This window comes from Molothrus aeneus, chromosome 6, assembly GCF_037042795.1.
Source record: "Molothrus aeneus isolate 106 chromosome 6, BPBGC_Maene_1.0, whole genome shotgun sequence".
Classification (NCBI taxonomy): Eukaryota; Metazoa; Chordata; class Aves; order Passeriformes; family Icteridae; genus Molothrus; species Molothrus aeneus.
The window spans coordinates 60771649-60912963 of NC_089651.1; the positions used below are offsets into that span (position 1 = coordinate 60771649).

Below are 141315 nucleotides of genomic sequence, written 5' to 3' on the forward strand. Positions count from 1 at the left end.
ACCCCGACCGGAAGGCAGGGAATTCGGAATTCTCCTCGATCGCTGCCGAGCTGGAGATGATGGATGATGGCATTAGGGGAAGGATAAACAGCGCTGACCCTACGTGCGTGGGGGCCGCTCGCTGACCCAGCTGAGCGCAGATTTTGGCCGGGGGCTGCCGTGTGCTCCCCCCGCGGCTCCCGGGGGATGAGGATCACGTTCCCTCCCGCCTCGGGGGAGCAGGATCCGAGCGGGGAGCGGCCGCAGCCTCCCGCCCAAGCCGCGACCCCGGCCCTGACCCCGGCTGGACGCGGGGGCGTTGGGGCGACCCGGGGGGAATGGAGGGCTCCAAGATGGGGGGGCTCCAAGAAGGGGGGTCTCCAAGATGGGGGGGGGGGGTCCAAGATGGGGGGGGGGTCCAAGATGGGGGGGGCTCCAAGATGGGGGGGGCTCCAAGATGGAGGGGCTCCAAGAAGGGGGGTCTCCAAGAAGGGGGGTCTCCAAGATGGGGGGGGCTCCAAGATGGGGGGGGCTCCAAGATGGAGGGGCTCCAAGATGGGGGTCTCCAAGAGGGGGGGTCTCCAAGAGGGGGGGGCTCCAAGATGGGGGGTCTCCAAGATGGGGTCTCCAAGAGGGGGGGCTCCAAGATGGGGGTCTCCAAGAGGGGATCCCCCCTCATTCCTGGGATGTCGCCCCGGGACATCGCCCCTGCCGGGATGCCGGTACCGGGGAGGGGGGTGGGGGCTTCCACCCTGGACGGATTTTGGGTAAGATCTGATTGGCCCAGGCCGGGGCCGGCCGCCGCTGGGCCCCGCCCCTCGGGCTGCTCCCTGTCCCGCCCCGCGGGGCCGGGGTCGCCCCGTCCGCTCCGTCCGGCTCCGCTCGGCTCCTCCCGCTCGGCTTCTCCCGCTCGGGGCTCCCGTGGCCGCCGTGGGGATGCGGGCGGTGGCGGCGCTGCTGGCGGCGGTGCTGGCGCTGGGGGCGGCCCTGCCCCGCCCGGGGCTGCTCCCGCACGGCCCGGCCCGCGGCGATGCCCGGCTCCGGCCCGGGGACGACGAGAGCTCTCCGGGGCTGCTGCTCCGCCGCGCCCTGCGCCTCTACGGCCGCACCGCCCGCCGCCTCTACGTGAGTGCCGCTGGCCCCGCTGCCTTCCCTTCCCTGCCCTGCTTCCCCCCGGCCGCTCTTACTCCCTACCCTGCTTCCTCCTCTCCATCATCTCCCTCTGTCCCTCCATCTTCACTCTGTTCCATCTCTCCACCCTGTGTCCCTCTCTCCATCCAGCCCCGTCTGTCTCCGTCTTCCCACTCTGCTCCCCTCAATCTCTCCTTCCCTCTAGCTTTTCACCATTCCATCTTTCCATCTTTCCTCCTTCCTCCCCTGCCTTTACACCCCCTCCTCCCTCTCCTGCCCGCCCCTGTCCCTCCATGTGCACCTTCGCTGTCCCGCCGCACGTGTTTTCCCCGTCCGTCCGTCCGTCCATCCATCCATCCATCCATCCATCCATCCATCCATCCATCCATCCATCCATCCATCCATCCATTTCCCCCTTCCCGTGGTCTCCTGAGGAACAAGGGGGCTTTCTCCTCGGCTTTCTCCTCGGCTTTCTCGTCCGCAGCTGTTCCCCGGCTGCAGCTGGGATGGCCCCCGAGCCGCAGCTCCCTGGGGGATGCAGAAGCCCGAGGTCTTTGTTTTCTGCCCGGCCCGGATGGGGCCACGCGGCCTCGGGGCTCTCACTGAACCGAGCAGGGGGGGGACAGGGCAAGGGGACAGCAGTGGTGACACCTCTGCAGTGGTGGCACCTCTACAGTGGTGGCACCTCTGCAGCTCCTGAGCGTCCTGCACTGCTCTCCCCACAGGTGGCGACCAACGGGGTCATCTCCAGCCAGGATTTCCCCAGGGAGACCCAGTACGTGGATGACGATTTCCCCACGGACTTCCCCGTCATCGCCCCCTTCCTGGCCGACCTGGACACCTCTGGGGACAGAGGGAACATCTACTACCGGCAGGATGACTCCAGGGACGTGCTGGACCAGGCTCTGGGATACATCCAGGCCGGGTTTCCCCGCTCTGCTGCCACCTTCGTGCCCACCAATGCCTTCATTGCCACCTGGGAGGAGGTGGGCGCCTACCAGGAGCTCTCTCAGGACACCGAGCCCTCCACAAAGGTGAGGCCCAGGGGCTGAGCTTGGTTCCCATCCTACACATCATGGGAGGATGAGTTTCTCTTGTGTGGCACCCAAAATCCCTTGGGTGAGCACCAGGAGGAACGTGGAGCTTTCCCCCTCTGCTCAGAGCTCTGGCAGGGGTGGGGCTGTTGGCCAGAAGAGGTTTAGAGGTTGCCTTCATGGCTGGAGGTGCTTGAGCAAGGACATGGAGTGACAGAACAAGGGAGAATGGCTGCACATGGCTTGGATCAGATGTTAGGAAGAAAGTCCTGGCTGTGAGGGAAGGGACATCCTGGCACAGGGTACCCAGAGCAGCTGTGGCTGCCCCTGGGTCCCTGGAAGTGCCCAAGGCCAGGCTGGACAGGGCTTGGAGCACCTGGGACAGTGGAAGGTGTCCCTGCCATGGCAGGGGTGGGAATGAGATGAGTTTTAAGATCTCGGCCCAAACCATTCCACGATTCTGATTCTTTTCAGACAAAGCTTTCCAGTGCTGGTGGCTCTGGCTTTGCAGGGCAGAGGGTGGCTGGGGGCACCCTGGTTTAGGTCACCCATTGTGCTCCTGACCTTTACTGGTGGCTCGGGGTTGGCCCTTCCTCCTGCCCTGCGCTGACTGCGCTGCTGGTGAGCAACCAGCTCTGGAATTTCCACCGTGGGCTGATTTTGTGCCTGGAAAACAAGCTCAGAGGTGGTCTGCCAGCTCGGGGGGTGACCTGTGCTCTCCACCCACGGGGCTGATAAGGCTCCTGCGTGGGTGGACCTCCAGCACTGCCTGTCCCTGTCACATCAGGCTGATGACGTGCTGAGGAGGTGACAGCGACGCTCTGCCAGCTGCAGGGACTCTAACCAGCTGAAAAGGATGAGAAAAACTCTGGTGATGGACACCCAGAGCTGGGTGAGGGGTGATGGGCTCTCCCCCAAAGCCCAGAAGCAGCCACCAGGTCCCCAAGGGCCACCAGGAGCCATCCAGGGCCCTTCAGCAGTGCCTCGCTGAGAGGGAAGCCAAGCAAGGCAAGAAGCTGAGGTTTGGAAGGAGACAAGGCACATTTTTTCCTTTCATTTAAAAGTTGGGAAAACAGCTGAAGAGATGCCATCAGGGGCCTCACAGCGACCTCGTGGCCATCGAAAATGCAGCCTCCTTTTCTCTTCCCCATTGTGGTTTTTTTCCCCCTCTGAGAAGTTTTGGATCATGCTTTAAAATGAAACTGGTCTTGTTTGGAAACGAGGAGCTCCAGGGAAAGCTCCTGAAATGCAGCTTGTGCCTGTGCTTTGCTGAGCTCCCCCTTCGCCAAAACTGCTAAAAATCTCCCCAAACACCACTGTTTTTTTCCTTCTTTTTTTTTTTTCCTTTTCTTTTTTTCCCCTGACCAAATGTGGTGTTTATGGAAACGCTGCCCTCCTGCTGCTCAGAACCAGGACTGACTCCAAAACCTTTCCCCCTGCCCTGCAAAGTCACAGCTAGTCCCTTTTGAGCCCCAAAAAGTAGAAAACTGGGTTAAGATGGGGAGCAGAGGATCCCCAGACCCCTCTTTTCGGGGGTCCTGCCTGGGTGGGAGGTCTGGCAGTGCCGTGTCCCCTCCAACTCCTCGGGACATCCTCCTGGTCCCTGCAGTGACATTTTCCCGGGCTGCACAACGGGACAAGGCTGAGCCTGCTTCTCTAGGAGCAAAACTTGCCCTTTTGGGCTGGAATTTGCCCTTTGCAGCTCTTTGCTGGGGGCTTTCCCCCCCCCTCCTTCCCTTCACCCCACAGTGCCAGCGCATCGATGTCACCCGGCGTGTCCCCCCTGGCCACCCACCACCCCAGTCCTGCAGCTGCTGCTGCGATTTGGCTGCGTGGGGGAGGAATCCAGCCCCGGGGGGAGGGAGGGAGGGAAGGGGGAGTTATTCCACCCCCCTCCAGCTTTTTGGCCGCCTTTTCGGGGTCTCTGAATGCCCGAGTGTGTGACAGGCACAACAAGGCTCTTTATATCCCGCGGGGCCGCCGGGAAATCCAGCGATGCTCCGGGGGCCCTGCGCCCCAAAATCAGCGCGGGGGGAGCCCCCCAGCCTCCCTCCCTCTGCTCCAGGGGGTGAAACTGGGAATTCAATCACTTTTCCTTCGCTCGGGCGCCGTTCCCGGCGGGAAGGGCTGCTGCTCCCTGCTCGGAGCAGGAGCTCCGTGGGGTTGGGTTCTCGGTGGTTTTGGGAGACTGGGATGCTGGGTGGCTCAGCACGGTGGAGCAGGAGGAGCAGGAGCTGTCTGGGGTTGGTTTCTCTGTGGTTTTGGGAGATTGGGATGTTGGGTGGTTCAGCAGGGCTGTGCAGGAGGAACAGGAGCTGTTTGGGGTTGGTTTCTCGGTGCTTTTGGAACGGGTGGGATGCTGGGTGGCTCGGCAGGGCTTGGCTGGGCATGAGCAGCCCCAGCTCCTGCTCTTCCCCAGGAGTCTCTGCTTGATCATGGAATGGTTTGGGTTGGAAGGGCCTTAAAGAGCATCCAGTGCCACCCTGTGCTATGGAGCAGGAGCTCTGTGGGGTTGGTTTCTCGGTGTTTTTGGGACATTGGGATGCCGGGTGTCTCAGCAGGGCTGTGCAGGAGCAGCAGGAGCTTGGTGGGGTTGTTGTCTCAGTGGTTTTGGGGCCGGTGGGATGTCATGGGGTTGGTTTCTCAGTGGTTTTGGGGCCGGTGGGATGTCATGGGGTTGGTTTCTCGGTGGTTTTGGGGCTGGTGGGATATCATGGGGTTGGTTTCTCGGTGGTTTTGGGACACTGGGGTGCCGGGTGTCTTGGCGGGGCTGTGCTGGCTCTGGAGCTGCCCCGTCCAGGGGTGGTGGCCGCAGTGCCCCTGCCTGGCACAGCCCCAAGGCTCGCAGGGCTGGCAGGGCAGGCGGCCAGCCTGCCTATAGCGGGATGTATGGGAAGCTGGGATGTTTTTTCCGCAGGAAACCGAGCTAAAATTGTTCTCAGGGACGAGCGGGGGGTGTGGGTTTCCCTCTGGAGCAGGGGGTGTCGGTGGGAGGACAGGAGTGAGGGGCTCCCAGTGCAGGGGCTACATGGCCAGGGATGCTCCTGGGACAGCCTTGCACTGAGGGAGTGGCCTGGCTGTGCCATGGGCTCCTAGGAGGATGCTGAGCATCTTCCCAGGATGTGGCACTTGGGGTTTGGCTGGGCATGAGCAGCCCCAGCTCCTGCTCTTCCCCAGGAGGTCTCTGCTTGACCATGGAATGGTTTGGGTTGAAAGGGCCTTAAAGAACATCCAGTGCCACCCTGTGCTATGGGCAGGGACACCTTCCACCATCCCAGGTGGCTCCAAGCCCTGTCCAGCCTGGCCTTGGGCACTTCCAGGGATCCAGGGGCAGCCACAGCTGCTCTGGCAATTCCAGCCCAGCCAGGAATTCCCAATTCCCAATCTCCCATCCATCCCTGCCCTCTGGCACTGGGAGCCATTCCCTGGCTCCTGTCCCTCCATGCCTTGTCCCCAGTCCCTCTCCAGCTCTCCTGGAGCCCCTTCAGGCCCTGCCAGGGGCTCTGAGCTCTCCTGGAGCCTTCTCCTCTCCAGGGGAACATTCCCAGCTCTCCCAGCCTGGCGCCATGGAGGTGCTCTCTGTCTGAGAGCCCTTTTGGGGTGGTGGCATGCCCTGTGGTGTGTGTGGGGCCGCCTCTCACATCCCTGCTCCCCTTCCTTCACTCCTCTGCTGTGTTCCTGCCCCTCATTGCCATCCCTCTGCTCTCCCTTTGGCAGCTCAACACCTTCCAGGCAGTCATAGCCTACAACGATGAGGACACCTACACCATCTTCCTGTACCCCGAGGGTGGCCTCCAGTTCCTGGGGACACGACCCAAGGAGTCCTACAACGTCCAGCTGGAGCTGCCAGCCAGGGTGGGCTTCAGCTGGGGGGACAGCGATGACCCCAAGAGGGACGGGCTCTTCCACAGCCTGGCCAGCAGCGAGCAGGCTCTGAGGAGCCTGGAGAGGTGGGTGGAACCTGGGGGGCTGTGGCTGTGGGCTGGGGGAGCAGGGTCACCTTCCCCCAGGCCTGGAGCCTCTCAGAGCCTGGAAAAATTTGGGGAGTGACCTTGGGGTGCTGGGCTGCATCAGAGGCTCAGCCCCACATGCACAGGATCCGTACTGGGGTCCTGGAGGGGTGGTGCCACCTTTGGGGTGGCTTTTGCAGCATGGCTGTGGTGATGTTCGTGTGTGCTGTGTCCACAGGGAGAGCAACACGGGAATCCCTGGCGTGTGGGTTTTCCACGTGGGCAGCACGGAGCACGTGGAGCCAGGGGGTGGCCAGGGAGCTGCTCCTGCTGTGCCTCAGAGCCCCCCTGAGCACCCCAACCCTGGCACTGCCAGCCACCCCCACCCTGTCTCCAGCCACACAGCCATGGCCCAGCGTCCCAGCCACGGTGGCCCGGTGCTCCTGGGCTTTGTCCCCGGCAGGAGGGACACCCAGGAGCCCAGAGGGGACGGTGGCACCGGGCAGAGCTTCTCTGCCAACCCCTCCTCCTACAGCTCGGGCCAGCACGGCGTGGGCGTGGAGGAGGACGTGCATTTCAACCCCGATGGTAAGCGGGGACAGCCCAGCAGGGACAATGACCCAGTGGGGACAGTTACCCCTAAAAAAGGCCCCTGGCTGGAATTTCACCCCGTCCCAAGGGCTGGTGCAAGAGGAGGAGCTGCTCCTGCAAAGCTGCTGCCCTTGCAGCGCCTCCTCTCAGCCCCATCCTGCTGCCAAGGGGCTGCTGGAGCCACACAGCCCTGCCTGCCAGCATGCCAAGGGGAAGGAGGGAGGTCTGGAGCTTGGGATGGGGTGGGAAGCTCAGGGGACAGGTCCCAGAATTGGCCTTGCCACCCTCCCCGCCACCGGGCCAGCTGTGGAGCCGCCGTGGCACGTGCCCAGGGGAGCAGAGCCCTGTCCCCAGCCAACTGTCTCCCAAAAATACCGTCAGGAATTTGATCTCGTGCCCTCTGTCAGATCTGCCTGAAATCAGGCAGCAGGTTCCAAACCCTCCACCCCTCCTCTGCATCCCGGGTGACTCCCTTGGGAACCGCCCCTGCCAGCTGGCTCCTTCCCAGGCGCTGCTTTTGGTGCTGAGAAGGCAAAACACCCATGCCGTGTGAAGGGTGGCTTTGTCACCGTGTCCCCAAGCTTTTCCCCTTGTCCCCAGTGTTCACCTACAGCGCAGCCAGCAGGGAGACGTGTGCCCAGCACCACGGGCAGTGCTCCCCTCACGCCTTCTGCACCGACTACGCCGCCGGCTTTTGCTGCCACTGCCGGGCCTCCTTCTACGGGAACGGGCGGCAGTGCCTGCCCGAAGGTACGTGGGGCGGGCGGCGGGCGCGGGCAGCCCCTGTGCCCGGCTGCCCGCTGCCAGGGGTGCCCATCTCCCCACCCAGGCGCCGTGCATCGCCTCAACGGGAAGGTGAGCGGGAGCCTGAGGGTGGGACGGGCGTCCGTCCGCTTCCAGGACGTGGATCTGCACGCCTACATCGTGGGCAGCGACGGCAGAGCCTACACGGCCATCAGCGGCGTGCCCCAGCCTGCTGCCCGTGCCCTGCTGCCCCTGCTGCCCCTCGGGGGGCTCTTTGCATGGCTCTTCGCCCTGGAGGAGCCTGGCTCTGAGAATGGCTTCAGCATCACTGGTGAGAGGGGATTTGGGAGGTGCTGTCGCTCCGAGGGGTGTGGCTGCTGCAGGGTGGGTGGGGGATCCGGGGTTTGGGCGGCTCTGTGGTTTCTCCAGTCCCGCTCACCTCTTGCTGTCAGCCCTCCATGCTGGAGTAGCAGGGAAGGACGCTTTGGGGTTGTCCCTACAAATGGTGCCCATTCCCTTTTCCTGCCCAGGCGCTGAATTTACCCAGAGCCTGGAGGTGACATTTTACCCCGGTGGGGAGACGGTCCAGGTCACTCAGACAGCCGAGGGCTTGGGGCAGGACAATTATTTAAGCCTCAGGACACACATCCAGGGTGAGGTGCCATTCCTGCCAGAAAACGTCACTGTCCACATCACTCCCTACAAGGAGCTCTACTCCTACTCCAGCTCAGGTAAGACCTGTGCTCTCCTACCTTCAGTCCCCTTACCCACACACCCAAAAACATCCGAGCCACGTCCACGCTGACGCCATTTTCCCCACATCCCACGGGGTTCTCCGTGCCATCGGGCAGCCGTGACATCCTCAGGCCATCGGGAGTACGTGGTGGCCGCGGGCACTGCCAACCAGACCTTGTCCTACCGCCTGCGCCAGAACATCACCTTGGCAGGGTGCCCACACGTGCGGCCGCCGGCGCGGCAGCGGCTCTCGGTGGCGCGCGCCTTCGCCCTCTTCGACAGCCACGAGCACGTCCTGCGCTACGCCCTGGCCGCCCGCATCGGCCCCGCACCAGGTGAGCGCCAGCACCCACACCCGGGTGCCAATCCGCGTGCCAACCCAGGGTGCCAGCCCCCAGCGGGGTGCCGCTGTCTCCCAGTTCTGTGGTGTGCTGGCTTTGCCCAAAACCAGCCAAAAAGGAGGCGTTTTCTAAGCGGTTTGAGTGCAGTGCTGCTGGCACTGGGTGGCACGGCCACGGTTCCCTGCATGGGACAGTGGTGCTGCAGCACATCGGGTGTAAGTGGGGATGGTCGCTCCCTGTGTCTCCCAGATCTTTTATTCCCCCCAACATCCCTGTGTGCCCGTAAGAGTGTCGGGGGATTGCACGGTCGGGACAGATGGAGACGAGAGATTTCTGAAGCCAGGTCATGGAACTTGGGGTTTATTGCAAAGGGCCTGGGTGCAGGGCCCTGCTGGGAGCTGCCAGCCACAGCTCAGAGCAGGACTCAGAGAAGAGAGGGGTAGAGAGGATGAGGGGGTAAGAGAGTAAAAGAGGCAAGAGAGCCAAAGCATAAGAGAGTAAAAAAGGTAAGAGAGTAAAAGGCAAGAGCTAAGAGAGCGAAGTTCCCGTTACAATACAATAAATCATCTTCTGTGTTGAATATTCCGATTCTCACTAACCAATCTAGTACAATATACAAATCCTATAGCATTTCCATACAGCCTATAAGAATCACTACATCACCATACTGTGCTACATTTTAAACCCTAAAAACTCCTCTTTGGACCCCTTCTGCCAAGCTAGCAGGGTCTGCTCTGTCCCTTGGGCCTGTCTGCAAGCAGAGGGTGTTGTTTCATCAAAAGGGGATTACCTTCAGCCAGCCACACCATTGTTTTCCAATTGTTCAGTAACTAAGGGATCTCAAAGCTTGCATTCATTTCAATCTCGCTTATAGATTCTATATTCTCAAAATCTTTTGCCAGACAATCATATATTTATAAGGCTTTCCTGTTTCACCTTCCCCAACATGTGCCCACAGATGACGCTGAGAATCCCCGGGTGAGCCCGTGCCACGATGGCAGCCACACGTGCGAGGCCCCGGTGCGTTGCCAGCCCGGCGTGGGCACCGAGTACACGTGCGAGTGCATGGCCGGGTACCGCGGAGACGGACGGGGCTGCCGAGGTCAGCAGGGCTGGGGGGGAGCTGGGGGGCAGCTCTGGTGCCCACAGAGCCACAGGTCCCTGGGGAAGCGCTCCAGGAGCAGACAAAAAAGAGGAAGGAAAAAAAGGAGATACAGGAAAAAAGCAAAAGCAGTCGAAAAATAATTCCCATGTTTCATAAATCCATTTGTTGTTTTCCTATCACTCCAAGCTTTGCATTGCAAATTTATCTTCCAATTTTACAGTCCCTTTCCACAAGGAGCTGCCCAGTGCCAGTGAGTTGCACTGCACAGTGATGCTGGCAATGAATTCGAGGATCCTGCCTTCCAATAAGGAACAGGTTTCCCTCTCCTAAAATCCCAGGTTAAGTGACTAATCTGATCACTTAATTTCAGGAGAAGGAAACCAAGTTTTAAACCACAAATACTTGAGAACACTGGTGTGCCTTGAACAAACGCTTCTTTGTCACAACTATACACCAAAAGCGATCTTGTTCTTTTTTCCCTCCTATTTTGAGCTGATTAGAAAGTTAATTCCATAGTTGATTAAGTTTGGTGACAGACGTGGGATGGGCAGCATGGGGCAGGATATTCCCTGTCACACCACCAGCAGCCAGACCATGAGAACGGGGGTGTCCCACCACCATTGGGGTGCCCAGTGTCTCCTCCTTTCCCCAGATGTGGACGAGTGCAGCGAGGGCCTGAGCCAGTGCGGGCCCTTCTCCGTGTGCCTGAACGTGCCGGGCAGTTACCGCTGTGAGTGCCGCGGGGGGTACCAGCCAGCAGGGGACGGGCAGGCATGTGTGCGTAAGTGCTGACCCCACCCGAGGTGTCCCCCACTCCTGTGCCCTACGGACGTGCCCTGAGCACCCCTCCCCTGTCCCCACAGCGCTGGCACCACCGAGCGACCCCTGCGAGGCCGGGCGGCACCGCTGTGCTCCGGGGGACCGGGCGCGGTGCCTGTCCCGCGGCGACGGCCATGCCATCTGCGAGTGCCTCCCCGGCTACACCGGCGATGGCATCCACTGCTCGGGTAAGGCAGGCATGGGAGGGACCCCACACTCGGCTGTCAGGGTGTCCCTGTCCCTGCTGATCCCATTTTCCCCTGCACAGACGTGGATGAGTGTGCTGAAAGCCCGTGTCACCCGGCCGCCGTCTGCTACAACAGCCCCGGCTCCTTCTCCTGCCGCTGCCGGCCCGGCTACGCGGGCGACGGCTTCCAGTGCACGATTGGTGAGGTGCCCGCTCAGCCCCATGCCCTCCCTGCCTGGCACAGCTTCCCCACTCAGCCCCGTGCCCTCCCTGCCTGGCACAGCTTCCCCACTCAGCCCCGTGCCCTCCCTGCCTGGCACAGCTTCCCCACTCAGCCCCGTGCCCTCCCTGCCTGGCACAGCTTCCCCAGCCCCATTCCCCACTCAGCCCCGTGCCCTCCCTGCCTGGCACAGCTTCCCCAGCCCCATTCCCCACTCAGCCCCATGCCCTCCCTGCCAGGCACAGCTTCCCCAGCCCCATTCCCCACTCAGCCCCGTGCCCTCCCTGCCTGCCACAGCTTCCCCACTCAGCCCAGTGCCCTCTCTGCCTGGCACAGCTTCCCCAGCCCCATTCCCCATTCCCCACTCAGTCCCATGCCCTCTCTGCCTGGCACAGCTTCCCCCGCCCCATTCCCCACTCAGCCCAGTGCCCTCTCTGCCTGGCACAGCTTCCCCAGCCCCATTCCCCACTCAGCCCCGTGCCCTCTCTGCCTGGCACAGCTTCCCCAGCCTCACTGTCCCCTTTTCTGGCTTTCCAGCAGTGGAGGGGAACCCGCAGCGCCTCACGCCCTGCCAGCACGAGCGGATGTACCCGCGGGAGGTGCCACCCCTGGGCGATGGCCACGTGCCCCAGTGTGATGAGCAGGGCCGGTACCGGCCCCTGCAGTGCCACGGCAGCTCTGGGCACTGCTGGTGTGTGGATGCTGCAGGGCAGGAGATCGCCGGCACCCGGACAGCGCCGGGCACCACCCCACCACGCTGCGGGAGCCCAGGTCAGTGACACCCTCTGGGGTTGGGTCCTTGGGTATCTGGGTGGTGTCCCAATGGCTTCCCACTTTGGCCCAGCTGCCAGCAGTGTGGGGACAATGAGGCCACAGTGAGGTGTGGGGAGCCATAAACTAAACAACTATAAATTTTAACTTGAGAAGTTTGAGGAACTTGAGGGAGAATTTCCCAATGCTGAGAGTGGCAGAGCCCTGGAAGAGCTGCCCAGGGAAAGTGTGGAGTCTCCCTCTCTGGAGATATTCCAAACCCACCTGGACACATTCCTGTGTCACCTCCTCCAGGTGACCCTGCCTTGGCAGGGAGGTTGGACTGGAGGATCTCCAGAGGTCCCTTCTAACCCTAAGGACTCTGTGACTCTGTGACCCTCTGTCCAACCACCCTTCTGGGGCTCCGCTGTGGGCAGGGTGCTGTCAAGTGGGTGCATTGAGGGGCTCCTGGGTGTTTAGGGTGCCCTGGCCTACTGGGTTACAGTGGCTGTGGCCATTGGGCCACCTCCTGTGTCAACTCATGTGGGGTGTCAAGGGGGCTGGAGTGGAGCAGCCCCAGCCCAAGGGGTACAGGTGATAAGTGATGCCAAGGTGCCAAGTGGCTCCAGAGGAGCTGGTGGCACCCCCTGAGCCCAGGCTGGGGGCGTTTGCTGCCAGCAGAGTCCATCCAGCAGCTGACGCCCTGCGAGCACGCGCGGATGTACCCGCGGGAGGTGCCACCAGGGCCGTCCCCCGTGGGCGATGGCCACGTGCCCCAATGTGACGAGCAGGGCCAGTACCGGCCCCTGCAGTGCCACAGCAGCTCCGGGCACTGCTGGTGCGTGGATGCCGCCGGGCAGGAGATCGCCGGCACCCGGACAGCGCCGGGCACCACCCCACCACGCTGCGGGAGCCCAGGTCAGTGATGCCCAGGGGGTGAGAGGGGGACACGGGGCTCTGCAAAGCCCTGAGTCCCCCCAGTAGCATGGTGACTGTCGCCGTCCCTTTGCAGAGCCCACGGAGAGGCCCCCCAGCATGTGCGAGCGCTGGCGGCAGAGCCTGCTGGAGCACTACGGGGGCAGCCCCCGCGGGGACCAGTACGTGCCACAGTGTGACCCCAGCGGGGACTTCACCCCGCTGCAGTGCCACGGCGACAGCGGCTACTGCTGGTGCGTGGAGCAGAGCGGCAGGGAGATCCCGGGGACGCGCTCCGAGCCCGGCACCACCCCGCCCTGTAAGCGCCCCAAAGCCACCCTGGGCACCCGCAGCTCGCGGCGTGGAGCCAAGGGGGTGACACTGCCTGAGCCATCTGTGTGCCCTCTGACCTGCCAGGTCTGCCCAGCGTGGCCCCACCCAGCGTCCGGCCCGAGCCCCGGCCCGACGTGTCCCCACCAGCCTCGGGGACATTCCTGCTCTACGCCCAGGGCCAGCAGATCGGATACCTGCCCCTGAACGGCACCCGGCTGCACAAGGAGGCGGCCAAGACCCTGCTCTCCCTGCATGTACGGTACCCTTGGGGTGGGCAGGAGGTGCAGCAGCACCCAGCGGGGTTGGGACAGGCTGAGGCTGCCACTCGGTGGTTTCACCTCTCTCTGAAGTGCTTGTCAGGGTTTGAGGGGTCACCTCTTGGGGACATTGGCTGTGCCGGATGCCTTGGTGGCACTTTGGACAAGTGACAGGATGAGGGGGCTTGGCTTCCCAATAATGGGGGATATTGGGATGAAAATACTGACTGAGGGGTGGGGAGGCCCTGGCAGAGGGTGCCCAGAGAAACTGTGGCTGTCCCAACTCCTGGAAGTGTCCAAGACCTGGTTGGAGCAGCCTGGAATAGTGGAAGGTGTCCCTGCCCATGGCAGGGGTGGAACTGAATGCTCTTTAAGGTCCCTTCTAACCCAAGCCATTCTGGGATTCTATGGATTCTATTTTCACCTCCCTCCAGCCATCCCCAGCAGAGAGAGAGGTCTCAGACAGGTCCCAGACCTGAGGCTGCTCACAAAGGTGCTCCCAGAGCTCCCCAGGGTTGGTCTCAGCCCAGACTTCCAGCTGCAGGGCTGGCCTTTTGTCCTTCCTTGGACTCCCCTTGGAGCGTGGCCATGTGCCTCTCCAGCCAGGCCAGACCAAGGCAGAGGAACGCTGAAATCTGGGCCAGGACCCTCCCTGCACCCTGGGGAAGTGAAGGACCTTGCCAAGTATTCCCTCTTGCCAAGTATTCCCTCTCCCCATCCTGAAGGTCATTCCCCAGGCTGGCTTTGCTCTTGGAGCACCCTCTCCTTCAGGCAAAGAGTTCAAATCCATCTGGCTGTGGGTGTGAGCTTGCACCAGCTAGCCTAAAATCCTCTGCTGAGGGATTCAGCTGGGAGGGTGCAGTGGGAACAAAGCAGAGTTTTGCTGGGGAAATGGGATTTGAGTGTCATTCCCACTTTCAGCATGTCCCAGGCAGCTCTCAGTGCCATCTGATGGGCTGAGGTTTCTTCCTGAGCCTCCTGGCAGGATCTCACCCCGTTTTTCCATGCTCTCCTGACCCTGGCAGGGCTCCATCGTGGTGGGCATTGACTATGACTGCCGGGAGAGGATGATCTACTGGACTGACGTGGCCGGCCGGAGCATCAGCCGGGCGGGGCTGGAGCCAGGCTCTGAGCCAGAGACCATCATCAGCTCAGGTGGGCTCCTGTCCCCAGGGTTTATTAAAAAATGTGGATATTGATCTAGGACTGATATCCAACTGTGAGGGACAAAACCTCTCTAACAGTTTAACGTTAGAAAGTGTGTGTTTATTGTGGGATAGCTCCCAAATACACACCACAATTTACAGGTGATTCCAGAGCCCTTTTATCTGTACAAGTATTGAGTACCCAAAATACAAATGCATATTCATAACTTTGGTACATCCCATTCCCAATATGGATATTCATCTAGTACCGAAATCCAAAAACTCTTTAAGAGTTTAGAGTTAGAAAGTGAATGTTTATTGTGGGATAGCTCCCAAATACACACCACAATTTACAGGTGATTCCAGAGCCCTTTTATCTGTACAAGGATTGAATACCCAAAATACAAATGCATATTCCTAACTTTGGTACATCCTATTCCCATTATGGGTATTGATCTAGTACCGATATCCAACTGTGAAGGACAAAAACTCTCTCACAGTTTAAAGTTAGAAAGTGTGTGTTTTTTGTGGGATAGCTCCCAAATACACACCACAATTTACAGCTGATCACAGAGCCCTTTTATCTATAAGTATATAAGAGTATATAAGAGTATCTATAAGTATATAAGAGTATTGAATACCCAAAATACAAATCCATATTCATAACTTTGGTACATCCCACTCCCTGCCCCGTATGGTAATTAGTTCAAAAGCCATTAAGCATGGTAATTAGTTCAAAAGCCATTAAGCATGCTCAGTTTGTTCCTTGAAGTGGGTCCATGGTCCCTTTCATGGGGAGGGGTCCCAAAAAGAGGAAGTAAATGAAGTCTTCCTCGTTCTGACCTTGCTGCCTTTTCAGTGCAGATCTGACAAATGAACCCTTGGTAGAACTCCCATTCCCATCTTCAATTGGGTTCAGAACAGAGGAGGCCACAATTGTCTTATGTTCCTAAAAGCCATTTATCAGTTTCTATATTCTTCATTATAAACCCAGCTCACCAAACATTGTGTTGACAAGCAATCAATTATTAGTTAACTGCTAACTCTTAACTTCATCAAGGCCTTGTATTTACTTTATTTTAATTAACTCTAATAAAGCTTATCTCTAACTAAAATCTTAGCTCCTCTAAAATCTCTAAATTCCTTTAAGTTTATGTCTCACCCAGTGTCACCTGCTCAGAGCCACATCTGCTCTTCCCATCCCAGCTCCTGGCTCCTCCCATTGATCCCTTTTTGGGCTACCTAAAAACAGAGGCCAGACAAAATTAAGGCCATAAAAAGCAGTTATATTTATATTTGTTGAAGGGCCTTCAGATACATTTTGGGCAGACAAAGCCCACCCAGGGCTGCACCCAAAAATTGACAGTTTTGACACTTTTATAAGTTTCGTCCATTTGCATATTGGGGGTTAATCTTTAAATTACAGCTTCAGGTAACAAAGTCATTTATAGGAATGTGCCCTCTGTTGACAGAGTGACAAAACCTTAAAAAGGAAATAAGCCCAGAAGTTTCTCTCCTCAATGAGGTGAAAAGAAACCTCATAGGACCTTGGCGACTTCACCTCAAATTTAAGGATGGCTAATGGGACAGAAGCCAAAAAGTCCAGCCTGGGCAATTTACTAGAAAAGAAGAGAACAAAGAAACCAATCACTTCTGTGAGGTGTCTTACCAGGGGCAAGGATCTTTTGCACCTGGCTTGGTTTTTCTCTGCAAAGAGCTTTGTTATTTTGCCTTTTATTGAAACTTTTCTGTTTCCAACACTGCAACAGAAGCCATCCTGCTGATTTTATGCCTTCTAAGGTAGCTGAGCTATCTTGGGTGTGAAATAGATCTCCAAGAGCTTATGAGACCTGGCTTGAGGAGACCCATATTTCATGATTTACCCCAAGTGTTGAATTTGTGGGAATCCCTGACATGGGAAGAGATGAGAATCTTGACTCCATGTTTCAGAAGGCTGATTTATTATTTTATGATATATATTATATTAAAATAAAATGATATATTAAAACTTAAAACTATACTAAAGGAATAGAAGAAAAAATTTAATCAGAAGGCTATCAAGGAATAGAAAGGAATGATCATAAAATGATCATAAGACTGACCAGAGAGTCTGAGACAGCTGGACTTTGGCCATTAATTAAAAACAACCACATGAGACCAATCACAGGTGCACCTGTTGCATTCCACAGCAGCAGATAATTATTGTTCACATTTCGTTTCTGAGGCCTCTCAGCTTCTCAGGAGAAAAGATCCTAACGAAAGGATTTTTCATAAAATATGTCCATGACACCCAAGTTTGCTCCCTTCCCAGCTCCCTTTTGTTTAAATTTCTCGAGGCCTGAGTCAGTGAGGTGTCCTTGAGGAATTGTTGTATCTGACCAAGATGGGAAAGCAGCAGCTCATACTGTACGTGCAGTTTAGAGTTTATATGTCGTTTATACACCAAAGAATTACAGGATTACAAGTATGTTGCAGACATCTTTTATGAAAAATCCTTTCCTTAGGATTTTTCCTCCTGAGAAGCTGAGAGGCCTCAGGGACAAAATGTAAACATTGATTATCTGCTGCTGTGGAATGCAACAGGTGGGTCTGTGATTGGCCCATGTTAGTTGTTTCTAATTAATGGCCAATCACAGCCCAGCTGGCTCAGACAGAGAGCCCGAGACAGAGCCTTTGTTATCATTCTTTCCTATTCTATTCTTAGCCAGCCTTCTGAGGAAATCCTTTCTTCTATTCTTTTAGTATAGTTTTAATGTAATATATATCATAAAATAATAAATCAAGCCTTCTGAAACATGGAGTCAAATCCTCATCTCTTCCCTCAGCCTGAGACCCCTGTGAACACCAGCACACAAGTATATGAAAAATTTAAAACCTAAAACCTTAAGGCATCACCATCCTCCACCTTTGGGCTGGCAATGCCTGAGGGCTCCCGGAGCAGCGTTTCCCCACCCTGAGCGTTTCCCCACCATCTCCCAGCAGGGCTGATCAGCCCCGAGGGCCTGGCCGTGGACCACCTGCGCCGGGCCGTGTTCTGGACGGACAGCGGGCTGGACAGGATCGAGCGGGCACGGCTGGACGGCTCCGAGCGCCGCGTGCTCTTTGACAGCGACCTCGTCAACCCCCGCGCCATCGCCGTGGACCCCGTCCGAGGGTGAGCACCACAAATCCCCCACAGGCAGCTTGGGATTTGTCTTGGGTTTCAAAAGCCAGGTGTTTGCTAAGGAAGGCAGGAGAGTCCCCTGAAATGGAAAATGTAAAACCCCCCCTGTGATGGTGTTCACAGGGATCTTAGGATGAGGGAAGAGACGAGGATCTGACTCCATGTTTCAGAAGGCTTGATTTATTATTTTATGATATATATTGTATCAAAACTATACTAAAAGAATAGAAGAAAGGATTTCATCAGAAAGCTAGCAAGGAATAGAAAAAGAAAGAATGATAACAAAAGCTTGTGTCTCGGACAGAGAGTCCGAGCCAGCTGGGCTGTGATTGGCCATTAATTAGAAACAATCACATGGACCAATCCCAGATGCCCCTGTTGCATTCCACAGCAGCAGATAACCATTGGTTACATTTTGTTCCTGAGGCCTCTCAGCTTCTGAGGAGGAAAAATTCTAAGGAAAGGATTTTTCAGAAAATATAATGGCTACACCCCCTCCCTCTGAATTATAATATAAATTTTAAATTAAGGGGCTCTCAGGCAAAAAATATGGGAGCAGGGAATAACAATTCTTTAATAGGGAAGAAAATAAAAAGATAAGCAATGCAGTGAACGAAACCAACAGTGCCAGAGTCAGAACCCAGCCTGACACCCTGTGGGTCAGGGTGCTGGCAGCAGCCCCATTGGAATTGTGGCTCAGCCCTCCTGCAGTGCCAGGGGTGGCTCTGCTGGAGCAGGGATCCTGGAGAAGGGCGGAGTCTTCCTCTGCAGATCCAGGGGAAGAGGGAAATCCTCTGGAAATTCCAGTGCAGAAGCCGTGCTGGTGTTCCAGAATCTCCAGATTATATCCAGGTAGGAATGCTTGGCTCCTCCCTCTGGGCTCACATCTCCCAATGGGATGCTGTAGTTCTTATCAGCCATGCAGGGACATTCCATGGCTGTTATCAGCAGGTGTCTCCCTGTGATGGTGTTCACAGGGGTCTCAGGATGAGGGAAGAGATGAGAATCTTGACTCCATGTTTCAGAAGGCTGATTTATTATTTTATGATATATAATATATTAAAAGAAAATGATATATTAAAACTGTACTAAAAGAATAGAAGAAAGGATTTCATCAGAAGGCTAGCAAGGAATAGAAAGGAATGATAATAAAATCTTGTGACTGACTAGAGAGTTTGAGACAGCTGGACTTTGATTGGCCATTAATTAAAAACAACTACATGAGACCAATCAAAAATGCACTTGTTACATTTTACAGCAGCAGATAATTACTGTTCACATTTAGTTTCTAAAGTCTCTCAGCTTCTCAAGAGAATAATCTTAGCAAAAAGATTTTTAATAAAATATGTCCGTGACATCTCCCCAGTTGTGGAAGAGATAAGGAAAACTGCCCACTGAACAGAAGACAACTGCCATACAGATGGCAAATATACAATTTGCTTGACAATCCAGGACAAAGGTGCAGAACTTGGCCATGCCAAGGCTCCTGTGGACACCCTGGGGGGACATTCCCTGGTTTTGGGGGACACAAGAAGTGATGTGACCTCCAGCTGGGATTTGGGGTATCCCCAGCTGGCTGTGGCTGCTCCGGTAGCACAGCCTTGTTCAGTCTGCTGGGCTCCCAGGCAGTTCCCAACCTCAGCAAGCTCAGCTCTTAGGTGATATCAGCTCTTTGTGATTATCAGTTGATTTTGATTTCAGCTCTTTGGCTTGCTAAGAGCCTTTGGCAGATGCAGGGAGAGAGAGGAGAAGGCTGTGTGAGGTTCCACAGCGATGTCTTTATTTGCAGCCTCTGTGAAAGTCTCAGGGACAGCTCCTCTGCCAAGCTGGGCAAAAGTAGCTCTTTATGTAGGGTACAAGAGTTTTAGGAATTGTCCAATAGTAAGGGTCGAGGAGAAAGTGACCTATAATCTTACAGAGAGATGAGCAAGGGTCTGAAAGCAGAAAAAGGGGCTTCTTAGGCCCAGCCATCATGACTCGGCATCTCCTGTCTTGGGCTGCTGAACGCCATGGAGGCCTTGCAGGCCCTGTGCCTGCTACACTGAAGCTTCCCTCAAAAAGCTGTTAGACCCCATTGGTTCCTTCCCCCGTTCCTACATCTGTTCCTCTGTCCCTGAGCTGCTCCTCCTGTGGGGATACCAGTTGTGGGTTTTTCTGGGTCTGGATTGAAGGCACTTGAGACAGTAATTTGTGTTCAGACTCAGGTGTTTATTATTTCTTATCAGTTAAACAGTCTCACTGCTGTGAGTTTGGCAGATTTTCATTAGAAGGCACAAAATGGCCAACAATCTCTTGGTACAAGGTCTTTTAAGACTAAACTATCCAATTAAGAGCTGACACCTGGATTATTTTCCCTTTTAACCCAATAACTGATCCCAAAGGGCTGCAATGGGGACTTTTCTGCCCAATTACAAAATGCCACCCAAACCCATGAAGATGGAGGAAGAAGCAGCATGAAGAAGACACCCAGGATGACACCCTGTGCCCTCCATCTTGCTTCCATCCACAACACACTAAAAATCCCAAAACCTCAATTTCTCACCCAGTGACACACCCACACTGCTCTCCATAATCTATTTCACACTTTTGTGGGTTCCAGTCTATCTTGAAGTCTGGGAAACTTTCTCCATGAATGAGGGTCAAAGTCAGAGCTGCCCTGGGGGTCAGGGCACCCCAGAACAGACAGAGAAATATTCCCAGTGCCCTGGGTTTGCATATCCTCCCTACTCCCTGACTGGCCCTCATCTTTGTACTGCCCTGAGAGCAGGGTCACCCCCCAGGCCCCTGGGCAGAGAGAAGCTCAGACTCTCCATGTGTGGTTGCTGGGGCAGGATCATCTCACCACGGGGCTGAATTAAACATCTGTGGATGTTATGCAAAATTCCTTTTTGCTTCCTTACCCCGGACTACACTAGCAGCACTTCAGCCTGCTACAGGCCCCGTCCTGACCTTGTCCTGCAGGAGGGATTGGCTCTGCTCCCCAGCCCCTCTTTTTATTGAATTATTCGAGATCTGGCTAAAACTGCTGTTTCAGTATCAGGATGTAGATTATTTTGAAGAGCTGTGCCTCCAGGGTGCTGTTGGGATACAAAATGTGCTGCTTCTCAGACTCGCCCTCGTTGAGGAGCCGCGGTTCGGGTCGTAAACATGTCTGATATCGTTCTGCTTTGTTTGGAGAGGTTTTTTTCCTAATCAAATAAAGATGGTTCAGGCACTGATAAGGGAAAAACCAGGCCTTGCTCCTGGCAAGAACCAGGATAATCTCCCACCACTCCTTACTGTTGTGCCCTGTTTGTGCATTATTTCCCAAGCAACCTTTACTGGACGGACTGGAATCGCGAAGCTCCCAAAATCGAAACTTCCACTGTCAATGGAGCCAACAGGAGGGTTCTGGTGCACACAGACATTGGTTTGCCCAATGGCCTGACTTTTGACCCCTTCTCCAAGCTGCTGTGCTGGGCAGATGCAGGTAATGTCCCCAAGGATAGATCAGAGAAGGTCACAGTGAGCCTCAGGGGAAAATCCTGAGTGTCTTCAGCCCAGTGCTACCTGTGAGCTCCAGTGTTGTGCCTGTCGAGGTTTAAACTGGATTTTAAGAAATATTTCTTCATGGAAAATGTTGTTGCTCAGAGCAGTGGTGAGTCCTTGGCCCTGGAAGGATTTAAAAGCCATGTGGATGTGGCACGTGGGGACAGGGAGCAGTGGTGGCCTTGGCAGTGCTGGGAATAGCTGGACTTGGTCTTAGGGAGTTTTTCCAACCCTGAATTTTATGATTCTACATCTTCAGGCTGAAAAGCTGTTTCCAAATGTAATCAGTCAGGAAAGGCTCTTCCCCCAGGGGGTGCTGGGCACTGCCCAGGCTCCCCAGGGAATGGGCACAGCCCCGAGGCTGCCAGAGCTCCAGGAGCTGCCAGGGATGCCCAGGGTGGGAGTGCTGGGGTGTCCTGTGATTCTCGTGAAATACAAAGAACATATTTGGTGTGGCATTTCCAGTGGGATGGGGAATATTTTGTGTTGGAACAGGTACCAAGCACCTGGAATGCACATTCCCAGACGGCACCGGCCGGCGCCTCATCCAGAGCAACCTCAACTACCCCTTCAGCATCGTCAGCTACGCCAACCACTTCTACCACACGGACTGGAGACGGTGAGCAGGGAAAATCCCACCCCCTGCACGCCTGGGGATGCTCAGCTCCCCTCCCTGAGAGGAATTCCAGCCTGCTCCCAAATCCTGGAGCCTCCCCAGAGCTCTCCTGAGTCTCTGAGCGTGGCTTCAGCAGCACCTGCTTGTAAATCTCAGCACGGAGGAGTTGTTTAGACACAAGCCCAGCTCCCTGGGAGGGACAGAAACAGTGGTTTGGGGTTTTTTTTTTTAAACTGAAACTTGGCTGAAGTCTCTGGATGTAGATTAGGTCCAAGGAAAGATCCTGTCCTCAGCCGTTCCCTTCAGCAGCTGGAACTTGCCTCTCTTCCCACTCCAGCTGGAAGCTGTCACAGCTCCCATCCAATCTGAGGTTACAACAAACACTTAAGGGCTTGCCACGCTTGGAGGAGACTCTCAGGGAGATAATCTCTCCTTGGAAGGCTCTTTTCTGTGGCTGCATCACCACAGAGAAATGCACTGACTGAGCTGGAGGAGGATTTTACGGGGCAAATTTCTTTCCACTTGTCCTGCAGGTGTTCAGAGCAAGCTTTTCAGCTGTCTGTTCTTAAACACACATCAATAGGGGAAAAAAACCCCAAGTTTCATAGGTGAATAAAACACTTCTTCCCCTTTTTTTCACCAGGGATGGGGTGATAGCTGTAAATAAAGAAACAGGCTCCTTCACTGATGAGTATCTCCCAGAGCAGCGATCCCACCTCTATGGAATCACAGCAGTTTATCCCTACTGCCCTGGAGGTAAAAACCCACCCCAACCCCATCCCCTTGTGAATTCTGATGGCTGCTGGGGGCCTGAAAAATTTCCACTTCACACTAAAAAAATCTCCATTTCTCCCCACAGCCAGGAAATAGTGACTCCATTTTCAAGGAAACAAGGATCTTTGCACCCAGAGGGATTCCAGACCCAGAGAACTGTTGCTGCATACAAGGGGGGAGAAGTCCCTCACCAAGGCCAATGAAGTGCCCTGCTTTCCTGCAAAAGATTTTCAAGTATTTTTTATAGTTATACCTCAAGACTTTACTACTGTATTTTTTTACCAAATGGAAAATGTGGAGATATCACCAAAAAAAAAATCCTGGGAAGCTCAAGCCATGACTCGAACTCTTGCTCATGCAAGATTTAAAATGTAGCTTTTTTTTTACTACAATGTTTTATTTTATTTTATTGGAAGAAGAATGGATTCATTTTTCATAGTTTTGACAATCTGACCAAGAGGTCCTTTTATCCAAAAATAAGAAATTAAGTGCCTATGGGAAGCTGTGGATGCAGTAAATTACTGGGTCTAATTAACAAACAGCCCTGAAGACAGAGAATTGTGTGTGCTCCAAAATCCTGCAGAACAGGGATGGGATGTGGCAAAGGCATTGAAGATTTTCCAGAGGATGATTCTGTGTTTTCACCACTGCCTCCATGCATGTCTTTTAGTATTTATATTAGAAGAATATGCTAGAATTGATCTGTTCATGCTTGTTGGGTCTTCCAAGTGCCTTCCTAGACCTACCCAGTGTAGACCAATACATGTTCAGAAATACCAGTTACGTTGTAATGCTTCACTTTTTCTAAGTTACTTCAATAATTGAATAAAAAAGGTTGGTTTTAAGTTGCCCTTTGGATTCAGTTTTTCCCTATTTCAGTTGTAGGGGAATATTTCAGTGTGGGGAAGCAGCAAGCAAGCCAGGAGCAAGCTGTTCCTAGGGCAAGACCTCAGGAAAAGAAGATTTTATGTAACATTCCCCTCCACACAAAGCCAAACGCAATGAAAAAGAGACACACACACACACACACACATACACACAAAAAGTCCTATTTGCCAACTCAGAGCTCACCAGAACAATCTGTTTCCCTCAATTTCATTTATTTCAAGAAAAACCTGGTAATTCATCAGAAGTCAGAATTCAATTTCCCGTTTTCTTTCCCAAACAGGCAAATTAATCCCGTTTCCAGCTGCATGCCAGAATGGAGCTGTTCCTAATTGCACTAACACACAGGGGGCTGGAAGCTTTTGTCCCTTCATCTGCCCACTTTGCCCAGTCTGTGGTCAGTCTTGGGGTCAGCAATGATGGCCTGCACAGCCACGATGGCTTCGTTGATTTTGGTCTGCAGCTCGCGGAGCTCCTCGATGTGCAGCAGGCGCAGGATCTGGGCAGCCTCGTTGATAACAGCATCTGGGGAGGGGCACAGAGAAAAACTGCAATTATTCAGCATTTTACCCAGCAGTTTCAGCTCACAGGAGGGATTTAGGGGAGTTTCAGTGCCCTGCATGGTGTTCCTGCTGGTGGTTTCCAAGGTGGAAGCAGAGAACAATTTTCTGTGCTGCTGGAGGAAAATGGGGTGGCCTCCAAACCTTCCCCATCATCCTGCAGCCCAGGGGGCAGGGAATGAGGGAATCATAAAAAATAAAATGTTTTAATACAAAAAAACACCCAAAAATCAAACCAAACAAAAAACAACAACCAAAAAAAAACCCCAACATAAAACCAAAATAAAAACAAGAAAAACTCCAAACAAACAAAAAAATCCCCAAAAACAAAACCAAAAAACCCACAAAAAAACCCAAAACAAAAAAAAAAAACCCAAACAAACAAAACAAAACATAAAACTCCCACCAAAACAAAACAAAAAAAACCCAAGAAACAAAAAACAAAAAGAACCTCCTATAAACACAAAATTTAATTCACAACCCCTAAAAAAACTTTAATTAATATAAAAATAAAATATACAAAGAAATAAAAAATAATAAATTTATACTTCTCGAAATAGAAATTAAAATATACATTAAATAAATAATAAAAATTTAATAACACAGAGATATAATTATTTAAAATAAGAATTTCAATATTATAATAAAAATGCATTGCATAAAATTATATAAAATAAGAATTTAAATATAATAAAATTTCTAATATAAAAATGTAATTATATAAATAAGATTTTAAATATTACAATAAAATCTAACAAATTAAAAATTCAAATATTATTAAAATATATACATATAATATCAACTTATTAACTAAAAATATCCACATTACAATCAAAATTAATAAAAATAATAAATTAAAACCACAAAAGGCTGGGAGATCCTTAATGATCATCTCATTCCAAGCTCCCACTCCAAGGTTGGTGTGAAACATTCCAAGCAGTGATTCAAGTAATGTGGAGCTCCAGGTCACCTGTCTGACTGTTCCTATCAATAACCCATCAGGTTTATCAATAACCCATCAGGTTTATCAATAACCCATTAGGTGATGCCAACCTGAGGTGCCTGGATGGGATTTTAGGCAAGAGGAGGCAGCTGCAGTGCATGGAGCAGCACAGCTGTCCTCTGCTGGTAGCAGCAGGATTTACCAACAGCAGGATGCATTAAAAGCTGTTATTTCAACAGATTCCAAACAGACTGGATTGAGGCTTTGCTGTTCCAAACCCAAAATGCTCAGGGATGCTCATAAATAACCAGCTGGGAGGGAGGAATTCTTTCCACTGCAGGGATTTTTACTGCCCACATCAGCTCTGGATTTGACAGTAATAACTCTGTCAAAGGCAAACATTCCCATTTAAAAGTCACATTAGGGGCAGTGCTCACCTCCCGTGTCAAATCCAAGAATGTGCTTTTCCAGAGCAACAGGCAGACCCTGGAAAAGGAAAAAAAAAGAAAAAAACTGTTAAAAATGTCATTTAAATGTTTGGCAAATCAAATCAAGTACTGCAGCAGGTACTGGGGAGAAAATACGGGTTTTGCTCAGACAAAAATGTGTGAAAAGTTTGAAAAGTTGATTAAACAACTCCCTTTGTGTCCTGAAGCACCAAACCCAGATTATTATTACAGAAAAATCTTCCTGCTTAAGAATCCTTCAGTGGATACACAGTGCCTGCATTCAATCCTTAAAAGGCCAACAGCAGGACTGGGAGCCATCACCCAACCCTGCAGCTTCCCAGGAAAACAAAACTGGGCTTTCTTAGAAACTTCTGCCTTTCAACAGCTGCCAGCCTTTGAGCAGGGGCTGGCTGCAAAGAGCTGCAGAAATTCTCTGTAATCAACTTTTGCTGAGCTCACAACATCCCCAGAAGCATCTGCTGAAGGGTTAAGTTTAGGAAAAAAGGGAAATATTCCATTTTTCTAAACATTTTAGCTATTAAAACGCTCCAAAGCAAAATTTGTGAGTGGTCATTTCTGAGCATTGCTCTGTTTCCTTTGTCCAGCTGCAGAGAAGTGGTCACACTAAATCTTTACTCAGGGAGCTTCAACATGCACTTAAAATTAGATTTAAACATTCCAAATCCCAGAATTTGCTTTTATTACCCTCAGCAAGTTTTTTTTTTTTCAACATTTGCCAAAAGCCTTGCATTTTGCACAACAAAAACATCAGAGTTCAATACCATTAATTTCTGCAGGGATGGGGCTGTAAAGCTTTTAGACAGTGGAAATTTCCTTTAAAGGCTTTTATACACATGGAAAAAAAAAAGAATCTGAGCTGATCAAAACACACATTAAACACAAACTGGTGGCTGCAACTCATCTGCAAAAAGTGGGGTTTTTCCATGGCCTTTATAGTAAAATCCATGTTCAGCTGCAATCCTAAAAATCCATCTCCACTGCTAAAATTGGTGATCAAAATGCCACTAAAGCCACATCAGAAAGATTCCAGAAACATCAGACTTCCTACAAGGATTTTTTTTTTAAGAACTGAGGTTTGTACTTAAGGTTCCTGCCAGCCTGGGGTGTTTCTGAGGAAAAAATGTCATTTTTTGTCTTTTTTTCCCTCTCAGTTCTTTGTGGATGAATTCCCCAAGGTTCCCCCAGTGTCACCTGGTAGCAGGAAATTCCTTACCCTCCCTTCTTCCCACACTTTTGAGTCTGATCCTTTTTAGGGAGCTGCCTTTGGAATCCCTCAGCCCATCCTAAAGAAGCTCATGATCCTTCAAACAGGATAATAATACTAAAAAAAGAGGATAATAAACTAAAAAAAGAGCACCTTCACATCAGGAACTACACACACAACTTCACTTCCAGCCTCATTCCCTACAAATCTGATTTATGAATGCTGCACAAAAATGTGGCCATTTAGAAATCAGTCAAAACCTGCAGAATATATCTAATAATCTAATTTTCCTTTTTTTTTTTTTTTTAAATCCCAACCCAGCCATCCTCTCTGCTTTGGAAATATTTCCTTTTTTTCCCCTGGCACATGAAGATGTTGATGGTCCCTCCTGGCACAGATTTTCCTGCTTCTCACCACTCCCTTTTCTCCACACCCTTTGGAATGTGGCACTCCTAAGGAAAAAAACACTCCCAGGTTATCTCCCAGACAGAGACCTGCTGAAGCTTTGAAGATCTATCAAAAATGAACAATTCCCTGGCAGGAAAAAGAAAAAAAAAAAGAAAATCCCATTTTGATCCCAGCTGTGCAGCTATGAAAACAACAACTAAAAGCTGCTTTTTATTAACATTACAGAACCTTAAAATGAAGACAACAGGCTCAGCTGTTTTCCTATTTTCCTGCTCTTTGAACAGTTTTATGGATTTGCAGGTCCAAAGCTTTGATTAACAAATAAAGAAATAAATAAATCATGGATTGTTGTGAGCAGCTGCCAAAATAAAAAAGAAGGAATTTGGGTTCTTTGAGCAGATCCAGCTGTTTTTGCAGGCACACTGACACTCATACACCTGCAGGGCAGGTGAGGCTGCCTGAGCCTTTCCCAGCTCTGCCAAATGCTGGAGAGATCTGGAATGATGAGGAAATCCCAAGCTAAAAACCCACAGTCATCCCCTGGAACATCTCCCCATAGCCAGCTCATGGTTAGCAAAGAATTCTGCAAAAATCTGACTTTAGGGCAGAAATTTCCTTCACTGCTCTTTTTTTTCCTTGGGGAAGAGAGGAGGGAGGAGCTGGATTTCCAACATCCCATTTCTTGAACACATATGAATTGTCCATATGAAAAAAAAAAATCACTCTGAACAAGGAATATTTCAGCTTCTTTATGGAGCCAACACTGCTAATCCCAAGGAAAAGCCAGGCCATGCATTTCTCCTCACTCCATAGGGCTGCTGCACTGAACAGTCAGGATAATCCTGTGGAAAACAACTCAGGGAAGAGTTTTTCCAGGATTTCTCACACAGGTGTGTTTGTATTGACAGGGAACAAACCCAGCCTTGTGTCCTGCTCTCCACAATCCCCCAGATCTGCTGGAACCAGCATGGCTGGGATAATGAAGCTGCCCCCATCCTCCTAAATGAAGTGGTGGAACAGAAATGGTTTTGACTGAGGGGACAGAGCTTTATCTTCATTAATTAGCATGGGGTAATGAAGCCATGGGTACAAACCTCCTTGGACTGGCTGGCTTTGGCTATGGCATCCTGTGTCAGGCGCTCCTGGACCAGAATCCGAATTGCCTGGGGAAAACATGGAAAGGGAACAGGAATTAATTCATGTCCTGAGGCATTTCTCAGTAATTCCAAGAGAAAAGGAGCCAAAATTATAACCTCAAACCCACTTTTGTGACAGTTTTTGTTTTTTTTTAATATTTTTCCAGCCCTTAAACCTTTCCATTTTGGCATGTAGGATCTCACCCAGGTGAGAGAACCAGAAGTGACAAGGACATTTTGATTTTATACCATTAATTCCTGCCCTTCCTGGGACAGAAGCTGCCAAATAGAAGGAATAACCTGGAAATCTTGGGGTTTTTAGCCTGGAGAAAGGGAGGCTCAGGAGGGTGACAGGAGGGAGGAGCCAGGAGGAGGTTGGGATCTCCTGGCAGGGAACAAGAGACAGGACAAGAGGAAATGGCCTCAAGCTGTGCCAGAGGAGGTTTAGGTTGGGTATCAGGGAAAATTTCTTCCTGGGAAAGGTGGACAGGCACTGGAAAGGGTTTCACAGTGGTGGAATCCCCATCCCTGCAGGGATTTCAAAGCTGTGTGCATGTGGCACTTGGGGACACGTGGCAGTGCTGGCAATGGTGGGGCTTAATGGCTTCAAGGTCTTTTCCAACCTAAAGAATTCCATGATTCCAAAATGAGCTGATCACAGCCCCAAAGCAGCAGCAACAATCTTCTTTTCCTGAATTCTCACACCTTGAACTCTGCAGCCATGCAGCTCCTCTGGAAAGGAAATGCTGCCTGGGGATGGAAATGCTGAATTGGGATGGAAATGCTGCATTGGGATGGAAATGCTGCCTGGGGATGGAAATGCTGCCTTGGGATGGAAATGCTGCATTGGGAAGGAAATGCTGAATTGGGATGGAAATGCTGAATTGGGAAGGAAATGCTGCATTGGGATGGAAATGCTGCCTGGGGATGGAAATGCTGAATTGGGATGGAAATGCTGCCTGGGGATGGAAATGCTGAATTGGGATGGAAATGCTGCCTTGGGATGGAAATGCTGCCTGGGGATGGAAATGCTGCCTGGGGATGGAAATGCTGCCTGGGGATGGAAATGCTGAATTGGGATGGAAATGCTGCATTGGGATGGAAATGCTGCATTGGGATGGAAATTATGCCTTGGGATGGAAATGCTGCCTGGGGATGGAAATGCTGCCTTGAGATGGAAATGCTGCCTTGAGATGGAAATGCTGCATTGGGAAGGAAATGCTGAATTTGGATGGAAATGCTGCATTGGGAAGGAAATGCTGAATTGGGATGGAAATGCTGCCTTGGGATGGAAATGCTGCCTGAGGATGGAAATGCTGAATTGGGAAGGAAATGCTGAATTGGGATGGAAATGCTGCATTGGGAAGGAAATGCTGCATTGGGAAGGAAATGCTGAATTGGGAAGGAAATGCTGAATTGGGAAGGAAATGCTGAATTGGGAAGGAAATGCTGAATTGGGATGGAAATGCTGAATTAGGAAGGAAATGCTGCATTGGGAAGGAAATCCTGCCTGGGGATGGAAATGCTGCCTGAGGATGGAAATGCTGCATTGGGATGGAAATGCTGCATTGGGATGGAAATGCTGCATTGGGATGGAAATGCTGCCTTGGGATGGAAATGCTGCCTGGGGATGGAAATGCTGCCTGGGGATGGAAATGCTGCATTGGGAAGGAAATGCTGCATTGGGATGGAAATGCTGCCTGGGGATGGAAATGCTGAATTGGGATGGAAATGCTGCATTGGGATGGAAATGCTGAAATGGGATGGAAATTATGCCTTGGGATGGAAATGCTGCCTGGGGATGGAAATGCTGCCTTGAGATGGAAATGCTGCCTTGAGATGGAAATGCTGCATTGGGAAGGAAATGCTGAATTTGGATGGAAATGCTGCATTGGGAAGGAAATGCTGAATTGGGATGGAAATGCTGCCTTGGGATGGAAATGCTGCCTGGGGATGGAAAGGCTGCCTTGGGATGGAAATGCTGCCTGGGGATGGAAATGCTGCATTGGAAAGGAAATCCTGCCTTGGGAAGGAAATCCTGTCTTAGGAAGGAAATGTTGCTTTGGGATGGAAATCCTGCCTTGGGAAGGAAATCCTGCTGCCAGCATCTTTTAGAGGTGCTGAACCTCCTCCCACATGCAGAGAAACCTGGAGCAAGGCTTCCCAGGCAGGCTTGGAAAAGACTGAGAGCAGAAAGGAATTAATTTTTGAGAGCAGGAAGGAATTAATTTTAGCCTTGGGAACAAGAGCAGCCTTGACTTTGACAATCCTGGTGCTCATCTGTTTTCCCCAGCTCCAGCACATGGGGTGAAATCTTATCAGAGCTATCAGTTACTGATACCTACAGCTCCAAATGCCTCCAAAAATAACTGCAGGAATACCATGCAGGCAGATTTCCACAGGAAAGAAGAACTGGCTCTGCCAAACACATTGCTCAGACTCTCCCTGATGAGCAGCCAAAAGTGACAGAAGCAGCTCTGTGTTTCTCCCCCAGGATTTCTCCCAGTTTTGGTCATGATTAAAGTTGAACTGATACCAGAAAGTTGTCACTTAAATACTTCTAGAAATCTGTCACTGAAGGAAGTGGCCTGGACAAAGGAATGGTTGGATGGGGAGTTTCATTCCAGCACTGAAACCAGACCTTGTGGAAGAGAATTCCAAGTGCTTTTGGCATTAGGAAATATCTAACTGTGTCCCACACATGCTTTCTGATCAACTTGCCAGGTTTAAATGAAGAAAATGGGATTTAAATCTCTGGCCAGATGTCTGTGCTGCGCCTGCACCCTCTGGCTCTCCCAAAAATCCACTCCTGAGTGTCCAAGCCTGGACAGGGATCAGAAATTCCCTGCAAACCTGCTTATTGTGGGGAAAATTAGAGAGTTTGACTGACACCTTCTAATATCATCATCTCAACCCCAAAAGCAGCTTTGCACTGTTCCTGGAATGTGGATTTTTCACTGCAGGAATCCACTCTTGCTGGCATTAAAAGCAAGAAAACTCAGGCTGGTTTTGCCCAAATCTGTCTGAAAAAAAGAGATGTGGAAATAAAAATATTTATGCAGAATGATAAATTCTCTAAAGTTTCCTTCAAAGAAGATCTGAAGGAATTTTGGTAAGAGCTGAACTCATTCAAGCTGCAAATCCTCCCTATCACCACACCCAGAGTCTCCTCCCCCTACCTGATATCCCTTTGCACTGATTTCTGGGGGGTTTTGAGTGGTTTTTGGTGGAGGGTATGAGACCTCCATGCTCCTTAAAGACTGAAGAAAAATATTTTGGGAAGGGAAAGTAGGAAACTATACTGGAGAGAAGGGGAAAAATGGATGGAATAACTGCAGGCTGAGAATTCCTTAAAAAACCAGTTTACCATAATACTGTTCCAAGAGTTACAGACTTACACTAAATAAACCTCAATACCCACAGCTTTTGCTTTCTCCAAAATAAGTTTGGCAAATATCACAACTATTGCCATGAACAGAACTTTATGGGTTTTTTTAAAGTTAAATGCTTTTATTTTTATTCCAAACCAAACAAAGTTTATTCCCATAGTATGACATGATCAAGTAGGAACTTGGGATTTTACACTCTCATCTATAATGTATTTTTTATTTTAAAAAACACAGTATGGGCTTGACCCCAAATCTATAGAGTTCCACCAGAAAGTCAGAAAATTTCTTCAAGATATAAAAAAGATGGTTTAGGAAATGAATTAGCCTATTTAGGGGCACTTAAACCCCATAATTAGTTGTCAAAACTAAATTAAACTGATTTCAGTAATGACAAGGAGTAAACAGATCATAGAATCAAAAGAAAAAGGAAATTTTTAACACTGGTTCCTCCCTTGGATGTTGTTTTAAAACATCTTTGGCATCATTAACTTTTAAATTTTCAGCTTTCTCTGATTTCTAGCACTGGAACAGAACTTTCTCCTTTGAGGATGCTCCTTAAGGAACTCAGCTAAAATGGTTTACCAGGATAATTCTCCCTGCATGGATTTCCATGAAATGTGCTCTTATCTCCTTGAAAAGACACAGAGATTTTTTTTTTTCTTTTCCCATCTTTGCCTAAAAATTCATGTTTATCAGTAACTGCACCTCAAGCTATGAACACACACCAGGCACTGGGGAAAAGAAGGAAAAAAAGGAGGTGGGAAAAGTGTGAAACTCACCTTGAGCATCACCAAGTAATCATCATGTCTCTGGATCTGAAGCAGATTAGCCAAAGCCATCACTCCAGCCTTGAAATCAGGATTATTCACTGGAAAAAAGAAGGATTATTGGAAAAAAGGGTTATCATTAAAAAAAAAAAAAATCTGATAATTTATTTTGGTTTCACTGATTCCAGCAGGAAGAATTGTCTCCCTGACTCCATGGCATTGGATTGCTCTTCAGGATGGACAAGGGCAATTCCTCAGCACCCTTGAAGGGTTCCAAAAACAAGGATGTGGCACCTGGGGACATCATTCAGTGCTGAATGTGGCAGTGCTGGGTTCATTGTTGGGCTCTGTGGTCTTAGAGGGCTTTTCCAACCTTAATTCCATCATTCCAAGCAGTGAGGAAACAATTTGGCTGCAGAGGAATCAGCACTGGGCTACACAAGCAGGTAAAGTGTTTGAAAATAAAGCAAATTACAGGCAGATATTCTCTTCTGAACATTATTTGTACATTTTTGTTGTTTTGTATCTTTTTATCCCTGCTGCTGGTGAGGGCAGGCTCAATCCCTGCCTTTTTGGAGATGGAGGAATGGAAGAATATTTGGAAGATTTAGGGTTGATTTTAGCAGCTCTTTCCCACCACTTCCATTTATTGTGACTGTGCTTAGCAGGGAAAAAAAAATTAAAATTATGATGACAGAACAGCTGGGGAAGAACTGAGGCAACATGAAATCCCTGACAGCATGGAAGTAACCAGCCTGCCACCATGTTGCCTTGGATATTTTTATTTTTTAAGGCATCTTGCTACTTCTCCCTCACTTACAAGAAGTAACTATGATTTACAGAGCAAAGCTGTTCATGTAAATGTTCAGATCTGCATTCCTAAAGCTTTAAATGGGGCTTTAAACAATCTACATCATAGGATGAACCAAGTGAGGGACAACCAGGCCATGGAGCACATCCCCACCCAGGAGCCTGTGGCACACTCACCATCCAGGTTAATCAGTGGCTCTGCATTTTTTGCTGTGTTGTCTGCATTTTTAGCACCATCAGGGGTGGAATCCTTGTACTTATCAGCTGCAAAATGAGGAGGCAAACACAAAAATCATCAGCACTAATGGCAAAAAGAACTAACTCAAAGTTTAGCAAGGAGCTGCGGTGTTACAGCTGGATTTTTGGGGTGTTGTGGCTACCCAAGAGCCTTGTGGGATTATAAACTGAGATCTCTGAGTTTATAAACTGGGATTTTGGAGCTCCCCATTAATGATACCAAAAGCTGCTCCAAGAGCTCCCAGCTGCAGAGAGATTCCAGGAGCAGCCTCAGAGCCTGCTCCAGGCTTTTATTTAGGGCAGGATCCTCTTCATTACAGCCTCACCCCAAAAGGCTGAACAAGTGTTGGAACCCTGGGAATTGCTGAGAATTTCAGACTTTCTGTGCTGCCAGGCTCTGACCCCAAGAGAACACTGCACTGACCTGAGGCCCTGGAGAAGCTTCCAAAATGGAATGACAGAACTGGGATTGTGGGTGTGGGGTTTGAATAGAAAATGTGTGATATCACAGGTGGGAAACTTAGAGTTTAAGGGTTTTGAATATAGTAATAGATATACAAAACAAGATGGAGGTTTTAGGGTGAGGCTGCTCCTTCTTCTCCATGGGTTTGGGTGGTTTTGTGTAATTGGATAAAAAGTCCCCATTGTGGGCATGGGTGGTTGGTTATTGGGTTAAAAGTGAAAATAATTGAGGTGTCATTTCTTAATTGGACACTTAATTCTTAAGTTTATCCTTAAAAGGCCTTGTAGAGAGAGAGATGGGCTCCATTTTTAGTTTGTTAGAGAGAAGTGCTGCAGAACTCAGGGTTTGTGAGACTGTAACAGAGATAAGAACTGGTAAACATCTGAGTCCCAACAAGAAATTCCATGGTGCCTTGTGAAGGCTGGCCCAGAACAGAGGCTGGATGGAGCTAAAGAATAAAATAGGGATTTATTCAAAGGATCTCCTCAATGGATCCACCTTGGGCAGCACAACCCAAAATGGCCACAAAAATGGACAACTGGTCACAGGGTCTCTCCCTGGGATCAGTTCTGCTCCATTTGCACCTTGCAGTTCATTGTCCCATTCCAGCTTTAGCCCCTGCAGTCCCACCCTGCTTGTTTTTCTCTCTCCAGCCCACGGGGTTTGTGCTCTTGGGCTGAGATTTGGATCATTTGTCCTTGGTGCCCAGCTGGAGCAGGAATTGTTTTGTCTCCCTGCTCTGTGCACAGAGCTCAGCATCCCCTGACATGGAGCCCAGACCCACCCACTAAAGCAGCACAGAATGTGAAAAATACAAAAACTAAAACCTGAGGCATCACTGCCTTGCAATTTAATCCCAACCCTGGCAAAAAAAAAGAAGCAAATACTCAGCAAAAAAGCTGCATCTCCCAGATCTGCCACTTCTAAAATCCATCAGTTCCTCTGCCTTGAGCAGGGATCAAGAACTGGGGGATGATGTTGGTCCTGATGAGTAAATAAAACATTTCCAGCTCAGGGTTTGTTTCACAGCCCACACTGGGGGTTTCCAAGCCTTTGGAGATGGAAATTTCCTGAACTCCTCCTTTTTCACACAATCCCAAGGAACAGGCAGCTCCTTTTGCCCATCATGAGGGACTGAGAATCACAGCACAGGTATTTGTATCCCATCCCTGCTCTGGGCAGAGCTCAGCCCTGCAGGAATTAAAGGAAATGGAAAAGCAGCACTTTGGCTGTTATTGTTTTTCCACCAGTAATTATTTGTATTCCCACTCTCTCCATAAGGAAATGGAACTGCTGTGACTTGGGGAGATTTAACTCCACTTTTCCATAACTTTGTCCTAGTTCCCAAGGGTTCCACATCCACTCCTTGTTAAAAAAAAATAAATTAAAAAAGGAGTCTAAGAATAACTTCTCTGAATAAGTGTAGTGCTAAATATAATGCATTTAATACACTTCAGAGGAAGTTCTCATCAAGGCAATCCCACAGGGAGAAAGGGGGTAAATATCTACAATGGGATTGGCTCTATCCAGAGAGAAGAGAAGAGAGAAGAGAGAAGAGAGAAGAGAGAAGAGAGAAGAGAGAAGAGATGAGAAGAGAACAAATGCAATTATGCTGCTCCAGTCCCATGGGAGCTGAAAAGAAATAGTTCCTCTGAGCAGGGGGTGGAAACAAGCACATGAAATTGTGGTTTATTTTTTAAAGGAGTGAAATATATTTTTGACACCGTCTGATTTTGATGAAAACTTAAAACCAGTGTGAATTTCTGCAGGGGGAGGTGCCCCCGCCTACGGAACTTGGTGTGTGCAAGGGCACTGTGACATCACAGCACATTTGGTGACCCTGTGGGGGTGCCAACTCCCGTCCCCAAGCTGCAGAGCTGCGGGTGCCACACAGGGATGGCCTGAGCAGGATCCCAGAGGGATGCCCAGCCTGGAGGAGCTCCTGCTGGTGGCCTTTGGGTTCAGCTGTTTCTACCCCAGCAGCACCCCCCGCTCCTGCCCACCCTCCTGGGCCACCCTGGTGTGGGATGTGCCCCAGCTGGAGAAGGGCAGTGCCCCCAAGGGCATCACCATGGCAGAGGTGCTTTACTGGAGCATCCCAGCCCTGTGCCTGCTGCTCCTGCTGCTTTTCCTCAGCAGGACCTACTGGAGGAAGGTGAGGGAGCCCATGGGGACAAGGAAGGGCCTTCCCAGAGCGTGCCCAGCCCCAGCAGGCAGAACTGGGTCCTGGCCACTGTGAAGAAAACCAGGACAGGCTTAACATTCCTGGGGATTGGAATGAGATGGGGTTTAAGGGACCTTCCTACCCACATCGTTCCATGATTCCCACACAAGCTGCTCCCTGGGGCAGCCCTGAGGTGCCTCTGTCCCTGTCCCCCTGTGCCTTCCAGAGATGTGGCAGGAAGCATGGATGCTCCTGCAAGACCTCCCAGCTGCTCTCCAAGCTGAAGGAAGATCCTGACTTGCTGAAGCTCTACCTGAAGCACCTGCAGAAGTGCAGGACATCCTTTGTGGAAGTGTTCCAGGTCAGGCTGGCCTGGCAGGATATGGCCCTGCCCAGGGGGGGTTGGACTGGAAGGTCTTTACAGCTTCCTTTCAATCCAAATCTCTCTGTGATTCTCCAGAAAAACCAGCAAGAATTTACAGGAGGGCTTTGAGGAGGAGAAGACATATTTGGCTGTTTGCCAATTGATTCCCAGCTGTAGCAAGGATCCCAGGAAAGCTGGACAGTGGATGGAGCTGTCCCAAAGCACAGGGACAGCACAGCTTTGGCAATAAAGGTTGCAGGTGAAATTGTCTCCAAGGGAAATGGAACATGGAATGGATGCAAGGAACAGAGGGAGTGACCCCACACTGGGAATGCTGCAAAGTTCCTCCAAACCAAAGTTCCTCCAACCAAAGGGAAGGAATTCCTGGCTGAGACAGAATTCCCAGAGAAGCTGTGGCTGCCCCCAGATCCCTGGAAGTGCCCAAGGCCAGGCTGGATGGGGTTTGGAGCACCCTGGGGTAGTGGAAGGTGTCCCTGCCCGTGGATTCTTGAGGTTCTTTCCAACCCACACCACGTGAATTTCACCCATGATTGTGTGAAATTAATCAGAATCCCCCATTCCCCTCCAATTTTGAGGTATGAAATGGATTTCCTCCTACCATTATCTCCATACTCCAGCCTCACAGCCAAGCCAAGCAGCCAATCCACAGTTTCCTGTCGTTCCTGTATTTTGAAGGGACAGTTCACATCTTTCATGTACTGGGGAGCAAAAAAAAAAAAAAGAGGAAAAAAAAAGATTTTGGTGGATGAATCAGTTGGGAGCACAGAACTGTTGTCACTTTCCCACAGGCTTCACAGAAAATATTAATTAACAAGAGGTGTCACTGTGAAATTCCTGCTGTGGCATCTGATCCCTGTTGGAGTGTCCCAAAGCACCCCTAGCTCAAGTCTGACACCTGATAATGGAATTTTACTTTTAATGAATGTTTTTTATTGCCAGACTGTACCAAAATGCCCTTGCTTCACTCTCTGCTCATGTCACAGGGCAAATGGAACAAGGGAAGGGGGAACAAATTGGAACAAAGCCTTCCCACCTGGAATGAAGCCACCTAAGGCTTCCCCACACCAGAGCATTCCCTGCAGCAGCAGAAGTAAATTTCCCTTTTTTAGGGATTTTGTCCAACAAGAGAGGACAAAACCAGGCTGAGCTTCTGTCCCAGACCATGAGATCCAGCCCTGGCTGCTGCCAAGGCTCCCAAATATCAGGACATGGTGACATCTGTCATGTCCCTTTGCTGCAGGGACAGGAGTGCCACACAGCTGGGAAAAGGAATTTCTGCATTCCAGGGGCTGGAAAGCAGGAATTCCCTGAGAATGATGGAGAAGACACTGTCACCAAGCCAGGAAATTCCAGATATTCCCATTTACCTCCAGGATATTGGAATAATTCACTGAGCAAAGCAAGAGTTTCCAGGAGGGGGAAAAAAAATGGGATGGATGGACACTGGGAATTACAGAGCAGGGAAATGGGAGCAAGAGGAAAAGCTCAAGAGCTTTGTGGTGGCTGCAAATGCTCAGGAGCACAGAGATCACCCAGAATCCATCTGGATGCAGAAAATCCATCTGGAACCAGAAAAATTCATCTGGGTCCAGAAAAAATCCCTCTGGAACCAGAAAAAAAATCAATCTGGAAACTGAAATGATTCTATTAGGGATTACATCTGGGTCCAGGGAAAAAATCCATCTGGGTCCAGAAAAAATTCACCTGGAACCAGAAAAATCCATCTGGATTCAGAAAAAAAGTCCATGTAGGTCCAGAAAAATCTATCTGGAATGGCAGGAGGTGCAGGGATGAGATTCTCCCACATGCTGGAAAGGCCTGCAGGAGCCCCATCCACCTCCTTTTGGGACAGAAGGAGCATTAATGCAGAAAAAAATTGTTTATTTGCAGTCAGTCCTCTTTCTGCTTCAAGAGCTGAATCAAATCAGGCAAAAAAAAAAAAAGAAGAAAAAAAAACCAGTTTGGGATGGACACTCCACCTATTAAACAAACAATGCTGAGGGAAAACTATGCACAAAATTCCCCCATTGTCATAAACTCCCCCAGTCTGGCTTCAATAACACATTTAAATTCCTAGAAATGTAACAGGACAAATATTCAGAGTTATTTATTTATGTTCCACAGCCACAGCAGCTGTGAAATATCATTTATATCATTTACAGCAATGTCTGGAGCAAGGAAATACCTTCTCAAAGGATTTGGGCCAGTCCTCACTGTGGATGTTCCTCAGATTCCCTCGGTCCTCGATCTTGTAGTGTCTGATTTTCTGGTCCTCCAGCCAGACAATGAAATTCCTGAACTCTGTTTCATCTGTGGGGAGGAGCAAACAGAGCAGGAATTCAAAAATATCCCAAGTTTTCATCTGATTCCTACAAATCTTGATGCCTCTGAGCACTTTTCCCATTAAAAACCCCACATACATATAGAAACATATAGAAAACACACTAAATAAGTATTTAGTGGGTGATAAATATATATTTAGTGGGTATATATTTAGTTAATATATATTTACTAGTTAGTATATATTTATATATTTAAAATATATATTTACTTATGTATTTAGTTAGTATATATTTTAGTTGGCATATATTTATATATTTAAAATATATATTAATTTGTATATTTAGTTAGTATATATTTATTTTAGCTAGCATACATGCATATATTTACAATATATTTATTTATATATTCAGTTAGTATCTATATATTTTAGTTAGCAGGTATTTATATATCTATAATATATATTTCTTTATATATTCAGTTGGTATATATTTATTTTAGTCAGCATATATTCATATACTTATACTATATATTAATCTATACATTTAGCAGGTATATATTTATTTTAGTTAGTATATATTTACATATCTATAATATATATTTCTTTATATATTTAGTTGGTATATATTTATTTAGTCAGTATATATTTATATATTTAGAATATATATTTATTTATATATTTAGTTAGTATATATTTATTTTTGTTAGTATAGATTTATATATCTATAATATATATTTACTTACATAGTATATATTTATTTTTGTTAGTATATATTATATATGTTAGTATATATTATATATTTATTTATGCATTTCGTTAGTATATATTTATATATTTACATAATAAATTGTTATTTATAAATTATATGAATATATAAATAATATATAAATATATATTATATATTCTATATTTATATATAATATACAAAAGTATATAATTTATGTAAACTATTACTTATATGTTTATTTATTTGTATTTTTAGTTGGTATATATTTATTTTAGTATATATTTATATATCTATAATATATATTTATAATTTAGTTAGTGTATGTTTATTTCAGTTAGTATATATTTATATATTTCTTTATATATATTTAAATACCTATTATATATTTATTTTAGTTAGCATGTATTTATAAATATCTATTAGTGGGTTATAAATATATATATTTATATATAAAACCCCACTGTATATAATATATATAAAACCCCACTAAAATTGTGCATTCTCTGACAAAAAATCAACCCTGAGTGTTTTTAATTTTCCAGCTGACTGACCTCATTAAAGGCATCAGCCAACAGATTCTTTTTATTGGGAATACAATTATAACTTATGGAGCACAGAGAGAAAGGTGAAAAAACAACAGAGAATTTGAGTTTCTGTTTTCAGCACACACACGACACCTGCAGCGCTAACCCCCAGCTCCTCTCAGAAAATATAAATACAGCATAAATATTGAGGCTGCACATTTTTTCATCCACTGTTGATTCCTCTTGACCCCAAATCCCCATTTTTGGGGGCTGGAACTCCACAACTCCCAGGCTGTGTGCGCACAGGGATGTCCAGGCTGGGTGACACAGGAGGTGACAGCTCTGGGGTGTCACTGCTGCCCCAAAGCCCAGCTGGCCCGTGCTGGCTCTGGATGAGCTTTAGCCATGGAATGGTTGGGGGGGAAGGGACCTCTTCCATCTCACCTCATCCCATCCCATCCATCCCATGGATCCCGTCCCATCCCAATTCCACCCCATAGATCCCATCCCACGGATTCCGTCCCATACCATCCCATAGATTCCATCCCATCCCATGGATCCCATCCCAATCCCATCCCACCTCGTGGATCCCATCCCAATTCTGTCCCGTCCCATCCCATCCCATCCCATCCCATGGATCCCATCCCAATCCCATCCCATCTCATGGATCCCATCCCAACCTAATCCCAATCCCATAGATCCCATCAATCCCATCCCATCCCATGGATCCCCTGCCAATCCCATTCCATGGATTCCATGGATCCCATTCCAATCCCATCCTATGGATACCATCACATCCAATCCCAATCCTAATCCCAATCCCAATCCCAATCTCAATCCCATCCCATCTCATCCCAATCCCCGCCCAGCCTCCCCTGGTCCCCCCGCAGCCCCCTCACCCCTGCAGTTGAAGCCGGCGGGGTTGTGGTAGTCGAGCGCCGAGAGCTTGCGGCGGAACATGGTCCCGGTGCCGCTCCCGGAGCCGGCTCCGATTCCGACCCGGATCCCGATCCCGGTGCCGGCGCCGCCTCCCCCGTTCAGGCCGCGCCGACAGTACAGCACGGACCGGAAGGAGGGGAACGCCCGCCCCCTTCGCGGCGTTCCGCTCTCTCATTGGTCAGTGCGCTGAGCGGCGGCCAACTCAACTAATCAGAGAGCGGAACGGGCTGCCGGGAGGGGAAGTAGTCGCTCTGCCTTGGGTATGGACGCGGCGGCGGAGGGGGCGGGGCCTGTGTAGTGGGCGGGGTCCGTGTCGAGGGGGCGGGATCAGTATGAATGGGCGGGGTCAGAGTGAGGGGCGGGATCCGCGTGGGGAGGGGTCTACGTACTGGGCGTGGCCTGTGTGAAGGGGCGGGGCTTTGGCTCGGTGTCCGCCCCGTGGGAAACTGGGGCGTGCGCTGCGCTGTATTGGGAGCTGTGCTGGGGACGCTGGGAGCGCTGAGTTGTTCTGGGAGCGCTGGGAGCTGTTCTGGGGGGTACTGGGAGTGCTGGGAGCTGTACTGGGAGAGCTGGGAGCTGTATGGTGGAGGTACTGGGGGCAGTGAGATGCACTGGGAACACTGGGAGTTGTACTGGGAGCTATACTGGGGAGTACTGGGAGCGCTGGGAGCTGTGCTGGGAGGTCTGGCAGCTGTACTGGAAGCTGTACTGGGAGGTCTGAGAGCTGTACTGGGAGTACTGGGAGCACTGAGCTGTACTGTATGCTCTGGGAGCTGTACTGGGAGTATTGGGAGCGCTTTACTGGGAGCATTGAGCTATACTGGGAGCTCTGGCAGCTGTACTGGGGAGCTGTGCTGGGAGAATTGAGCTGTACTGGGGAGTACTGGGAGCATTGCACTGTACTGGGAACCATGAGATCTGAACTGGGCAGCACTGGGAAGGTTCCAGTTGAAGTTTTTTTCCCTGGAGAAGGAAGGAATGAGCTCTGGCTGGGAGCGAGGCCGCCCCCATACCCCTGTCCCGTCCCGCCCCCCCCCCCCGCGTGGCTGGGGTGGCACTTTGCAGGCAGCCAGGCGGTGACAGCGTGACGAGCCACTGCAATATTCATCCTGACATTTCCTCCGTGCCAGCCCTTCCCTTCCCAGCTGGCACCGGCTGCAGGATGGCAGCGGGAAGAGCCAGCCCCCGCCATGGCCTCAGCGGGATCCAGGGGGCTCTGCCTCCCTCTCCCTTCAGGACATGCCCCTCCCATCCACTGGATCTCCTCCAGCTCCTTCCTGGAGTGGTGTCAGGGGCTCCCTGGCACCTCAGCCTCCTTCAGGTTTTCTGGAATTCCAGAATTTCAGAATGGTTTGGGTCGGAAGGGACAATAAAACCCATCCAGTTCCATTCCTGCCATGGCAGGGACACCTTCCACTGTCCCAGGGTGCTCCAAGCCCTGTCCAACCTGGCCTTGGGATCCAGGAGCAGCCTGGGTCTTCTCAGAGCACCCTGTGCCACCACCCTCCCAGCCAAGAATTCCACATATCCAACCTAAACTTCCACTCTTTCCCTTAGCTCTTGTCCTGTGGCTGCAGTTCCTGAGGGAGTGTCCCTCTCCCACCCCACAGCTGGAGCCAGCAGTGACATTGAAGCCATCAGGACAGGGACAACAACCCCAGCATGGAGAAAAGGAGCTCGGGCCTATCCCCATGGTGCTCTCAACCACATGAGTCCATGCCACCAAGAGTGACAAGCAGTGACATTGAAGCCAGCAGGACAGGCACAAGAACTCCAGCATGGAGAAAAAGAGCTCAGGCCCATCCCCACAGTGCCCTCAGTCACACACTGTCCATGCCACCAAGAGCGACAAGCAGTGACATTGAAGCCAGCAGGACAGGCACAGCAACCGCAACATGGACAAAAGGAGCTCAGGTTTGTCCTCACGGTGCCCTCAGCCACATGAGTCCATGCCACCAAGAGTGACACGCAGTGACATTGAAGCCAGCAGGACAGGGACAACAACCCCAGCATGGAGAAAAGGAGCTTGGCCTCATCCCCATGGTGCCCTCAGCCACACAAATCCATGCCACCAAAAGTGACAAGCAGTGACATTGAAGCCAGCAGGACGGGCACAACAACCCCAGCATGGAGAAAAGGAGCTTGGGCCCATCCCCACAGTGCCCTCAGCCACCTGAGTGTGGCTTGTCCGTGCCACCAAGAGTGACACGCAGTGACATTGAAGCCAGCACGACACAGACAACAACCCCAGCATGGAGAAAAGGAGCTCGGGCTCATCCCCATGGTGCCCTCAGCCACACAAATCCGTGCCACCAAAAGTGACAAGCAGTGACATTCAAGCCAGCAGGACAGGCACAACTCCAGCATGGAGAAAAGGAGCTCGGGCCCATGGTGTCCTCACCCACACGAATGTGGCTTGTCTATGCCACCAAGAGTGACAAGCAGTGACACTGAAGCCAGCAGGACAGGCACAACACCCCCAGCATGAAGAAAAGGAGCTTGGGCTCACAGTGCCCTCAGCCACACAAGTGTCACACACTGTCCGTGCCACCAAGAGTGACAATCATGCAGGCAGTGACACCCCCGCTCTCCACCCCTCCTGCCTTCCCCACCCTCAGAGCAGCCCTTCCCCCCGTTCCCTGGTGGCTCCAACCCTTCCTGCAGGAGCACAAATGCATCCCCAGGAGCTGAGTTGTGCCTCTCCTCTCCCCGCTGCAGCTAATGAATGCAATTAGTGCAGATGGGTTTATTCTCATTAGGGAGCCGGGCCTGGCTGCGGCCTGTGCACAGAGCAGCGCCTCGCCCACGCTCTCCATGGAAGCTCCTCACCTCCTCCTGCTTGGCAGATGCTGCTCCAGAGCCAAATGCTGGATGTGAGGATGGAAGGGAAAGAGTGTTGGAGCTGGAGGGGAGCCAGGGAGCCATGGAACAGCTGAGCTGCCTGGCAGGCCAGGACAGACTTGGCTCCTTCCTCCCCAGCGACACCATTTTGCTTTGGAGCTGCTGTGATGGACACAGAAAAGGATGGAGAGGCTGGGAGGTGCTTGGAAAAACTGGAATATCAGCATAGATTCGTGCTGGGCTCAGTGCTGGTGGTTTTACTTCAGAATCTATGGTGACACCTTGCTTGGAGCAGCCTGGGATAGTGGAAGGTGTCCCTGTGAATGGCAGGGGGTGAAACTGGATGATTTTTGAGGTCCCTTCTGACCCAAACCATTCTAGGTTCTGTGATTCCATGATTCTTACTCTGAACTACCAAAACACCTCCTGATCACATACTCTGCTCCTGCCAAATTCCCCACATCCTGAATTTCCCCTCCAGTTTCACAGGACCCTCAGGGGTGAGTGTTTGCCCACACATTTTGAGGCTGCTTGGCCTCAGCTCATTCCTGGGGTTCTGCTTTGAAGCTGCTCTGGTGGACACAGAAAAGGATGGGGGGGCCTGGGAGGTGCTTGGAAAAACTGCAATATGAGCACAGATCTGTGCTGGGCTTGGTGCTGGTGCTTTTATTTCAGAATCTATGGTGACACCTGGCTTGGAGCAGCCTGGGACTGCTGGACACTTTTGCTGACACTTTTTAAGGCTGCTTGGCCTCAGCTCATTCCTGTGGTGAGGAACAAGGTATCACTGCAGGTTCTGAAATAAAAGCACCAGCACCAAGCCCAGCACAGATCTGTGCTCATATTCCAGTTTTTCCAAGCAACTCCCAGCCCCCCCATCCTTTTCTGTGTCCACCAGAGCAGCTCCAAAGCAGACCCCAGGAATGAGCTGAGGCCAAGCAGCCTCAAAATGTGTGGGCAAACCCTCACCCCTGAGGGTCCTGTGAAACTGGAGGGGAAATTCAGGATGTGAGGAATTTAGCAGGAGCAGAGTATGTTTGGTTCTGTGATCAGGAAGTGTTTTGGTAGTCCAGAGTAAGAATGATGGAATCACAGAAGCCTGGAATGGTTTGGGTTGGAAAGGACCCTAAAAATCATCCAGTTCCACCCCCTGCTATTCACAGGGACACCTTCCACTGTCCCAGGCTGCTCCAAACCCCATCCAACCTGGCCTTGGGCACTTCCAGGGATCCAGGGGCAGCCACAGCTGCTCTGGGCACCCTGTGTCAGATCCTCCCCATCCTCCCATTAAAAAATTCTTTCTTATATCTGAGCCTGAACCAACCCTCTTTAAGATTAAAACCCTTTTTGCTGTCCCTCCAGGCCCTATAAAAATCTGTCCTTCTTTAGAAAGTTTCTTCAGGCCCTGGAAGGGGCTCTGAGCTCTCCCTGGATCCTTCCCTTCTCCAGGTGAGCACCCCCAGCTCTCCCAGAGCATTCTCCAACCCCTGGAGCAGCTCCATGGCCTCCTCTGGATTTGCTCCTGTGCTGAGTGCCAGGGCTGGGAGAAGGAGGAAAGAGAGGGGACAAGGGATGGGCAATGAAATTGGGGATTTTAGGTGTCTCTCAATTTCAAGGAGCAATGTCCCACCCTGAACAAGCCTGTTCTCCCCTGACCTGCCCCATCCTGTGGGGCTGCTGAAACCTCAGGCCCAAAACTCCTGCTAAACCCTCCCTGACAGGGAGAACCCCTTGGGAACTGCATCCAACCACAACCAGGATGGGATCCCACCTCCCCAGAGCTCGACAGGCACAGAGCAGCATCTCCAAAGGCTTGAAACAAATCCAAAAGTTTATTTCCAACGAGTACACAGACCATGTGGGATGGGGATGCGCTACACCACGACTGGCTTTCGCCTACAGCCACCCCCTCCCCAAATCCTGCTGCTGGCAGGGTGACAACCCATGGACAGAATTGCCACCAGCAACCTTTGCAGACAATAAAAGTCCTTTTTCCAGTACTCCAGATATTTTTTTTTTTTTAAAAGCCTGGGGGTAGTGGAATGTCGTTTGAGGCCAGGCTGGAAATCCAGCATGGGGATGGAGGGATGGGTGGGATTTTTGTTGTGAGGAGGGGAAACAACCTTGGCAGGAGATCTCTGCTTGACTAACAAAGGCAGATCTGTGTAAATAGAAATACTGGGGTGAAGTACCTGGCAGCACACCAATGGCAACACCACAACCAACAGAAAATCAAGCCCAGCAACGTAAAACACCTTCAATGAATAGTTTGGGTTAATTCAAAATCTCCCCCTCCCCGCTTCCCCATATTCATGCAGGTTTATTTTGTTGTCTTAGGTATTAAGAATTCGAGTTGTAAAATAGGCAAGTCATTAAAAAATTATTACAAACCACTTTTGTGACAGTGTTTGAGAAAGGGTGGGGTGGGAGCCCCGGGTCAGACCGGCTGCACTTCACTCTCTGTGACAATTAATCAGATTCAGAAGAAAAGACAAAACTCAGGATGGGTTTTTTACATCTCTGCCTGGTAACACCAAGAGTGAAACCAGCTGCAGAGCAAACCACTTCATCCACCCTTCATCCTAAAGCTCCGGGAGCTGTAGTAAAAAGATCAAAATTGGGGGAATTAGGGGGGGCTGGGACCATCTAGGCTACTTGTGGCTTACAAACATTCCCAGGTGCCAAAAGTTTGGAGTCCAGTGTGAGAAGAACTGGCCTTCTCCATAGAAGAACTAGAAAAAGAGTATGAAAAGGTAGAAAAACCAAAAAAGCACTTTTTTTTAAACGGGCTAGAAAGAGTTACCAAAAGGTACCTAAAGACTTTTCCCCTCCCAGATCCATAGGAATTTTTAAAAGCTCACACCTGATTCAGAACTGCTTCAGCAGGGTCACCACAGGCCCCTAAACCCCTTTGTGACCCCCCAGCTCATTTTGTACATAAATCCCCACATTATGATTCCCAAAGTGATGGTTCCCAAAGGGATGGTTCCCAAAGGGATGGTTCCCAAAGGGATGGTTCCCAAAGTTTCCCAGGAGGACAGATGAGCAGGGAAAAGCCAGGAGGTGTTTAGCAGCAGAAAGGAGAGACAAGCCACATCCACAGAAGCATGGACCCGAGGAGGAGCCCAGAAAGGTGGCATGTGTCCCCAGAGAGCTGGGAGCAGATGAAGCAGACCTGGAAATAACTGCCCAGCCTGGCAGGAGCCCAGGCTGTGTGTAAACAGGGAATCAGGCACCTCCGGGAAGGGGCGGCCCCACGGCTCCCAGGGCTGCTCCCCTGGCCCATCCCAACGTGGGGAGGGGACAGCAGGAATAGGAGGGGAGGTGGGGGCAGGAAGGGGCAGGAACATCCCAATGTAGGACAGCATCCCATGGAGGAGCAGCATCCCATGGAGGAGCAGCATCCCATGGTGGGACAGCATCCCATGGAGGAGCAACATTCCATGGAGGAGCAGCATCCCATGGAGGAGCAGCATCCCATGGAGGAGCAGCATCCCATGGTGGGACAGCATCCTATGGTGGGACAGCATCCCATGGTGGGACAGCATCCCATGGTGGGACAGCATCCCATGGAGGAGCAGCATCCCATGGTGGGACAGCATCCTATGGTGGGACAGCATCCCATGGTGGGACAGCATCCCATAGAGGAGCAGCATCCCATGGAGGAGCAGCATTCCACTACGGGGCTGTATCCCACCATGGAGCAACATTCCATGGAGGAGCAGCATCCCATTTTGAAGTAGCATTCCACCATGGAGCAGAATCCCACCATGGAGCAGTATTCCATGGAGAAGCAGCATCCCACCACTGAGCAGCATCCCAGCAACATTCCAGACCAGCCCCAAGGGAAGGAAGTGCTACCAGGAACTGGGAAAAGAGCAGGACCAAGCGAGGAGAGCAGAGGCACAGAGGTGTAGGAGAAAGGAAAGACCCGGAAAGAAGTGGTCGACTTTGATTTTTGGATTTCTGGCTCGCCCTGCACCCGGGCTGGCACCTGCCCTGTGGCAGGAGGCATTTCAGGCACGTCTAAGGCATCTCAGGAGCTCTCTTTGCTTTCAGAATCGCCTCTGTTCCCTCCCTACGGCTTCTTCCACCAGCACGTGGTGCCAAACGCTGGAAAAGAAAAGTCTGGAGCGGATGAACGGAATTAAACTCTCATGCACTACCACTGAATGTCATCACAGGGCTAGGAAGCACCAAGCACAACACAGGAACCACTTTTACTTGCAGAACCAAAGCTAACCATAGAGAGAATGGTAAAAAGTGGGGTTTGCTGGGGACACAGAGCTGCTGGTGTCCCCTCGACCCCCCCCCCCCCGCTATGCTACGGCCAGAAATGAAAAAGCACAAGACCAAACATTGAGTAACAGCACAGCCACCTAACCTGTCTGCTATATATCTGACAACTTAAATCAAAAATATTAGCTCGGAAAGAAACCAACAATACCATTCCAAGAAGGTTATACACATCCTTAGCAGTTAACTTTGCTCAGCACAGCTCTGGTGCTTTAAATATGGAACAATCGAACAATTTTGTGAGCAGAAAAGTGACACAGATTTATTCTTTACATGGGTTTTTTTTTGTTTTGTTTTTCTCTTTCTAGACAACTCTACAGACTTCAGATCTTTTGCCTTGCAATGCAGATCATCTGATTCCCCCAAAGGTGGCCAGGTTCTTTAAACATGCACATCTCTGTAGCTTCCAGGCCGTGTTTTTTACTTATTTTTGTTTAAATTCAGCGGACCAGCAGGTCGTCCCCATTCCTAAAAACTCTACATCAGTGTTCAGGGTGGCCTGAGTGCCCGTCAGGCTCCTCCTGGGTTTACAGGATCACACAGAAGAACTTCTTCTCTCTAAAGGGGTTTTCTGAGGCCGGGACAGGGGTCAATAGAGGGTCCTCCTTGGCGTGGGCTTCACAGTACGCCATCAGGTCTGCTGCTGCTTTGGACACCTGCAAAAGGAAGAGCCCTGGGTCAGGGACAGGCTGTGCTGGGGACATCCCACCTGGAGAGGTGCCACCAGGCTGGCAGCATCCCTGGGCAGGGAACCCTTTGGACACCTGCAAAAGGAGGAGCCCTGGGTTAGGGACAGGCTGTGTGACCGTGTTCACAGGGGTCTCAGGCTGAGGGAAGAGATGAGGATCTGACTCCATGTTTCAGAAGGCTTGATTTATTGTTTTATGATATATATTACATTAAAACTATACTAAAAGAATAGAAGAAAGGATTTCCTCAGAAGGCTGGCTAAGAATAGAATAGGAAAGAATGATAACAAAGGCTCTGTCTCGGGCTCTCTGTCTGAGCCAGCTGGGCTGTGATTGGCCATTAATTAGAAACATCCAACATGGGCCAATCAAAGATGCACCTGTTGCATTCCACAGCAGGAGATAATCATTGTTTACATTTTGCTCCTGAGGCCTCTCAGCTTTTGAGGAGGAAAAATCCTAAGGAAAGGATTTTTCATAAAAGATGTCTGTGACATGGCTGTGCTGGGGACGTCCCACCTGGAGAGGTGCCACCAGGCTGGCAGCATCCCTGAGCAGGGAATATCAGATCTGAGATGAGAACCTGACTGACAAATACAGCAGCACGTTCCTGCAGGGGCTGGTTCTTCACCTCTGGGCTCTGAGCTGTTCTGTCAGCCTGAATTCCCATTCCCAGCCTTCCCCCAATCCCATCCTTCACCTGACAAGGACTGACTTCAGCATCCCTGCTGGCTCTCCCACGCATCCCTTGGCAGGAACATCCACAGCAGCATTTCCTGCCCTCACCCACCAGCCTCGCTCTTTATATCAGACATGGCAGCAGCTCCTGAGCCACCAGAGCTCATCCCAGCCCTGGAGCACTTCTCTCTCTGGATTTAAGCTCTTAGCAAGGAGCTGAGATGCCTTGGGGACAGTCACTCCTTCCCACCACCCCACAGGGCTCCAGGTGATGCTTCCAGCTGCCTCTCACCCCTGGGAGTGCTGGCTGGATGGGGCTTGGAGCAACCTGGGGTGGTGGAAGGTGTCCCTGGCAGGGGGTTGGAACAAAAAGGGCTTTAAGGTCTCCTCCAACCCAAACCATTCTCAGATTCTACGATCCCATCTCCCACTGCCTCCTGGCTGGATCTGCTCCCCCAGGGCTCAGCCTGTCGTTTATCTCACCTCTCCCCTCTTTTTTTGGTGGCTGGGGAAGGGTTTGAGCAGCAGAGCACAGCTCTCTTTCAATTTCCCTCTTCTTTCGATTTCCTTAATCTGGGGCTCTTAACACTGATGACTGAATGGTCTACTTCAAACAAGAGCATCCCCTACAAACACCACCTGGCTCCACATCCCATCTCCCTCCACCAGCTTTGGGCAGCAGCCACCACCTCCCAGCCTTCCCAGAGGCATCTCCCAAGAATCCCTACCTTTATCCTGTCGATGTTGGCCTCCATCTTCAGCTGCTCCACCAGCTTGCGGGCCTGTGCTATGCTAGCAGTGTTGTTGCTAGCCATGGGCAGGCCAGGAGAGCTCCCGGGATGGGCTGTGGGCAGGAACACACCAGGATCAGCTGCTGGGCTACTCCTGCCAGCTCCAAAATGGGGTTTTCATGGGATTTAAAAAAAAAATATATATATATATATAAAATATATGTCATATTATATATGCCAGCCCCGAAAGGATGGGCTGGGGTTGCATGTGTGGAGGGTTAAAGCCATCAAAATGAGGGGGTGAGGATGGGAAATGCCAACCCAGGACACGCTGCCAGTGGCGTCCCCAGAGCTGGGGTGGCACTGGGACTGTCCAGAGCCCAGCCTGCAGCAGCAGGAGCCCAGCTGAGCTGTGCTTTGCTGTTTGCTGTTCCATGACAGCCTCTGACAGCAACAAAACCCCAGGGAACAGGATTTCTGTGCCAGGCTCATTCCCTGCCCATCCTCCAGCCCCTGCCGGTGCCCAGTGTGTGTCCAGTGTCCCTTGGCCTCCCTGCCTTTGTCCCTGCTGCCAATTTGCACATTAAGATGCTAAACAGGATGCTGGAGTTTCCTGTTTCTGGAGATTTCTACCCCAGGCAGGAGGGGGATGCCCATTAAGGTCACTCCAGGCTGGATCCCGGATGTTTTTCCAGCACCTTCTACCAGCAGTGAGCTCTGGCAGAGGCAGCAGAATCCCAGCATCCAGCTCTTGCAGCAGCAAGGGTTTTCCAGCAGTGCTCCTGCCTGACTGGGGCAGCCTGCCAGCTTCAAAATGGGCTTTTCATGGGATTATTTAAAAAAAATAAAAATATATACACAAATATATATACAAAATATTAAAAAATATATAATTAATCCTAATATAATATATATATTGTATTATATATATAACATAATATGTTAATTCTATATTAACATATTATGTTAATATAGAATATTAATATATTTATATATACAATATAGAACATATTATGTTCTATATTCTATATATAATTCTAATATATAATTCTAATTATATATTAGAATTAATTATATATTTTCAATATCTAATATCTTACATATAATATATAATATATATTATATTATATTATATTATATTATATACATATAATATTATATATGAGATACTAGATTATATTAGATATTACATTAGATTAAATAGATTACATTAATAATATACATAATATGTATAATATATAGTATGTTATATATTATATTCTATTATAACTAGATTAAATAGTACATAATATTATATATTTTGTAATATAGAGAGATGTATATTATATTATATTATATTATATTATATTATATTATATTATATTATATTATATTATATTATATTATATTATATTATATTATATTATATTATATTATATTATATTATATTTTTATGGGGTTTTATGGGATTTATATGGGATCCCACATAAATCTATGGGATTTATAGAAGGAATCAACCTGGCACTGGTGCCTGTGCTTGGAGCACGAGCCATGCCAGGGCCAGCCAGGTTTGAGGATGAGGAGGGGAGCACAGGGAGGGGTTGTATTTTACCAGAAGCCGATCTCTCCGCTGATCTGTGCCTCTAAGGGAAGCTCTGCTCCTCTTGGCCCTTCACTGCCCTTAAATAAAGAGAACAGAAAATGAAACTCAGCTGCATGGGACCATCATTCCTGGCACCAGGGACCCCACAGGCGCCAGGTGCCACATCCCCAGGTTCCCTCCGTGTGTCCCCCCGCCCTGTGCCGTGCAAGCCCAGCCCCCAGGGACATTTTTTGTTTGCATTCAGCGAGGTTTTCAGCACAGGAAGAGGTTTCAGTCATGGGCAAGTAGCCCAGGGCATGGGCTGAACAGTCTGGTGCACAGAAGGAGCATCTCCTGGGGAGCGCTGCCAAAATGCTCCAGCCCAGCTCCAGGCTGGATCTGCTCCCCCAGGCTATGGCTGGAGGTTCAGCTCAGCCCATGTATTCTTTATCTCACCTCTCCCCTCGTTTTTTGGTGGCTGGGGAAGGGTTTGAGCAGCAGAGCACAGCTCTCTTTCGATTTCCCTCTTCTTTCGATTTCTTTAATCTGGGGCTCTCAACACTGATGACTGAACGGTCTGCAAAGGATTCTAAAATGAATCTTTTGCTTCACAGGGCACCATTTGTGTTGGGGAAGTTTTTTCTCTTTCACAAACAGAACGAGACTAGTGAGAGACGTTCCTTGGAATTTTATTACAACATCAGCCTCATTTTCTCAACATTAGATAGCTGAGACAATAGAAAAATAGCAAAAGCTCATGTCCTACCAGCAGGCCCCAAAGATTTCTTTGTTACAGAACATTTTAAAAACTTTCTAGCCAACAGCATATTGCCAAAGTTACAAACAATTGTTCTAACCAATCACTAAAGGTACACATACTTCACACAATACTTACTTATTTCTAAGTAAGAAATATTTCTTACTTAATAGAACTTACTTCTATTAACAATGCACAATACACCATTATTAAGCTTAAAACCTTCTACTATCTTACTAAACACATTTTTCTAGAGTCTTAAAGTCTATCTTAACCAAACCTAAAACTCAAGCTATTGTTTCAGGTCCTTATTTAATATTTACTTTACTTACTATAATATTGTAACTTTTTCCTACCTTCAAACTTTACAACTACAACTAATTCTAATTTCTCCACTCTTTCTGTTTTTAAAACCTACTTTCCCAACTTTCTAAAGCTCTTCTTACCTTCACTATTTCCCACACCATGGAATGTGCCATGGTTCTGGCACAGCAGCAGGTTCAACCAAAAACTGGGTTGGGTGCCACAGAGACTTTCCCAAGGCAGCAAATGTCATCCCTGGAAGGGTTCCAAAAGTGTGTGGATGTGGCACTTGGGGACACAGGTTAGTGGAGGGCTTTTCCAGCCTAAACAATTCCATGTTGTGCCCTTTCATACAAGATCTTAAGCTGCACCAAGTGAAATTTAGGTTGGATATTAGGAAAAAGGTTTTTTTACAGAAAGGGTGATAAAGATCTGGAATGTTCTGCCCGGGGAGGTGGTGGAGTCCCCATCCCTGGGTGTGTTTAACAAAGCCTGGATGTGGCACTGGGGGCCAGGGTTGAGCTGTTGGGGCTGGGTTGGACCCGATGATCTTGAAGGTCTCTCCCAACCCAGTGATTCTGTGAATTCTGTGGAAGGATCTGCTCCAGTGGCAGGGAATCACAATCCTAAACAGGGACTTCCAAGGAGCAGGGAGGGCTGCTGAGGGCATCTGTATGGCTGTTACAGCCCTGATCCTTGAAATAATTCCGTATATCCAACCCTGCTGCAAGGAAACCCTCCCTTGCTCTTACTACAGCCAGCCCTAGGGACACTGAAATGGGGAAAACAGCCCCAAAAATAAGGTGAGGGAAGGGTGGGACCCTCCTGAGAGGAGCACTGGCCTGTTGGGACAATGTTGGGGACTTTGGGGCAACTCAGAGGAGCCTCCCAGGAGCCACCACACCCTGGGCAAGGCTCAGCCACTCTGCAGGTGCTTCAAGTAGAAATGAGAACCATTTTGGGGCCAGTGATGGTTTTAGAGCATTTCCACCCCTGGGGAAACCTGGGGTGTTTCCTCCACCACAAATAACAAAAAAAAAAAGCAGCAGGTGACACTTCAAAGTGAGCTGGTGAATGTCCCACCCTGGACTACAGCCCTGGTGGAGCTGCTGCAGCACTAAAGCAGCTCTTAAATCCCAGAGAGGAGACCCCACTGCGCCCCCAGGAAGGTGTGGAACCCCAAAATTCCACGGGTGTTTTTGTTTGGATTGGATGTATCACAGAGAGATGGAATGGGTTGGGTTGTAAGGCACCTTAAATCCCATCTCATCCCACCTCTGCCATGGCAGGGACACCTCCCACTGTCCCAGGCTGCTCCAAGCCCTGTCCAGCCTGGCCTTGGGCACTGCCAGGGATCCAGGGACAGCCACAGCTGCTCCGGGCACCCTGTGCCAGCCTCTCCCCACCCTCATATTCCTTCCCAAAATCCCACCCAACCCCGCCATGCCCTGTGTCCTGTTCTTCCATCCCTTGTCCAAAGTCCCTCTCCAGCTTTTTGCACCCCTTTGAACAAGCCCAGCCCTTTCCACACACAGTAAATAACCCAAGGCCCCTCTGCACTACAGACAAACATCAAAACAAGCCAGCAAGATCCCGAGCTGTGATTACAGTGCAGAGCCCAAAAGAGACACCATCCATGTCCTGGCCCTGTAAAACATCATTAGCATGAAAATAATGAGGAAGGACTCATTAACCTGTGGGCTCCAAGGCAGGAATCCCATTATCCAGGCACACACGTGCCATTAAGTGAGGGAAATAAGGCACTGCCTGAATTCCCTTGGGAGTGCCATAAAACTCCTCTCATTGCAGGCAAAGCTCAGCACAACAGCACTGAGTGGGTGTGAGAGCAGCCCTGTGATAATGGGAAGACCAGGAAATGAAATATAAATAAATAAAAATAAAATTAAATTTAAAAAAAATTAAATTTAAAAATAAAAATAAGCTCAGCACAACCGCAGAGGGTGTGAGAGCAGCCCTGTGATAATGGGAAGACCAGGAAATGAAATATAAATAAATAAAAATAAAATTAAATTTTAAAAAAATTAAATTTAAAAATAAAAATAAGCTCAGCACAACCGCAGAGGGTCTGAGAGCAGCCCTGTGATAATGGGAAGACCAGGAAATGAAATAAAAATAAATAAAAATAGAATTAAATTTTTTAAAAAATTAAATTTAAAAATAAAAATAAGCTCAGCACAACCGCAAAGGGTGTGAGAGCAGCCCAGTGGTAATGGGAAGACCAGGAAATAAAAATTTAAGTAAATAAATTAATTAATAAAATAAAAATACCATATAAATATACATGTAAATGTAAATATAATAAAGGAAAATATAAATACAAAAAAGAAAATATAAAAATTAAATATATATTTTATATTTATCTATAATATAATATATAAAATAATATAAAACATAAAATTATAATATATAATTTATAAAATTACAAATTTATTAAATTATAATAGATAATAGATAATAGATATATAATATAAAGCATAAAATTATTATATGTATGTAAAATCTATTTTATAGCTATATAGCTATAAAATATATTTATATAGATATAATTTATTTTATGTAGAAATATAAAATAAAAAATATAAATAAAAATTTCAAATCCAAAGGAATTTTGCTGCCTAAGGCCAGGAGCTGAGCTCTGATGGAGGGGACCTGGAGATGAATTGGGCTGATGCTGGCACAGCTCCTCAGTGACCTGTATCCAAGTGCTGCCATCACTCCAGCAGGCTGGGAATTCCCAGATTCCCCAAATGGGGTCAGGCATTCTCCCTGCATCCCCCACATCTCCAGCCCTGCCTCTGGAAGTTCCCATCCCTGTGCTGGCCCAGGGAGGGAGGTCACTGCCTGGAAATGCAATGCCTGGAAAATAAACTTCCCTCTAAATGCCATGCTCAAATATTTTGGCATTTTTCCTTGGAGCTGAGGACACTTTCCAGGGTTTTGCTTGCTTGCCTGCAATGAGTAAAGAGGAGCTGGGGGTTGGAGGAGAGGAGGATGCTCCACAGCTTGGCTTGGCTTAAATCTCTTCCCTGTGAGGGTGGTGAGACCCTGGCACAGATTTCCCAGAAAAGCTGAGCCTGACACTGAGCTGAGCTTTGTGTCCAAAGCCAGGCTGGACAGGGCTTGGAGCAACCTGGGACAGTGGAAGGTGTCCCTGCCATGGCAGGGGTGGCACTGGGATGGGATTTAAGGTCCATTCCAACCCAAACCATTCTGGGATTCCAGGAAAGATGCTGGAAATAAATGTCTGGACATGAAAATTTTGCTGTTGGTTTTTGCTAGTTGGTCCCTAAGCTCCAAACCCACCTCATTTGTTGCTCTCTGCTGAATGAAGAGCTTTGGGTACCTTTGAATGACATTTTTTTTTTCTGTCACCAGCATCACCCAGCCTGAAGAGGCACCAAAAATTGGGATTTAGGTGAACAAACAGCGAGGCACATCCCTGATCCCTGGTGCAGCTGTGCCAGCTCTTGGTCTGCTCGTTCCAGCTTTCCCAAAAATATCCCAAAGAATGGCCAAATATTGGAGAATTCAGGGCTGCCAAAATACCAGGGAATAAAGATACCCAGATACTGAGGGATAAGAAAGCCCATACAGAGGGAAATACAAATTCCCAGATATTTGGGAAATACAAATGCCCAAATACTTGGGAACAAAGATGTCCAAATTTTGAGGAATTGAATAAGAACATTCAAATACTGAAGGATAAGGATGCCCAGATACTGAGGGATAAAGAAAGCCCATACAGAGAGAAATACAGATTCTCAGGTATTTAGGAAATAAGGATACTTATTTCCAAATACTTGGGAACAAAGATGTCCAAATTTTGAGGAATAAGGATGTTCAAATACTGAAGGATGAGGATGCCCAGATATTTAGGAATAAGGATGTCCAAATACTGGAAAATAAAGATGCCCAAATACTGAGGAATTAGGGTGTCCAAATCCTGGGGAATTCAGGGATATCCAAAGACTGAGGAATAAGGATGTCCAAATATCAGGGAATAAGAATGCCCAGATACTGGAAAATAAAATGCCCAGATTCTGAGGAATTAGGGTGTCCAAATACTGGGGAACATGGACACCCAAATCCTGGGAATTCAGGGATATCCAAATCCTGAGGAATAAGGATGCCCATATAAAGGAAAAAAAGATTCCCAGATACTTGGAGAACAAAAATGCCCAAATACTGGGGAATAAGGATGTCCAAATTTTGGGGAATGAGGATGCCCAAATTCCAGGGAATAAAGATGTCCAAATCCTGAGGAATCTTCACCAAAATCTTCACCTCTTAACTGTGATGTGGAGCAACAAATGTGGATGTGGGGCAGCTTGATGGGCTGAGATTGGGATTGAAAATGCTCTGAGCTAAAAGCCACCATTGCTCTGGGCCAACCAGCCCTCCTCCATCCCACCCCCCTGGATTCCTGGATGAATTTCCACACCAAATGGCACATCCAAGCCAAAGCAGCCACTGCAAAAGGAGCATTTCTTGATGCTGAGCCCTCCTGCTAAGCTGCCATCCCATTCCTCCCTCCCAGCCTGGGCTCCTGTGGGGCTCTGGCACCCCAGAGCTGCCAGCTCTGCTTGCAGGAATAATTAAGCTTCATTTGCCAGCTCCTCGTCAGCAGCAGCTGCTGCCTGCTCTGCACAGAGCTGAGAGGCTGTGGAGCAGAGAGGATCCTGGAATTTGGGTGCCTGGTGCTGGATCCATCCCCAGTTCCAGCTCCAAACCCGTGGAATCAGAGCTGAACCACCTCCAGAAGTTTTTTGCTCCTCTTTTAGTTGGGTTTTAGCTCAAGGTCCCTGTGGGTGGAGATTAGAATTCTCCTAAATGTTTAAAAAAGTGGCATTTTCCCATCCCTGGAAGTGTCCTAGGCCAGGTTGGATGAAGCTTGGAGCACCCTGGGATAGCAGAAAGTGTCCCTGCCCATGGCAGGGGATGGAAAAAATGAACTTTAAGATCCCTTCCAGCCCAAACCATTCCATAACTTATGGTGGAATGACCTTAGAGGGCTTTTCCAACCTGGATGATTCCATGGTTCCATTTTCCAGATTTTTTTCACCTCCCAGCAAGGTTTTTCCCTGCTTTCCATCTCTCCCCTCTGAACCAAAAGGAAAAGCAGGCATGAAACAGAAAATGCTGACCCTGGCCAGGCTGAAACCTCTCCCTTCCCTCACCACAAAGACTGAAAGCAGCATCACCCACCCCAAAACCAGCTCCTTTTTGGGGTGAAAGCAGCAGCCTCCCTGCTCCTTTCTTGCAAAAAAAAAAAAATCATATTTTCCATCCCTGATGCATTTTCCACTCACTTATAGCAAAGTGGGTGAACCCCACTGGGACAGCCAGGATTTTGGGGAGAGCAGGGATCTGGGTTGTTCCTACCAGGCAGGCATCACCCATCTGGGGGTTTGAACCAGAAAATGGGGGATTTTTGGACAGAAAAGGGGTTTTTTTGGACAGAAAAGGGGGTTTTTTGGACAGAAAAAGGGCCTTTGGTCCAGAAATGGTTCCATGCTGGGTATTATAATGGAGAAATTAGTCCCAAATCTCATTCACTCTGGGATTTCTCCCTGTCCCCGTGCTTCCCAAGAGCTGAGCCCAGCCCAGCTCGCTGCATCCCCACTGAAACAAGCAGGATCTCCCAAAAACTGCCTTTTCCTCCGCAAAATGAGCCAGGATGCAGCATCCAGAAGGGATAACTGGGAATAGGGTCACTGTCTGGCTGGAGCGTGGGAATCCCTCGTGAGGGGCTGGATGCCTTTGCCAGGCATCTTGTGGCTTTTGCTAAAAGCCATGGCTAAAAATAGGTGGCTCAGCTGAAAAAAAAATTGCTAAATATATCCAGAATAGTATAAAAATACAACAGGCAAAATAGAAAATAGCAGAGCCACGTTTTCCAGAGGGTGGGAGATGGGATAGTCCCACCAATCCCAACAGGAGTTACAGATCTGGCTGGGAAAAGAGACTTAATACACCCAAATTCCACATGTTTCACTCTTTCCTTAAGGAAAGAAAATTATCTGAGCTTGATTTGTTTCATGGGGCAAAGAAAACCTTAATCCTGAGTGCTGGTTCCAGCCCCAGCTCCCAGCCCCTCTCCACAGGGATTTTATTCCCTTTCCCAGCCATTTTTTTATCCCAGAGGTCCAATCTGGTGTTTAAATCCCTGGGAAGCAGCTTGCAGGTCAGAGATGTTGCTGGCAGATAAATAAATAAATGAATTAAAAGACAAGGGAGTGGAAAAACCAAGCCTGTTTCCATGGCAACAGCTTCCTTATCCCTTTGGCAGCATCCCTTCCCTCCTGGCAAACCCAGACAGGAGAGCTGGGATGGGCACCTGGTTCAGCCCCAAGTACTGATCCCAGAATTGCTTGGCATAGAAAGGACCTTAAAGCTCATCCTGTTCCACCCCCTGTCATTCACAGGGATCCCTTCCACCATCCCAGGTTGCTCCAAGCCCTGTCCAGCCTGGACTTGGGCACTGCCAGGGATCCAGGGGCAGCCACAGCTGCTCTGGGCACCCTGTGCCAGGGCCTGCCCACCCTCCCATTAAAAAATTCTTCCTTAAATCTGAGCCTGAACCAACCCTCTCTAAGATTAAAACCCTTTTTGCTGTCATTCCAGGCCCTATAAAAATCTGTCCTTCTTTAGAGGGTTCCTTCAGGCCCTGAAGGGGCTCTGAGGTTTCCCTGGATCCTTCCCTTCTCCAGGTGAGCACCCCCAGCTCTCCCCGAGCATTTCCAAGGATGGGAATTATCCAGGCAAGGCAATAGCACATTTTGCTCTTCCCTGATTTCTGCTTTAAAGGAAGAGCTCAGCACTGGGATTGGCTCTGTCAGAGATGGGATGTGCCCTTCACTCACCTTGTGGGAAGCTCAGCTGGAGTCAGGAGGCTCCAGCCTCACATTCCTGCTGTGTCCCCTCTCCCTGGAGCAGACCCTGCCCCGTGGGCATCACGTGCAGGGGAACCTCAGCTGCTTTTGTTTTCTCTCAGGCCCTAACTGAAGGCTCAAACTGAATAAACAGGAACCAACCTCAACTTCCTTTTTTATGTTTTTTTGGGGCTTTTGTGGGTTTTTCTTTGAAAAAATATTGTTCAGGTGAACAATATTTTTTCAAAGAAAAAATGCCAGCAGCTCTGGTCCCTCCTGCCACTGTTCCTACAAGGTTTTGGCTCTTTCCATCCCAGTGCCACAAGGAGGGAGCACAGACCTGCTCCAGGGTTGGAAAAAGGGTCCAGAGCCATGGGAAAGCCACTAGGGAATGCACTGGTAGTTGAGCAAACCCCCAGGCTGCTCTAAGGTTGTTATTTGGGGGAAAATCCTGGGAAAAAGTGCTGGTGCACAAGGGATAATCCCAGTGGTGGGAGCAGATCAGGCTCTGGGTGTTCCCTCACCTTCACCAAATACGAGGGAACAAGGATGCCCAAATTCTGAGGGATAAAATGGAATAACATGCCCAAATACCAGGGAACAAGGATGGCCAAATACCATGGAACAAGGATGCCCAAATTCTGAGGGATAAAATGGAATAACATGCCCAAATACCAGGGAACGAGGATAGCCAAATTCTGAGGAATAAAATGGAATAACATGCCCAAATACCAGGGAACAAGGATGCCCAAATTCTGAGAGATAAAATGGAATAACATGCCCAAATACCAGGGAACAAGGATGCCCAAATATTGAGCAATGCCCAACTACTGGGGAATTCAAGGATGCCCAAATACCAAGGAATACAAATGTCCACATAAAGGGGAAATAAGGAATTTCCAGATGCCTGGGGAATAATGATGCTCAAAGACTGAGGAATAAAGATGCCCATAAAGAGGGAATAAAGAATTCCCACCTACTTGGGAATAAAAATGCTGAAATATTGAGGAATAAGGATGCCCAGATACTGAGGAATTAGGGTGTCCAAATACTGGGGAACATGGACACCCAAATCCTGGGGAATAAGGATGCCCATAAAAAGGAAAAAAAAAATTCCCAGATACTTGGGGAACAAAAATGCCCAAATTCTGAGGAATAAGGATGTCTAAATACTGAGAAATAAGAATACTCAAATACTGGAGAGCAAGGTTGACCAAATACCAGGGAATAAGAATGGCCAAATATTGGAGAATTCAGGGCTGCCCAAATATCAGGGAATAAGGATGCCCAGATACTGAGGGATAAGAAAGTTTATACAGAGGGAAATACAAATTCCCAGATATTTGGGAAATGAGGATGTCCAAATACTTGGGAACAAGGATATCCAAATTTTGAGGAATGAGAATGTTCAAATACTGAATGATAAGGATGTCCAGATACTGGAAAATAAAGATGCCCAGATACTGGAAAATAAAATGCCCAAATACTGAGGAATAAGGATATCCAAATACTGAGGAATAAGGATTCCCAGATCCTGAGGAATATGGATGCCCAAATGCCAGGGAATAAGGATGCTGGAAAATAAAATGCCCAAATACTGAGGAATAAGGATGCCCAAATACTGAGGAATAAGAATGTCCAGATTTTGGGGAATAAGGATGTGCAGATCCTGAGGAATAAGAATGCCCAAATACCAGGGAATTAGGATGTCCAAATATGGGGAGGAAGGCTGTCATCTCCTCCTGCTGTGACTCAGAAGGGAAGGGGCCAGGCTGTCACATGCTGTGACACCCCAGTAGGGCACACATCCTGTCACACCGCCTCCAGCCCCAACCCCGTGCTCCCCACCAGGGCTCAGCCCTGTCAGGCCGCACTTGAGTGAAAATGAAAATGCCTTAAGGTTTAATGAGGTTTTTTGGGGGGTTGGGTTGGGTTTTTAAGTGTTAATAAAATGTTAAAAACACCCGGAGGTCACCAGGAGACTGGAGGCTGCTGCAGCACAGGAGGGGAGGGGAGGAGAACACAGAGCTTGAGAAATTCCCCAAAATCCATGGATGGCTCAGAGTATCTCCAGCACACAGATCACAGAATCCCAGAGTGCTCTGGGTTGGAAGAAACCTTAAAGCTCATCCCATCCCAACCTTAAAGCTCACCCCATTCCAGCCCCCAAGATCATCCCATTCCAGCCCCCAAGCTCACCCCATTCCAGCCTTCAAGCTCACCCCATCCCAGCCCCCAAGCTCATCCCATCCCAACCTTCAAGTTCATCCCATCCCAACCTTCAAGTTCACCCCATTCCAGCCTTCAAGCTCACCCCATTCCAACCTTCAGGCTCATCCCATTCCAGCCCCCAAGCTCATCCCATCCCAACCTTCAAGCTCACCCCATTCCAGCCTTCAAGCTCATCCCATCCCAACCTTCAAGCTCACCCCATTCCAGCCCCCAAGATCATCCCATTCCAGCCCCCAAGCTCACCCCACTCCAGCCTTCAAGCTCACCCCATCCCAGCCCCCAAGCTCACCCCATCCCAGCCTTCAAGCTCACCCCATCCCAGCCCCCAAGCTCATCCAATCCCAGCCTTCAAGCTGATCCCATTCCAGCCTTCAAGCTCATCCCACTGTAACCTTCAAGCTCATCCAACTCCAGCCCCCAAGCTCATCCCATCCCAACCTTCAAGCTCATCCCATTCCAGCCCCCAAGCTCATCCCATCCCAGCCTTCAAGCTCATCCCATTCCAACCTTCAGGCTCATCCCATTCCAGCCCCCAAGCTCATCCCATCCCAACCTTCAAGTTCATCCCATCCCAACCTTCAAGCTCACCCCATTCCAACCTTCAAGCTCACCCCATTCCAGCCCCCAAGCTCATCCCATCCCAACCTTCAAGTTCATCCCATCCCAACCTTCAAGCTCACCCCATTCCAACCTTCAGGCTCATCCCATTCCAGCCCCCAAGCTCATCCCATCCCAACCTTCAAGCTCACCCCATCCCAACCTTCAAGCTGATCCCATCCCAGCCTTCAAGCTGATCCCATCCCAGCCTTCAAGCTCATCCCATTCCAACCTTCAAGCTCACCCCATTCCAGCCTTCAAGCTCACCCCATCCCAACCTTCAAGCTCATCCCATTCCAGCCTTCAAGCTCACCCCACTCCAACCCCCTTCCACCATCCCAGGCTGCTCATCCAGCCTGGCACTGAACTTTTCCAGGGATTGGGAATCCACAGCTTCTCTGGGCATTCTGTGCCAGGGCCTCACCACCCTCCCAGTCAGGAATTTCTTCCTTATCTGCTCATCCAGCCCTGAACTCCTGACCTTTAATTAAGGGAAGCAGGCAAGAGCTATTATTTCATGTTAATTAACATATCCAGCCATGGGTTTCAGTTTTTTAACATCCTGCTCTTAAGTACTGGCCAGGGTGAAGATAAGGATCTTCATGGGAAGATGGGAAATGAGGATTGAAAGGGAAGGGAAGATGGAGGGAGAGCTGCAAATGGAGTTGTTTCTCCCAGCATCACATTTCCAAAAGGATTTGGAAAAGGACAAATCCACCTTGGAACGGGTGGAAAAGAGGAAAAAAAAAGGGAAAAAGAGAGGAAAAAAAGGAAAAGGAGAAGAAAAAGAGTATAAAGGGAAGGGGAAAAAAGAGAATTAAAAAGGGAAAAAGAGAGGAAAAAAGGAGGAAAAAAAGGAGTGAAAAAAAGGAAAAAAATTCCCCTGTGCATTCTGTATTTCCACAATCCAGAACTTTGAAAAGGAATTTTCTGCAGCATGCATTCCTGCAAATCACCCCAAATTCAAGGCTGGGGAATGGTTTGACTCCATGATCTCAGGGATCTCCTCCAACCTAAATGATTCCATGATTTCCCAATCCCTGATTTGGTTAAAAGATCCTATTTTAAGGGCATCCTCTATGTGACTACAGAAAATGGGGAGGAAAATGTGGATTTTTCCACACTGCTGGGCCCACCCCTCTGCAAATCAATTTTCAGCTCAAATAAACCCCAAATCTCTTTTTTTTTTTTTTTTTTTTTTTTTGCTATAGCCTCATAATTTTCCCCCAAAAATCCCTCCTGCAGCAGGCAAAGCCTTGGGCTGCAGAAATCCTCGTGATGAGAAATCATCCCCCGATGATTTCACCCCCATCAAACCTTTATTAGAATTTTATTTTAAGTAACACTCACAGGGAGCCCAATGACCCTTTCCAGCCTCTGGGAATCACCCAACAAGTGACATCAGCACAGAAACAACCCCGTTAAGCAGCCCCATTAATTTGAGCCCCCTCCCCTCAGGAATTACCTGAGACTGCTTTAATTAGGTATCCACCGTGCAAAAGAATTAATTAATTGGTGATAAGCACCTGAACCACATTACTCATAAGGCTCTATTTCAAGCTTCAAATACAGCAAACAGGTCACAGCCCAGCTGAGAGTGTAGACAGAATTCCCAGGGCTCCTGCCTGGTATTTCTCTTCCCATCCTTGTCGTGGAAAGAACAAGGCTGGGAAATTTTTTTTTACCTTTTTTTTTTTTTTTTGGTATTAATTTTCCTTCCATCCTTGGAAGTGTTGGACAGGGTTTGGAGCAACCTGGGATAGTGGGAATTGTCCCTGTCCATGGCAGGGGGTGGGAATGAATGATTTCAAGGTCTCCTCCAACCCAAACGATTCAAGGATTCCATTTTTTTTTTTCCCCCAGGTTTTTCACAGCTGCTGCCTTCAGACCTACTCCAATAGTGGCTGCACCACATGGAGATGGGAGGTTCTGGGATAATTTTGGAGGATTTGGTGTGTTTTAGGTGTGGGTTGTGGGGTAAAACCCCATTATCTTGGGCCTGAGAGAGCCATGATGTGAGTAAAGCATCTGCTGAGGGCCACAGCCCAATGGGCAGGTGGAGGGGCCACATGGAATGAGGAGGTTTCTGAGGAGGAAAAAAGATGAAAAGGAGAGGAAAAAAGGGTATAAAAGGAAGGAAGGAAAAGAGAAATAAAAAGAGGAATAAGAGAGGAAAAAAAGCGAAAAAGGAGGAAAAAAAGGGGGGCAAAAAAAGGGAAAAAATAATTCCCCCAGTGCATTCTGTATTTCCACAATCCATCATTTTGAAAAAGAATTTACTGTGGCTTGTGCTGGCTCTGACATTTCACAGCCTGGCAAAGCTGAGGCTGTGAGAGGGGTTCTCCAAGCTGAGGGGGATGTGAGCAGGGATGGAGAACGAGGTGTAGACAGGGACACAAGGATGTGGGCAGGGATGCAGGCAAGGATGCAGGAACTGATGCAGGCAGGGATGTGGACAAGATCTGGGCAGGGATGTGAGCAGGATGTGGTCAGGGATGCTGTCTTAGGCTGGAAATGGGGGTGTGTGCTCCATCCCCATCTGTCAGAGCTGGGGCAGTTCTCTGCTGTTCATGGGGCAGTTTTTTCTTTATCTCTCCCACAGCCCATCCTCCCTCCAGGAGATCTCTGCTGTTCATTGGCCATTAATTATTAATTATCTGCTGTCCATGGCCACTGAGTGTCCCTGCAGGGCTGATCCAATCCCATCATCCCATGGGGAGATGCTGCGCCCAGGGGAGGAGCCAAGCATTCCTACCTGGATCCAATCTGAGCTTTGGGACAGCCCAGCAGCCTTTGCCCAGTGCATTCCCAGAGGAGCAGCTTCTGCTGCCCTGCATGGCCAGAGGGAGCCCAGGCCCATCTCCAGCAGCCCTGGAGCTGCAGAGGAAAACTCCCCCCTTGTGCAGGATCCCTGCTCCAGCAGAGCCACAGCTGGCACTGCAGGAGGGCTGAGCCCCCATGGGATCGGGCTGTGCCACCCCCTGACACACAGGGGACAGGGCATGGGCTGGCTCTGGCAGTGGTGGTTTTTTTTGTTTGTACTATTGCATTTGTACTTTTAATTTTCCTAATAAAGAACTGCTATTCCTATCCTGCAGGAGGGCTGAGCCACCATGGAATGGCACTGCTGCCACCACCCTGACCCACAGCATGACAGGTCCTATTCTGACTCGGGCAGTGATTTGTTTTCTGTTTTTGTACTATTGCATTTGTATTTTTAATTTTCCTAATAAGGAGCTGTTATTCCCACTCCCATATCTTTGCCTGAGAGCCCCTTAATTTCAAAATTATAACAATTCAGAGGGAGGGGGTTCACATTCTCCATTTCAGGGGAGGCTGCTGCCTTCCTTAGCAGACACCTGGCTTTCCAAACCCAGACTGATGCACACAGGGACGTGTTGGGGAGCTGATGCAGGCAGGGATGGACACAGGGATGCACACAGGGATGTGTGGGGGGCCCTGGGCAGGGCTGGAGCCGTGGCAGAGCTCAAACCAGGTTATTTGGGCGGGCTGGCAGAAGTAGGTTGTTGGTGCTGCTGCTCTGACCCATATTATCCCAATTAAATTTAACTCCCTGCCCCGCTGCTGCCTGCCTCTCTCTCCCCTGTGCCCTGCTGCATTCCAGGCTAAAGCTGGCCCTGTTTTTGGAGGCAGGGTGTACACCTGGGTCCTGCCCGGGAATGAGGAGAGGAGGGCATGGCCAGCGTGGCAGAACTGGGGCAGCAGCAGCAGCATTTCTGATCCAGGCTTTTCACAGCATCCACAGCATCCAGTAGTGCCTGCACCACAAGATGGGAGTTCTGGGATAGTTTTGGGGCGTTTTGGTGTGTTTTAGGTATGGGTTGTGGAGTAAAAAAAACACCAAATCCCCCAAAATTATCGCAGTTGTCTTGGGGCTGTGATAATTTCAGGTTTCACATCCCTGAGAGCAGTGAATGAGTGAAGCATCTGCTGAGGGCCACAGCTCAACGGGCAGGTGGAGGGGCCACATGGAACAGGGTTTAGCAGGTTTCTGAGGGAGGGGGGAAGAAAAAAAAGGTATAAAAGGAAAGGGAAAATAAAGAGAAATAAAAAGAGGGGGAAAAAAGGGTGTAAAAGGAAGGGGGGGAAAAAGAGAAATAAAAAGAGAGGGGGAAAAGGGTATAAATGGAAGGGGGAAATAAAGAGAAATAAAAAGAGGAAAAATAGAAAAAAAAGGGTATTAAAGGGGGGGGAAGAGAAATAAAAAGAGGGAAAATAGACGAAAAAGGGGTATAAAAGGAAGAAAGAAAAAAGAGAATTAAAAAGAAGAAAAAGAGAGAAAAAAGGGTATAAAAGGAAGGGGGAAAAAGAGAATTAAAAAGAAGAAAAAGAGAGAAAAAAAGGGTATAAATGGAAAGGGGGAAAAGAGAAATAAAAAGAGGAAAAAGAGAGGGGGAAAAAAGGGTATAAATGGAAGGGGGAAAAGAGAAATAAAAAGAAGCAAAAGAGAGAGAAAAAAGGGTATAAAAGGAAGGGGGAAAAAGAGAAATAAAAGGAGGAAAAAGAGAGGGGGGGAAAAGGGTATAAAAGGAAGGGGGGAAAGGAGAAATAAAAAGAGGGAAAAGAGAGGAAAAAATGATACAAAAGGAAGGAGGAAAAAAGAGAATTAAAAAGAAGAAAAAGAGAGAAAAAATGGGTATAAATGGAAGGGGGCGGGAGAAATAAAAAGAAGGGAAAGAGAGAAAAAAAGGGGTATAAATGGAAGGGGGAAATAAAGAGAAATAAAAAGAGGAAATAGAGAAAAAGAAGGGTATAAATGGATGGGGAAAGGAGAAATAAAAAGAGGGAAAAGAGAGGAAAAAGTGGTATAAAAGGAAGGGGGGAAATGAGAAATAAAAGGAGGAAAAAGAGAGAGGAAAAAGGGGTATAAAAGGAAGGGGGGGAAAGGAGAAATAAAAAGAGAAAAAAAAAAGGAGGAAAAAAAAAAGGGGGGGATGTGCTCAGCAGCTTCCCTTTGCTGCAGGCCTGACCCACCTACATTTTCCCTGACCACGCTGCTCCTGCAAAACAGCAAAATTGGCTTTTTCCTCCCCAGCTGCTCCCTCCGAGCCTTTCCCACCCCGTTCCCTGGCCTGTCTCCATCCTCACCCTCCCTCATCTCTCACTGACCCCCACACAGAGCACCTCACCTTCCCTGCAGAGCCCCAAACCCCAAAGCCCTGGCAGAGAACCCGTCCTGCTGAGCCCAGGGCTGCTTTCCCCAGCTCTGGGTGACACAAGCTCAGCGCACACTGGTGAATTTACACTCACACAGCAAAATAAGAATAAAGGATGAAAAATTCCAAGCCTGAGGAACGCTGGAAAGGCTGGATGAAGCATCCCAGGACAGCTGGATCCCCTCCCTCCCCATGCAGGGATCCCTCAGGTGTTTTCATTTATCCCAGTGCCCACTCCCAGAGCTTTGATCTTTCTGGAACCACTGCCTTGGCACCACGGTTTTTGTGTTAAATATTCCATATGTGCTCTTTTTAAAGTATATCATTCACAAGTTTGAGCTTACTAGTTTAAGGTTAATTTCTCTTTTTCCATAGTTTGCATGTTTTTCCCATCAACTACTGCATACCCTGTATTTTCTCCTTTTGCAAGGAGTTGTATCTCTGTTAGCTAACATAACTCCCAAAGGGTTATTTTTGGGGTGTCTCTGCTAGTATGCTTTTATTCCCCCTTTTATTTTATTTGGTTTTTTCCTGTGTCCAACTTTCTGGTTTTCTGTCCCATTTTTCAAGATTTTATCTATTCATCCCCTGCCTCTGTTTTTCACTTTTCTCTAACAACCTAAATACCACTTTTCTTTCAACTACACACGCACACAAAAATAAAAAAACCTTTGTTTTTCCACGCTACTTTTCAATACAACACACCTCCCTCCAGGGAGATATAGTGAAGCTTAAAATGCACAATCCACATTATACACAATATGCATTATTATACATTACACAATATACACAAGCTACATTACATCTACCTTCATTCCTCTACATTCACTCCCTTGTATTTCTCATTCCCCGGGGTTAAACACCTTTCCCTGCCTACCTGCTACTGGGCAATCTGTGTTTCAGTGGGTTTCTCTATTTTTCCTGAGCTGTGAAGTCACTGGAAGCAGCTGCTCATTGGGGGGATCTCAGTTCCAGGCAGGATGTGGGAGCAGCATGGATTCCAAACCAGCCTAACTTTTCCATCATTTAACAGAAACACTTACACAGGGCTTAGATTTTCAGGCTTAAAAAATAATAATCATTGCCTCCCTTATTTGCTGCTTATACCTCTCCTTAAGCCTGGCTGGCTGCATTAAAATAATCTTTTTATTCCCTTTATTCCCTGTTTTTATTCACAGCGTGGAGGGAGGAAGGAGGAGAGAGAGTTTCCCCCAGCTCTGGCATTAAGTGGGGAGTGAGGGAAGCACCAGAGGTGGATACAAATCCCTGAGCAAGGACGTGAGGCTGAGCAATTCTATTAAATCAGCTGATAAATAATGCAAAGGATTTGGATGGGGCCGGCCCTGCCAGCACCACACAAACACCACCACGTCTCCAGGAGGTTCAAAATCCAAGGGATGCAGCAAGAATTGGCCCCAAAGCCTTTCCCAACACCTGAAGCTGCCCCAGGGTCACACTGGAGCTCTGTCCCCACCATGTCCTTGTCCTTTCCCAAGGTTCTGCACAAAGCCATGGAATCCACCAGGCCTGGCCAAGGTTCAGCAAATTTCCCAAGGTGGGGAAGCTCTGCCTGGGCCCTTTCCAGCAGCAGCCACAGGCCTGGAGGTTAATTAGAAATTAAACCAGCTTGTGATGGTTCCCAAGTAAGGACCCCAAAGTGCTGCAGGACCAGAGAGGGGCAGGAAATCCCTGAGAAGGAACCTGGAACACGGAGAAAACCCAACCATGTTCCTGCAGGACATCCTGGGGACACCTGGACCCACATGGACTCACACCAGAGCCATGGGGACAGCTCTGACCTGCCCTGAGTGATGGCTGAGAGCAGAGATTCCTTCCCAACATCCCCTCCATCCCTGCCCTCTGGCTCCTGTCCCTCCATCCCTTGTCCCCAGTCCCTCTCCAGCTCTCCTGGAGCCCCTCCAGGCCCTGCCAGGGGCTCTGAGCTCTCCCTGGAGCCTTCTCCTCTCCAGGGGAACATTCCCAGCCCTCAGAGCATCTCTGTGGCTCCTCTGGACTCCTGGGCACTGAGAATTGTTCCTGTCTCAGGAGGCTCAGACCAAGCCCTGCCTGTTTCTCCCAAGGTTTCTGTGCAGAGGCCCTTGGGCTGCAGACATGGCAATGACAAACGGCACAGGCAGAGACGCTGGCACTGTCCTGGTGTCCCCTGGTGACAGTGGCATTGTGAAGACGTTTTCCTGGCACCCCTGACTCTCCACACCTTCTTTATCCTCCTTCCCTGCTCCAAAGCAAAACCAAAGAGGAATCAAATCAGAGCTGAGCATCTCCCATCAGCTGACAGCTGCTGCTTTCTTATCCAAAATACCCCAAAACGACCCCAAAGCACAGCTCCTCCAAACCCACAGCTCCTGCACAGGATCTCACAGCTCCAGGGAGGATTTTCAGCCAACTGAAGCCTGAAGAATCCTTCCAGCATCCCTTCAGCCCTCCCAGGCTGTGCCTGTTGGACACCTGGCAGTGCTCCCTGTGCCATCCCAGGGGATGCTGCAACAGGTTCAGCATTCCTGAACCTCATCCAGCTCCTGGTTTGTCCTCTGGGACACAGCCCAGATGGGAAAGCACAGCTCCTCCACACCCCTGCAGGCTCTGGGGGCTGCACAGGGACACTCTGCCTGTCCCCAAGGTGCCACCACCGTGGTGGCTCTCCCTGGCTCAGCACCACGTCTGTTCCTCGGGAAAATGAACCAGGAAAAACAAATCATTAAAAGGGAATTGGCAAAAACGGCAGAGGAATTTCAGGCACTGGCTCCACAGGGTGGAGTCCCCACCCCCGCAGGGATTGAAAAGCCGTGGGGATGGTGGCACTTGGGGACATGGGTGGGAATGGCTGCGCTTGAAGACTGGAGAGGGCTTTTCCAACCCGAACAACTCCACAATTTCCTGGCACGAGAGAGACACGACAGCACCCAAACGTTAATGACCTTAATGGCCCTAATTAGCACAGGAGCCCAGCCGGCAGTGTCACCCTTGTCCTGCAGGTGCCAGCCCTGGGGACACCGGGGCTCCTCCTGCCCAGGCAGGGGCAGGAGGGCAGGGAGGATGCTCAGCATGGATTTACTCCGGGAACGTGCCAGAATTAGGGGGTGGTGGCACAGGGCACCGATGAGGTCCCCGTGGTCCCCTCTGCCTGCAGGGATGGGCACAGGCAGCAGGAAGAGCAGGAAGCAGCCAAGCTTTGGGGCTGGGATTGTCCCCCTGGCCCCTCAGAAGAGCAGCTGTGACACCAGGAACACCCAGGGGGTTGCACTGGGAACACCCCGTGCTCTGCCAAGGATTTTTCCCCTTTTGGGGGATTTTATATGACATGGGAAGGAGCACAAATCCCTGAGGAGCTCCAAGGCAGCTCCTTCCCACACAGATCCCTCTTGCAGCGCCCATCCAGGACCTTTCCAGGTGGGAAATCTGTTCCTGGGGAGCATTATGGGATGGACAGAGCCAGCTTTCCTTCCCAAAGCCCTCGGGAGAGCAGAGAGGAAGATAAACCTGTTAAACTGAGCCAGCAGCTCAGCCAAAGGAGCTTATCCAGCAGCACCCCTGGAATAACCAACCTGCAGCTCAGGAACCTGCAGGAGAGCAGCAGAAAGCTCCAACCACGAGAGCTTCCCTGGGATAAACTAATTAACCCGGGCTCTAACGAGGATGATGATGACAGACAAGAGGGGAAGGAAGCTGCTGAGTGAAAAGCCAGGGAAGGACGAGATAAGGTGAAAACTAATTGTGTTTGGGAGGATAAGCAGGTCCTGGTGCAGCTGCTGCTTCCCAGGAATTATCCAGGCTGCCTCAGCTGCAAGGTGCTGATTTTTCCAGGCTTGGCCCAATGTGATTTCAGAAGGGATTTTTTATTCCCACCGACCCTGGTGCTTGGAGTCCATCATTCCCATGTGAAATGAAGGGATTTAGACTCCAGCCTCAGCATGGCTGCATCTGAGCCCATCCTAGATGGTCTCTTAGATCCCTTCCAACCCAAACCACCTGTGATTCCCTGATCCTGTGATTCCCTGATCCTGTGATTCCCTGATTCCCTGCTTCTGTCATTCAAGATCCGTGATTCCCCTGATCCTATCATTCTCTGATTCCCTGATCTGTGATTTCCTAATTTGTGATTTCCTGATCCTGTCATTCCCTAATTTGTGATTCCCTAACTTGTGATTCCATGATTTCTTGATCCTGTGATTTCCTAATCTGTGATTCCCTGATCCTGTCATTCCCTGCTCCTGCATCATTCCCTGATCTGTGATTTCCTAATTTGTGATTCCCTGATCCAGTGATTCCATGATTCCTTGATCCTGTGATTTCCTAATCTGTGATTCCCTGATCCTGTCATTCCCTGATCCTGTGATTCCCTAATCTGTGATTCCCTGATCCTGTCATTCCCTGATTCCCTGCTCCTGCCATTCCCTGCTCCTCCCTCCAGCCTCCTCCCTGCCCACCCAGCACCTCGATTCCCTTGCACATCCCTAATCAAAGGCATCATTAATTAATTAATCCCTGGCCTGATCCAACACCCACACCCCACCAGCACCATCCCAGCCCCACCCTGGATGGGGTTGGGAGCAATCCTGGCTTCTCCATGGAGCCAAATCCCTCCAGCTGGATCCTGCCCAGCTCAGAGCTGCCTCTCCACGAGCCCCAGACCTGTCCCTGCAGCCACCCCAGCAGCAGGACCAGGACACCCCTGGCCATTCCCCCAGGGAATTTGGGCGGACAAAACCCCTCCTGTGCTCTAAAGGGAGTGGATCTGGGGGGTTTGCACCATGCATGAGGGAAAAACGCACACGGAAAACCGGGGTGGAAGTGAGCAGGGAATAAAACCGTGCGAGGACAAGCAAAAAAAATCCCTGGCTCAGTGGAGCAGGATGCAGCCACATCCTTTTCCATGGAATGGGGTTTCATCCCTCCTCCCCACCAAGAGGCTGAGCCCAGAGAGGGAGAAAAGCAAGAGAAGAGCCTGAAAAGCAAGAAAACCTGAAAATCCGACCGAATCCCTCAGCTCCTTCCTCCCTCTTCCAGGCTGGCTGTGAACACACACGGACACATCCCGCTTTTCCCGTCCCGCTTTTCCCGTCCCGCTTTTCCCGTCCCGCTCCGGGCACAGCAGGGAGACCCTTGGAGAAGCCTCGCTGAGGATGGATGCCACTCGAGCCTGAAATGCTGGTTTTTCCCAGGCTGAATCCCTAAATCCCAGCCCCAAACGGGGCGATCCAGGCGGAGGGAGCGGCCCCGCGGTCCCGGCGGGATGGGGCGGGATGGAGCGGGACAGCCGCCCCTGGCAGCGATTTTTTGGGGATCCGTGGGGCTCCAGCACCGTCTCTCCAGCCCTAATTACTATGGAAACAGCCGGCGCCGGCCTGTCCTCCTTCGGTGACTCACCGGGATTCAGGAGCCCCTGGAATTCCAGCGGGAGCATCCGCGGGGCTGCCGGGGGGGATGGCGCTGCCCACCCCGGGAAAATTGCGTTTTTATTGCATTTTCCATTTGGCATGGGGTGGCAAAAGCAGCAGGTGGGATTGGGGACGAATAACAGTAAAACCAGTAATAATAACAGTAATAATTCATATAAATATAACCAAATATATAACTATAACTATAAATATAATAGAGCTTCTTCACCAGCTCACAGCCATCAATCCATGGGAATCCCTCTAGGATTGCCTGCTCCTGGTCATGAGAACCCCCATGCCACGAAGCAGCCTCAGTCATCACCTCCCCCCAGATCCAAAATGTGCCCCACCGAGCCACCAGCAAGGAGAAAACCCCACGAGATCCTTCAGGCTGGTGCACCATCCACTGGCAGCAAAGCTGGCAGCTCCCAGGGAAGCTGGGAGAGAGGGGATGGGCACGTGTGGAGAGACCACGGGTCCTCCCAAGCTGGGAATGTCCCATTTTGGGGACAAGGCTGCCTCCAGGCCTCGTCCAGGTGGTGCTGAGACTGCCAGGCTGATGCTCCAGGTGAGCAGCCAGCAGCACAGCGCACCAAGCAGCATCTCTGCCCCCTCCTTCAAGGCTGGAAATGCCTAAAAAAATCCCCAAAATTGGTGCCAAGGAGCAGCTGGGGCCATGCCCAGCCTTGTAGGGCCAACACAGAAGCTGGGGTGGGATGGGGCTGAGCCCCACCCCTGAATCCCACGAAACAGGGTGGGAAAAGCCCCCTTAAAACCCGGGGAGCACCTCCAAACCCCCTCCCAGAGAAAGGCTTGGCCCCAGGGCTTTCCTGGCAATAATTAATTGAGTCATATTTCAATCCAGCCAGCGGCCATATGGTTGGAAAGAGGATTAAAAATCTGCATGCTCCAGTTGCATTCAGGGAAATCCAGTTATAAGGAAAAATCCTCCATGCCTGGCTGCAGCCTGCTACCACCCATCCACACGGCCCCAGCCCCTTCTCCAGGAGAGAGGAGCTGGGGATGATGGATCAGGAGCAATTCGGGAGGGCAGGGGGAAATGGGGAAAGAAATAAGAGCAGCAGGAAATGGGGAAAGAAATACGAGCAGCAGGAACAGCAGAAGCAGATCACTGCTGCTCCCAGCCCCTGCCCTTTGGGCACCGTGCTCTAAGTTCATTAGCAGCTCATTAGCGATTGATTAATGAGGGGGTATCGCTGTGAGGTCAGGATTGGCCTTAAATAATTTAATAAATATAAATCATTTTCCACCAAGGAGGTGAGAATGGTGGGATCTCTGACAGGGATGGGAAGGGTCCTTAAAGCCCATCCCATTCCACTCCCTGGCATCCACACCTTCCCCAAGCCCTGTCCAGCCTGGCCTGAAACAATTCCAGGGATTTGGGGCAGCCCCAGCTGCTCTGGGCACCCCGTGCCAGGGCCTGCCCACCCTCCCAGCCAGGAATTTCCTCCTCATTTCCTCCTCATTCCTATTCCAAATCTTCCCTGTGTCAGCTTTTTGCTGGATTCCCCCCTCCCAGCCCTGGACCAGTTTTCCTCGAGATCATCCCGGTGATTTTCCCGGGAATCCTTCACCCAAAGCACTGCTGGGAAAACAGGGATTTGGATAGAAAGGAGAGGGGCATGGCTGTGGGGAGGGACCTGCATGGACATCAGCCCCAAATCCCTCCAAGCCAGGCTGGGGCTGATCCCAGCACAGGCTGCTGCAGGGATTTGGGATCGGGAAAGTCTCCCCATTCCTTCCTTCCTTCCTTCCTTCCGTGATTACAAAAGATAAAAAAATCAGGGAAGAAAGAACACTACGTCTCATTCATCCCCGGAGAAAGCCTCGCCTGTGATGGCAAATCAGCTGATTAAGGAGGATCAAACCCTTTAAATCCAACCTTTGTTGGGAGCCTGAGCTCGCTGCACAAAGCACCTTCGGCCCCAGCCCCGCAGGGTGGGACTCCGGGCTCCCCTGGGCTGCGGGGAATTGGGGGATTTGGGGGATTTCTGCTGATTTAGGAGCGGCTCGGTCCCCACGGGGCTCAGGGACAGCCCTGCCCAGCCCCACCTGCGCCAGCGCTCCCAGTGCTCCCAGTGACAGCCATCCCAGCGCTCCCAGTGCTCCCAGTGCTCCCAGTGACAGCCATCCCAGCGCTCCCAGTGCTCCCAGTGCTCCCAGTGACAGCCATCCCAGCGCTCCCAGTGCTCCCAGTGTTTCCAGTAACAGCCATCCCAGTGCTCCCAGTGCTCCCAGTGACAGCCATACCAGCGCTCCCAGCGCTCCCAGTGCTCCCAGTAACAGCCATTCCAGTGTTCCCAGTGCTCCCAGCGCTCCCAGTGCTCCCAGTAACAGCCCTGCCAGTGCTCCCAGTGCTCCCAGTGATTCCATTGCCAGCCCTGCCAGCGCTCCCAATGCTCCCAGCGCTCCCAGTGCTCCCAGTGCCAGCCATCCCAGTGCTCCCAGTGCTCCCAGTGATTCCATTGCTAGCCCTGCCAGCGCTCCCAGTGCTCCCAGTGCCAGCCATCCCAGTGCTCCCAGTGCTCCCAGTAACAGCCCTTCCAGTGCTCCCAGTGATTCCACTGCCAGTGCTCCCAGTGCTCCCAGTGCCCCCATTCCGTACCTGGAAGCGGTGCCCCGCGGGGCGGGCGGCGGCGGGACGGACAGACGGACAGAGGGATGGATGGACGGACGGACGGGCGGACGCTGGGATGGAGGAATGGATGGAGGAGGGAGGGCCGGAGGGATGCGGCCGCAGCAGCAGCAGCAGCAGCAGGAGGAGGAGGAGGAGGAGGAGGAGGATGGTGGTCAGCAGCAGCCCCGAGCGGCGAGTCCCCACCCAGCTTTGTCTGCGCTCATCCCGCTGCCTACAGGAAGCGGCTCAGCCCCGACTTCCTCCTCCTCCTCCTCCTCCTCCTCCTCCTCCTGCTGATGCTCTGCGCTCCCCCGGCGTTCGCGGATCGCTCCTGCCCAGAGCCCGCTGCCTCCTCCCTGCCTGCCCTCACCCTGCGCAGGTCCCGCTCCCTGTCCCTGCCCCTGTCCTTGTCCCTGCCCCTATCCCTGCCCCTATCCCTGTCCCTATCCCTGCCCCTATCCCTGCCCCGTCCCTGTCCCTGTCCCTATCCCTGTCCCTATCCCTGTCCCTGTCCCTGTCCCTATCCCTGTCCCTATCCCTGTCCCTGTCCCTATCCCTGCCCCTATCCCTGCCCCCGTCCCAGCCCCTATCCCTGCCCCTGCCCCTGCCCCTGCCCCTGCCCCTGCCCCTGTCCCTGCCCCTCTCCCTATCCCTGCCCCTATCCCTGCCCCGTCCCTGTCCTTGTCCCTATCCCTGTCCCTGCCCCTGCCCCTATCCCTGCCCCTATCCCTGCTCCTACCCCTGCCCCTATCCCTGCCCCTATCCCTGTCCCTGTCCCTATCCCTGTCCCTGTCCCTACCACTGTCCCTATCCCTGCCCCTGTCCCTATCCCTGTCCCTATCCCTGCCCCTATCTCTGCCCCTGTCCCTATCCCCGTCCCTGGCCCTATCCCCGTCCCTGGCCCTACCACTGTCCCTATCCCCGTCCCTGTCCCTGTCCCTTGGATGGCCCCTTGTCCTTCGGCCACCCCATGTTGCCCCGACCCCGCACCCCAGACCCGCTCCGTGCCCACCCCACACCCGTGTGCACTCCCAGTTCCTACACCCGCCCCATATCCCCCCGATCCCCTCCTGCACCCCCCTGCGCCCACCACACCCCTAAACCACCCCTGAGCCCCACACACCCATCCCTGCACCCCGCAGCCCCCCTAAACCCACCCCTGCCCTCTCTCAGCCCCTGCACTGCTCCGAACACCCCATGCCTGGATCCTTCCATGTCCCTGGAGCCCCCAAAACCCCGGATCCCTCCCAACCCTTCCCTCCCCACCAGCCCCCATCCCCCTGGCACCCCAAACCCCTCCCTGCCCCTCCAACCCTTCCAACTCCAAGGTTCCCATTTAGGGCACAGCTCGGGGGATCACTCAGTATTATTTTTTTATTTTATTTTATTTTATTTTATTTTATTTTATTTTATTTTATTTTATTTTTTTTATTTTTATTTTATTTTATTTTGGTTTTTATTTTATTTTATTTTGTTATTTTATTTTTATTTTATTTTATTATTATTTTATTTTGTATTATTTTTTATTTTATTTTATTTCTTATTTTATTTTGTATTTTTATTTTATATTATTTTTATTTTATTTTATATTATTTTTATTTTATTTTTTTATTTTTATTTTTATTTTATTTTGGTATTTTATTTTATTATTATTTTATTTATTATTTTATATTTTATTTTATTTTATTTTATTTTATTTTATTTTATTTTATTTTATTTTATTTTATTTTATTTTCAGTCAATATCAGCCCACATGCCCAGTTTGGGGGATTTCAGGTGGAAGGTTCTACAGGCATGAGGGATGGGGTTTTTATGAGGTGGCTTTTCCCTTTTTCCTCCTTCTGCCCCAGCCCAGCTGTGTCCTCATGGAAATCCTTCCCTGGCAGGGTGGGCAGGCCCTGGCACAGGTGCCCAGAGAAGCTGGGGCTGCCCCAAATCCCTGGAATTCTTCCAGGCCAGGTTGGACATTGGGGTTTGGAGCAACCTGGGACAGTGGAAGGTGTCCCTGCCATGGCAGGGGTGGGATGGGATTGGATTTAAAGCTCCTTCCAACCCAAACCACTCTGGAATTCCATGATTTTCTGAAAGTGCACGATGATTTTCTGGATTTAAGGCCCCTCCCAACCCAAACCGCTCTGGAATTCCATGATTTTATGAAAGTACACGATGATTTTCTGCTGTGCCCTTTGCCCGGGGGCAGAACTGGGGAGGGGCACAACCCCCAAAACATCCCAAACCAGCCCCAAAACATCCTAAAGCAACCCAAACCAGCCAAAAACCAGCACAAGGCAGCCCAGACCAGCCCCAGACCAGCCCCAGACCAGCAGCAGCAGCACCGAGGGATGGGCTCATTTTGGGAGCATCCCCGAAGGGTGGAGCGGGAGCCGCAGGGGGACCCGGGGCCGTGCCCGTGTCCCCTCCCCGCGCCGGGCTCCGCTCGCTGTCGCCGCCCGGGTTTCCCCTCCGGTTTCCACAGCAACGCCGGTGACAGATTTCCGTCCGTGACTGATTTCCTCCGCTGCCCTGCGCAGGGGAGCTCAGCCCTGGCACATCGCCCCAAAAATCACTGAGCTGTCCCTGCACCCGGCTGGCACAGCCCCAAAACCCACCCCGAGCTGTCCCTGCAGCCCTGACACCCACCTAGGATATCCCAAAAACCCAGCCAGCCCTGGCACCCACCTGTCACATCCCAAAAACCCACCCAGAGCTGGTCATACAGTCCTGGCACCCCCTGGGACACCCCAAAATCCCACCCAGAGCTGTCCCTGCAGCCCTGGCATCCACCTGGGACATCCCAAAAATCCAGAGCTCGTCCTGCAGCCCTGGGACATCACCCCACATCCCAAAAACCCACTCAGCCCTGGGACCCACTTGGGACATGCCAAAAACCCACCCAGCCCTGGCACATCACCCCCACATCCCAAAAACCCACCCAGGGCTGTCCCTGCAGCCCTGGGACATTCCAAAACCCCACCCAGCCCTGGCACCCCCTGGGACATCCCAAAACCCACCTGAGCCATCCCTGCAGCTCTGGCATCCACCTGGGACACCCCAAAAACCCACCCAGAGCCTGGGACATCCCAAAAACCCACCCTGCAGCCCTGGCACATCACCTCCACATCCCAAAATCCCACCCAGAGCCATCCCTGCAGCCCTGGCACCCACCTGGGACATCCCAAAAACCCACCCAGTCCTGGCACATCACCCCAAAATCCCAAAATCCCAAAATCCCACCCAGAGCCATTCCTGCAGCCCTGGCACCCACCTGGGGACACCCCAAAATCCCACCCAGAGCCATCCCTGCATCCCTGTCCCCCCTCCCCAGTGACCCCAGCACAGCCCAGGGGACCCGTGGGGCTGCACTCATCACAAGCTCTGCCTCCAGTGATGGTTTCAGGGTGCCAGAAATCCCCTAAAAAGCCCCGGGGGATGTTTGGTGATTGTCACCAGTTGGTCGCTGGTGCCTCACTGGGGTGGTGCTGGTGGGCACACCCAGCCCTGCCTGTTTTGGGGGGGTTTTGGTAAAAAATGAGGGTGCAGTGCCAGGCACCCACTGGGGCACAGCCATCCCTGCTGAACAGCAGCAGAAAGCAAAGGGGAGGGGGGGGAAATTAATTAGTAAATGAAGGATACCACTGGAATGCCGTGGTTTTATGAAAGGAACTTCCCGTGTCCCCCAGGCAGGGGGCACAGCAGAAATGGGGAGGGGCACAACCCCCAAAACAGCCCAAAACATCCCAAACCAGCCCAAAACAGCCCAAAACATCCCAAACCAGCCCAAAACAGCCCCAAAACAGCCCAAACCAGCTGAAAACAGCCCAAAACAACCCAAAACAGCCCCAACATATCCCAAACCAGCTGAAAACAGCCCCAAAACATCCCAAAACAGCCCAAAACATCCCAAAACAGCCCAAAACAGCCCCAAAACATCCCAAAACAGCCCAAAACCAGATGAAAACAGCCCAAGACAGCCCCAAACAGCCCAAACCAGCCCCAAAACATCCCAAAACATCTCAAAACAGCCCCAAACAGCCCCAAAACATCCCAAACCAGCTGAAAACAGCCCCAAAACATCCCAAAACAGCCCAAAACAGCCCAAAACATCCAAAACCAGATGAAAACAGCCCAAGACAGCCCCCAACAGCCCAAACCAGCCCCAAAACATCCCAAAACATCCCAAAACAGCCCCAAACAGTCCCAAAACATCCCAAACCCAGCCCAAAACAGCCCAAACAGCCCAAAACAGCCCAAATTCATCCCCAAACAGCCCCAATATTGTGCATTTTGCTCCCTAAAATTGGTGTTTTGCCTGTGGTCGCCCTACAAATCCCAAATCTCCGACTGCTCCATCCAGCCCGGAATTGCGATGGGAGCTGCAACATTTGGAAGCGCAGCCCCTGGAGAAGAGATGGCCCCAGAGCAGGGGAGTTTGTTTTGGTTTTTGTGGTGTTTAAATCCATGGAACGGCAGCAGGGAGCAGCTGGAGCAGCAGGGAGCATCCCAGGGAAAAGGGCAGGGATGGGAACTCAGGGACCTTTCCCTCCCCTGGGGACCTCCCCCGTGCTGAGATGAAGCAGGAATGGAGGTCGGGGCATCAGAGGGAAGGGGGATTTGTTAAATTCATTCCCGTTCAGCCTCCTCTGAGCACAGCCCACGGGCAGGGCAGGGCTCCCTCCCCTGCTCACCCCCTCCAGACCCTTCCCCATCTGGTTTGAGGAAAATTCCGGGGTTTTATGGGCCAGGCATGAAATCTGCAGGCTATACTTAGCAGCAGACAATGCAGTCCCCCCTCCCAGAAGTGGCTCATTCCCTCCTGCTCCTCCCTCCTGCCCCAAAAATGTCGGGTTTGAGCAGAAATCAGCAATTAGGGCCCCGGACCTGCCGATGGCCAGCGGGATATTTATAGAGGACAAAGGGAATTTGCTGGGAATGTGCAATTATCTCTGGAGCCTGTGGAAAAGGCTCTGGGTGCTCCTGGCAGTGGGGATGGGGAGGGGCAGTGGGGGCACAGCCCCACATCTCCATCCCAGGATCCAGGGCCCCAGCCTGCAGGGAGAAAAACTGCTCTGGAGGCTTCCCCGATGCTGCTTCCCCATGGAAAACGGGCTCTTCTTCATCATCATCATCATCATCATCATCATCATCATCATCATCATCATCATCATCATCTTCTTCTTCTTCTTCTTCTTCTTCTTCTTCATGGATTCCCAGCATGGTTTGGGTTGGAAGGGATCTTAAATCCCATCCCATTCCACCCCTGCCATGGGCAGGGACATCTCCCACTGTCCCAGGCTGCTCCAACCTCACCTTGGACATTTCCAGGGATCCAGGGGCAGCCACAGCTGCTCTGGCAATTCCAGCCCAGCCAGGAATTCCCAGTTCCCAATCTCCCACCCATCCCTGCCCTCTGGCACTGGGAGCCATTCCCTGGCTCCTGTCCCTCCATCCCTTGTCCCCAGTCCCTCTCCAGCTCTCCTGGAGCCCCTTCAGGCCCTGCCAGGGGCTCTGAGCTCTCCCTGGAGCCTTCTCCTCTCCAGGGGAGCATTCCCAGCTCTCCCAGTGAATGGGGACACTGAAAGGTTGTGGGTGTTGGCACCTTCCACAGTTTTCCTTGGCTTTAGGAATGAGGTGCCAGGATCAGCAAACCTGGCCCAAAACTCACATGGAAAATAACTGGCCAATTATGTTCTGAGTTTAATTAGCACCAGTGGGAGATGGGAGGGTGGTCCTGGGTGCTGTGGAGGGGAAAGGCAGCACAAACCTTCCATCAGGCACTGGAGAATCCTCGAGAACCACCCAAAACCATCACTCCCACAGCTCCTGAAGGCTGGGAACCCCCCTGAGCATCCCACTATGGACACTCCATACTCCCACTTATTTCAGGAGCTCCCCCTGCACCTCTTCCCAACTCCAGAGTGTTGGAACTTCCTAAAAAATCACCAAAACCCACCAAAAAAAACCCACCAAAACCCATCAAAAATCAGGATTCAAAGGCTCAGCCCATCCACTGCCCTGCCTGAGGCAGGAGTTGCCATAACCTGAGCTGGGATCACCAGAGCAGAGCACACATTTATTTAAGGTTACCCTTAAATCCAGCCCTGCTCCATCTCCCCCTTGAACCTGGGAAATGGCTGAAACTTGCACAAAAACCACCAAAAACCACCAAAACCCACCAAAACTCAGGACTGAAAGGCTCAGCCCATCCACTGCCCTGCCTGAGGCAGGAGCTGCCATAACCCGAGCTGGGATCACCGGAGCAGAGAACCCCAATAAATGCAAGGTCATCCTTAAATCCAGCCCTGCTCCATCTCCCCCTCAAGCCTGGGAGCATTTTCCACCTCCAAGAGTCAAAGTGATGCAAACAACTGTCACTTTATTGTCACCTCCAGCCGTTCTGCAAAAGGCACACAACAAACTTCATTGGTACAAAAGAATTTTGCTCCGGGGATTTTCGCTCGGTTTTCCTGGAGTTTGTTTTCTTTTTTTTTCTTTTTTTTTTTTTTTATTTTTTTTTTCCTGCTCCTTTTGCAACACAGTCACTGGGCTCTCCCATCAGCCCTGATGGGAAGATCCTTTCACAGAAAGGATTATTTTTGTGCAGACAGACAGATCCTTATTGCAGGGGGAACAGCCCCAAGGGCAGCAGGGCACGGCCACCTGTGGGAAAACTGTGGGAATAAATGGCACCTGTGTGTGTCCCCCTATTCAAATGGCACCTGTGTGTCCCCCTGCTCCAATGGCACCTGTGTGTGTCCCCCTGCTCCAATGGCACCTCTGTGTCCCCCTGCTCCCTGCCACTGCTGCTGTTTGTAGGGACAAGCTCCATCCCAACCCCACTGTTCCACCCCAGCTCTGGGTGCAGGATAATGGGATGGGGCAGCCCCCTCCCCATTCCTCAGCAGTGTTTGCACATTTCTTTGCACATTTCTTTACACGTTTTATCCCTTTTTTCCCCTCCAGCTCTGTGTTTCTGCAGGGTGAGGGTCCCAAGGAGAGCACCCAGAGGGGGGCAGAGGGAGGGGAAAAAAAGGCTGGGGATGAATTTGGGGAATTTTCCTGCCTGTGCCAGCATGGAAACTCACACTGCAAACCCAGCTGTGACTCACAAACGTTACCCCAGCACCCAAAGAGAGGTTTGTGGGGTATTTGGTGGGGTGTCCCCCAAACCAAAGCATCCCCCCAGCTGCCCTGTGTGGATTTAGGGAGACAAGGATGCTTTAGGGACCCCATCCTGCCCTGCCAACATGGGATATTGACATTATTTGCCCATAAAACCCCTCAGGCAGGGCCAGATCAAGCTTTGGGCTGGGGGCACAGTGCCACAGTCCCACAGCAGCTCTCCCATATCCCAACATCCCAAGAGATTTTTTTTTTTTTTGCACTGTGCCTATAGCTCCTCTCCATTTCTTTTGGTACCAGCTCCCATTTCTCAGCTCCCTCCCCCAACATTTCTTATAAAAATAAGATTGTGCTTATTTATAAAATAATTATATTTTTTTTGTTTGCTTGTTTTTTTTTAAGAAAAGCTTCCAGTTAAAAAAAAAAAGGTGGTGTATCAAAATATGGCAAAACTTTGGCTGTCAATGGCTAAACTCTAATTAAAAATATCCACTACAAAGGCATTGTGCTGTGATAATTAACTCTGCAATCAGCAAATACTCCACCTGGGCTGTCTGCCTTCCCTGGGACACACTCAGACACCACCCCTGGATTTTCCTAGCATGTCACCATCATCCTCTGGCAGAATTATTCCAGCTGTAAGACACCTAAGGATGCATGAAAAGCCTTGGGGAAAGGGAAGGGAGATGCAGTGGGAAGAGCCACACAGACAAGGCAAGGATGCACATTCTCCTCGAGAGGAAAGTCTGTTTTCTCACCTTGGTGCTTAAGAAAAAAAAATAGGATTGTTGATAGAGTTCATGAAAGAAGAGAGGCAGATCTTTTGTATAAAAGGTGTTTCAGAGCAGGAGTAAAATGCAAATGGGTCTATAAGATCCAAACATATATAAACATACATACCTTGATATATTTATATATGTATTCTCTAGATATTCAATGTTTGGAATGCATTATTGCATTATCCTTATAGGGGATTTATTTTTTTCCATCCTGCTTTGCTTTCTTTTTTGTTTTGGTTTTTTTTTTGGGAGGGTGGGTTCTTTTCTTTTTTGGTTTTGGGGTTTTGCTCTCAAAAAAAAAAAAAAAAAAAAAGAAAAAAAAAAAAAGAGAGAAAAATATAAAAAACAAGTTACAAATGGCTCTGAGAGCTTCCAGCCATCATCCACCTGGCTGGGACTGCTGTGGCCTGACCTCCAGCACGTGTTTTTGGAAAAAACTGGGCTCATGCTCTGCCCCAGGAGCTGCTGGCCATGCCTTCCTCCATGGAACGTCACCATGCCCGGAGACCCCTGGCTGGTTATTGCTTAATCCTCCCTTCCCATACTGGCCTTTAGGGTTATTTACATTTCTTTGGCTTGGCTTGAACACGACAGTCTGGCACTTTCCATCCACCCCAGAGTCACCTGGGGGCAAGGAGGGGGGGAGAGAGGCCACGACAAAACACAGGGGGGCTTCTGCCAGCTCCAGCTGAGCTGTGCCCCTGCCAGCCGGGATAAGACAACTTGTGTTTGGCACAAACTCCTCTGGAATCCGCTCTGTGCCCCGGGGGATCCCCATCCTGCCCCTTCCCCAGCAGGGACACGGTCTCCAGCATGGTCTGCAGGGAGCAGGGCAGGGCGGCGCTGGAGCCTCGCCACGCTCACACCACGAACTCGGGCACCTCGTCGTGGGTCAGATCCAAGGAGAAATATTTGCTGGTTCTTTTCACAGGGAAGGTGTCCTGGATGTTGATGCACTGCTGGGCCAGGCAGCCGTTGCAGTAGAGCCCCTCGTGGTCCAGGCCGTGGGCGCAGCCGAAGGTGAAGCTCTGCGCCGTGTCCTGGCACAGGTTGGCCAGCTGCAGGAAGTCCTTCTGGTAGAGCCTGATGTCATCCAGGCTCAGGCTGTGCCTGTCTGTCGATGTCTTGGGTTTCCTGCTCGTTGTCTGGGAAAAGCCAAGAGGAGGCTCAGGATGTGCCAGGGAGCCCCCAAGGCTCACAGAATCACAGAATTCAGAGAATTCACAGAATCACAGGAGGTTTTGGAGACACCGGCACGGCTTCTGCACTGGATTCCCCAGAGGAGCAGCAGCTGCCTCTCCTTCCCCTGGATCTGCAGAGGAAGACTCCACCCTTCTCCAGGATCCCTGCTCCAGCAGAGCCACCCCTGGCACTGCAGGAGGGCTGAGCCACAATTCCAATGGGGCTGCTGCCAGCACCCTGACCCACAGGGTGTCAGGCTGGGCTCTGACTCTGGCACTGTTGGTTTGGTCACTGCATTGTTCATTTCATCCTTTTATTTTTTCCTTTCCCTATTAAAGAACTGTTATTTCCTGCTCCCATATTTTTGCCTGAGAGCCCCCTTAATTTAAAACTGATAGCAATTGGGAGGGGTGGGGAGGGTTTACATTTTCCATTTCAGGGGAGGCTCCTGCCTTCCTTAGCAGACTCCTGTCTTTCCAAACCAAGACAGTCATTCCACCACCTCCCTGGGAAGAGCATTCCAGTACTTTATTATTCTTTCAGTGAAATTTTTTTCCTAATATCCAACCTGTGCCTTCCCTGATGTAGCTTGAGGCTGTGTCCTCTGGTTCTGTCAGAGACCGACCCCACCTGTCTGCAAACCCCCTCAGGAAGTTTTAGAGAGCAATGGGGTCACCTCTGAGCCTCCTTTTCTCCAGGAATGTTGGGAATCCCAAAGCCCCAGCCCCACGTACCTGGGGTAAGGAGTCGGTGCTCTGCCCCCGCAGCTTCACCACCGTCTCTGAGGAGCTGGAGGTGGAGGAGCTGATCTCCTTCACGATGAGTCCTGCACAAAGGAGGGTGCAAAGGTTATTTTGGGGTGGCTCAGCTCTCCTGGCATCCACTCCTGCTGTCCATGGGGACAAAGGCTGCCCCAGTGCAATGCGGTGCCTTCAGCCCAACAGCTCCACTTGCAAACAATGCTGCCTACAAAGCATCCCAAATCTGCCCCAAATTGGCATCCAAAGCTGTCCCCAGGGAGCCCCAAAGATCTCCCAGTAGCTCCCAGCTCAGAACTGCAAGTGACTTTTGGGGTGCAGGCACAGCGCCAGAGAAGATCATGGAGTCCAACTGTTCACCAGCAGTGCCAAGGCCACCGCTGTCCCCCGTCCCCAGGTGCCACAGCCACATGGTTTTCAAATCCCTCCAGGGATGGGGACTCCACCACTGCCATGGGCAGCTGTGCCAGGGCTGGACAAACCTTTCTGTGAGGCAATTTTCCCAATATCCAATCCAAACCTCCCCTGGCACAACTTGAGAGAAGTTCCTCTTTTCTTTACCCCATCTCTCCTTCAACCCATTGGGTGAACAGTTTTTCCCAGCATCCCAAAGAGACACCTGGGGCTCACTCTGCCCTGCCAAACACCAAAGAACCACGGTGTCCTAGGGTGACATTTTGATGCTTGTATCCCCATTCCTGTGCTCTGTCCATGCTGGATATCATGTTCTGTGCCTTCCAGACCGGCTCTGCAGAGCGAATGTTTTGTTTTGGTTTTGCTCTCAGCCGCTCCCCCACGGCTGGCAGGACACACAGACAGGGCAGTACATGGTGCTGCTTTTGCTTTTTGCTTTGCTCTTGCTTCTGCTTTGCTCCTGCTTTGCTCTTACTTTTTGCTCCTGCTCATTAGTTAGTTTAGCTAAGCAGCCCAAATTTTCCCTGGACTGTTTCTCCTTTCCCTTTTTTGGGCCTACTCGAGCCTGCTCCGGGCTGGGGCCTGGGGAACACCAAGAGTTTGCACCTTGTGGCTGCAGCAGCTGCCCCAGCACAGAAGGGACTGAGAACAGAGCGAGCACCCCCAGAGAGACTTTCTGAATTTGTCATCATTCCAGAGCGGTGACAGAGCGGTGTCACCTGGTATTGTTCATTCTGTGTGCTGGGGGTGCTGTGCCTGTTAAACAAACAGGTTCTTTCCACTTCTCTCCATGGAATCCTTCCCGAACCGGTTGTGGGGAGGGGCTGTGTGGGTTTGCTTTCTAGAGGGGCCTCCTTTGGGAGGTTTTCTCCCAAATTTGCCCTAAACCAGGACACGTGGAATGACCAGGCTTGGAAGAGACCTTAAAGACCATCCCATCCCAGCTCCCAAAGGCGTGACTGGCAGTGGGGGATTGGGAAGAGAAGCGGCCGCCACCTTACCCGAGTGCCCGTTGAACTTGCGGGACAGCAGCATGTCCTCGGTGATGTAGACACACATGTCGGGGCTCACCTCCATCTCCCCAGCCTGCTCCAGCTCCCGGGGGTCATCCACCAGCATCTCAATCTCTGCAGGGCACCAGCAGACAGGACAAGTCAGCCGTGTCCCTTTGGAGCACCCTCTGTCACATATTTTATGGAAAATCCTTTCTTTAGGAGCTTTTCTCCTTGGAAGCTGGGAAGCTTCAGTTTCTCCATGTTTTGCTGCTTTGGAATGTGATTTGGAGAATTGTTTACCCAGCATGTGAAATTGTTTTTACCTGCTGACCAATGACAGCCACCTGTGTCGAGGCTGTGAGCAGTCACAAGATTTTATTGTCATTCCTTTCTTTTCTATTCCTTGCTAGCCTTCTGATGAAATTCTTTCTTCTATTCTTTTTTGTATAGTTTTAATATATAATTTTCTTTTCATATAATATATATCATAAAATAATAAATCAGCCTTCTGAAACATGGAGTCAAGATTCTCATCTCTTCCCTCAATAGTAACATCTAGCAGAAAGCAAATCTGCCATTTGTAGGAATAAATTAATTGTGCGAGATGCTGTTAAAATAACAACTATTAGGAGCTGTTACCCCTCCTAAAGAAATCTCAAAAAAATTAAAATCTTTAGTGTCTGACAACCTACAATAATCAGGACCTGGGACCCCTGCAAATCCCACCACACACTCTCCAACCAAGCACAGCACCTGGACAGCCTGTGATATTCACATGCCCTCTGAACAGAGAGAAGCTGTGAGACAAGCAGAGAAGAAGGAGAACTCAATTCTTATCTCGCTTGCTGTGCCTGTGTTGTGCTAAAGTAGAATGCAGTATGGAGATTGTTTACCCAAAGTGAGGATGTTTTGTTCCCTTGGCCTATCAGGGCCAGGTGTGTGTGTGTGCTGGACTGTCATGGGATAGTCATGAGAGAATCAGAGATGAGTAAAGTTTTGTGCAGCTGTGAGCAGACTGAGTGCATGGCAGATTCAGTTTAGATACAATGCTTAGGGTCAGTGATAGGGCTAATATGAATAAGATTATGTTTATTACTCTTCTCTGGATTTAAACCAGATTCTAAGGATTGGAAGTAGATTCTAATTAATATACTAGAAGAGTAAGATCCTCATCAGTAGATAGAAATGTAGAGGAATAATCATACGACGCCTACGAAGTGTCAGTATCAGGCGGCTGCTTCAAACCCAAAGTGGTGATTTGATGTGAAGTAATAATAGTAATAACAAAAACCATAGTAATAAATAGTAATAATAAATAGTAATAATTAAAAGCATAGTAATAATAAAGTAATTCATTAGCCTTCTGATGATGGAGTCTGTTCCAGATTGCAATGCAAGATGTTTTCAATCACCATCTGTATGGCAGATTGCCTTTGTCAAGTGGGCAGTTTGCCTTTGAGTGACCACATTCACTCCTCCCTCGGGAGGGGACATCTGCTGATAACAGACCATTGAATGTCACTGCATGGCTGATAAGAACTACAGCATCCCATTGGGAGATGCTCTGCCCAGGGGGAGGAGCCAAGCATTGCTACCCAGATATAATCCAGCGGTTTTTGAGACACGGGCATGGCTTTCTCCACTGGATTCCCCAGAGGAACAGCAGCTGCCTCTCCTTCCCCTGGATCTTCAGAAGAAGACTCCATCCTTGTCTACAGGACCCCCTTGCTCCAGCAGAACCAGCCCTGACACTGCAGGAGGGCTGAGCCACAATTCCAATGGTTCTGCTGCCAGCACCCTGACCCACAGGGTGTCAGGCTGGGTTCTGACTCTGTCAGTGTTGTTCTAGTGCACTGCATTGTTTATTTTATCCTTTGATTTTTTTCCTTTCCCTATTAAAGAACTGTTATTTCCTGCTTCCATATTTTTGCCTGAGAGCCCCTTAATTTAAAATTTACAGCAATTGGGAGGGGTGGGGAGGGTTTACATTCTCCATTTCAGGGGAGGCTCCTGCCTTCCTTAGCAGACTCCCGTCTTTCCAAACCAAGACAAGTCAGATGCACCATCCTCTCTCCCCTTTGTCAGAGTCACCCTTGATTTACAGCAACAACCCGAGGTGGTGCCTCACCATCATCCTGGGAATCCTCCTCCAGCCGCTCCTTCCCGCCGCTCTCCACGCCCGAGGTGTGGGAGCTGCCGTGGCTGGTCATGGAGCTGCAGGTCTTCAGCTTGCGGTGGGCGCCGGCTCCAGAGAAGGCGTCCTCAGGGCCCATTTCCCTGGCCTTGGGGTCGGCCTCGATGCCGGAGGTGTGGGAGCTGCTGTGGGAGGCCGTGGAGTGCCGGGACAGCCGCTTGTGCCGGGCGCTGCCGGCGCTGCTGCCGCTGGCACGGGAACGCTTCTCCAGCTGCTCCATGTCCAGGTCCAGCGTGTCGCTGATGTAGGACTCCCGGTACTGCTTCTTCTCTGCAGTGAGTAAAATATGCACAGACATGTTTTATGTAAAATCCCTTCCTCAGGATTTTTCTCCTGAGAAGCCTCAGAGGAAAAGGAAAACAATAATTATCTGCTGCTGTGGAATGCAACAGGTGTGTCTTTGATTGGTCTCATGTTGGTTGTTTTTAATTAATGGCCAGTCCGGCTGTCTCAGACTCTCTGGTCAGTCACAAGACTTTATTATCATTTATTATCATTATTTATTATCATTTTCCATTTCTCTTCTTTCCTTGCTAGCCTTCTGATGAAATCCTTTCTCTATTCTTCTAGTATAGTTTTAGTATATAATTTTCTTTTCATATAATACATATCATAAAATAATAAATCAGCCTTCTGAAACACGGAGTCAAGATTCTCATCTCTTCCCTCATCCTGAGAACCCCTGTGAACACCATCACATTTGGTGAACCCTGAGTGAGGAGCATTCCCACATTTGGTGACCCCAAGTGAAGAAAAATTCCACATTCAGTGACCCCCAGTGAAGAAAAATTCCACATTTGGTGACCTCGAGCGAGTGGCATTGATTACCCCTGCGTGGAGTCATCACCACAGGGGGGAATGCAATCAGAGTGATTCCCATGACCTCCAGGGCAAACTGGACCCTCTGGAAGGGCACGGATGTCCTGGCACACAGAGGAGTTGTCACCCGAGCCCTGGCACAGCTGGAGATGGGCTCTGTCCCAGTGGCATCAGGGAAGGTGGGGCAGGAGCTCCAAAGCTCCTGTGCTGGGCTGTTCCTCCAACAGAGGAGGAAGAGGGAGAAGGGGAGGAGGAAGAGAAAGAAGAGATGTTTAGGAAGAAGAGAAAGAAGAAGACAGAAAATAAGGAGGAGCAGGAAAAGAAGAAAATAAATGAGGAGGAAGAAGATGAGGATGAGATGGAAGAAGATGAGGATGAGAAGGAAGAACATGAGGAGTAGGAGGAGGAAGAGGATGTAACAAGGTGGAAGAAGATGAGGAGGAAGAAGAGGAGAGGAAAGAGGAGAATAAGGAATAGAAAGGAAGATGAGAAGGGGAAAGACAAGAAAGGAGCAAGAAGAGGAGGAGGAGGGAGAGGAAGAGAAAGAAGAGGAAGAGGAGGAGGAAGAGAAACAGGAAGAGAAGGAAGAGGAGGAAGAAAACAAGAGCAGAGTGGGATGAAGATGAGAAGGAGGAAGAAGATGAGGAGGACATGGAAAAAAATATGAGGAGGATGGTGAGGAGGAGGAAAACACAATAAGAGGAGGATAAAGATGAGAACAAGGAAGAAGATGAAGAGGACAAGGAAGAAAAAGATGAAAAGTATGAGAAAGAGGAAGATGAGGAGGATGAAGAAGAGTACGACGAGAAGAACAAATAATAAAAGGAGGAAGAGGGGAAAGAGGAAGATGAGGAAGACAAAGAGAAGGTGAGAGGAAAGAAGAGGAAGAAGAGCTTATGCTTTCACAAGGATGAGGGACATGGAGAAAGGAACACACAAAAAAGATGAGAAAGAGGAAGGAGTTGAGGCAGATGAGGAGGATGAAGAAGAGTAGGACAAAAAGAACAAATGAGAAAAGAAGGAAGAGGGGAAAGAGGAAGATAAGGAAGAGAAAGAGAAGATGAAGAGAGGAAAGAAGAGGAAGAAGACCTTATGCTTTCACAAGGTTGAGGGACACTGGGAAAGGGACAGATGAAAAGAAGGAGAAAGAGGAAGAAGTTGAGGCAGATGAGGATGAAGAAGAGTAAGACAAGAAGAACAAATGAGAAAAGAAGGAAGAGGGGAAAGAGAAAGATGGGGAAGAGAAGATGAGAAGAGGAAAGAAGAACACCTTATGCTTTCACAGGGATGAGGGACACTGGCAAAGCTGTGCTGAGACAGAACCGGGACACCGGCGACGGCAGCAGGGCTCGCACCCACCGCAACGCGGAAGAACCAGGAGCTCTCACAGGTGCCAACACCCCGCGGGGGCCCGTCCCGGTGCCTCTGGGGCTGGAGCACCTACCCTCGTTCTCCTCCAGCCGGCGCACCTGGCGCAGCACGGGCTGCAGGTTCATGTAGAGCCGGTGGCTGCTGCTGAGCAGCTGCAGGAGGTGGCGCGAGCGCAGCGGGCAGCCCGTGTAGTAGATGAGCTTCCGCGCCGAGGGCAGCCCGTCCGGCAGGATCTCGAACTTCTTGCCCTGCGTGGGACAAAGGGAGGTGTCAGCCCCAGGGAGGAGGAGGCTCCAGTTCTCACCCAGCCCCGCTGCAGCTCCTCAGGGACCCCCTCAGTGGGTTGTTGTCACCTGCTGCGGGTCGGTGTTAAAGAGTCCCGCACCCTGCCTGGGGACGGTGGAATCACTGAGGGGTTTGGCGTGGAAGGGACCTTAAAGAACACCTAGACCAACCCCCTTCCACCTTCCACTGTCCCTAGGTGCCCCAAGCCCCATCCAGCATGGCCTTGGGCACTTGCAGGGATCCAGGGGCAGCCACAGCTTCTCGACACATCCTCCCCACCCTCTAAACACCCAGGGCCTCCCCACCCTCACAGGGCAGAATTCCTTCCCAATCTCCCACCCATCCCTGCCCTCTGGCACTGGGAGCCATTCCCTGGCTCCTGTCCCTCCATCCCTTGTCCCCAGTCCCTCTCCAGCTCTCCTGGAGCCCCTTCAGGCCCTGCCAGGGGCTCTGAGGTCTCCCTGGAGTCTTCTCCTCTCCAGGGGAACATTCCCAGCTCTCCCAGCCTGGCTCCATAGGAAACGGTGCTCCAGCCCGTGGAGCATCTTCTGTGGACCAAGAGCTCCATGTCCTCCATGTGCTGAGGACCCCAGAGCTGGAAGCAGTGCTCCAGGTGGAGACGGTGGCACTCACCACAAACACCAATTTCCCCACATTTGTCCATGGGAAATCGTAGAGCAGCTGCTTTTCCTCATCCAGGTTCTGCAAAAAGAGGAGAGGGAGGCATGGCTGAGGATTCTGGCAGGGGCATGGAGCTGGGCTGAGCGATCACCTTCATCACCTACCTGGAAAATCTGGATGCCCCGTGTTGTCAGCCCCAGAGTCAGGGAGGCCTCCACTTCCCTTTTGTCCTAAGGGGGAAAAAATGAAAATTTAAATTGTGTATTTAAATACACAATTTCCAGCGTGAAGTGGTTAAATCCACCCCACCTCAGCCCAGGGATCCTCCCACAATCACCCCAGCCACCATTCTATGATTAATGTGCCAAATTGAAAATGGAAAGTGACTCTGGACACGGGCAGAGAGTGACAGGATAAGGGGGAATGCTTTTGAATGAAAAGAGAAGAGGTTTAGATTGGATGTGAGGAAGAAATTACCCCTGTTGATTTCAGCACATCTGTGATGTCAGCAAGGCCTGGGAGGGTGGGCAGGCCCTGGCACAGGGTGCCCAGAGAAGCTGTGGCTGCTCCTGAATCCCTGGAAGTGTCCAAGGCCAGGTTGGAGCAGCCTGGGACAGTGGAAGGTGTCCCTGCCATGGCAGGGGGTGGCACTGGATGAGCTTTAAGCTCCCTCCCAACCCAAACCATTCCGATCAAATGGTTTTTTAACCATTAATTAATTAATTAAACACCTCACACTCTCCCAGCAAACAAACTGCTTTATTCCCAGGAGAGAAAAAAACAGCATTTATTTCTCAGGGAGAGCATTCCCAAAGTTCAAATCCCAGCAGCCACAGGGCCAGGGCTCACCTTGTACAACCTGTAGTAGTGCACGGCCACGTCGTCCAGCCTGACAGCCTCCTTGATGTACTTGAGATGGGCCTCTGAGGCTGTCAGGGCAAACTGGTCCTTGTGCATGTTGGGGACGTGCTTCAGGATGTAATCCTTGCCCCTCTTGGCAACCACCTGTTTGGGGAGGGAGAGAAGCTCGTCCAGCTGCTCCGTGCTGGCTCCTGGGAGTGGTGGTTTCAAGGGAAAAAGGCAAATTGGAGCTTTGTTCTAGAGACCTCCAAGCAAAAATGAAATCATTACAGCAGCCAGTGACTTCTTGCCAGCTGGATTTCCTGCTGGGAACTGTGCTCCATGTGGCCATTCCATGGTGGCACCTGTGCTGGGGCACTCATGTGGCTGGGGACACAGGCCCAGGGCCACCATGCCTCAGTGAGGTGTGTGAAAAAAGGAGAAATGGGCAGATTTTGGGACAAATCCAAGGAAAGAGGTTGGGAAGGAGAAGAAAAAGCACCAGGGAGAGCTTTGAGCACCTGAAGGGGCTGCAAAAGAGCTGCAGAGGGGCTGAGGACAAGGGATGGAGGGACAGGACACAAGGAATGGCTCCCAGTGCCAGAGGGCAGGGATGGGTGGGAGATTGGGAACTGGGAATTCCTGGCTGGGCTGGAATTGCCAGAGCAGCTGTGGCTGCCCCTGGATCCCTGGCAGTGCCCAAGGCCAGGCTGGACAGGGCTTGGAGCAGCCTGGGATGGTGGAAGGTGTCCCTGCCATGGCAGGGGGTGGAACTGGATGAGCTTTTAGGCCCTTCCAACCCAAACCACTCTGGGATTCTGTGCCACCAGGTCCCAAAGGGCTGCACCTGATGCTGGTGGGGCAATGACCCCAGGAGCATCCCTGCAGCTCACAGGGAATTCCCCAGCAGCCCCAACCCACAGCTATTCCCACCCCCACAGCTCTCCTGTCACCATGACATTCTCTGAAAAATCCCTTCGCCAGGATTTCTTCTCCTGGGAAGCTGAGAGGCCTCAGAAAAGAATGAAAACAAGAATTATCTGATTGCTTGGGAATGTGGTTTGGAGATCATTTACCAACAGCTGCATCTTTGATTGGTTCCACGTGAATTGTTTTTAATTGATGACCAATCACCATCAGCTGTGTCGGACTCTGAGGCATCAGTCACAGAGCTTCCATTATCATTCTTTTCTAGCCCTCTGATGTATCCCTTCTCTTTCTTTAGTATAGTTTTAGTATATACTATAATATAATATATACTATAATATACTATATTATATTAGTATATATATATTAATAATATATAGTAATATATTATTAATATATATAACTAATATATATTATTACTACTTATAATATATTTTATAAGTATTATAATATATATAGTAATATAGTAATATATATAGTAATATATATAGAGAGTAATATATTACTATATATATTATATATATTATATATTATATATATTACTGTATATAATATATATAAGTAATATAGTATATTATATTACTATATACTATAGTGTATATAGTAATATAATGTAATGCTATAATGTAATATACTATATTGTAATATGATATAATGTGATGTAATATAATATAATATAATATAATATAATATAATATAATATAATATAATATAATATAATATAATATAATATAATATAATATAATATAATATAATATAATATAATATAATATAATATAATATAATATAATATATCAGCCTTCTGAGAACTTGGAGTCTCATCTCTCCCCTCCTCCTGGGAGCCCTCACAAGCACCACACTGTCCCAGGTTATTTCCAAGCAGGACTAACCCAGGATGCAGCCAGAGCAGCCCAGAGCAGGATTCCTTACCCAGGCAGGGAAATAGGCCTCGGGCTCGAAGTATTTCCCGTAGTGCTTGTTCCTCTTGAAGTCCCCCAGGTCGGCTTGGAGGGCGAAGGCAGTGAGCAGGAAATAAGCCTCTTCCCTCAGCACACACTGGGAGTGCAGCACCTGCTTCCTCAGGTGCCAGTAGTAGTAGTACCGAGCTGTCCTGTCACTGGGGAGGGACAGGGGACACAGAGGGGAAATTTTCCAGACTGGAAATCTGTCACAGACATATTTTATGAAAAATCCTTTCCTTAAGATTTTTCCTCCTAAAAAAGCTGAGGAGCCTCAAGAACAAAATGTAAACAATGGTTATCTGCTGCTGTAGAATGCAACAAGTAGATCTTTGATTAGCCCATGTTAGTTGTTTCTAATTAATGGCCAATCACAACCCAGCTGGCTCAGACAGAGAGTCCAAGCCACAAGCCTTTGCTATAACTTTTTCTTCTTTGCTAACCTTCTGATAAAATCCTTTCTTCTGTTCTTTTAGTATAGTTTTAATATAATATATATCATAAAATAATTAATCAAACCTTCTGAAACACGGAGTCAGATCCTCGTCTCTTCCCTCATCCTAAGACCCCTGTGAACACCGTCACAGAAATCCATTTTGATTTAGGTGAAATGTGCATCTTTGAGTTAAGTCTGTAGTTTGAAAACATAGCTGTTTAGTCTGACTACCTGTTCTGGTAAAAAACCTATGCTCAGAGAAACTGCTTCAGCCAGAGGACAGAGATAAGGGGGGGCAGACAAAAAAACCAGAAAGACTGCAACAAAAGCAGGTCAACCTGACCCAGGAATTCTTTCTGATAATAAAGAATTAGTAGCAAATGTAACATAAAATCAGTAAAAATAAATATGTATAAACCTATTGTGAAATTGCATGCATATGTATTTGAGAGGAAGATAAAAAAGGATCTGGAGTTCCCAGAGGTGCCCGTGTCTTTTAAGGAGAGTAATCTCCACATGTGTCCAGCGCTGTAATAAACATACCAGCTTTACAGCTTTACAAAGTTGTGGAGTTTATTTGCCTCTGCAAAACACAGGGGACACAGGGAGGAGTCAGCAGCCAGGGGACACCAGCTGGGAAGCCCTCAGGGAGGGGGCACCAAAAGGTTTTGTTCCCTCTTTTCTATTTGTTAAAATTTGTCAAAATTTGTTAAAATTCTGCAAACGTGCAGCTGCCTCACCAGCCAGGTGGAGAAACCCCCTCAAAAAGTCTGTGCAGATGTCACTGTGTCCCCAAAGCCCTCAGGCCATCATTTTAGCCCCAAAGCAGGAGCTGCAGCTCCCACCCAGCCGTGGGTAAGTTCATATCAGGCTGTGCTAAACCCCTAAACACATCATCCCCTGTGGAAGTCACATTCTCTGGAAAAATCCCTTTGCCCAGGATTTCTCTCCTGGGAAGCTGAGAAGCATCAAGGAAAAAGGAAAACAATAATTGTCTGATTTGCTTCTCCTGTGTTTTGCTGCTGTGGAATGTGTTTGGAGATTGTTTACCCACAGGTGATTGTTTCATTGGATTTTTGGTGAGTGTTTTGACTCATTGGCCACTCTGGGCCAAGCTGTGTCAGACACTGGAAAGAGTCACAAGTTTTCATTATTATCTTTTTAGCCTTCTCTAAGTATCCTTTCTGTATTCTTTAGTATGGTATAGTTTAGTATTCTTTAATATAATATAGCATCTTAAAATAATAAATTAGCCTTCTGAGAGCATGGAGTCAGATTCATCATTCCTTCCTTCGTCTGGGGGCAACCCAAATACAATAACCCCCAAATAAAACCCCCCAAAAGGCTTTGTCTGGGGGAAATGTCCCCACCTGGCCCTGTCAGAAACCACTCAGCACCCACCCATCACCAGCCCCAGCTTTTGGGGTGTGCTCAGCACCCCAGAGCACCCCAGGAGGATCCCAGTCACCCCTGGAGGGGAACAGCCACCCCAGGAGGGGCCCAACCACCCCAGGAGGGGCACAACCACCCCAGGAGGGGCACAGCTACCCCAGGAAGGGCACAGCCATCCCAGGAGGATCCCAGCCACTCCAGGAGGGGAACAGCCACTCCAGGAGGGGCACAACCACCCCAGGAGGGGCACAGCCACCCCAGAAAGGGCACAGCTACCCCAGAAGGGACACAGCCATGCCAGGAGGGGCACAGCCATCCCAGGAGGATCCCAGCCACTCCAGGAGGATCCCAGCCACCCCAGGAAGTGCCCAGCCACCCCAGGAAGTGCCCAGCCCCAGCAGAGGGGCCCGGGCAGGGGCACTCCGTACCTGATGAGCCGCCCGTTCTCCACGTAGTACTGCACTCGGAAGTGGATGATCATGGGGGGGCCAAACTGGTCGATGCCCTGGAATGGAGGAGGTTTTCAGGAATGCCCTGGGGATCCAGCATCACACCCCAGCCCCTCTCCTCATCTCTTTGGGGTCATGGCTGTCACAGCCACCCCTTGCCCCCCAGGGCACTGATGGAGTTTTTGTTCCTCAGTTAAGAGTTTGGTGCCCATTTTTCCATGTAAAATGCTGGAAATGAAGGGGATCTGGATTTTAAAAGGCTGGGTGTGACAAGCCCAGGTGTTCTGCAACACCTCACTGCTGCTCTCCTTCTCCCAGACCATCATCCACCAGCAGTCAAGCCTGGACACCGCCCCCTGAGCACTGAAAGAATGAAAAGGTGCTCTGGGCAGAAAAAACCCAAACTGATGTCAGAATTTGAAAGAAGGGACCTCAAAAATTCTGCTGAAGGATAAGGGAGGAAAAGAAAAATCAGAGGGGAAAAAACCCCCAGAGCTCCAGGGACAGAGCACGGAGGACACATCCCAGCTGGGGCACATGGTGGCACTCAGAGTGACAACCCCAGGGCTGTGGTTTTGCACATCCACCCCCAGCCCCACAGTGACCAAGTGCCCCCCCCACCCCTTGGCAGCATTCCCGGGTCCTGGGAGTGACCTGTGATGGGGACAGAGGTGGCCTCAGCTCTCCATGCAAGACCTCACTGCTGACCTTGCTGGCCTCCTTCTTCCACTCCTTGGGGCAGTACTTGTAGAGCTTCTGGGCCAGGTCCATGTACACATGCTCATTGTCTGTGAGGGACAGAGGTGGCATCAGCATCCCCACGTGTCCCCCTGCCTCCCAGTGTGACCCATTGGTGAGGGGGAATGGGGAATTGTGAGTTCCTTGCCATCAAAAATGGTAATTTTCACACTCAGGCCCCTGACTTACTCTGGATGACGCTGAGCCCGAAGAGGTGACAATCCTTCAGCCTCAGCAGGTCACACACCTGCACCAGTAACTCTTGGCACAAAATCTTCACCTGTTAAAAAAAAACAAACCCTTAAATGAGGCCTGGAAGCATCTGTGCCCACCAAACCCCTCAGCAGGACCCCAAGCAGGGTGGGGGTGACAGGATGGGCTGTGGGGCTCAGCTGTGGCCCCAAAGCCTGGACCAGAGCTCTGCCAGGGCTGGGATGCTCAGAGGACCACGGGGCAGCTCGAGAGCAGTGGTTGATGGAGGAACCCAGCACTGGGGAGATGTTTTGGGAAACAGAAATCAGAACATTCACAGTCTCATCCCACCCCACAGACACCTTCCACCATCCCAGGGTGCTCCAAGCCCATCCAACCTGGCTTTGGACACTTCCAGGGATCCAGGGGCAGCCACAGCTGCTCTGGGAAACCTGTGCCAGGGCCTCCCCACCCTCCTAGGCAAGGATTTATTCCTATTATCTAATCTAAATCTTTCCTCTTTAAGTTTAAAACCATTCCCCTTAGCCCCTATAAGGATAAGTGGAATGGTTTTAGATTAGAGGAGGATATCATTATCCACCTCTTTCCATCTTTTTTTATAAGCTCCCTTTAAGTCCTGAAAGGAATTTCAACATTTTCCTGACTCAAAAGCAACATTGGGTGAGGGTGAATTAACAAAAAAAAAAAAAAACAACCCAACAAAAAGTGGGGGAATTTCACATTCAATGCAGAGCAAGGCCAGGCAGGCTCCAGAGGAAACCCAGGGTGTGCAAACACCACCTCAGGGGGTGAGGGAAGTGTCAAGCTCAGGAGGAGGAGGAGGAGGTTCCTTACGTTGATGATGATGTTGAGGGAGTCGTCGTTGGGGAGGAAGATGCACACGCTGCGCCGGTCCTGCATGACTCTGTTGTTGTGGAAGGGCAGCTTGTTCATGGTGCTCTGGCCTGGGGGCTCGGGGGGGCTGCTGGGGGCACCTCACCGGCGGGCCGGGGCGGCCTCGGGCTCTGTGGGTGCCATCCCTGGGGAAAACAGGGGGGATGAGCCCTGGGCAGGGCACCCTCTGCTCCCCAGCTGCATCCCCCAGCCCTGCCACCCACCAGCACATCCCACACGGTGTGGGCTCATGGTTGGGGTGTCCCCCTGCTCCAGATTGCAAGGCAAGATGGATTCTATCAACATCTGTGTGGCAGCTGTCCTCTGTTCATTGGGCAGTTTTTCCTTATCTCTTCCACACCCACTCCTCCCTCGGGGACACATCTGCTGATAACAGCCATTGAATGTCCCTGCATGGCTGATAAGAACTGCAGCATCCCATTGGGAGATGTGAGCCCAGGGGGAGGAGCCAAGCATTCCTGCCTGGATATAATCTGGAGATTCTGGAACACCAGCACGGCTTCTGCACTGGATTTCCCAGAGGAGCAGCAGCTGCCTCTCCTTCCCCTGGATCTGCAGAGGAAGACTCCACCCTTCTCCAGGATCCCTGCTCCAGCAGAGCCACCCCTGGCACTGCAGGAGGGCTGAGCCACAATTCCAATGGGGCTGCTGCCAGCACCCTGACCCACAGGGTGTCAGGCTGGGTTCTGACTCTGGCACTGTTGGTTTGGCTCACTGCATTGTTCATTTCATCCTTTTTTTTTCCTTTCCCTATTAAAGAACTGTTATTTCCTGCTCCCATATTTTTGCCTGAGAGCCCCTTAATTTAAAATTTATAGCAATTCAGAGGGAGGGGGTTCACATTCTCCATTTCAGGGGAGGCTCCTGCTTTCCTTGGCAGAGACCTGGCTTTCCAAACTCAGACACCCCCAAAACCCCTGAGCACACCTCACCCCACCTCAGCCACCCCACCACAGCCACCCCCATGGTTTTAGGCCCAGCCCCAAAAACCTGAGCCAGCAGTTTGATTCTCCTGGCTCAGGCTCAGGAAAACCTCAGGAAAGGCTTTTCTGGCATAATTAAAATAAACAGAAGTTTATCCACTGGGAATAACCCGGTTGGGGCAGCAAGGAGCAGTGCTGCAAGCAGGAGGTTTCCCTGCCAGCCATGGAAAGGCAAGGAAATGCTGTGGGGTCTCCTAAGAGGATCCCCACATCTCTTCCAACATCCTTCCCCCAGTTCTGACTCTTCACTGGGGTGGAATAAAACAATCCAAGCACCAGCAGGGATTTACAGACTGGAATTGACATTCAGAACCAACAAATCCATCCTAACACTGAGCCCAGGAAACTCTAATTTCCGAGGGTGAATATTCCCAAAGCACCCCACCATCCCTGAGGACACGAATTCCCACGTGACACCATGAGGAAGGACTTTAAACTCTGACCTAGTTCAGCCTTTTCCAAGCCCAGATTTACACTGGCAGACAGCAGAGTGTCTCCCTTGCCACCAAATATTTGCTTTGGTCTAAATGGAAGCGCCTTTGGCTTCCGAAAGCCTGGAATTCCTGCAGCAGCACAGGGAAAAGTGCCCTGAGGTGACTTTTTGTTGGTGGTTCCTGGGGTTCTGCAGAAGTTGGGAAATCCGGAGGTGATGCTTTCCCACAGCCAGGGCACTCTGGGACTGCAGCACAGAGGCTGCGTCCCTGCATCGTGGATTCTGGATTGCAAATGTGCATTGCATCCATGCATTGCATTCCTGCCTTGGGATGGTGCATTGCACCCATGCATTGCATGCCTGCATCCTGGCCATGCCTTTTTGCATGTACCCATGCATTGTGCTGGTACATCACAGATTCGCTGCCTTGCATCTGTGCGGATCATGGCCCTCCGCTGCATCCATGCATCTTGGATTCTGGATTTCACATGTGCATTGCATCCATGCCTTGATTTGGGGCATTGTGGCCATGTATTGCATCCATGCATTGCACCTTCACGTTGCACCCATGCATCCTGGTGGTACATCACATTGCATCTGTATGCATCATGGCCCTCCACTGCATCCATGCATTGTGGCATCCATGCATTGAGCTGGAACATCATGGCACCTATGCATTGAATCTGTGCAGCACAGATGTGCAACCTGGCCAGGCATTGCACCTACACGTTGTGGCCATGCATTGTGGCATCCACGTATTGAGTTGGAACCTCGTGGCATCCATGCAGTGCAACCATGCATTGCAGCAATGCATCATGGCATCTGTGCACTGCAGCAATGCAGTGTGTCAGCCATAAATTGAGCTGGAACATCATGGCATCCATTCACTGCATCTGTGCAGCACAGATGTGCAACCATAAATTGTGCTGGCACCTCATGGCATCCATGCATTGCATCCACGCAGCACAGATGTGCAGCCTGGCCATGCATTGCACCTACGCATTACACCCGTGCACTGTGGCATCCATGCATTGAGCTGGAACATCATGGTATCCATGCAGTGCACCTGTGCATTGCAGCAGTGCATCATTGCACCTGTACATGGCATCAGTGCATTGTGGCATCCATAAATTGTGTTGGCACCTCATGGCATCCATGCAGCAAACTGGCCGTGCATTGCACCCTTGCATTATGGCATCCATGCATTGGACTGGAACATCATGGCACCAGTGCAGTGCATCTGTGCATTGCATCAATGCATTGTGGCACCCATGCATTGAGCTGGAACATCACGGCACCTATGCATTGCATCTGTGCAGCACAGACGTGCAACCATGCATTGCACCTACACACTGCATCCATGCATTGTGCCACCCATGCATTGGGTTGGAGCACTATGGCATCCATGCAGCGCACCTGTGCATCGCAGCACTGCACTGGGGCATCCATAAACTGTGCTGGAGCCTCATGGTATCCATGCATTGCATCCATGCATTGCACCTACACATTGCACCCATGCATTGTGGCATCCATGCATTGAGTTGGAACACCGTGGCACAAATGCGTTGCACCTGTGCATTGCAGCACTGCACTGTGGAATCCACAAATTCTGCTGGAGCCTCATGGTATCCATGTATTGCACCCATGCATCGCACCTACACATTGCACCCATGCATCGTGGCACCCATGCAGTGCATCCCTGCAGCACAGCTCTGCACCATGCCTGGCCCCTCTCCATGGTATCCACGCTCTGAGGCCGTGGCCGATCCCGAGGGAAGCCAGGTGGGTTTCAGGGCTCACTGAAGATCCCAAGAAGATCCCGGTGCTCACGGAGCAGGGCTGAAGGAATTTGGCACATCCTGGCCCGGCTGGGCACCGGCAGCTCCCGGGCACCGTCGGGATGTGGCTTGTGAGGGCTGGGCTGGGGAGGGGCCGTGTTCCCGGCAAAGCAGCCGTGTCCCGGGGCTCCTGCAGCACCCTCCGTGTCCTGCTCCTACCCACAGACTCCTCGACTCCCAAGGGGGCACCAGAGCTTCTTCCCGAGCCAGCTCAAAATTCCAGGCATGGGCAGCACCCACTGCTGAGCTACTGGAGAATCCATCCCTGGGATTCTCTCCCCCACATGGGCAGGAACACCTTCCACCATCCCAGGGTGCTCCAAACCCTGTCCAACATGGAAAACTTCCAAGGATGGGGCAGCCTCAGCTCCTCTGGGCAGCCTGTGCCAGGACTCTCCTTCCTCACAGCCAAGAATTCCTTCCCAATATCCCAACTAACCCTGCCCTCTGCCAGTTTGAAACCATTCCCTCTTGTCCTGTCACTCTCTGGCATTCTGGGGCTGTTCATCCCCACACCAGTCCCTGCATTTCCTCCTCCTCCTCCTGCAGCCTGGATTGATCCCAGAGCACCAGGGATTAAACTACACAAGCTGGCGTCAGCAGAGCAGGGACATGGGAGAGGAAAAAACCACCCAAGCCCAAACCCTATATTTTGGTATTTGTATAGAAAACATCCCAGCTCCTGCTGCTGAGTGGGAACATTCCATCAGCCCACCACACAGGGACGGTCCCTATGGAGATTCCCTCAGCTCCAGGTGCTTCCCGGGGGCTCTGGCAGCCCTGGGAGGTGCAGGGATTCAGCAGGGGACACACAAAGCCCTTTCCAGGGTGCTGTGCCTGCAGCAGCCCTGGCCAGACGCCGGGAAATTCTTTCCAAGCATCTGCTGCTCATTGCCACAATGTGGGCTTTGATTCCCTGGGACCCCGCGCCGCTGCCCTCAGCGAGTCCCTGCTGCTCCAGAGGAAGTGCTGATAGCAGGCACAAGCATGGAAGCATGGAATGGTTTGGGTTGGAAAGGACCTTTAAAGATCTAGCCCAACCTTCCGGGCTTCAAGCTGGAAATATGGATTGGAGGGAGAGCCTCCCTGGATTGCCCCACAGCAGATGGGGTGACACAGATCACTCCACACTCCAAGCAGGAACCTCCACCCCAGGCAGTCTTCCAAAGGGTTTTCCATCCAAAGTCAGCTGGAAAAAACACTGGGAATGAGGGCTTGGGCATGGATCAGCAGAGTGAGGAGATCCAGGTCTTCCAGCCATGTTTTCCCTGCTATGGGGAAAAGAGCATTAAAACTCCATAGGAAGGCACTGCAAAGTGCTCATGACTCCAGAGTTGAGAAAATTCCTTGATCCACTGTGTTTTCCAGGCCCAGGCTGCTGGAATATTGTCTCCCTCCCTGGTGCTGATGCCATGGGATAAATCCTGTCACAAAGCTCGGCTGCAAAGAAAACATCCCACAAAAAAACCCGGGAAAAGCAGCCGGGGCTGGCGCTGCTGACTCGGCGAGGGATTTGTTCATCCCAGGGTCCTGCAAACACATCCAAGGGCAGGCAGAGCCTGGGATTGGTTCACATGGAGATGCTGGAGCAGGATCTCGTCAGAAATAGAAATTTGGATGTAATTCCAGGGTGGGGATTGAACATGGTTTGAACTTGCTGGCTGAGGTGGGGTTTTCTTCCAGATTCCGTGCTTGTGAAGTGAGGCTGGGTGGAAGGGCAGCATTTTTCCCTCTTCGCAGATTTAAATGGATTTAAAAGAAGCTGACGAGTCTCCATCCTCGTGGGTTTGGGTCAGGTTTGTCCCTCTGTGGTACCCACCAGATATCCCAGTGCCCCCCATTCAATCCAGCCTGCAGGCAGATCCTGTCCACTTCTCCATCAACCAAATCCATCCCTCCTTGCAAAAATATCCACTTTTCCAAAAAATGCAGCTCTATCAGACGTTGCCATCCCTGGAGGAATTTAACAGCCACGTGGCTGCGGCACTTGGGGACATGGGTTAGTGCTGGGGGAACGGCTGATTACAATCCTAGAGGCCTTTTCCAACCTAAAAAACTCCACGATTCCCTGTTTCTAACCCACCTCCAGGCTTTTGTCCCAGCCCTCTGAGGCACCCCAGGGGCGAGGGAAGGGATCCAGCCCAGGACCCACACGTAGGCAGGGGCCATCCACAGCCAGAGGCTGCCCAGAGCGCGGGGCGAGACGGGAAGATGAATTCACGGGGCAGGAATTTCTTGTTTTGAAGAGTCTGGAGTGGGTCTCACCCCACATCACAGGCACAGGTATGCACAGAGCTGTTATTACAAGTTTTAGGGCCGTCCCTTAATGCAGCTTCTCCGAACCCAAAACCCAGATTAATTCCTGCTTGCGGTCGCCCCGTAATTAAAATCGTCTCCAATTCTTCATGAACTCAACAGTTTCCTCCTAATGAAGAGAGGCAGATGAAAGAGACCTTCACTGGGAAAAAGGACTCAGTTATAAATATTCCATTACTTCATCCACCACAAAAGCTATTTGGATGCTGGAAGCTCAGCCTGGGCAGCCAGGGGCCAGCCCCCACCAGCCTCAGCAGATACCCCCGAGTGCTGGGGGTATCCAAAAAGCCTCTCCGAGGAAAATTCCTCCAGGAGCTCCCCTGTATCCATCTCTTCTTCCTCATCCTCCTCCCCCTTGGCTATTGCAATGGGACAACAGCAACGGGCAGGAATGGCTGGGCCACGTGAATCACCCTAAAAATGGGATGATGCCCCCACCTGCTGGGGATGAGCCCCATGGGACATCACATTCCATGGGGAGACACAGGCTGAGCCATGGCAGCTCAGGAAGCTGCTGCCCTGCCTATCTCACCATGCACAGAGCAGAATCTAGCCTGGAAGCGCTGATTTTCCATCCAGCCCACAGCAGAGCCACCCCAGGCCTCTTCATTCCCTGACTTTGGAGCACTGAAATATAAATAAAGCATCCCTGCCTCCACCAGGGATGGACACAGAGATGGATTTCTCCTGGCAAGGGCTCCAGGGAGGGGAGGGACAATGCCTGCTCTTCCTCTTCCTTCCTCTGCTCCAGAACCAGCCCCTTCCATCAGATTTCCTTCCAGGAAACTCGCCTGAGCCTCTGGGATTAGAACAATATCCAGACTGGGTTGGAGAGGGTTGTGCTCAGGGCAGCCCGGCTCTCCCATCCAGCTCCTGAGCCTGTCCCACAGCACTCCCAGGCATTTTAGGAACCATCCCCCAGCACCAACAAGCCCAAAGCTCCCAGAGCTCTGATCCCACTCCCAGGATGACAGGCATCACTCCCAAGGCTGCACATGGATGTGGAGCACTGCCTTTGCTCCCCTCCCCGTGGGCAGGCTGCAGCCCACACCAGCAGCAGCTGCCATAAATCCCTTGGGATTTGGCTGCGGGATCCCTGGACCACAAAGCAGCCCCAAGGGCCAGAGTCACCATCCCAAACTCCTGCACCACAGAAAGCACAGCCCCGAGTCTCCAAACCACAGAGATCCCTATTTAGAAATTAAAGTCATATTTTAAATTTAATTAACAATATAATATTAAATAATTAATAATGCCACGTAAATATTAATATTAATAATATGCAATGATGAATGTTTATGTTATTTTATACAACAACACACCCCCAAGATGCTGTGACCCTGGGTAAACTCTTCCTTCCCAGTAGGAGGCACTTTTGGGGAGCCTCATTCCCAATATCCTGCTCACAGGCTCCTCTACACTGGGTGCCTAAACCCATTCCCACTGTGGGGAATGTGCAGTGCTTGCTGCACATGGAGAGGGAAAAAACGGGATGCAAAGTCCTCTGCAGACACACAAGAACCCAAAAACCAGCTCCATCTTATGCCAAAAAATTCAAATCCATGCCTGGACTATCCGGAGCTCCTGCTGCCCTCTGTGGCGTCCTCGCCTCCAGCTCCAAATCCAGCAAAACAAAGCCAAACCAAGTTCCTGATTTTTTTAATCCTGGGGCGGGCAGAGGGAGATTTGTCTTCCCTCAGCAGCGCCGCTCTCCAGTTTTCCAGCTGGGAAAGCTCCTCAGCCACGCCACAGCCTCCATCAACTTCCCTGCCCCGGCCACAATCAGGGAAAGCTTTTTGGGAAAAATATCCCAAGCCCACTTTTCAGTCAAGGGGGGGAAAAAAAAGCAGGATAAAACTCAATTAAGGAGCAGGCAGATATTTTAACCAGCGCCATGGTTTGTGTACTCCATCTGGAGTCCAAAGGCTGCCGGGTTTTTTTTTTAGCAGGAGGGAACTGACATCATCTTAATTTCAAATTCCCATTTATTTTTACATCTGGTCTGAATTAATCTTTCTCAGCGTCCTGACTTTCATGTAATGGAATAATTGCTTACAGACTCGGGGTTTAAAGAGCCTGAATAAACCCAGTTTAAAAAAAAAAAAAAAGAAACCCCTTTAAAAACCAGTAAAAATCCAGTAGTAAAAATCCAGTACCTAGAACCAAACTCCAATATGCCTTCGGGATTGGGAATTTTAAACGGAACATCTCTTTCAGGCAAGAGAGCTCGAATTAATCCCAGCTCTATCCAAGACTCCGAGAGGGAGAGCGAGCCCTGTGGAAAAACACCAACACAAACCAGCCCAGAATTAGGCAGAGCAGCAAAGCTCCATCGGTGCCACGCGGGAAGCAGCTCTGGAAAAGCAGAGTTGGGCTCCGAGGGGAAAACATCCTGATGGCCAGAAAGGCACTGGCCACGAGCAGGAAGAGGAGGATTCAGGAATGGGAGATGGCAGAAAGGTGGCAGGGGGCCAGGGGCATGGCAGGGTCGGGATGTGCCTCACTCCCACGGGCGAGTCAAAGGACACAGGAACACCAAGGATGGTGCTGGGAAAGCTCAGCCCCATTTCCCCACTGTCACCAGGGCACCGGGTCAGATAAAGCCCGGCCTAGGAGCTGCATGGATTTATCCAGAACGTGTCAGGGATGGCATTCCTGGTGGGAAATGCAGAGAGGGCCATCGGGGACACCACCAGGGAGCAGCTGGCACCCTGAGCACCTCCATGGGGTGGGGGGCACCCGAGGGTGAGGGGAGCCCCAGGGACAAGGGGGTCCCACAGGTGGCTGTGACCCAGGGACAGGAGGATCCATGGATGAGAGGATCACAGGCATGGGAACCAAGAGATGGTGGGGACCACAGCTGAGGGGACCTGTGGGTCACCACGAGCCACAGAAAAGAGCTGGCACAGGCACAGAGCACCCACAGGTGAGGGGACCCAGTGGGGATGTGTGACCCAGGGGTGAGGGGACAGTTGGGTGAGTGTGACCCAGGGACAAGGGGGCCTGTGGGTGAGACACAGGGGTGAGAGGGGACCCATGGGCAAGCGTGACCCAGGGACAAAGGGCCCATGGGCACCTGTGACCCAGGGACAAAGGGATCCATGGGCAAGTGTGACCCAGGGACAAAGGGACCCATGCCCACCTGTGAACCAGGAACGAGGGGACCCATGGGTGACAGTGACCCACAGGTGAGAGGACCTGTGGGTGAAAGCAAGGGGTCCCATGGGCACTCACCCCCAGGGGACCTGTGGGTGAGTGCCACCCAGGGAAAAGGGTCCCAAGGGTGAGTGAGAGACCTATGGGTGAGTGAGACCACAGGTGAGCGAGACCCGTGGGCGAGTGTGACCCAGGGGCAAGGAGATCCGTGGGCGGCTGAGACCCAGGAGCCAGGGCTCCCGCAGATGTGGGGAAAAGTGTGACCCAGCGGCCGGGGGTCCCACAGATGTGGGGACGAGTGTGATCCAGGGGCGAGGGCTCCCGCAGATGTGGGGACCCAGGGGCGAGGAGTCCCGCAGATGTGGGGACCCAGGAGCCGGGGGTCCCACAGATGTGGGGACGAGTGTGACCCAGGGGCGAGGGCTCCCGCAGATGTGGGGACCCAGGGGCGAGGAGTCCCGCAGATGTGGGGACCCAGGAGCCGGGGGTCCCACAGATGTGGGGACGAGTGTGACCCAGGGGCGAGGGGTCCCGCGGGCGAGCGCGCCCCTGGAGCGGCTCCGGGGTGGCCGTGGCGGTGTCGCGGCGGTGTGGCGGCGGTGTGGCGGCCGTCGGGGGCCGTGGGGGGGTTCCGGCGGAGCCGCAGCTCCCGCGGGCGGGCGGGCGGGCGGAGGAAATGACTCGCATTCCTGCAGCCGGGGCCGCTCGCACCGCTCCGGCTCCAACTCGCCCCCGAGCGCAACAAGCGGCCGCGCCGGGCCCACCCGCGGCACGGCCCCGCGGGGGCGAGCCGAGCCGGACCGGGCTGAGCCGAAGCGAGCCGAAGCGAGCCGGAGGGAGCGGAACCGGGCTGAGCCGAGCCGGGCTGAGCCGAGCGGGAGCGCGGTGCGGGGCGCCGGGCACGCACCTACCTGCGGCTGCGGGAGCGCGCTGCGTGCCGGCCGTGCCGAACCGAGCCGAGCCGAGCCGTGCCGAGCCGAACCCCGCCGTGCCGAGCCGAGCCGAGCCGTGCCGAGCCCAGCCCAGCCCAGCCCATTCCGCCGCCCCCGCCCCTTCCCGGGCCGCCCCGCACCGCCCCGAGCGGCACCGGCACCGCCTCCCGCCCCGGCGCCGGGCCCGGGACAGCGGGGACAGGGTCGGGAACGGGGTGGCCCCGGGCTTCACAGAGGAGTGGTGGCCCCGGAGGAGGCGTGGGGAGCCGGGCACGGTGCTCACGGAAGGCTCCGGGAAGAGCCTGAGCAGGGCATCCCCTGGGAGGGCACTCGGGCACCGTCCCTGCGGGATGGAGCCAGCGAAGGTGCCCGGGAGCGGAGCTGAGCTGAGCATCCTCCAGCCGGGAGCGCGGCCGGAGGAGCCTCCGAGGGCTGGGGAACTCTGCTCGGGAGGGCTGGGAGAGCTGGGGTGTCCAGCTTGGATTGACCTTAGAGCCGCTTCCAGTGGGGCTCCCAGAGAACTGGAGAGGGAGTTTGGATAAGGGGGAATGGATTCCCACTGCCAGAGGGCAGGGATGGATGGGATATTGGGAAGGAATCCTTCCCTGTGAGGGTGGGCAGGCCCTGGCACAGTTGCCTATAGAAGCTGTGGCTTCCCCTGGAAGTGTCCAAGGCCAGGCTGGACAGGGCTTGGAGCAGCCTGGGATGGTGGAAGGTGTGTCTGCCCATGGCAGGGGTTGGAACAAGATTTCTTTAAAGATCTCTTCTAATCCAAACAACCTTGGGTTTCTATGATCTCCTTGGGAAGGGACTCACATATCCTTTGGGGGGGTCCCAACAGCCTTGTGTAGGGGACCCCCCACACCCATCCCAGTATCCCCAGCCCTAGGAGATCATAGAATCCCAGCTTTTAGGATTCAGGTTGAGGCAGGAGCAGAATTAAACCCCATTCCCATCAAATCCCCCCCTAGCAGCTGGATGAAGGTGAGTGGGGCTCCCTCATGTGAGGCCTGGCCACCCTTAGGAGCTGATGCACACACAGATCCCTTTCCATAGGTGACCCAGGCCCGGAATAGCAACAGCAGCAGCACCATAAATTAGCAGCAAAGCATCTCCGAGCCGCTCCTCCTTCAGAAGTGCCATCTGGCGAGATTGTTTTTGGAGGAGTTATTTATTCCTCACTTTTAACTGTCTAAAGGCGTTCCTCGGGCTGACCTGTGAGGCCGCCTCGGCCCCCGCAGTCTCTCCGAGGCTCTGGGAGAGAGGAGCCGCTTGTTCCCAGCCCTAAATAAAGAGCAGCTCTGCTGTGAGCACCCTGACACTCCTTGCTGAAATCTGTTTGCAGCTCAACAGCTCGTGCTGGGTAATTCCATTATGGGAGTGCACGGTGCCGGCGCTGGGAATCCAACGCGCTGCTCTCCTCGCGGAGAAAAACAACCTGGCTTTCTGCAGGGCTGGGGCTGGATATCCCTTGGGTTTGGGATCACTCTCAAACTCCTGTCCATGCCAGCTGGAATTGGGAGAGGGCTTCTACCCCACACCTCCTGCTCGAGTCCTTACAAAGCCACTGGTGCCACTGCCAAGGCCATGGAGAGCATCCTGTCCAAGCAGGGCCTGTCATTCCAAGCAGGGCCTGTCTTTCCAGCCAGAAATGTCTTTTCCCCCAAAAAAATCCCACTGGAAATACCCCTCCTGCTGTTGACACAAGCAAAGCCTCCCTTTGGCTCATTTCTCTGAACCCACAGATCATTTTAGGGCTGTGGGGTGGCACAAGCAGGACACGGCCCCGTTGCTGCGGTGCTGAGGGGGACGAGTGGGTCCTGCTAAGCACATCCCAGCCCCATCCCAGGCCCTGTGGAACACAGGGATACAGGAACCCAGCTCCTGCCTTGCTGCAGAGGCTAAATAAAGCAGCAGGAAGAGCTCTGGGATGCCAGCGAGGCGATGTATAAACACCGACGTGGATGGCGCGGCTGCTCCAGAGCCAGGGGGAAAATCTCGGCTCATTCCAAAGGGAGATGCTCCCAGGGCTGGAGGAGACACTCCAGGAAAAGCCATCCCAGGCTGCAACGTGGGGAGAGCTTGGAAAGATGGACCTCAGCCAGGGTCTGCTCTGCCTCTGCTCTCTGTGAGAGGAAAAGCCCAAAGACTCCGGTGACATTTCCCTCACAGTTCTGGAATTAATCTCCCTCAAAGTCCCAAGGAGCAGAAATGCAGATGGAAAATGGAAAAAAAAATTAATTCTTTTGGGGTCGGTTTGGGTTTTTTTTTTTGCATTGCTAAGCCTATCTCAAAATAATAATAATTAAAAAAAAAAAAAGGTGCTGTGGTTATGACTGAAAATACCATTCCCATAAAATACACAGATTTTTCTTGCACTAGATGTATTTATATGGAAAGGACAGGAAATAGCAGCAGCTCACTGTGATCCTGCATTATCACCAGGCGAGTGTCTCCCATCCCAGAATTTCAATGCTGGCATTGTCACTGGCAGGAAGGGACACAGAGACGTGGGAGCTCTCTTATCTCATACTGTCCCTCGGATTTTGTTAATGGCATAAAAATTATTATTCAAAAAGCAACAAAATAACAACTAAACACATCCCTCTCTGCATCCCATCCCCTTCCCAAAGGCTGCTGGATTAGGCTTGCTGCTGTCAGTGCCCAGCATCCATTTCTAGGATTTTTGGGATGTCCTGCTAGGAAAATTGACCCTGGAGCAGCAGCACAAGGACCTCAGTGCTGACCACAAGCCTTGTGGGGTGCATCTGGGGACAGGGGTGTCACCTCTGCTCGATGACACCTGGCACAGCATCAGACTCCACGATCCTGATGGGCCCCTTCCAGCTCAGCATATTCCAGGGCTCCAGCTCTGGCTGCAGCTGGGATTTAGAAATTCCTCCCTGGACAAGAGAGGAAAACAAATCCCAGCTACTGTGAGAGGGCTGTGCTGGGGCTGGGAAGGTTTCTCAGCCCATAAGGGGAAGAAATTAAATAAAGAATCCCTGGTGTGGAGCCACAACAGCCGGAGCGTTGCTATAAACTGCGGAGAGGAGCTGGAGCTCGCTCCCATTCCTGCATTTCACGGGGATTTCCAAGGAAGCTCTGCCTCCTTCCCTGGCCAGGCTGGGGTGGCTGAGTCCCTGTCCCCCCAGCACAGAAGCAACCAGGCTGGAGGGACCCTCTCCAGCTTTTCCTGGGCTGTTTAGGGGAATTCAATCTGATTTTTGGCCATAAATACCCAATTCCTGGAGATCTCTGCTTCAATTTGGTTTGAATGTAATATCATTAATAAGCCTGAGCTTATTAATTAATAATAAAATAAATAAATAATAATAATAAATAATTAAAAGCCTGAGCACCCATTAGGACCCCTCCTCAGGGATTTTCCCCCAGTGCTGCCCCTGGGGGTACCCACCTGGGGAACAGCTCCAACTCCCTCCATCCCAGCTGAATTTTGGGAAAACTAATCCCTGGATGGTGCTGGGAAACGGGGAACATCCCTGGCAGAGGCCTGGGGACACCCCAGCTTAGGAGTCAGGTGGAGAGTGGGATGGCTCCTTAATTCTGGAATTTTGACAATGCCAAACCACTCCTGGCTCCCCAGGAATTCAGGGGATGCTCCCAGAGGGGCTCTTCCCACCTGATTTTAGCTGAGGGAGGATTACCACATTTAACTAGCCCCCAAAAATCCCCCACTGTATTTACCATGCCCAGCCTTTGCTGGGAAGTCAGCAAGGACGAAAAAAAAAAGGAGCTGCATGAGATTTAAACGCAACGAGGCTGGAAAATGAGAAAATCCAGCCTGAATCCCCGAGTGTTGGAACCATCAGGAAAATCCAAGCGTGCGCCCGGCAGGGGAGCATCCTCCAGCCCCGCATCCTCCTCCTCCTCCTCAGCAGCAGGGATTCCATTGGAGCCCGGGACATTCCTCGGGATGGCCGGAGGGAAAGGCGGGATCGCCCCCAAACCCAAACCCCCGCTCCTCACCCAACCCGGCCCACCAAGGTGGGGTTTATCAGCAAATTATTGATAAATTCAGGGATTTTTGGGCAGGGATTTTCTATGGAGTAAGCCTGCTTTTCCCACGGCCCCTTCCCAAATCCACTCTCATTTCCCTCTTTAAAAACCCCATTTTCTCCCCCTCCTATCCTTTCTGGTTTGGGGGGGCCCAAAAAGGGCTTTTTCATGGCCTGGAGGTTATTCCTAGAGTTTGCTCCCAGGCTGGCAGAGCTGCTGCAATCCCATGGAATTGTGGTGTAAAGCAGGAAAGGGCGGTGGGGAGGGGCAGGCAGGGAGGAAAGATCACAGGAGTGAGCAGGGGAATATTTTTAGCCCGTCTGTTCACCAGCACTCCATGATTCCAATCCCATCTGACAGAGGGGCAGACGCCTCAGGGCTGCTGAAACAGGAGAGAAACCCCAGCAAGGGCCCCCTCAGGGGGGTCACCAACAGCCCTGACCTACAAAACATCAGAGAATGCCCCCCTCAGTGGGATGGGGTGGGAGAAAAACTGGGAATTTCTCTGTTGGAAAAAAAAAAATTTAAAAAGTGGAGTTTGGGTGGTGAAAGACTTCAAAGAGCCAGGGCATCCATCAGTGCTCCAAAGGAGGAGGTGTGTGGGGTACATTTTCCCCTGGCACCCCGGTGATCCAGCTCCTTGCTCCATGCTCACCTGTGCCCATGGATTTTCCATGGCAGCAGGGCTGGGTTACAAGTTTGCAGGAGCCACGGTGAAATTTGGGAATGAGGTCATGAAGCCAAAGGTTTTGCTCCAAACCTGATCCAGGGTTTTCTCTGTGCAAAGTGCAGCAGCATCAGGAATGGATTGGGCACGAGGGGTCATGGACCAGCACCACATTCCCACTGGGAGAACTGGAGATCCTCCAATGCACTTCCTGAAGGGAACCTAGCAGAACCCTCACAGCCTAAGCCAGTTAAATTGTCACCCTGATTTTTTTAAGATTTTCTAAGCCTTCTGATGTTTACACTCTTGTAACAAACTTTCTTACACGCTTTCTGTAAATAACTTCTTGTTTTGCATTCTTTTACAGAGGAGGAGAAATTTGATGGACTGTTGGTTTGTCCAGTGTCATTGGAGAGGTGGCACTTTCGCCCTCCAATCCACTGTCACTTTTAAAAATATATAAATGTTAGAGTCAGAAAATAAACTTCCTTTTTCCACCTTGAGAACAGCAGTGTGTGTGCATCGTGTTATTTCATGTCCTATAGTGACAGTTAAATTAGGATTTCCCCATGATTTAATAATTTAATTAATTAAAATAATTTTTTAAACTAATTAATTAAATACGTTTAGTATTTCCCCATAATTTAATTTAAACCCCAGCTCCATCACAGAAGGACACAAAGGCTCCCATCCCACCCTGTTCCCTTCACCCACACCGCCGTGCCCTGGGGTGGCACTGCCCTGCTGGGATGTGCTTTCCTTGGCAAGGTTTGTAACAACCCTGGTGCTAGCACAACTTTCTGGGGGCCTTCCTGAATAACCCTAATCCTAACCCTAACAGCTCTGCTGGTCCTGTTTCCATCCCCAGGGAAAGCAGGCAGGCACCTTTTGCCTGTGGAAACAGGACACCAGCCTGGTGCTGTGTAAACAGGACATTGCAGCAGGGAAAAGCCAGCCCAGTCCCCCCCTCCATGCCCAGGGAGCCCAGGGAGCTTGGCCATGGCCCCATGTGTCCATCAGGCACCCATCAATGATTTACTGCTGCTCTGAAGAGCTGTTTGTGCTCCCGGCCTCGCCGCCGGGCCCGGCCAAGGTCAGCGCTCCATTTGGCAGGGAAGGGATGGATGCCAAAGGGGAGAGGGGATGGGAGGCCAGGGCAGGGAGAGGCAGAGCCCCCTTGGACCCCAGCAGCAGCCCCAGGGGCTCATCCTGAGCATCCCTGCTCCCACCAGAGGAGCCTGGAGCAGCTGAGGACAAATGATTCCACATTTCTACGATTTGGGTTGGATCTTAACGCCCATCTCATTCCATTCACCACTTCCACACACACCTCACCCCCCTGTGGCACCCCAGGGATGCCAGGGCTGGTCCCAACAGCCCCTGCCTGGGGTTTGAGTCACAGCAGGGCTGAAAATCCCCTTTGGAGACAGCGGGAATCACTTCCCACCGGGAGCACCAACATGGCCTAAAACCAGTCCTGGGAGCAACAATATGGCTTAAAACCACTCCTGGAAGCACCAACATGGCCTAAAACCACTCCTGGGAGCACCAACATGGCCTAAAACCACTCCTGGGAGCACCAACATGGCCTAGAACCACTCCTGGGAGCACCAACATGGCCTAAAATCACTCCTGGGAGCACCAACATTGGCCTAAAACCAGTCCTGGAAGCACCAACATGGCCTGAAACCAGTCCTGGGTGCACCAACATGGCCTGAAACCAGTCCTGGGAGCACCAGCACCAGGATGCTGGGCTTGGATCAAACCAGGCACCTCACACAAAGGGTTCCAAAGGTGCCAGGGCTGCCAGGCAGGATTTGTGCAATTCCTCTGCTTTTTGAAGCCGCCGCCGTGCCCTCCCCCCACGCCTGGCCAAAAGAGAATTGATTTTCATGAAATGGACTGAGGCAGCCTCCAGGAGGATCCATAGCTGGGCTAATATTTGCCTAATGGGCTCCCACAAATAGCTCGTTAATCCCTTTGTGTTTATTAATGGCACACAGGAGCCAGACAGCTGCAGCCAAGCTCCCTGTGCCCCTGTGCTCCCACAGATCCCACATTTTGGGGTCTCCAAGCTCCCTGTGTCCCTGAGCTCCCAGGGAGCCCAAATTTTGGGGTCTCCAAGCCCCCAGGGACCCCAGATTTGGGGTCTCCAAGCTCCCTGTGTCCCTGAGCTCCCAAGGACCCCAGATTTTGGGGTCTTCAAGCTCCCCAGGTCCCTGAGTTCCCAAGGACCCCAGATTTCGTGTTTCCAAGCTCCCCAGGTCCCTGAGCTCCAAGGGACCCAGATTTTGGGGTCTCCAAACTCCCTGCATCCCTGAGCTCCCAAGGAACCCAGATTTTGGTGCCTCCAAGCTCCCCAGGTCCCTGAGATCCCAGGGACCCCAGATTTCAGGGTTTCCAAGCTCCCTGTGTCTCTGAGCTCCCAAGGACCCCAGATTTTGGGGTCTCCAAGCTCCCCAGGTCCCTGAGCTCCTTGGATCCCTGAGCTCCAAGGGCTTCCAAACTCCCTGTGTCCCTGAGCTCCAAGAGACCTCAGATTTTGGTGTCTCCAAGCTCCCAAGGACCCCAGATTTTGGGGTCTCCAAGCTCCCTGGGTCCCTGAGCTCTCTGGATCCCTGAGCTCCCAGGTTTTCCAAGCTCCCTGGTCACGTTGCTGTGGTCCCATATCCCTGTGTCCCTTCACTTTGGTCACCTCCTTTTTTCTCCCTGAGCTTCTCCTTCTCTCTCCCTCCCAAAAATGGGCTAAAACCCCCATTTTTGGGGCTGTACAGGGAACCAGCACTGGACACCAGCTCTGAAACCACCACAGGCTTTGGCTGGGCTTTATCCCAGTCTGGTTCCCTGGGGAATGTCACGGGACAAGTGTCACTGAGTGCTCTGGCACCCATGGGACAGCCTGCAGCTGGCAAAATGTCCCAAAAAGCCTTGACACCGCCCAGCTTTAGTCATGGGTTGGGAATATCTCCCTGCAAACAGTTCATTTATGTGTTTATTTGCTTATTTAGCTGTAAATTATTATCAGAGCTCAGGAACATCCTTGTAAACCTGTAAGTGAGCAAATGCATTTGAGGGCTTGAAAAATCATGGTGTATTATTGCAGTGTATTTTTCTAGATGGGATTTTGGGGTGCTCCTTAGGCAGGGAAAGTCTGGGGATATATATACATATATATATATGTATATAGTTATGTATATATATATATAAATTTTAAAAATATATAAAATAGGTTTTACATAATATTTTAATATAGAGATATAATATATATGATATCTATAATATTTATCATATATAATATATAAATATATATCTATATATATTAAAATATATAAAATATATGTATTTATATATTATATATAAATATAAAGAAAAAATATATTTCTATATATTCTATATAAATATATATATATATATATATATATATATATATATATATAAATATTTATAATTATCTATATTATATAGATTATTTTTATATATCATTTGGTCATTTAGATATAAAACCTGAGCAACCTGGGCTGGTGGAAAGTTTCCCTGCCCATGGCAGGGGTTAGGAATGAGATGGTCTTTAATGTCCCTTCCAATCCAAACTATTCTGGAATTCCATGAGTCCTGCTGCCTCTCCTCCCTCCTCTGCAGCAGGAAAAGGCATAATTTTCATTTGGTTTGGTTTGAAGGGCAGCTTTCAGTGGAACCTTTCCCAGACACCATTTCCCTGGGAAGCAGCAGCTGTGCATCTCTGGGGGTTCCCCCTGCCAGCCCCACACGCTGCTCCCAGGAAAAGGGGGTGTCTGAATGGTGACAATGCCATCCCCAGCTCTCACCCAGCAAGGTTATCCTGCTCCAGAAGTATTTATCCCTCAGGAAGTCAGCAAAGCCCTTCCTGGAAGAACATTGTCCCCCAGATTATCACCAAATCGAATTTCTGGAAAATGTGGCCTTGAAATGACATCATTCCCTGGGAATGATGACACCTGAAGGGGCTGAGGGGACACCAAGGGCAGGTGAGGCTCAGGGATGTGCCCCAGCCCAGGTGATTTCCATCCCAAAGGACAGGAGCTCCTGGGGTGAACACAGTGCCCAAGCCACCTCCCCCATGGGTGGTGTGGCACCCTGACCTGGGGTTCTGCACTTCCAGGAGGGAATTTGCTCCATGTTTAGAGCCCTCCCTGCCTTCCCAGGCTCTGGGATTGTCCCAGGAGCCCAGGTTTCATTAGAGCAGACTGGGAGGGGAAGAGCTGGCTCACCCTTCCCCAGGGCTGTGTCTGGGAGCTGGGGCAAGGCAGGAGGGAGGAATCACAGCTTTGGGGACAGATCTGGGCCACCTTAAAATGTCCCTTGCTGCCCTGGAAGCTCCCAAACCTCTGCCCCATCCCTGGAAGTGTCCAAGCCCAGGTTGGATGGGGCTTGGAGCAACCTGGGATGGTGGAATGAGTGGAATGAGTCCCTGCTTCTGTGAGGGGGGTTGGAATTTGATGGTCTTGAAGGTCCCTTCCAACCCAAATAATTCTGGGATTTTAGGATTCTAGCCCATTTTGGGGTCCCATCCCAGCAATGGGTACATTGGGTTTATTGGACCTGTTAATTTTTTTAACAAAAAATTGAACTCCCCTCCATGGCAGGACCTGTGTCTGGGATTATCAGGGCAAGTCCCATCGCCAAAACCTCAATCCATTCTCCCACGAGCTCACATTTTCATGGCACCCTCAAAATCCCTGGATTCCTACCCCAAACATCCCAGAGCAGCTGGACCTGGCCCTCTCCCCTTCCCAACCAAGCTGTTTATGAGCTCTGTGAGCACAATAAGCCCAAAGCAGCTGTGGCTACAACCTCCTTTTATGTGATTCCTTTTTTTTCCTTCCTCTGAATTCTTATGTTCCAGATATAAAGCCCTGGGAAAGAGAGGTTGAAAGGAGAACCCTGACACCCATTACTGCAGGGGCATGAAATGCAAAGCTCTGACTCTCATCCATCCCAGATTATTTCAATCCAATCCAAAATGATTTCAATGATCCAAATGATTTCAATCCAAATCCAATGGGGTTTTGTTTGTTTGTTTGTTTTTAAAGAAAATACTAAAAATAAAGCTCCTGGAAGCCAGTGATGGGCAGTGAGGGAGAAATCCCAGGTGTTCCTTGTTCAGCCTTGCCCACCTCATGTTTGTACAATTTTGCCCTGTGCCAACATTTCTTTGTCCAAGGCCTTTCCTGAAGGAAGGAAAGGGGTGAAGGATGCTGTGGGCATCCCAGGAAAAGTGGGAAATTGTCACCCCTCTGCCACCCTGCTTGTGGCACCACTCCCAGCTGCTCCAGCGGCCCTTGCTGTATTTAAAATTAATGCATTTTTTGCAGAAGAATCGGGGTCCTGCTGTGTTATCCCATCCAAAAAACCCAATAAATCCTGGCTCAGCCCAGATCCCATCCTGCTCCAAGGCCCAGGGACAGATGCCTCCATCTCCAGCCATGATTTTCTGCAGTGTAGGGCTCCCCCTTTGCACCTTTCCTGGTGCAAACTCAGCCTTTGCAGCCCTTGTTCTCAAGGGATTCCTTAATTTTGGTGCTTTGCAGAGGGGAGTCCCCAAACTCAGCCATCCCAGCTAATCAAGCTCCCCCCAGCCAGCTCTCCTGATTGATGGAATCCCAGAATGGTTTGGGTTGGAAGGGACCTCAAAACTCATCCAGTGCCACCCCTGCCATGGGCTGGGACACCTTCCACTGTCCCAGGTTGCTTCAAACCCCAATGCCCAGCCTGGTCTTGGGCAGTTCCAGGGATCCAGGGGCAGCCACAGCTTCTCTGGGCACCCTGGGCCAGGGCCTGCCCACCCTCAGAGCCAGGAATTCCTTCCCAATCTCCCATCTAACCTTGGCCTCTGGCAGTTTGAATCCATTTACACCCCAAAATCCTCCCATTTACACCCCAAAATCCTCCCATTGGATGTGGCAGCACATCCCACAGCCCAGATTTCCACAGACCCTCAGCACACACTTGGAGCAGGTTGTTTTATGGCACCAGTGATGAGGAAGATGCTGCCTTGAAGAAAAGAAGGGTTTGGGGTGTCAGAGCAGGAATTCAGGGCTCTCCAGAGCCTGGAGCTCCCCAGGCCTTACCCCAACACCAACTGCTTGGCTCATCACCCCCAAACCAAAAATCCCCCCCAAATAAAACTGAAAAAAATCCCAAAGTCTCCAATGTTGTGCTCTGTATGTGAGGAGAGAGCTGCAGCATCCCTCCCTGGAGCCGCCAGGACTCCTGTGCTCTGCCAGGGCAGCTGCCCCTGCTGAAGGCTGCTGCCACCTCCTCACCCTCCTCACCCTCCTCACCCACAGTGGGGATTTTCCCCTCTTCCCAGCAATATTCCCAGTGCCTGAGGCTTTCCCAGTTTCTCAGGAACAGGCAATGCTGCTGCACACGTGGATCTGCCCAGACAGTGCTCCTAGGAAGTGATCAGCTGAACAAAGTAGAGAAATAACCCTCCCAGTTTCTTTTTCCAAGTATAAATCCCTGTTTTTAGGTATAATCAGGGCAGGTTCCAAGGCACAAAAAGCCTTTTTTCCATTCCTCCCTCTCCAAGCTCAGCAAACAGCCCTACCTGCAGAGCCAGCTTGGATTTATCACATTCCCATGGCTGTGTTCATGACAGGGCTGGATCTCAAGCTGTTACATGAAGAACACCAGGCCTGCCCTCCCTTGAGCTAGGCTTCACACCCAGCCTAAACCTAAACCTAAACCTAATCCACATCTCATCCCTCAGACACCCCAATTACCCCGTGCAGGGATTGCTCCTACCAGCTCCTGGAATTGTGCTGCTCCTTCCACACTCCATGGAGAGATCCCTTACCTCCCCAGCTGTTTCAGGAAAGGACAACACATCTGTGGGAGCAGCAGAATCCCATCCTGGAGCTGCCCTATCCCAGCACTGCCCTATCCCAGCACTGCCCCATCCCAGCACTGCCCCATCCCAGCAGCGTGGGAAGCTCCCCACACAAGTGCCCAGGCCAGCCAGATGGGGTGAGCCTGGAGAAGACATTTAATTACACAGGGCTGGGTGTTTTTCCAGTTGCAGAAGCCCAGCTGATTATCCCCTCCCTGTGCCAGGTGCTATTAGTGCTGTTTGACTACTAATTGGCAATTAATAATATCGTTGCATGATGCAAATGGGTTCTAAACACCTGCAGATCGATTATTTTGATCCCTTCAGGTTTGCAAAATGCAGGGTGTTTGGGGGGGGTTGGATGATGGGGTTTTTTTTTTGCTGTGAGCTGGGAAAGTGGGTGTTTAGGGGTGCAAAAACACAGCACCTGTGGATTCTTTGCTTCTTTTTTGCCAGGGTTGGGATTAAATGGTGACATGGAATTTCTTGTTGGGACTCAGATGTTTATTAGTTCTTATCTTTATTACAGTCTCACAAACCCTGAGTTCTGCAGCACTCCACTCTAACAAACTAAAAATGGAGCCTCATCTCTCTCTCTACAAGGCCTTTTAAGGATAAACTGTCCAATTAAGAAATGACACCTCAATTATTTTCACTTTTAACCCAATAACCAACCACCCATGGCCGCAATGGGGACTTTTTTACCCAATTACACAAAACCACCCAAACCCATGGAGAAGAAGGTGGAGAAGAAGGAGCAGCCTCCACCCTGAAACCTCCATCTTGTTTTGTATATCTATTACTATATTCTAAAACCTTGAACTCTAAGTTTCCCACCCTGTGACATCACACACTTCTATCCAAACCCCACATCCACAATCCCAGTTCTGTCATTCCATTTTGGAAGCTTCTCCAGGGCCTCAGGTCAGTGCAGTGTTCTCTTGGGGGTCAGAGCCTGGCAGCACAGAAAGTCTGAAATTCTCAGCAATTCCCAGGGTTCCAAGAAGCCCCCAGCAGGAATGGGCAGCCCAGGGAATGCCTGGCTGGGGAATTTCCCTGGCTGACCCACGGGATGGGTGCGAGGGCTGCGGGGCAGGGCTGGGGCTGCTGCTGCCCAGCTGATGAAAGGCCACTGGGATGTGTCTGTCTGCCCGTGGACAGGACATGCCAGGCTGGTCCTGCTCCAGGTGCCACGAGGGAGGAGGGAATGACATTAAAAACAGCCTCAAATCCCAACAGGAGTGGGATGGAAGGCAGCATCTCACGGAGGCAGCTTTGCTTATGCTAATGGGGGAGAAGAGTCTGCAAACAGCTCCAGGTGAGAAGATTGGGCTGGGATTTTCCATGGGCAGGCAGCCAGCCCCAATCCCTTTTATCTGCTCTCGGGAATGTCTGATTCCTGGGGGGATGGCTGCCCCTAACCCCGAGGCTCTCCAGCATCCTTGAGTTGCAGCATCCATGGGCCCCATTCCCAAGGTCGGGGTTTTTGGGGGAATTTGGCTGCCCCTGAGCACCTCATTCCTGCAAACATCTGCAGGAGACTGGGGAGAAGCTGGATAAGCAGCACAGGCTCCACCCACGGTGTTCCAGAGGATTTGGGGTTATTTTTGGGAAGGGCAAGGAACACAGGATCATTTTGTTTTCTATTTCCAGGGGCTTTCATGGGGAGGGGGAATTGTGCAGAGAGGTCCTTTCCCCTCCACAGCCCCATTCCAGCAGGATCAGCTCCCTTAGGATTGTAAATAAAAGCTATGGTGGTGGCAACCCCTCCTGAGTCATTTACCTGCTTTAAATCCATCAGGATACAAAGCTGAGGTGATTTTTTTCATAGCACAAGCTACTTACACTCTGAGCTGTGTTCCCACACTGTCATTCCCTTTAATTTTGGGGGATCAGATAGTTCCTGTCAGCCCTGCTAACTCTGCTGGCTGCCCAGCAAGTCTTGCTCTGGGCTTACAGAGGCATCTCTAGGAAAGATAAGCAAGATAAGGGAATTACACACCCCAAAAGAAAAGAAGAGGCTCCCCAAGAGCAGTGGGAACACCTGCCTGGAATTCTGTCTCCCTGACTTCAGGACTGGTTTTGCAATCAGATCTCCCAGAGAATTAACTCACACAAAGAACATGGAAAACCAGCAAAGGCCCCATTTTTCCCTCATCTGGGCAATTCCCAGAGATGGGTTTGCAGACCTGGAGAGCAGGAAAATATAAGTCACTTGTGCAATGGGCTGTGTGATGCTGTCAAGTGCTCAGGGAGACCTTTCAGGGAAGGGAAAGTGAGTTGGGAACAGAGCAAAAGTAATTTTTTCCCTGTTTCTGCCCAAAAGCTTTTCCTGACACTGAGCAGACCCTGCTCAGAGAACACCTCAATAAAGACTTTCCTTCCCAGGCTGCACATGAACTTCTCACAAAAAAATAATCTGTGTTCCTTTGATGAATCATTTGCATTCAAGTTAATTAAACTTTAATCAGCAAAGCCAAAGAAAATGAGAGGTTTTTTTCTCTCCAGCAGAGATGAGATAGAGCTGGACCTGATTCCTATCAAACCCAACACTGCCCAGCTCCTCCAGGTCTCCCCATCTCTTGTGGGAAACAGGGTGAGGAAGAACAAAGGGTGCAAGGAAACAGCAGCATAATCCATGGGTTTTCCAAGTGAAATGGCAGCACTGAGTTCATGGGGATAAAAAAATTCCCTGCTCCTCCCTGTCTGCTTTCTGGTGCCTTGCTTGCAAACCCTCAGTGCTGGAAAAACCCTCCCCACCCAGGCAGGGCAGCCAAGGGCAGGGGAGCTGCTCATTACCTGGGCTGGCTGAGCTGCTGGGAATGAGGCTGCTGCCTTTCCCTTTCTGTCCCCTCCCTCTCTCCATCCCCATCCTTGTCCCCATTCCCATCAGATTCCCATTCCTACGCTTGTTCCTGTCCCCATTCCTGTTCCCATCCCTATATTTATTCTTGTTCCCATCCTTATCCTTATTTCCATCGTTATCCTTGTTCCCATCTCCATTCCTGTCAACGTTCCCATCCCTTCTCCATGTTCATCCCCATCCTTATGTTTGTCTCTGTCCCTATTCCCGTCCTATTCTTATTCCCATTCCCATAGTCCTTTTCCCATCTCTATCCCAATTCCTACAACTGTTCCTATGCTTCTTCCTGGCCCCAATCCCATCCCCATCCTTATCCTTGTTCCCATCCCCATTCCTGTCACCATTTTCATCTCCATTCCTGTCACCATTCCCATCCCTTCTCCATGCTCATACCCATCCTTATGTTTGTCTCTGCCCCTGTTCCCATCCCTATTCTTATTCCCATTTCCATCCCTATTTGTTTTCCCATCTCTATCCCAATCCCTACACCTGTTCCTCTGCTTGTTCCTGTCCCCATTCCTATCCCCATCCTTATCCTTGTTCCCATCCCCATTTCTGTCACCATTCCCATTCCCTTCTCCATCCTCATCCTTATGTTTGTCTCTGTCCCTATTCCCATCCCTATCCTCACTCCAATTTCCATCCCTATTCCTTTTCCCATCTCCATTTCCACCTTCATTCCTGTCTCCATTCCCATCCCTTTCCCAGTTGAGGGACAGACCCTCTCCCTCAGCAGCTGGAGTGGTTGTAGGTTTTTTAGCCAGCCCTGGTTTTTATCAGGATTTCAGTTAAATCCCAGGTTTCCAGCTAAATTCCAGCTTTTCTTGCTGAGGATAAAGCTGTGTAGGGCTCAGCCAGGCTGTGGGACCCAGCTCAGGCACTTCCCTGAGGGATAAAACTCTGGGAAGCAGAGATGGATGACCCTGATCTGGTGGGTGACATCCCTGCCCATGGGATCCCTTCCCACCCAGACCACCCTGGGATTCCATGGCTCTGTGAAGAGCATGGATATGGAGCAAAATCAGCCCTGGGGACAGTTTGCAAACCAGCAAGAATTCCTCCTGTTCCCTGCAATCCTCAGCACACTTCCCCCTCTGCTAATAACTCATTGGGATGTCACAATAACAGCCTGCACCCTTCCTGTGGGTGCAGCTCCTCTGCCAGTGACAATGGCTGGAAAAATAACTTCAATCCTTACATTTTAGGGCTAAAATTGGGCCTTAGTAGGGAAAAGGCTGGGATGGACTCTGGATCTTCTGCTGGGAGCAGCATGGGTCCCCCCTGCCACCCACTGCATAGACAGGGGACTGTGGGAAATAAGCTGATAGGCCAAGAAATGCTTATAATGCATTGTAATTAAGAAATAGTTGGCTTCTGATTGTAATAGCATGAATTATAACCTCTGTATTGTCTCACCCTTCACATGAAACTAAAAAAATAAAATAAAAGTTTTTAAAACACCTCTCAGTTGCCCCATCTCTGGGTCAGAAAAGAGCTTAATCCAACAGGGCACCAGGAGCTGGGCCTCTCTGCAGGAAGACTGATGTTTTTGGAGGTGGGTGATTGGGATATTTATGGGATGGAGGTCCCCTAAGTTTGCTTTGCAGGAAAGATGGGGGAGAGGGCTTGCTGTGAAGGGAAGGGAAGAGAGGAGGAGGAAATGCAAACTAATTAACTAATAAATATGCTGGGTTGGCTCGGGGCAGCAGGAGAGCAATCCAGAGGGCTGACTCACTCTGACTCAGGCAGAGGAGTGGGATGGAATCTGGCTCAGGAGCATCTCCTGCCTCAGCCACGCTGCCAGGACTCAGGGGCTGATCCCAAACCTGACAGGGCCAAGCATCCTGTGGGGACCTTCTTCATGTGGGCTTTGCTTTCTTTGGAGAAATCACTCTCTAGAGGGAAACAAAGCTAAATTCACCAGCTGGAGCAAGCAGCTGAAATGGAGTCAGGCTTTAGGATGCAATTCCCTGTCTCTCCATTTCTACCTTAAAATCAGGACAAGTGGGAAACCTCCCTTGATACAGCCAAAGCAACTGTGGCTGTGGGAGGAGGTGATGGTGTCACCAGAGTTGGGATCCCAAACATGAATCCCAAAGCCATCAAAAATGTCCAGAGCCAGCAGGATGACCAAAGGGATGATGGAGTCATAGAATCCTGGAATGGTTTGGGTTGGAAGGGACCTTAAAGATCATCTCATTTCACCCCCTGCCATTGGCAGGGACACCTTCCACTGTCCCAGGTTGCTCCAAGCCCTGTCCAGCCTGGCCTTGGACACTTCCAGGGATCCAGGGGCAGCCACAGCTGCTCTGTGCCAGGGCTTCCCCACCATCACGGGGAAGAATTCTTTTCCAATATCCCATCTAACCCTGATCTGAGTGAAGTAAATCCCCCTTGTCCTGTCCCTCCATCCCTTCTCCCCAGTCCCTCTCCAGCTCTCCTGGAGCCCCTTTAGGCTCTGGAAGGGGCTCTGAGCTCTCCCTGGAGCCTTCTCCTGTCCAGGTGAGCACCCCCAGCTCTCCCAGCCTGGCTCCAGAGCAGAGGGGCTCCAACCCTTGGAACAACCCCATGACTTTCCCCGGGCTTGTTCCAGCAATTCCAATCTTTCTGATGCTGGAGAGGCCAGAGCAGCTCTGCAAGTGGGGTCTCACCTCACCTGCGTGGATCAGAGGAGGAGAATCCCCCCTTTCCCTGCTGCCGCTGCTGTGGGCTCAGCCCAACACCCAGCTGCATTTTGGGGCTCCCAACCCACATGGGCGCCTCACACTGAACTCCTCACCCAGCAGCACCCCCAAATCCTTCTCCTCAGCGTTCCCCTCCCTCCATTCTCTGCCCAGCCCGTGCAGGGACGGCTCTGAAGGGATGGAAGGAGCCGGGCCCCGCGGGGAGGCCGTGCGGGCCCGGCATGTCGGAGCAGGCCGCCGGGGAGGTGCTGCCTTCCCCCGGCTCCTGCTCGCCCTGGCTTCGCCCCGTTCCTGCCCGATGACTGCCTGGGATTGCTTCACCCCACACGCTCCAGCCCTGCGGCAAAAGCTCCCCTTGGCACCCACTCCCTGCTCCCCGTGGTGCCGCCCCGGGGACGGGCACGGCCGCGGATCCATCGAGGCGTGGGGGATGTGGGTGCGTGGCCCGAGATGTGGGCAAGGGCATCACATCTCTGCACCCCCACTTCCAAGAGGCTGTGCCAAAATGTTTGGAGGAGATGAAGCTTCTCCATCAGAGCCCTGATATTCCCCCTCCACCCCACAGAAGTGACAGCATGCTCTTGGAGAGATGAGTTCAGTGAGACAATCCTGCCCTCAGCACAGGCATGAAGGAAAACAGAGAGAAAAAAATTCTGCAGTCAGTTTAGGTTTTTTCCCGCCCCCAGAGGCTTTTGCATAGACTGACTTTCTTTTTTTTTTTTTTCTTTTTTTTGTTTTATTTGTTCTCACTCTCTTTTTTCTTTTTCAAAATATTTTCAACCGACGCATTACTGAAGTCGTTTGCCTCCTGACAAAACCCGGGCTGCCTGCCAGCACATATTTCTGATAATTCATCCATTATTAAATGAAATCAAAGATAGGAGTTTAAAGAAAAAAAAAAAAGCCATGGGAGTGCTTGTATCCAAGAGAGAGAGGCTGTTTACAGCTGGGTTGGGAGTTTCTTCCATGGCAAAAAGATCTCCCCAGGGAAAACCAACCCAAAATGCCTGCCCTGCTCACATCTCTGTGTGGCCATGCTAAAACCCAGGGATTCTATGAAGTTTTTCTGCCTGCTTAAAGGTGATTCCATCCTGACTTGGGTGGGTGCTGCTGGATGTTCCCCTTCCTCAGGGAGAGTCTGCAACCCCTGGTCAGAGACAGCCCAACTGGATCAGCCGGTCCTCTCCAAACCGGAGCAAGAGGAAAATCTGATGGAGAGGGAGGGGCCCAGCAATTACAGTCTTTTCTTTTTAATAACCCTCGCTGCTTCCCCGAGTCCATATTTACATCCTTGGCACCAAAGTAGTAATTAAAGTCTCTCCACTCAGGTCTAAACAACAGCAGACCCTCCTGTCATTAAAAGAAGAGGCAAAGATGAAAATAAACCTGATTTTTATGGCTTTGGAGCCTCAAGCCTCTCTCTATCAGCTGGCTGGGCAGCAGGTTTTAGGGTCACACCTCAGTGCTTTGCTAGGACATGGATAAGCTGAATCTATCTTCATGGGATGCTGGGGGTGGAAAACTGTGTGGAAAACTTCTCCATGCCACTGGTCCCTTCTTGTGCCATTTTTTGGCCATTTCCACTACCCATGATGGAATTAATGGGATTTGGGGTCTGCAGGCACCAGCTAAAGGACTGAGCCATGATCGTGCCAGGAGCTGCTCAAACCCTCTTGCTCTAAAGAAGCTATCAAAAAAACCTGTGAGAAAATTAATTATTCACTTAGACTGCTAATTAAGCTGATTTGCTCTGTGAGGGCATTGAAGGAAATGAGCTGGAGAAGCTCTTAATTGTTTAAAAAGAGCAATACTACAAACACTCCTCCCAGGCTGCTCTGCTTGCCAAGAGAGCCTCGTCCCGTGTTCCACTGGGTCCTGAGGAGTTTCACGGAGTCATGGAATGGTTTGGGCTGGATGAGGCATTAAAGACCACCTTGTTCCACTTCTGCCATGGGCAGGGACACCTTCCACTATCCCAGAGTGCTCCAAGCTCTGTCCAGCCTGGCCTTGAACACTTCCAGGGATCCAGGGGCAGCCACAGCTGCTCTGGGCACCCTGTGCCAGAGCCTCAGCACCCTCAGAACCTGGAATTCTTCTCCAATATCCCATCTATCTATCCCTGCCCTCTGGCAGTGGGAAGCCATTCCCTGTGTCCTGTCCCTCCATTCCTTGTCCCCAGTCCCTCTCCAGCTCTCCTGGATCCCTTTTAGGCCCTGCCCAGTCTCCCTGGAGCCTTCTCTTGCCCAGCTGGACACCCTCAGCTCTCCCAGCCCAGCTCCAGAGCCTTGGAGAACCTTCATGGCCTCCTTTGGACTTGCTCCAGGAGTTTGACAGTATCTGTGCCAACATCAACCTTGCAGATGATTTCAAATAAGGAAAGATCAGCCACGAAGCATAAAGTGCTCCTGAGCTCTTGTCCCCAAAATGTATGACCCAATGCAATCCAGAGGGGATCCCTGCCAGAAACACCCATGCAACACCTGCCATACACACACATAAAAACCTAAAGGCCACAGGCAGCTTGGAATTCAGCAATCCCAGCTCATTCTTCAGGTTATGGGAGCTTGGAAGCAACAGGCAACAGGACCTGAAGGCAGAGCACTGCACCCACTGCCCAAAGCACCCTTGGGTGGGTGGCTGTGGAAGATGGAGCTCTGGGTGCCCTGTGCCAAGGGACCAGGATCCCTCCCAGCTGCTGGGTGCAGGGTGGGAGCAGAGGTGCCCCCAGGACCTCACCCAGCCTCCCACAGCAAGGAGTGGTGCCCTGCCCACGCCCAGCCTTGCCCTCCCACTCCCACCACCATTTCGCTTCAATCCCACTTCACCGGGACCTTCCCCTCTCGTCCTGTAGGGGTTGGAGGAGGAAAACTCCCCGTGTCACATGGCAGAGAACAAAAGGATCTGTTTTTAACCCAATGGATTCGTCTTTGACAGCAGCAGGGCAATGCAACACCAGCCTCCCTTCTCCCACATGAATCAGTCAGGCACAAACACGGTGGGTTTGCTGACGAGGAGCACATCCTATCTGCTCCAACCCTTCCACCTCTGGCAGCTTCCAGGATGGGACAAATCTGGGGCTTGGTGCAGGCAAAAGATGGAAATCACACCAACAAAACCAAGGGAAAAGCCATGATCCAAGCAAAGAGCATTGCACAGGAGCTCGGGGTTTTCCTGAGACCATACCACCCTCCACAAGAATTCCCAGGCATCTTCGCCATTCCTGGCACAGCTCTTGTGCCAAAAATGCCATGATAAAGGAAAAACACGGCCACAAAGAGCATGGCTGCCAATTCTTGGCCAACCATGAGCTCAGTAGGAGAAAGCAAAGCTTTCCGACACCGAGATCCTCTGCTGAGTTTCCAGCAGGTGGGAAGGATTTCACAAGCCATGGGAAACACCTGGATAGGCACCTCAGTCAACACCACAGCCCCATATCTCTGCTGTCCCCACCAATACCAGGCCACCACCTGCCCCACCATTCCCTTCCGTCCCCAGTGCCACTGAAACAAGCCCTCATTTTCCTACCTGGTGCTGGGAACATCTACGAGTCAGGTTCCTCCAGCAGCTCCATGGCGAGCTCGGCGTTGTCTCAGCACAGCTGGAAGATAAAGCCACCAAGAGAAAAGCTCAATGTCCCTGCAGGGGTGGCGTTTCTCAGGGCAGGTTCCTCCTGCGTGGCCGCTGGGAGCCCATCCCGCGGCAGCCGTGGGGCTCTCCACGTCCTGCTGGGCTGGTGGGACGCCGGGATCCCTGGGAATTGTGCTGTGCTTGGAAGGACCAACCCTTTTTGACTGGTGTCCAAGCCCAAAGCGCGTGTTCTTACCTGCTCGGTGGAAGACAGGGGAAGGCTGGACCACCTTTCCAAGAAACACATGGATCTCAGCAGGGTGTGGACGTCCTGCTCCTCACCCAGAGGATGTTTGGGAGAAAAGGGGGCTGTGAAGTTGTGGGAAATTTGGAGAAAAGAGGTCGGAGGTGCGAACGCTCCTGCGGCTGGAGCCAGCAGGGCTCTGCCGGTTGGTTCACAGCAGAGCTGTGATCAACAGGGATGGGGATGTCAAGCTGGGACTTGTCTCCTTGCAAGGAGAGGGAACAGCAGAGATTACTAAGCGATGCAGGAATGTGGTTTGTTTAATATGAGCCATCAACACAGAAGAGTAAAATAATGACAGATGTGTAATCACATTTCCTGAGTCTAAAACCATAAGATCGAGAATTTAAACACCACTTTTCCCAAGATCAAGAAGAGGAGCCGTTTGGCTAAGAACTGATTTGGTTACTAATTTCCTTGGCATTAAATCAGCTGTTTCCCCAATCTCTTGACAGGCTTTGCTCCAAGGACGGGGCTGGTCCCTGCCTTGCTTTGATGTGAGGGTAAGCAGAGAGGGAAGATGCTTTGGAAACAGGGATTCACCAACTGACCGAGCTGGCCTGGATCAGAGGCTCCTCAGCGTTGCTTAATTGGTTTATTTTAATGAAAGATGGCAAGATAAATTTCACATGGATCTTTATCGGGGGAGCGGCGAGTGGTGGGAGACACAAATCCAGAGCTGGCTTAATCCAACCTTCCAAGGGCAGGATGGGGGAAAGGGGAGCCCTTTCTCCACCATGGAAAGCCAGAATTTCTGCAAGGCTGGGTTGCAGGAGGCTGAGGGATACCAGACTTGTAACCCACCAAGAGAGGGGGATGAAATCTCTGCTCAGCCCCTGGACGTGGCACTGTCCCAAAGGTCACGGGTGCAGGACCTGCAGGGGAGAGGTTCCATGGTGGGGTAGGGCTGGGAGGGAACGGTGTCATTTGCTTGTCAGATGTTTCCATTCATCTCTCGAGATCAAAAGTGGGAAAAACACCGAGTAGGGAAGGTGCTGCTGGCGCAGGAGCTGGCCTTAGAGGGACTCCAGTCTGCCTCTCTTCTGGATTTGGGAAGCGTGTTCTCTATCCCAAAAGGAAAGTCTGAGAGACCAGGGGGAGTTCACCTGGAGAGGAGAAGGCTCCAGAGAGGCCCTTCCAGGGCCTAAAGGGCTCCAGGAGATCTGGAGATGGGCTGGGGACAAGGGATGAAGGGACAGGACAAGGAGGAATGGCTTCCCATTGACAGATGGGATACTGGGAAGAAATTCTTCTCTGTGAAGGTGGTTTAGGGAGCTGGGAAAGCCAAAACAGAGGTCCCCAAAGATGCAGGGCCACTATCCCAGGTCATGGAAAACACAAAACCATTTAAGGCCTAACAGGGAGAATAAAGAACAAAACATATGAATTTATTTTGTATTTTTCTTCATGTCCCTGTGTTGGAACTTGCCAGTGCTGGTGGGATTCATCCCTGCTCACATCTGAAGAAGCTGTGTTGACCCTACAGCTGATGGTGCAGAGGTGCCATCAGCTCACACCTCCCTGCTGTGAGCCTGGGAATGTTCCTACATTTCCAGGTAATTGAACAAAGTGGTTCCTTCCCTGAAGGTTCTCAACGAGCAGCGTCCCCGTATCCATGACCACATCCCTGCTTTCCTCCCTGGCTTTATTAGAGCCCATGAAGCTGCTGTCTCCTGCCACAGGAAAGGCAGCTCCTTCCCCTAAATGGACTTTAATTAGCTCAACTCCCTGCTAGGAGCTATTTTAGTGACACACATGTTCCAGTGAAGTCATGGTTTCACCCCAAATTGTGTAGGATTTGGACATGACTTGTGCCTGGTTGGTGGGACCATGTCCAGTCTGGGGAACTGGGGAGCAAATGCCCAGTACTGGTGTGGTATTGCTGGTCTTTGCATCAGATCATGGAATCCCGGGATGGTTTGGGTTGGAAGTGACCTCAAATCCATCCTTTTCTTCCTCCTGCCAAAGGCAGGGATACCTTCCACTACCCCAGGCTGCTCCAAGCCCTTTCCAACCTGGCCTGGAACGCTTAACATGGCCTTGAACTCTTATGATACAAACGGATAACTTGAAATATGGGGGAAAACATCCCATGCAGTGGATTTGGGAGCCTGTGGAATCATTCATGGAGCAGCCATAGGAGGCAGAGCAACCTGCCAGCCCTGCCTGCGTGGAGCAGCTCACCCCATGCCCAGGGCACTGAGGGGCTCCTGGGAGCGTGGTGGCCTCCATCCAGGGCTGCCATTCCGTTGTCACTCGGAGTCACCTGGGAAGAGGGGATGCAGATGGGCTGAGTCACCCCCTCCCAGCTGTGCACAGGAGTCTAGACGGCGGCTGATGCGGAGACATCTCCTCTCGAGATACCTGCGCCACGTCCCCACATCAAAGGGCCCTGAGCTGCTCCAGTGAGGATGTAATTAAGCCACCCCACGGCAAGAGTTTCTCCCAGGGCCGGCTGATCTCCCTGCACAGCTCTGTCGGTCGGGGTGGTGGCCTCTGTCACCCTCCCAGGGGGATTTGGTGGCCCTAGCAGGGTCTCCTGTCCCACAGTTTGTGGGAATTGTGGCTGTTTCATGCTGACCCTGCTCTAAAGGTCACAACCCAAAATATTTTCCAAGCCAGCCTTGCTCTGCACCAGCTCCTTGGCAAGGAGAGGGGCCCTGTGGAAGGACAGAGGTGTCAGGAGCTCCTTAAACCCTTTTTCCTGACAAATAGCCTCAAAAGCCAAGGAACAGCCTGGGCAGACTCTGGAAAGAGCAGGAGGAAGCTGAAGCCCTGGAAGTTCTTGCAAACACCAGCACAGCCTGCCAGCAACTCACTCCATAGGTGAGCATTGAAATGCAGCAGGATGGAATTTTCAGGTCAGGGAAAGCCCAGGAAAGCAGACACATAACCAGAGGAACCAGCTCTGTGTCACTCCTCGCTGTGAAGAACATCAGAATCTCGTCTTTACCTGTGCAAAAAGCCCCAAGAAACCCAATGCCTTGCAGGTGGGAGGTGCTGGATGGTGTTTCCCCCTTTTAGTGTGGATTTGTACAGCTGGACTGATGAACAAAGCCAGCAGCTGACGACAAAAAAAAAAAAGAGAAAATTGGCACAAATGAGAGTTTAAGCTCTGGTGGGCAGGGAAAAAGGATCCCACCATGGATTCTACCTGCAGCACCAGCAGGGCCAGGTGTAATGTTGCCTTAATAAAGGCAGGGAGGGGCTACTCAACTTGCTGTTAAAACCTAAGCTCCATAGAACATCCATAAAGATCACATTAAAGGATTAAAGACTTGCAGGAAGATCCCACGAGGCAGCTGTCCTCCAAAAAAAAAAACCAAACCTACTCCATGAAGTACAGCATTGCTGCTGTAGTCTAAATTACAAACTTAAAGAAAATAATTTATTTAAAGGTGAATTGTTTTAAAAGCCACCCAGCTGGCTCTGCAGATGGATTACCCCCCAAAAGGGGATTATTTGCTAGGGTGATGTTCTCCCCCATACATGACTTCAACCATCTGAGCCTTAAGTGACATGTCACAGAATCCCAGGATGGTTTGGGGGTTGGAGGGACCTTAAAAATCATCTCATCCCACCCCCTTTCCATGGGCAGGGACACCTTCCACTATCCCAGGGTGATCCAAGCCTCATCCAGCCTGGCTTTGGACATTTCCAGGGATCCAGGGGCAGCCACAGCTGCTCTGGGCACCCTGTGCCAGGGCCTCCCCTCCCTCACAGGGAAGGAAGAATCAAAGCTTTCCTAGTGCAGCCCTGATGGACTTATGGTCATCTTCTCTTGTCTTGGAATTGGTTTTCCATTTTCCAAGTGAAGAGTTTGCCCTCTGTTTTTTCCTTTCTCCATCCTCTATTTTATCCAAACTCAAGTGTGAACACAATTTGGGCTCCTGCAGCTGCACAACGGCCTCATTTCCCAACAGAGGCCACCAGGGAAGGCTTACTGGGATGCGTGGTGGGATTAAAAAAGAACACCCCTTTGAAATGTGGAAACCTTGCTTTGAGCTGGGTAAGGATTTAAGGTTAGGAATATTCTAGGAGTGAGCCAATGCAAAGTGACTTTTGTGATTCATTCTGTCTCCAGCCTGATCTGGAAGTCGCTGCAGACGTAGATGGTGGGTGACATTGAGATGAGAGGGACAACACAGATGCAAAGAGAATAAAAGGTGCAGTGACATGATTTTATAGGCTAGATAATATTATACAGAATATAATAATATATGGAATATGAATATATCCTCTGCCCAGACAAGAGTTCATCCATGTGTTCATCCCAGGGGATGCTGGACAGAAAATGAGAACTGGGCATTAACATCCCTCATCCAGGAGCACGAGGGGCAGCAATTATTCACTAATTATTCAATTATTTCACTCCACAGGGTGAGCAGGGGAACCTCTGTGCCCCCAGAGCCATTGCCCTTCCTCCCACAGCTTTTGCAGGTCTGCTCTTCATAGAGGAGCAAAACACCAGCTTGACTTTGAGGCAGGAGGAATTACCCAACCTGACTGCCCTGAGCAGTTCCAGGGCACTGCAAATGCAGGAACTTGTCAGAGCTGCAGCTGATTTGCAGATTATTTATTTGCTTATTAGATCGCATTTGGCTGATGGCTGCTGTGATCCTCCAGAGCATGAGCTCAGAGATCTTCCCTGGAGACCCACCAGCATCTGGCTTGGTGGCCAGCTCTGAGGCACCCCTAATTAACCAGTTTTGCATTTCTAATTGAGCTCTGGAAGTCAGCCAGCAAGAGCAAGAGGCGTTCACCTGGCTGCCACCCTTTGATGACAGCGGTGGAGGTGAGGAGGAGGTGGTGGCGTGCCTGAAGCTGTGCCATGTGTCCTGTCACAGCCCCAACCTGCTGAGACCTCCTGTGGGGCCTGAGCTTGGCTCATCCTGGAGGTGTGTGGTGGAAAAAGGTCCTTCATTCCTGTCCCACCGCCTCTCCTGGCATGGGGTGGGGTGGAAGGGGCTCTCAAGGTGAGCAGAGCTTTGCACGAAGTGTCACTGCAGTGTTTGCTGAGGGGATTGCTTTGTGTCTGTTCTGGAGGGACATTCCAAACCCTGCCTGCATCAGAGCTGCTGTACAAATGGAGCATCCACCAACCTGCCTGGGAAAGCTTGCCCTGCCTGGAAAAGCTTGCCCACCACTCTGGGCAACTCAACTCAGGCAACTCTTCCCATCCCACCTTCTGCCCATGCCACCAACAGTATCTTCTCCAAGGACCTGACATTCCTCCCCAGACCCTGCTCTTCCCAACCCACCTTCTCCCCATGCCACCAACAATATCTTCTCCAGGGCCAAATTGTTCCTTTCCAAACCCTGTTTTTCCCATCCCACCTTTTCCCAGCACCACCAGCAGTCTCTTCTCCAGGGCCCTGATGTTCCTCCCCAAATGCCTCCCCAAATATTGCTCTTCCCATCCCACCTTCTGCCCATGCCACAACAGTATCTTCTCCAAGGATGTGACATTCCTTCCCAAACCCTGATCATCCCGTCCCACCTTCTCCCCATGCCACTAACAATATCTTCTCCAGGGCCAAAATGTTCCTTTCCAAACCCTGCTCTTCCCATCCCACCTTTTCTCTGCACCACCAATGGGCTCTTCTTCAAGGACTTGATATTCCTTCCCAAAACCTGTTCTTCCCACCCCACCTCTTCCCTGCACTACCAGCAGTCTCTTCTCCAAGGACCTGACATTCCTCCCCAAATCCTGCTCTTCCCACCCCACTGAGCCCGTGCTGTGCCCTGTCCTGCCCCTCTGTGGCACGCACCCCTCTGGCACGGGGAATGCCTCTTCTTGACACGGCTCAAGCATTGCAAAAATGCGTCCCGGCTGGCTGGGGCTGGGCGAGCAGCACGCCGTGGGCAGGCGTCCCAAATCCGCCTCTTCTCCAGCTCCATCCCACCACCCCTCACCCTTCCTCGCCTCCCTCTTCCTCTCTGCTCTCCCCTGCCTGTGGAACAAGAGGGCTTTGTCTGCTGGCCCCGCTCGGAGCAGCACGAACGGCCTGAACTTTCCCTGAGTGAGTTTTTCCCCTCCAGCAGGATTTTGTGCTGTGCCGATGCCAGGGATTAACTAAGAGCATGACTCAACGAACCAGTTCAGACCAAGCAAGAACAACCCTTCATTTTTCTTCCAAGATTCTGGCTCAGCCCAGCACAGGCTGTTCTGGAGCATCAGAAAAGGGTAGTTAACTTGAAATATGACTTTTTAAACAGTTTATTACTTTTCCTGTCCTTTGTGTTGCAGCTGGTATGGGAGGCTGATGGAAATGCAATCAAGGAGATCATTCCAAAGTAGTTTTTCCCTACATTTTCTGTCTGATTTCAAGGTTTCCCTGTGAGATTCTGGTGTGTATTTGACAGAAGTGGCACACACCAGGGGACACAGATGAACATTTTCAGGAAGGATGAGATCCCCAGTTTTGTTTCATAGAATCATGGAATCATTAAGACAAGACCTGTAAGATCGTTGAGTCCAATGTTAACCTAGAACTAAATCCACCACTAAAACCCATCCCATGGCTGGGCAGGGCCACACTGGGGGCTGGAGCTGCCCTTTGGGATTGAAGCTGCCATTTTCATGGAAAGCATCATCAGCGCTGTGTTTTTCCTTGCTGTCCTAGAGCTGCTTCCAAGCCTGAGAGCCCCAATGCTGCCAGGAGCTCACCAGGAACAACCTGCATGGCTTGGGATTGCCCAGGTGGGATCCCACGTGTGCACTGCTCATCCTGGATGAGAAACATCAAGGAGACATTGGTGAGGCCCTGGCACAGGGTGCCCAGAGAAGCTGTGGATCCCTGGAAGTGTCCAAGGCCAGGTTGGATGGGGTTTGGAGCACCCTGGGATGGTGGAAAAGGTCCACTGGTTAAAGATGAGCTTTAAGGTCCCTTCCAACTCAAACCATTCCATGATTCTGTGATTGTGTCTCTCCCTTTGGTTTCTTGTGGATGGAAAAGGAGAAGGAGGCAAGGCAGGAGAATGGGAGCAGCAGCAGTGCCCAAGTGTGGGGCAGGAAAGCCTCCTGAGGTTTGGGAACACCAGGGGCTGATCTGGAGCGCTGGAGGTTTGTCCTGCCGGCAGCTCAGGCATTTGGAGAGAGGGAAACCAGGAGGTCCTTGATGGCAACCTAACACCTACACCCAGGAGAAATCCTGCCACCAACTGGGACTGTCCCAGCAGGGAAAGGAGCCAGACCAGTTCAGGATTGCTCCAGACTGTGCAGTGACCTGGGAGAGCAGCCCAAAGCACCATGGAGGTGGGAAATCAGCTCCTCATGCACCTGCAACAGGCTCCAGAGCGAGGAGGTGCCCAGAGAGGGGCACTGAAAAGTGTCCTGAGGGTGAGGAGCACACAGCTCTGCATGTCTTGCAGGAATTTCATGTTGGAATGTCCCTGGCCCCTCTGGAACCCGAGTAGAGCCGTGTCACCGACATCACTGCCTGTGCTCCTCATCACCCAGCAAAAAGATGGGCTGGGAATTGCCTCCCCTGCAAAATTCCATGAGGATGGGCAATTTCAGGGCAGGGCTACCTGAGCTAATTCCAGCCTCATGTCTCTGACTCCCTCTGTAACACCTGCTTTCAGCCTGGCAAGGAAAATCAAGGTGTTACCTCCACTTCCATCAAAAACCACCTCCCTGGGCTTCCCAGGAAGCTGCTGAGTGACTGAACACACTCTGTGTCCATGCTTGGCAGGAGGGATGAGCAGTGGGAAGTGCCTTTGTGCTCTGTGCATCCCGGACAGAGCAGGGGGACAGGGATGAGCCCTGGGTTTGCAACACGAGGGATTTTCTGTGGGGACAACCAAGAAAAGCCAGAGCGGGTGGGAGGGAAGGTTTCCCAGTGCTGAAATGTTTCATTTGGATGTTTTTCTACAGGAAACTTTCTGGTTCCAAACAACCAGGGCTTTCTGTTCAGCAGTGACCTCAGTGGGAAGAAAAATTGCTGCACAAAAGGGACGGGGAGCTGACGCCAGGAGCAAAACCTCGGCGCTGGTCCCACGAGCAGCTCTGGGTGGGTCCAGACAAAGCGTTTTTCAGAGATTTTGTAAAAGTAGTGGAATAAAAATCCCTCCAAAATCTGGCTTTTTTGTTTGTTTGTTTCCTTTCTTTTCTTTTTTTTTTCTTTTTTTTGGGAACTCTAGAGCACAGTTGGTTTGGACCCCCTACACCAGAACCTCCCCAGCTTCCTGGCTTGGCCACTACAGCAAAAGTACCCAGATCTTTCCCATTTCTTCATCTCTCCAGGCTCCTTTTGCTCTCTCATGTTAATTGAAAAAACAACAGCCCAATTAATAAACCCTGCAAGAATCCTGAGGGTCTCATTAAAATCCTTCCCTTTGAGGGTGGGGAGGCCCTGGCACAGGGTGCCCTGAGCAGCTGTGGCTGCCCCTGGATCCCTGGAAGTGTCCAAGGCCAGGTTGGATGGGATTTGGAGCACCCTGGGATAGTGGAAGGTGTCCTGCCCATGGGAAGGGAGTGGAACAGGATGGGATTTAAGGTCCCTTCCAACCCAAACCATTCTGGGATTCTCTGATGTTGATCCACCCTTCATTAGTCTGATTTTATTCCTCTTTCTGCATTATCGACTCCTTCACTTCAGTGGGAATTGGGGCAATTTACATTCATATATTCATCTGTTCATGTATTCAGGGGAGCAATTTTGGTGACTGCTGATGGCCCTTCCCAATAACACCTTCTCCAGATGAGATTTCCCAAAAGATGCTTCACTATTCTGACCCCTGAGCAGTCGATTTGGGGTGAATTTTGCTCTCCAGAGAAAGCCACCATGGATCACATCCGTGCTAGGAGACACCCAAGACAGATTTCCCATTACAACAGCCAACAAAACCGAGCCATGGTTTGGCAAACTGTGCACTCAAAATGCCTCAAAAAGAGTTTTGGACTAAAAAGTCCTTTTTCTGCATGTTCTGCAATTATTTCACTCCAGCACTGAGCTCAATTAATTCCAGAGTACACTTGAGAGAAGAAAGGAGAGAAGATGAAACCTGCACTCTAATTTTCCAGAGCATTAGGCCTGTGGCAAAACACATCTCAGCTAAGCCATCCATGAGATTTGCTTCCCAATCCCAGGCCAGGGAGTTTTCCAGAGGACACATGGGCAAGGAATCCCAGCCTGGGAATACGACTGGGATTCAGAAGTGCTTTTCCAAGAAAATGCCAACCAAGTGCTTTTCCATCCTGTGGGTGCTTCAGGACCCCATCCTTGAGTGTGTTGCTCCAATTCCCCAATTGCTGCCATGACCCCATTTCATTGCTTTAATTTGTGATGTTTTCCACGATTTTGTATGGATAGAAATCCTGGCATGTCCTGCTAGGGAACTTGAAGGAGTTAAGGTTGGAAAAGCCCTCTAAGGTCATCAGACCCAGCCTTTACGCAAGTGCCACATCCACAGGGATCTCTTCCCTTCTCCACTTTTTTTTTTGCACAGCTGAGCAACCAACACCAGCTTTTTGCCCAGGAAAAAACTCTGGGAGAGGAAAAAACAGGAAAAAGCATCACTTGCAAAAAAAGGGTTTGCTTGAGTCCATCTCTATGAGGAGCCCACAAATGAACTGTTGCAGGTGGAGGGTTTTTCTCCATGCCTTGGATTGCTGTGGGATGTTTGGAGCTGCTCCCTGCCAGGATTGCTGGGAGCACACTCCGTGTTTGCAAACTCGATTCAAAAACACCTTGGAATCTGCCAGGAAACAAAACCCCAAAGAGAAACTGGGATGAATCCTGGCCTTTTATTCCAGTTCTGATTTTAAAAGATAGCCTGTCTTGCCATGGGGAGGGAAGTTTGTCCCTAAAGGAAAAATCAAAACATGCCCTGATGAGGAGGGTCAGCCATGTTCCCACAGAACACCTCGGTTTTGATGGAATCATTGCTCTCTGCCAGAAAAAAAATCACTTTGTAACAAAATCCCAGCCCCTGGGAGATAGGATGTGGCAGATCCCATCCATCAGGACCATGCCAAAGAGGAGGTGGTACCAGGGCGTCGCTGCTCCAAGGGCGTGCTGGGAGATTATCCCAAGTTTACCTTGGCTCCAGAAGACCCTTGCAAGTTACCCATGTGTCTCTGAGCTGACATTCAAAGTTGGGAGGTTCTGGCTGGCTACAGAGCTCTGATCTAATTCCATTCCAGTGTTTTCCTTGTCATGAGCTCGTCCCTGGCCTGATCCAGAGTCATATTTTCTCCGGGAACAGTTGTGTTTTGGATCTCCTCCTTGTCAGAGGCTTGTCCCAGGAGGGCTTTGAACCAGAAGGACTTTTTCCAGTTTTCAGGACTCGCAGTGACCTCATCGTGTTTTCTCGGCGCGGATCAGAAGTTGAATGTCAAGAAAAATAAAAGTATTAATCCAAAGATCAGGCTTGCAGGGAATGTGGAAAAGCAGCAAGCTGGGAAAAACAAGCCAGAAGACATGAGAGTATCAGTTCAATACCACAAGAATTAAAAAAAAAACAACTCAACCCACAGACAACCTCCCCCTCAAAAAAATGTGAAGAATTCCCACTGCTTCACAGGAAGTTTGTTACGCTGGTTGTTTTCCCTTCTCAACACTAATATTTTGATTTTTAAAACTTCTGTCATGATCACAAGGCCACCTGCTCCATGCCTGAGAACAACCAGCTGGGTTTTGGATGGGATCCCTTTGGATGAGCCTGGTTTTGGGAGCTGCCAAACAAAGTCTGCTGAGGTTCCCACCCACAGGTACGAGGCAGGAGAGGTTGGGTTGTATCTGCATCCAGGTGCTGATTTGGGCTGGAAATGTGGAATTTGGGAAGCAGCACCAATTTTCATCCCAGCTATCAGCAGAGTGGGGTTTGATGCTGCTGCTGCTTCTGCTCGGGGTGGAGATGACACAAACACCCCTGGGAAGCTCTCAAAAGTCAGCTGGGGCTGTGCAATGCTAAGCTCAGCCCAAAAAGGGGTTTTTAAAATGTTTCTTTCTAATTACAATGCTCTTCAGCGACAGCAGAGCAGGAGCAAGGGCTGCTTTTCTCTCCCCAGTCATCTCAGTACCATCTATCTCCCAACAGTTCGTTTTAATTATGCAATTACAGTGTGTACAAAGCTTTCTGTGAGCTCCAGTGGATAATTAAAACAGATGGGGAGCTTAATGGGACCAACTCCTTTTTCTTCTTTTAATTAATGTGTTAACAGTTTGTGGGCCAGCCTGTGGAGATCTGCTCCTTAGCAGCTCTGGGGGGTCCACAAGCCCCCCATGTGTGTGCAGCCCTGCCATGGGCTGTCCCAAAGGTGCTGTCCCAAAAGTGGTGGTGGTCACCAGAAGGTCCCTCATGTGTCACCTCCGTGGTGTCCTGCCCCTGGTGAGGCATGGGCGCCCTCCAGGTGGTGCTGGATGGATGAAAGTCTTCCAGGAATGCACGGATCTCCTGCAGCTCCAGGATATTCCAGGCATCTCAGGAGATCATCCCAAGTCTCTGCTGGAAGAGACAGTGGAGGAAGAGCAAGAGGCAGGCATGAACATGTGAGTTCCAGAGCTAAATCCACTCCAATTCCAGCCTGTGGGGATGCAAAGAGTTTTTGTGGCCAAGCTCAGTGGTGGAAGACCAGGGAGGGAATGGGGCAGGATAGAATCATGGAATCACAGACTGCTTTGAGTTGGAAGGGACCTTAAAGTTCATCCCATTCCTTCCCCCTTTCCATGGGCAGGGACATCTCCCATTGTCCCAGGCTGCTCCAAGCCCCAGTGTCCAACCTGGCCTTGGGCACTTCCAGGGATCCAGGGGCAGCCACAGCTGCTCTGGGCACCCTGTGCCAGGGCCTGCCCACCCTCCCAGGGAAGGAGCCCTCTGTTTGCCCAAGGTGACTTGGAACTCCAGGATAAAGCAACAGGAGGCTGTGGAATCTTGGTGGCCTTGGGA

At 50.8% G+C, this 141315-nt stretch overlaps 4 protein-coding genes across 5 annotated transcripts; 1 reads left to right on the forward strand and 3 right to left on the reverse strand.

The window, feature by feature from the left end:
* The first annotated feature begins 915 nt into the window (after positions 1 to 915).
* NID2 (nidogen 2) lies at positions 916 to 23165 on the forward strand. Its single transcript, XM_066552581.1, has 22 exons — positions 916 to 1104; positions 1836 to 2144; positions 5862 to 6094; positions 6333 to 6682; positions 7286 to 7435; positions 7515 to 7760; positions 7960 to 8160; positions 8281 to 8499; positions 9464 to 9607; positions 10263 to 10391; positions 10474 to 10617; positions 10698 to 10817; positions 11374 to 11607; positions 12268 to 12504; positions 12599 to 12820; positions 12919 to 13088; positions 14117 to 14246; positions 17219 to 17390; positions 20711 to 20868; positions 21423 to 21546; positions 22187 to 22299; positions 22403 to 23165. Exons 1-22 carry the CDS (start codon positions 916 to 918, stop codon positions 22411 to 22413), a joined length of 4005 nt encoding a protein of 1334 aa, XP_066408678.1. The 3' UTR covers positions 22414 to 23165.
* A 231-nt stretch (positions 23166 to 23396) lies between these two features.
* Positions 23397 to 40746, reverse strand: RTRAF (RNA transcription, translation and transport factor). Its single transcript, XM_066552487.1, has 8 exons — positions 40570 to 40746; positions 38324 to 38448; positions 36737 to 36836; positions 33067 to 33153; positions 32092 to 32180; positions 27882 to 27950; positions 25143 to 25191; positions 23397 to 23727 (listed from the first exon to the last, which is right to left on the reverse strand). Exons 1-8 carry the CDS (start codon positions 40628 to 40630, stop codon positions 23573 to 23575), a joined length of 735 nt encoding a protein of 244 aa, XP_066408584.1. The 5' UTR covers positions 40631 to 40746; the 3' UTR covers positions 23397 to 23572.
* A 4517-nt stretch (positions 40747 to 45263) lies between these two features.
* Positions 45264 to 75437, reverse strand: GNG2 (G protein subunit gamma 2). Of its 2 annotated transcripts, XM_066551478.1 has the most exons (4): positions 75390 to 75437; positions 51436 to 51503; positions 49842 to 49957; positions 45264 to 48402 (listed from the first exon to the last, which is right to left on the reverse strand). In XM_066551478.1, exons 3-4 carry the CDS (start codon positions 49926 to 49928, stop codon positions 48274 to 48276), a joined length of 216 nt encoding a protein of 71 aa, XP_066407575.1. In that variant the 5' UTR covers positions 49929 to 49957; positions 51436 to 51503; positions 75390 to 75437; the 3' UTR covers positions 45264 to 48273. The 2 variants fall into 2 exon arrangements, with proteins under 2 accessions (XP_066407575.1, XP_066407574.1); XM_066551477.1 differs by lacking the exons at positions 51436 to 51503; positions 75390 to 75437 and adding an exon at positions 50166 to 50298.
* An 8230-nt stretch (positions 75438 to 83667) lies between these two features.
* Positions 83668 to 108485, reverse strand: FRMD6 (FERM domain containing 6). The gene is made up of 15 exons (XM_066552137.1): positions 108424 to 108485; positions 106513 to 106631; positions 98727 to 98911; positions 97869 to 97959; positions 97650 to 97729; positions 96921 to 96997; positions 94636 to 94822; positions 92788 to 92943; positions 92103 to 92168; positions 91951 to 92019; positions 91106 to 91280; positions 88777 to 89112; positions 86655 to 86780; positions 85216 to 85307; positions 83668 to 84444 (listed from the first exon to the last, which is right to left on the reverse strand). The coding sequence occupies exons 3-15, from the start codon at positions 98823 to 98825 to the stop codon at positions 84160 to 84162; spliced, it is 1839 nt and encodes a 612-aa protein (XP_066408234.1). The 5' UTR covers positions 98826 to 98911; positions 106513 to 106631; positions 108424 to 108485; the 3' UTR covers positions 83668 to 84159.
* Positions 108486 to 141315: the final 32830 nt, after the last annotated feature.

Coding starts and splice junctions, on each gene's coding strand:
- RTRAF (XM_066552487.1), bottom strand. CDS start 40,630: ATGTTCCGCCGCAAGCTCTCGGCGCTCGACTACCACAACCCCGCCGGC. Junction 38,449..40,569: donor CGCCGGCTTCAACTGCAGGG/GTGAGGGGGCTG, acceptor TCCTCCCCACAG/ATGAAACAGAGTTCAGGAAT. Junction 33,154..36,736: donor GCTGGAGTATGGAGATAATG/GTAGGAGGAAAT, acceptor CTCATTTTGCAG/CTGATAAGTACAAGGATTCC.
- FRMD6 (XM_066552137.1), bottom strand. CDS start 98,825: ATGAACAAGCTGCCCTTCCACAACAACAGAGTCATGCAGGACCGGCGC. Junction 94,823..96,920: donor GAGAACGGGCGGCTCATCAG/GTACGGAGTGCC, acceptor GTCCCTCCCCAG/TGACAGGACAGCTCGGTACT. Junction 89,113..91,105: donor CCGGCTGGAGGAGAACGAGG/GTAGGTGCTCCA, acceptor TACTCACTGCAG/AGAAGAAGCAGTACCGGGAG.
- NID2 (XM_066552581.1), top strand. CDS start 916: ATGCGGGCGGTGGCGGCGCTGCTGGCGGCGGTGCTGGCGCTGGGGGCG. Junction 11,608..12,267: donor ACCACGCTGCGGGAGCCCAG/GTCAGTGACACC, acceptor TGCTGCCAGCAG/AGTCCATCCAGCAGCTGACG. Junction 12,505..12,598: donor ACCACGCTGCGGGAGCCCAG/GTCAGTGATGCC, acceptor GTCCCTTTGCAG/AGCCCACGGAGAGGCCCCCC.
- GNG2 (XM_066551477.1), bottom strand. CDS start 50,280: ATGGAACAGCAAACAGCAAAGCACAGCTCAGCTGGGCTCCTGCTGCTG. Junction 49,958..50,165: donor CCACTGGCAGCGTGTCCTGG/GTTGGCATTTCC, acceptor TCCTGCCCACAG/CCCATCCCGGGAGCTCTCCT. Junction 48,403..49,841: donor CCAACATCGACAGGATAAAG/GTAGGGATTCTT, acceptor TTCCTTTTGCAG/GTGTCCAAAGCAGCAGCAGA.